Source organism: Orcinus orca, chromosome 21 (genome assembly GCF_937001465.1).
Source record: "Orcinus orca chromosome 21, mOrcOrc1.1, whole genome shotgun sequence".
Lineage (NCBI taxonomy): Eukaryota > Metazoa > Chordata > Mammalia > Artiodactyla > Delphinidae > Orcinus > Orcinus orca.
Genome location: NC_064579.1, coordinates 29,997,939 through 30,142,117, shown reverse-complemented (window position 1 = coordinate 30,142,117; position 144,179 = coordinate 29,997,939). Strand labels below are relative to the sequence as shown.

The window sequence follows — 144,179 nt, the reverse complement described above, 5'->3', positions numbered from 1 at the left end:
GATCCAGGTTTGGTTTAGCCGACGTGGCCCTAGAAGGCCACCAGGAGGACTAGAGAAGTACAACAGGAGAAGGCACCAGACACGCAGGAACCCTACGAAGAGAGCTCTACAACCAGCCGAGGCAGGCGTGGGCCTCGTGCAGCTCATGAGTGGCGGAACGAGTTCAGGAGTCCGGGGCCTGGTCACTGGGAGGGAGAGTGGTGAGCAAGGAGTCTGGAAGGTACTGGGTCAGATCAGAAGGCTCTGGGGATCAGGGAAGGGGTTAAACTTCTTCTAAGTGTCATGGAGTATTTTAAACAAGCCAATGCCAGTCTCATTTTCCTTTTTAAAAGCACCTTGGCTACAATGTGAAGAAAGTTTATAGGTGGTCCTCTTAGACCTTTTGGGCTGCTATCACAAAATGCCTCTGCCTGAGTGAGTGGCTTACAAACAAGTTCTGTAGGTTGGAAGTCCAAGATCAAGGTGCAGACACACCGTCTGGTGAGGGACACCTTCCTGGTTCACAACTGGCTTCTCCTCTCCGTGTTCTCACGTGGAGGAAGAGGCCAGAGATCTACATGGGGTCTCTTTCGTAAGAACACTCATCCCATCCACGAGGGCTCCATCCTCATGACCTAATCACCTCCCAAAGGCCCCGCCTCCCAATACCATCACCGTGGGGAACAGAATCCCAACATATGTCTTTTGAGGGCATACACACATTCAGTCCACACCAGTGGTCATTTAAACTGGCCTCAAAGGGTAATGTTTTCCCTCCACTTTCTCAAGAGAGAAAACAAATAACATCCTTAAATTCACAGCACCAGCGACAGGCAGAGCTCTGATTCAAGTTCAGGGATGTTTAATCCAAAGCGTCTGATCGCTGATGAAAGAGGTCTTAATGTTCTCTTAAATCGATTGCTCACTCCGTGCGATCATTCAGCTTTAAGGGAAAGATGGAGTTTTTACCTTCAGTCGCATTGAAAATGTTCTTCATCCACACTGTGTAGACAGACACAGGATTCAGGGAAACACGCAGCTCAGTGAAGTGTGAGCTCCAGGCTGGCTGGCTGACTCTTTCAGAAGCCTCCCGGCACGTACCTGGCAGCTGGGGAACCAGGAGCCCCCAGTCTATGGCCACCAGTCAGTAAGGAGACGCTTGCTTATCCCTTGATCGGATATTTAACTATAAGCAAAAGTGAGTCGAACCTAAATTTCAATGGAACATCTCTAATGCCCCTAAATGTTTAAGGAAAGACTGCCTTTCCTATTTTTATTCTGGAAACATCTTTCCGTATTCCCATTTAACATGGCTGTCTCGTGACAGTTCCTATAGATAAAATATCAGTGAGTTTGTCACTAAAATTGTGTGCCTTCTGCCACCTGGGAGGAAGGCATTCGGTGCCTGCTTTAACTTCTGAACACAATTACTGCGACACTGATATATTCAGGACTGTTGTATTTGTATCACTAAAGAGTCACTTTAAAATATGATTTTCTTTTTAAGAGGCTCTCAGGCAAAATGGGAAGTAAAGACGCTTAGAAAAAAGAGAGCTAAGTGTCTAGAAAACAAGACTAGCCTTCCTCACTTAACCTTTGGTTAAAGAATTGAGCTGAGATGTTTCAGTGCTGACAGTTTTAGAGAATTCCACTTTTTCTTTGCCTTTACAAACTCAAGGAGCAAAGACCACCGGGATTTCCGCTCTTTCTTTGTCTTATGGTTCCACTGTATTTCTACTCATGTGCGAAGTGACCTAATGTGAATATAACAGGTAAATCCAGCACCCCTAACCTTGATCGTGGTTCGGTGGAAATGTCCTAAATTCTATCCTGGAGCCATCAGATAAAATGCACCCTTATGACTGACCTCAGGTGACATTTTATCCATTCCTTCAGTGTATGTTAAGTGTGAAAAGTAAAATACAACAGTTATTTAGAAGGCAGGCACAACACATTCACATATTTTGCTGTTTGAATTATCCCATGGCATGGGTACTGATGGCAGGTACAATGCTTCCAAACACTTATGGCAACATTTAGGGGCCAACATTAAAACTATTCCTGCTTTAGCAGTCCAGTGGTTGCTTTTAAAGACAAGGTGTAGTAGATGCTTTTGTTTAAATTCATTTTCTTTGAGGTAAAGTCCCATTTCTTACTTTAGAATATTTATTTAAAATCAATAAGAAAAACCAAATGTCAAACTTAATACTCAATCTTTTTGAATAGAAAAGTCATGCCCACATATGGACTATAAAGTGTGTACTATATTGTGCATAGTTTCCAAGCACAGACTGTCAACAAAATTTTTTTAATATATTGCAGGTAAAAGAACATTAGTAGGTAAATAACTTTTCTATATCATTCCCTAATCATTAATAAAATTTATCCTTAAACCTGATATAGACTTTATTATTAATTACATTTGTCAGCTCAAGTTTGAATTCATTTTGTCTATGTAAGTGAGAAAGTACATCTGGTCTTTTTCTTTAGCACGTCCAATTGGGTCAAGTATGTTCGCTCTTCTTGCATAAACTCATAATAAACATCACGGTCCCACACAAGGATAAAACCCATCTTATGAGAACATGTGCACAGCACTTATGTCCTGCTTCATGACATGGAAGACCAAAACAATCACATTTCTTTCACTAACGGAAATAATGTGATTGCACTTTCTAAGATAATCCCACTAACTTGGGCATGTTCCTCATATAATTCAGACATTGCTGCTCCTGAATTAGAAGTGTTATTAGAATTCAGGAACACCACCTTGATGCTGAAGGACATTATGGAACCATCAGATGCTGTGTGGTGACTTTGGAACAGGTACTGCCACGCTAAAGATCCAAAGATGGTCATTAGCCAAGTCCAGCTTTAGGTACTACTACTCACAGCAGGGAAGCGTCAGAGAGCCATCCTGGCATTGCCATGGAAACCTGGTGCACAGGGAAGTACTGGTTCCACATTCCTCAGGAGAAAGATCTGTAGGAAGAGTCACCATTGCATGTATCGAGTATTGCATGTGGCTCCCCCTCAGTGCTGTGCAATTACGGTCATCTCACTGCTAATCTAGCAAGACCTTTTGAAGGTAACCCTGGGAGAAGAGAGGTAAGCAGGTCTCCTTGCTCTGCCCCCTTCCAAAGTTATACTCAGTTATGATCACGCTATACTTTTAGATATCTGGACTCCTACCTTTATATTTTTTGAAAACCATTTGTGCATGGCTGTTAAACACAAAGAGTGCTCTTAACATCAGGCAAGTGGATTAAGACTGGACCCAGAGAGATTTCTGGCTTCAGGAATATTGATTACACAATTGGTGCTTCCCTACAACAATCTAGGTCTTGACCTTTTGCCTATTTGCCAAGTTCAACCCCTCTCTATCAGGCTAGAATCTCCCATGAGAAAAATCATAGCGTCCTTTCCTGCCTACTAATCTCTGTGGGGATTTCCTCAAAAGAAAGGAAATAGGATCTTGATTGCTTTTTTCCACGGGCAGTTCCTTGCTCAAAAAGCAAAGTTTCCCAGCTCTTTCCCAGTAAATCTTGAGTTGCTCTGTAATCCAAGGAGTGGAACAGCCAGCAATCTCTGTCAACACCCAAAGTCTGTTCCTTTGGACTGACTGATTACAGCTATAACAACAATAATAAAATACCTTTTAAATAAAGTGATTTTATATTAAATTTTTTCAATGAAATATCAGCTGAAAACCAAATATGACTTTCAGAAAATCTACTCCTATTCTTTTATCATCTGTGTTTTGCCAAGAACATTTCAGAAGAAACTCTTCCCTAACTAATTCTACACTCATACTCTTTGGTTTTCCTTAAATAAGCACTTTAACCATAACTGAAACTGTCAGGGGGAAGCAATGAGCTCAATTTAAAAATTAACATGAATTTCTAACATAAATGTCAACCTTTAAAATTTGAAAATGTCTCTAACTTCGTTTTTTTGTTTTTTATTTATTTTTGGCTGCATTGGGTCTTCGTTGCTGTGGGGGCTACTCTTTGTTGCGGCACGCGGGCTTCTCATTGCGGTGGCTTCTCTCGTTGCAGAGCACAGGTTCTAGGCGCGCAGGCTTCGGCAGTTGTGGCACGTGGGCTCTAGAGCGCAGGCTCAGTAGTTGTGGTGCACGGGCTTAGTTGCTCCGCGGCATGTGGGATCTTCCCGGACCAGGGATCAAACCTGTGTCCCCTGCACTGACAGGCGCATTCTTAACCACTGCACCACCAGGGAAGTCCCCAAAAATGTCTATAACTTTGGCTCAACATTTGTAATCTTATATAGAAAACAGTTTCTTTAAATTTTATCTATTTCAGGGTATGTATCTAGACTCTAAATTTTTATTAGAAAAGATTTCTTATTTGGAGATTTCCTTTTTAATGGAAATAACTCTGCAAATTTAAAGCTTTCTAATTCTAATATTGTCTCCTTTCACCATTGCTGAGGCCATTTTGATAGTTCAGTCAATGAAAACAAAATCAAACCATTCAGGCAAAAAACAATTTGAAAGATGGTGCTGACAGACATAATCATACTAAATTTTTAAGAATCTATGACTTTTCTTTTCCATGTAAGTTTAGATGTTTCTCAAAATGTTTTCAAAGAATAAACAAACATGAAATACTCTTAGACTATGAGGAGATATAGTAATTTCAATGTTTACTAAAAATAAGTATGAATAAAAATTTTAAGTTTATCATTACAGATAAAATATTTACCCTTTCCTAGAACATCAGGGTAGCCTCCTAAGGGTGGGGTCAGAATTGCTTCTGGATCTGCTTCTCAGAGGGCCAGTATTCATAGCCCCCTTATCTCCTGGCAGTCCAGTTAGGAGTCATATTTTCCTTTTAAAGCAAAAAATTACAGAAGACCTAAAATTACATGTTATTTCCAGGAAAAATAGGTCCTATCGCCCTGCACTCATCCTTCTGAGTGAAACTTCCTTCACTGTTTCTAGGATCCCCGTCTCTCCCTCTTTCTAAAGCATCAGTGGGATGCTTTCAGTGAATCACAGACATTTTCTGGCATGGTCCTTCTGAAAAAATGGGGCAAGGCTAGAATCTCACAAATTCAGTCTCTTGTGAGGCTCCCTGATACATGTTTTCCTTTGTATATTGCGAATCACTGTTAATTTCATTTCTAAAAATGTTTCTAAAAGTTGTTCTGCTTTAAAATAATGCCTGTGAAAACCTGATACAGGTAATGGAGAGATAATAAAATGTTTCCAGCATGAGGACAACAGGACCAGCTTTCTAATTTACAAAGAGTGTGTTCACGGCAGCCTGGAAAGTGGTTTGCCATCTGGACCCACAACAGCCAGTACCGATGTTATCTGTAATTGTCTACAGGTCAGAACCTGAACCAAGACACTGACTACGGACGAGCAGAACACAGGAGAAATTCGAGAGAGATTTCTAAAGTAGAAGTACCAGAATTTGGTGACTGATTTGGTCACTTCATGTAAAAGTTATCCTATTGTTTTTGTTGTAGCTGAAATTAATCAGCCCAAAAACAAACTTTTGGTGTTGGCAAAGGTTCCTGGCTACCCTACTCCTTGGTACCCCGAGCAACTCGAGATTTGCTGGGAAAGAGCTAGGAAACGTCACAGAAGAGCAAGGAACTGCCTGTGAAAGAAGCAATCAAGACCCTATTTCCAGAGGGAAACAGTTCCGGGTGCACTCTGGTGCTTTTGCAAAAATGTTCCTATAAAAGGGTTTCATCTTCAAGGAATTCATGGAAAAGACTCTGACAAGTACAGATTTCTGGTAACTGACTATACTGCTGAACTGAATGAATAAGCATTTTCAGAACTCTAATGGAAAACTGATGAATTCATAAAAGTGCTAACAAAAGATCAAGATGAAAAAAAAAGGAATTACATGGGACTGAGTGAACTGATGAGGATGATTATAAGTTTTGTGACTTTCTGTTTGAATAATGAAAAAAACAATCCCACAAGGACTCAGAGGCAAAAAATATACAAATCAGTTTTCACTGCAAGTAAAGGAGCTGTTACCGTGGAGGATTCCTGGACTGTATGTCAACATTATGACATAGTATGAGTGTGTTTCGTGTTTGGTACTTGCAATCATTGTTGCTTTTGTTGTGGTCATCCAAAATAAATAAATAAAAATGAAAAATAAAAATAGAAAAAAAAAAAAGACCCTATTTCCTCTTCGCTTAGAGGAAATCCCCACAGAGATTAGTAGGCAGGAAAGATGACTCAGATTTCCTCATGGGAGATCCCAGCCTGAAAAACAGGGAGTTGAAACTAGCCATGAGGTACAAGACCAGGGGTGAGGGGATAAAGTTGTCATAGGATAACTCCTAATTTTCTATTTGGGGAGCCTGATAGGAAAGACATTAAACCAGGGAGCAAATGCAAGACGAGGTGGCAACAACGACTGGAGAAATCAAGTAGGAGACAGAACTATGTGAGCTAAAGAGATAAGACAGGACTGGAAATGTTGACACTTGAGCTAGCAGGGTACGTGATATTTAAAACGTTGGGACAGATGAAATCACCCTGGAAGGGTGTACAGAGGCATGTGGCAGCTTGAGAGGAAGCTGAGCTAATCCTGGCATGTAGAGATGTCTGAGCACCTTTGAAGTAAAACAGTGTGGACAGGTCTAATAGGGGTCTGATAGTAAAGAGGAAACAAGACAACACAGGCAAAGCACCCATTCTGAGGGAATGCCACATTATGAGAGGCAATTTTTAGTCCTGCAAGACATCTGTTCCTCAGACCATCCTCAGACCTGGCTCTTCGAACTTGGACCACCCATGCTCAGTAAATACATGCGATGAGGCAGAAGACAGGGACTAAAGGGAGGAAATGGAGGGTTTGAGGGGCTGTGTTCTCAACGTGGCCAAAGAGCAAAGACAAGCAACTGGCCAAGATGGGAGGCTGTGGTCTGAGAGAAGCATTATCAAAGTGCACGACTTCAGAGGTGTAACAGTTTCCCTGAACATAGAGTCCAAAATGTAGCCCTCAGGGAGAATGATGCAAGCGGAAGAGAGATGAATTGAGTTTGATTTGAAGAGATCAAGCAACTGAAAATTGGAATGTCAGTTGCTCACCCACATAAACATTGAAACCTTGTAACTACTTCAGAGTTAGAGGAAGAGAAGAAACTGTGAACTGGGTTATGGGAGCCACCAGCTTCACATGGCTACTGAATACTTGAAATGTCGCCAGTCCTAGTTGAGATATGCTGTAACTGTAAACTACACACCAGACGCTGAAGACCTAGTATAATAAAAAGGCTGTAAAATAAGCATCCAATTAATAATTTTACATTGATTTCAGGTGGAAATGAGAATATTTTGGATGAGTTGAGTCAAAATATATTATTAAAATTAATTTCACCTACTTCTTTTACTTTTTTAATTAGATGGCTGGGTGAAAATCTAAAATTACCTTTGTGGCTTTCATTATATTTCTAAGGACAAGGGCTGACCTGGAAATTTAAATGGTTTCAGGTAATCATTCTATCCCTTCTTATTACTGACTGCTGATACATGAAAAAGTGAGGGCTAGTTTATTTACAAAGTTTTGATATGTAGTCTTATGATTTAGTAAGAAAATATAAAGTTATTAAAAGTAGATGAGGGCTGGCTACAACAGAATATTGGGGATAAATTTCAGGCCCACTCCTTCCCAGATTCTGGGTTTGGATTGGGGTAGGATTATAAAATCAGACAGTGAAACTACAATTAACATTATTCTACTGATTTCTGTTCCTGCTTCTACAGCGCCAAATAAGTTCCTACTTAGATTCTTCCTTACCTAGGAAGAGGACGTCAACCTAGGTCATCCATCATGTTACAGATAATTTTAATATTGAGATTTAAATGTAAAAACCTAAATTTTTCAATACTATATACTACTAAGTATACAGCCCCCAGTTAATTGATGCAATAGAATTCCTGTGTCTGATTTGAGATGTGAGCTGATTTGTAAGTTGCAACCTCCAGTACGACCAGTGTTTTTAAAACAACTCCCACAACTATTACAGAAAGTGTTCCCTTTTTAACCACACAAACTTGTTTTTTCTTTACCTGCCCTTTTCCATATTAAAAACAAAAGTACAGTTTCTAAAGATAATAATTTCATAGAATATTTTCTTAGAAGCAGCACTTTTTTTTTTTTTTTTTTTACTTTTAGACATAATTCCTCTTTAGAGATAAATATTGATAAAGTAAGACACGGTAAAAATCTAAAGTGACATATAGCATTAGTTTGGGAGCAGGCCAAGGAGGACCACTGGCCAAAGAGAAAACAGTAACAGCGACATAACATGCAGCTAAGGGAAAGCTGGGCCAATACTACCTAATTTACTTCATCGCTGCAGGAGGCAGGCCAAATATTTGTCGATGAGCTTGAGAGCAGACAGACAAAAGGGAGAAAGGTAATCTGATGAAATATTCAGAGTGACCAAAAGAATAAACCAGTTACTTTGGCAAGCTATGTCTTTTTTGCAGGAGTGAGCCTGAGGAAAAATTCCGGCTGTGGTTCTCTAAAAGGAACATAGTACGTGATATGGTTTATTGAGTCCAAGAGGAAATTTAGTTTTTAAAAAATCTGTAATTGGGCTTCCCTGGTGGCGCGGTGGTTTAGAGTCCAGCTGCCGATGCAGGGGACACGGGTTCGTGCCCTGGTCCGGGAAGATCCCACATGCCGCGGAGCGGCTGGGCCGCTGAGCCTGCGCATCAGGAGCCTGTGCTCCGCAAAGGAAGAGGCCACAACGGTGAGAGGCCCGCATACCGCAAAAAAAAAAAAAAAAAAAAAACCTGTAATGGAATCTCTATATTTTTGTGTGTACACACACACACACACACACGAGTCCCCCTTAATCTTTTTCTTACCCTTACCTGGCTCCACAGATAATTCTCTGATTGTCCAGTTTTCTTTATTATGTACTAGAGTCGGGCCAGTCCTACCATGGCTTTTCCCATTAAAAATTAACTTTCTAAGCTAATTTTTCAGTACCCTGATCTAAGTAACAAACCTGAAAAACTGAGTATTTCCTGGAAGCAATAAGTGATAATAGGTTACCTCTCCTGAGAACTGTATGTAATTTAATGGCTTTTGGTTATATGCTACACCAGAGATGTTTAACTTTCCTTTATTTAGCAGAAAATGGTATTTTTCCCCCAAAGAAAGCATAAGTGGAGCTCTAATATATCAGAGGGCACAGAAGGGGCTGCCCAGGGTGAAGCTTGGAGCTACCTGCCTCAGCTATGCCTTTGACCTTTCAGTGGCTGCTGGGGACCCGCAGCAGGACACCAGCATCTACAGGGCACGGTTTCAACACCACTGCCTTCAACAAAATGGATGCCAAATTCCTATAACGGTAGTGGGGACATTTGGGGCTTATGAACCCCTCAGTTCCCTCCACCTAGAGAGCAGCTACTCTGCCACTGATTAGAAGCACCCCTAACTCCCATGTGGCAAGAAGTGTCTCAGAAATATAAAGTCAATACGATCACCAGGAGGTATCATGTTGGTAAGGATACATAAGGATGACGGAGAGGAAATAGGGTTGGTGCTGCACAGGACCGCCAGGCAACTCTACGCCAAGAGCTCAGAGGATTCTCGAGGGGCAGTATTTAAGAAACAGCTAACGTGGTATCAGTCACCCAAGGAATCTGGTTAAAATGCAGATTTAGACTGAGTGGGTCTGGGGTGGGGCACTGGACCTCAAATTTCTAACAAGGTCCTTGGTGATGCTCAGGCTCTTGGTTGGAAGACCACCCTTTGACTAGCAAGGCTCTAGGGAACCTCCTGGTAATACCTTATCTGGCGGTAAGAAGTTCACTGAAACATACTCTTACGATACGATCCATCAATCATACTTCCTGGTATTTACCCAAAGGAGTTGAAAACATGTCCACACAAAATCTGCACACAGATCTTCACAGCAGCTTTATTCATAACTGCCAAAACTGGGAAGGAACTAAGATGTCCTTCAGTAGGTGAATGGATACATAAACTGGGGTCCATCCAGACAATGGAATATTATTCAGTGCCAAAAAAAAGTGAGCTATCAAGCCATGAAGATGTGGAGGCACCTTAAATACGTACCACTAAGTGAAAGAAGCCAGCCTGAAAAGGCTACATGTTGTATGCTTCCAGTTCTACGACATTCTGGAAAAGCAAAGCTATGAAGGTAGTAAAAAGCTCAGTGGTCGCCAGGCACAGGGAGAGGAGAAGGATGAATAGGCAGAGCGCACAGGGTTTTTAAGTCAGTGAAAATACTCTGTATGGCATTACAATGATGGACATACGCCATTATAAATTCGTCTAAACCCAGAAAGTATACAACATTGAAAGTGAACCCTAATGTAAACTATGGACTCTGGGTAATTATGAAGTGTCAGTTGCGTTCACCTTTAGTAAAAAATGCACCACTCTGATGAATGATGTTACTAATGGGGGAGACTATGCATGTGTAGAGGCAGGATGTATACGGGGAATCTCTGTACCTTCCTCTCAATTTTATTACGTACCTAAAAATGCTATAAAAAGAAAGTATTTTTTAAAAAGAAAAAGTTGATTATAGACTATTGCAACCCATATAGGCAGAACCAAAAAGGGCTCAGAATTTGCGGGAATAAAAGTTCAGGTCATACCCTCTGGTAACAAATCCTGACCAGCTGGGGTGCTACCTGAGGGCAAAACAAATATAAAATGCAGAGAAAAGGAGGAAGTGACAAATAATGATCACAACTCACAATGTGCTGCAGAAATGAGGACCCATTAACTTCTTCTGGTACTGTTATATGCCAATTTATTTTTGATTCCATCTTGTGTCTAAGGTGGGTCATTGGCAGGTAACTTTACAATTTAGTCTATAAATTCTAAAGTATCAAATAGTGATTGTGGCTGAAGCATTAGAAATCAAAACCATACAACATACTCTCGAATTTTCAAACTGGAATTACAGATTCAATTTGACATGACCTTTAATAGAATCAGACACTGGGCAGCAATCATTATGAATTGTGAGGAACAAGAAAGTCAGTGTAATCTAATTCACTTTTATAATAGAATGAAACTCCCAGAGGGCTTGGGTGATGGTGATAAATTTCATAATTCTTGACATAACCATTCACAATGGTTATATTTCTGTATCATATACTAGTCTCTACAAAATGGAAAAAAAATATAATAAAAAGTTTACTCCAGAACTTTCCCAAGGGTCAGATTAGCTTTATGCAATATTGGGTGAAGCAAAGATGGATTTGTATTTAATATGTATGTGGTCTCTTCCGGACTACCTCAACATAATAATTGTGAACAGTTAATCCTTAGATTATTAATTTTATTTTTTATCGTTATTATTGAGATTTTTATTTCAAATCACTAGTAACGAAACAGCCTCGTGAAACAAAACAGAAAAACACCCAGTGAGGAAATTTAGGGGAAAAGGACCATTAATGTTCCCTTGTGCTGATTTTGAGAATAGCTTTCTCAAAAGGTATACCTTTTCAGAAATACCTTTCTCATGATCTAATTACTGAATGGTGTTAGAAAAGTCTGAGATAGTCACTATTTACATTTTCTCTTACTTTTTAATTACAGAAAATATCATACACATACAAAGAGAACAGTATAATGAAATGCCACCTTCCATTACTCAGCTTCAATAATTATAAAAGTCCTTTCTTACATCTATACCTGATTGACTTCCTACTTCTCACTCAATAACATTAACAATAATAATTATAATGACAATTACTTTACGGGTATGAATAAGGACTATTCATATTATTATTATAGGTCTAATTTGGGTATAAGATATACCAAAAGGCTTTGGAATCTCAGCAGTAAAATTTTGACAAATGGTTACAGCTATGCAACCCAAACCCATCAAGATATGGAAAATTTCCATCTCCCTTTATAATGTATTCACATTATAAATCCCTCAATATGTTACAGTTATTGCTTTGCCTAAGAAAATAAAATATGGGTGTGTATTTACAGATTTTTAATTTTTAAAAAATATTTAACTACATATTTACACTTTTGGTGATTTTCATTCCTTCCTACAGAGCCAAGTTCTACCTGTTGTATAATTTCCTTCTAGCCTAACAAGCTTCCATTAGCATTTCTTACAGTGTAGGTTTGTTTCATTTTGCCTTTCGAGAGTAGATACTCCTCCAGCTTCTGTCTGATTTTGGCAACTTTCTCACTGACTTCAAATAGTCGGAAGTTTTGGGGGAGGAAGGGAATGAGACAGATTTTATCATTGTTATCTGTAGCTGGCTTAGTCCACCATTACCAGAAGCTAATACCCCTCACTGTTTATATTTTAACACACTAAATGGTAGTCCCGTTCATTCATTAAAGACACACTCATTAGAACTTAAAAATGTGCTATACATTAACAAAGGCAAAGCTTATTCCAGGAATTCCAAGTGATTTAATATCTTAGAAGATAGGACATGCTGGAGAGCAGTCTATGGAAAAACAGCTACACAAATACGCATGCATTTTAGCTCGTAGGTGATAAGGAGCTGTTGACGGGATTTAAGCAAAAAAGAAACATAAACAGATATGAGTTTTTGAAAGACCAATAGTATGGATGAAGAAATTTATAGAGTAAAACCTGTGGGTAAAAAGACAAGCTGGAATAGAATTCATGTGGGAGAAGAAGAAAATCAGAGACAGGAGGTAGAACCTGGGGACTCGTTGGTTACTGAGAGTAAGTAAAAGTGATTTGATGACGGGTGCTGATCCCAAATCTGATCATAAAAATTAAGTTCTGAGTATTTGTTTTTCTAAGTTTTACTGATACAACTGTCTGAACACGTAGTACATGTTCCCTGATATTTATAACAAGAGCTCCTGTCATCCGCTGGGTGCAGAGGATACTAAGCAAACAGGGACACAGATATACCATATGATCAGAAGCCCAGTATCTCAGACTTTACGAATTATTTCCCAGAGTAGTGGTTCTTAATCAAGGCTGTACAAAAACGCCAAAGGAGTATTGTTTTTGAATTTTTTAATTTAATTTTATTTTTTTTAACCATGCCATGAAGCATGCGGGATCTTAGTTCCCTGACCAAGGATCGAACCTGCACCCCCCTGCAGTGGAAGCACAGAGTCTTAACCACTGAACTGCCAGGGAAGTCCCTCAGGGGAGTATTTTAAAGAACCTGATATTCAGTCCCCACCCCCAGAGACTCTGATGGAACTGGCCTGGGGTTCAGCATGGGTATTGGGATTTTAAAATTAGTGATTCTCAAACTTTACTGTACGTCAGATTCACCTGTAAGACTTGTTAAAGATTGCTAGGCACCGCTCCCTGAGTTTCTGATCTAGCAGGCTTCTGGAGCAGGGCTGAGAGTTTCCACTTCTAACAAGTTTTCAGGTGATACTGTCACTGTTGGTCTGGGGGCTGCACTTTGAAATCCACCATCCTAGAGAGACTTAAAAGTCCCAATAGACAGTTAAAATTAAATAATGACATAGGTGCTGTACTATTAGAAATAAAAATTGCTTTGGCTGATAAGACAATAGTCTGACCAGTTTTGAATTCACTTGTAAAAGTTTAAGCGATATAAGCCATAAGGACAAAAAAAATACAGGCCCAATAAAGATGCAGAAGGATCAGCTAAATAATAATAAATTCAAGAGACCATAATTAAGAAGAAGTTGAATGTAAGCTATCCAGGCGATTAAGAGTGAGTTGAGTAAACTTTCTTTAAAAGAGTGTTACTTGGAAATAAGATCATACCTAACATTTTTCTAGATTCCACATATATGCATTAATATACGATATTTGTTTCTGATTTGCTTTGCTCTACGGTACAAACTAACATAACATTGGAAAGCAACGATACTCCAATAAAAATTAAATAAAAAAACAAACAACAACAAAAAAGTGTTACTTGGTGATCTTATCTTCTACGAGGGCAATTCAAGGTGAAATTTATTTTACGATGCAGATGAATGATTTAGACAAATGTAAGAAATCATTCTTCCCAAGGGTGGTGATGAAAAAAAGCTTACCAAAGTTGCTTCTGAGGCAGGGTATTTATGTATCTCAATTCTAGAATGATTTGAATATAGATTTTTCCCAGAATCCGTGCATGTGACATCTGCAGTTTCCACCTGTACTTTTGTCCACTGCTTGTTCTTTCATTCTATCTACATGAATTTAGGAGCTCAGATTATATAGAGAAAAGAAGTGAGAAGGCACAAGCTAAAAAAATTAATTCAAAATTATGAAACTCATGTCGTATTTTTCTGCCAATCAATAATTTTAAAGGAATTTTCTTTTGCCACCTTGACTTTTGCTTTAACTAGTTTACAGACATTCAGAACTATTAACGCCTTCTTAGATATGATCATCATTTTTAAACATGACAACGTTAGGTGAATTTCTCTCAGAATAAATGTTATTTTACTAAACAATAGATTACTGTAGAAAAAATTATTCATGTATGCTGTCAACTCTAAAGGACCTATTCAATGCAAATAGCAAGTGATGTTATCTATAGCACTTTACAGTGTTCTTTCAGAAAAGAGGCATTTCCTGTTATTTCTTTTGCAGCTTATCTGTATCCTAAAATGTAATAACTATGGATGAAATCATTCCACTTCTAAAACAACTATATATTTATGTGCATGCCATTTTGTTATAATGAAATTCCTATAAATATCTTGTTTTCTTTAAAACCAAAACCTCAAAAATAACCTGTGAAAAAACGGATGGTTAAATATATTCTGTCATGAACTTAAGGTTGTATTTAAACACAAAGAGCCATTTGGCTGACTATGAATAATGACCATTGATAAAGTAATTCACTCGTCTATGTGACATTTATTTCACATACTTTTTATTTCCTCTTTAGTCCTTCTTCATTATATTTTCCTAAGCTTATTATCCTGTTAATTGTTTTTAATTTATATACTGTTTAAGTATTACAAACTGACATAAATTCTGCAGGAAAAAAGTGAGAAAAATAGATAATAGATGGATAGATGGATGTCTATCCAGATGGATGGCCATACAGAGACAGATAAGAGATGATGAGTTACAGAAGAGAGAAGGAAAGAGGGAAGATAGGAAGGAGGGAGGGAGGGAAGAGGAAGGATGGAAGGAAAGAAGGAATTTCTATTAATAATTTTGGGTAATAAAGTCTTTGGATTGGATTCAAGAAATGCCATTTAAAACATTACAGTTGTCCCTCAGTATCCAAGGGAGATTGATTCCAGGACGCCCGTGGATAGCAAAATCCATGGAGGCTCAAGTCCCTTAGATAAAATAGCTTAGTATTTGCACATAACCTATGTACACCTTCACATATACTTTATTTTTTTAGTAAAGTTAGATTTTAATTCCAAACACTTTTAGACATTTGCATTCCCATATCATCTTTTTCCCTAAACTTAGCTTTTTTTTTTAAGTTTTTATTGGGGTATAATTGATTTACAATGTTGTGTTAGTTTCAGGTGTACAGCAAAGTGAATCTGTTATACAAATACGTATACCCAGTCTTTTTTAGATTCTTTTCCCCGATAGGCCATTACAGAGTATTGAGTAGAGTTCCCTGTGCTATACAGTACAGGGTCCTTATTAGTTATCTATTGTATATATAGTAGTGTGTATGTGTCAATCCTAATCTCCCAATTTATCCCTCCTCCCCTTAACCCCTGGTAACCGTAAGTTTATTTTCTACATCTGTAACTCTATTTCGGTTTTACAGATAAGTTCATTTGTAGCCTTTTTTTAGATTCCACATATAAGCAATATCATATGGTATTTGACTTTCTCTGTCTGACTTCATTCAGTATGAGAATCTCTAGGTCCATCCATGTTGCCGCAAATGGCATTATTTTTTTTTCCTATGGCTCAGTAATATTCCATTGAATGTATCTCTACATTGCTTATACAGTCGACCCTTGAACAGCAGAGGTTGGGGCACTGACCCTCAGAGCAGCCCTATAACTTTATGGTCAGCCCTCCCTATCTGAGGTTCCTCCCTGTCTGAGGTTCCTCCATATCTGAGGTTCCTCATTCTCAGATTCAACAAGCCACTGATCGTGTGGTGTACGAGTGTATATATGAGTGATCCTACTGTACTTCTATTTTATCCTGAATGTTTGTCCATGAAATTCCATATTTCTTGAAAACACAATTTTAATGCATACATAATATTTAATTAGAGATGAAGGTAGCAAAATTTGACCTCAGTTCCCCCTCCGGCTACCCCTGAACTCTCTCTTCTCTTTCCTCCACACATTTTCCAGAACATTTTCTATACTCACTGTCTCTATCTCCTTGTTTCCCTTTGTCTTTTCAACCCACTGAAATAAGCCTTATGCTTCCAACATTATACCAAAATGTGTCCATCAGGTCAGCAGTGTTCTAGTGCGTGCTCTTGAGAGCTCATCTTACTTACTCTCTTGGCAGGATTTGACACTGCTGGTGGATACCTCTATGTTAATACACTCTCTTTTCTTGGCCTCTGTGACAACCCCGTCTCCTAGCTTTCCTTCTAATTCACAGGTCACTCCTCGAGCTCCTTTGCAGGCTCATCTTCTTCTTGACTTTTTACGATCGTGTCCACCGAGGCTTGGTCTCAGAGTTTTCCATTCTCACCTAATACTTTCTCTGGAAGGAATCACTTTTTACCCTGACAGCTCTAATTATCAAACATTGATTACTCAGAAATGTATATTTTGAGCCCCAGGCTTCTCTTCTGGGATCTAGTCTTGTATATTGGCTAAGTATTCAACATTTCCACGTGGATGAATCACTGGTGACTGAAACTCCATGTATCCGACATGGAACTTAAAATCTTCCTGCGTACACCTGGTCCTCATCAGCTTTTAGATCTTGCTGCGTGGCATCATCACCAATCCAGTGGTAAGAGCCAGAACCTGAAGTTTAGCTCTAAAACTTTCTTGTTGCTCATTCTTCTGTCCAATAAAACCAAAGTATTGTAAACTTTACCTCTCTTGAATCAGTCCAGCTACTTCCATTTCTATGCACTATCCTAGTTAGACTTATGTCCTTTCTTGACCAAACTCTCATTATTGTATCCTGACTCTTATTTGCTCATTAACTCTTCCATTCCATTTTCAGCACTGTAGTAAGGGTATTAATTTAAAAGTAGAAGTCTAATGATATCACTACATCATCATGAATTCCTCCAGGGCATTATGGGGTCTGGCTGAGAACTAAGTCATCAGCTGTCAGCTGGAAAGTTAATGAGTCCATGCAATTCAAGCAAACTGCAGGTGTAACACTCCTATTGGTACAAGGGGTTTCAAAAGAACAGCAGTAGACAAAGAGAGTTAGCTCCTAACATATGCCAAGCTCAGAGTATACTGAAGGTAGACTATCAGGCAAGTAAAAGTCAGGAGATACTTTTCTTCCTTCTATCCCCATACCTCTCTCCTTTTTTCCTTTCCCTTCCCTTCCCTTGACATCAAAGCATCAAAACCTTCAGCTAGCAAGGAGGCTGAGGAGTAGCAACCGTAACCACCCCCTTCCTGCCATTGGTAGTGAGGCGGCAACAGGACCAGTAGTGGAGGAAGGCTGCAAGTTTAACAAAGATAGGAACTCTTTTTTTTTTTTTTTTTTTTTTGTGGTACGCAGGCCTCTCACTATTGCGGCCTCTCCCGTTGCGGAGCACAGGCTCCGGACGCGCAGGCTCAGCGGCCATGGCTCACGGGCCCAGCCGCTCTGCGACATGTGGGATCTTCCCGGACCGGGGCACGAACCCGCGTCCCCTGCATCGGCAGGCGGACTCTCAACCACTGCGCCACCAGCGAAGCCCAGGAACTCTTTTTATAGATATTATTAAGAAACTGAATTACAGCAATAAACTACAAAATTCAGACTGTTTCTATGTCTAGAAGGAACTGGAAGCCTTTTTATTATCTAAAAATGAGCCGAAAACTCTTTGAGCCCGCCTTAATTTTCATGCAACAGGCAGGAGTAAGTGTAAGCACGTACCCGTGGAAAAAATAGGGATTTCTAATTATACACTGTGAATCTTTCTTGTTCAATGCACCAGTCTGAGCAAGTAAAATATGCAGAACTCTGTAATGTAATGACCAGTGAGAATGAGAAATCAAGGGCTGAGGGCATGAAGCCTGAAGCTCTAGCTCCTATCTTGTGAGCAATAGGACAACCTTGAGATAGAAGCCTTGAGACAGACAGCAAAAAGCAGAAAGACAGAGTGGCTCTGACCCTGGTGAAAGTGCAGCCGCCACACATCAACCCTGTATTTCCCACCTACGGACTCATATTACATAAGGAAAGAATAGGTCTCTGTCACTTTTTAAGCAGATTGAATATATGTACCAGTATTCCCAGGACAACTGAGGTTTATGTCTATTGTTACAGTGTAATTATTATCAGAGCCCCTTTTTACCCTCAAACATTTTTTGGATAAAATATAGCACACAAGAGAGAGATTAAAGATACATGAAACAAAAATTGATGCAACTGCGAAAGAGATATGGACAAACCCAGCTGGAGGTATCAATGCTCCTCTCTCAATAATTGATAGAACATGTAGACCCAAAATCAGAAGGGATACAGAACTGAATAACACTATCAGTCAACTTGACTGAATTGACATTTATAGAAAATTCCACCCTACCATGGAAGAATATATATGCATTCTTTTCAAGTGCATATTGAACATTTACCAAAGTTGATCACATTCTGAGCCAGAAAATAAGGCTTAATAAACTTAAAAAGATTCAAGCCATACCATGTTTTCTGTTCACAATGTAAATTAGACGTAACAGAAAGAACTCTAGAACATCGGAAAACATTTGGAACTTACGAAACACAATTATAAGTAACCTATTTGTCAAAGAAGAAATCAAAAGGCAAATTAGAAGGTCCTTTTCACTGCATGAAAATAAAAGCACAACATATCAAAATGTGTGGTAAGCTGCTAAAGCAGTACTTAGAAATTTATAGAACTAAAACTTTATATTATGAAAGACAAAAAGTCTCAAATCAATGACATCTTTTAGTTTAGGAAATTTTTAAAAAATACACTAAACCCAACCTAGACAGAAGAAAATAATGAAGAGTAGTATCAATGGAAGGGAACTTAAAAATTGAGAGAAATCAAAGAAATAAAGTTGGTTCTCTGAGATGATCAATGAAACTGATTAGCCTCTAGCCAGACTGATCAGGAAAGAGAGAGGGAAGGCGCAAGCTATTAATATCTCAGGAATGAGCCCCGTCATGATGGACCATACAGATTTATTAAAAAGGAAGAAGGTAATATGAAAACTGTTATGCCAATGAATGTGTGACAACTTAAATGAAATGAAAGAAATCCTTGAAAGGTAAAAACTACCAAAACTCATTCAAGAAGAAATCATTAATCTGAAGAGACCTGCATCCACTAAAGAAACTGAATTTACAGTTAAAAATTTTACTACAAAGAACACTTGAGGTCCAGATGGCTTCAATTGTGAATTCTACCAAACATTTAAGAAAGAAAGAATACCAATTCTATACAAACTCTGGGGGTTATTCCAGCAACAGAAGGTTAGTTTAACACTCAAAAACCAATCAATGTAACTCACCATACTAAGCAACTAAAAAAGAAAAACCATCTGATCATCTCATGAAAGCTTTTTTGTTTGTTTGTTTTTGGTTTTGTTTTTGCGATACGCGGGCCTCTCACTGTTGCGGCCTCTCCCGTTGCGGAGCACAGGCTCCGGACACGCAGGCTCAGCGGCCATGGCTCATGGGCCCGGCCGCTCCGTGGCATGTGGGATCCTCCCGGACCGGGGCACGAACCCGTGTTCCCTGCATCAGCAGGTGGACTCTCAACCACTGTGCCTCCAGGGAACCCATCTCATGAAAACTTTTGTCTTTTTGTCATACAAAGATCTGTATATGAATGTTCATATAAACTTTGTTTGTAATAGCCAAAAACAGGAATGCAAATGTTTATCAACAGGTGAATGGATAAACACAATATGGTATCTCTGTCCATACTATGGAATACTGATCAGCAATAAAAGGAATGAACTTCACATGTCCTCAGTAACATGGATGAATCTCAAAATAATCATGCTGAAAAGAAGAGAGGTCAGACCCAAAAGAGTACATACTGTGTGGTTTCATTTACATGCAATTCTAGAAAACACACGGTTATCTATCTGATAGAAAACAGATCAATGGTTGCCTGGAGATGAGAAAGCAGAAAGCAGTGACACACAGAAACCTTTGAAAGTGATGAATAGGTCCACAATCTTGATCGTGGTGATTATTTCATGGGTGTGCACATATGTCAAAATGTATCAAATTCCACAGTTTAGATATGTTCAGTTTATGGTATGTCACTTATATCTCAGAAGAAAGCTGTTAAAATAATGAATCAATCAATCAATAAATGGATAGATGGATAAATAAGTTTTTGTTTCAAATTCCTTGCTCACTTTTAATTACATTCAACAAACCACTGCGCTAACATTACAAGGAAGACCATGATGAGTGAGATCCAGTCCCTACATTCAAGCTGGTTACAGTTAAATGCAAGGGCTAAGGCAGAGGCAAATATAATTTTATCAGACTGTGATTTAGAGAAAGGGGTGGAGAGGGAGGACGGGAAGGAGGAGAAGAAGGAAAGAAGAAAGAGAAAGAGTCGAAAAAGAAGAAGCAACGGTGCTTTGGTCAATCAGAGAAACAAGAGACTCACTCACCGTTCAAGCTTTTACTAAATGTTTATAATTTTCCAGGCACTATGCCCATCATTGAGAAAATACCTTTAAGAAGTAAGCATCCGAGGAGAGAAACGTACATGTAGATCATGGAATACACACCAAAGATGAAGATTTATATTAGAGTGCTCTAGTGACAAAAGGAGAAAAGAATTCACTCTGATGGATTAGAAAGAAATATTTCACCGTGACCTTAAAAAAAAGTATTTCAATGAATCTCAAAACTGGAAAGAATCTGGGGGCTTCCCTGGTGGCGCAGTGGTTGAGAATCCGCCTGCCGATGCAGGGGACACGGGTTCGTGCCCCGGTCCGGGAAGATCCCACATGCCGCGGAGCGGCTGGGCCCGTGAGCCGTGGCTGCTGAGCCTGCGCGTCTGGAGCCTGTGCTCCGCAACGGGAGAGGCCACAACAGTGAGACGCCTGCGTACAGCAAAAAAAAAAAAAAAAAAAAGGAAAGAATCGTTCCTCCTATAGAAATAGCTAAAAAATTCCCAGACGTGAGAGTTTATCTGATGTGATTGGAGAATGAGAATTCTTCAAGCAGTGCTGGCAAACAGGACACATAAAAGGAAAGTAATGGGAAACTAAGCTAAAAGTTGGGGCTGTGATGATATTGTGAAAGAAACTGCATCCCATAGGAGGCAGTTTGGAACCAATTCTATAAGCACACGGACACTGAAAAGCAGTAGCATGACCACCTATTGTTCCAATCAGTTATGAGATGGGCCACAAGTAGTTTGTTAATTATAATGATTATACGACTCATGTTTGTAAATTATATGCTTTTAAAAAGTCACTCAAAATTTTCACTCTCATAACATCACACTCATGAACTGGTTTTCCACTCTTCTTTCTTGAGTGTGAGGGTAGGATGTACGATCACAATTGGGGAGTGGTGGAATTTCAATAATCCTTTTATAATCACAGGAAAGTGCCAAAAAAGTGATTTATAAAACAGGTGTATTATGGCAGGAAAGTTACATATGTATATATACATAGAAAGAAAAGAATCATTGACACAAACCATGGAAGGTAAGTTCAAAATCAGATGAAAAATTCTAGAATGCCTGAGGAAAGGATGAATAGATGGAATAAACACAAGAAAAGCCAACACACATGAAAATAAAGGTTAAATGTCAGTACCTGTATACAATAAATCCTAGAAAAATATAAGGGGAAAATGTAAGAGTTTGCATAAGTTATCTGAAGACATGTGATCCATAATTTCACAGATATATCACAAACCCCCATAAACAAACATAAACTCAGACTGAAAGATCCCGAAGCGTGCCAGAGGTGATAAATAAATCACTCTGGACATACTACAGTAAAACTTAATATCAAAGACAAAGGAAGCATTCTAAAAGTTCCCAACAAGAAATGGCAGATCATGAAACCAGGAAAAGCACCATATCAACATTCTTCAGGAGGCAGTAGGGGGCAGTGCTTGATCTCCTAGATGCTGCGTCGAGTACTCAGAATCTGGCAAACGCTAGCTCTAGCTCTAAAATTAAACAAGACATCTAACTTCCCCATAGCTCAGTTTCCTCATTTATATAATAAAGATAATAATAATTTCTATGTCATAAGATTGTTGGAAGTACTAAATACATTAGAATATGTGAAACCCGTAAAAATACATTAGTAGTCACTATATGGCTATAAATGATTATTTTTCTCAGATTTCTTGGTAGCATTATTTGATGGAGGAATACCACAGGATAGCATTTGAAAGGTGCTTAAGAAAAGATAGTCCATGTTAGAATTTTATATCTATTTGAATAATCATTTAAATACAAGGGTGAAAAAAAATAAGAAAGGAATCAAGATAAATATATCAGACACGACATTAATAACTTACAATTATCTACGAATTTGTAACTATTATTCATGCTCTATCCAAAGTTTATTGAGGGACTGTTAAATGCCAAGTATTATTTTAAATTGTTTATATATATGAACTAATATACTATTCGCATAAGCCCCATGTGGAGAAGAGAGGTTCACCAAGGGTCACGCAGGGTAAATCTGATAGGCAATCAAGTTACCGCCGTAGTAAGCCTTCTTTGTAAGATCTGTAAATGTGAGACAGGTCTTAAATACAAACCATCTGTTCCTTGTTCCCATTCTGAGTCTTTCCTCCATGAAAGTTTGTTTATAGACGTTATCTCTGAGAAATGCTCCTTGAGTATGGTTTCAGTGGTTGCAGAAACTCTGTTTCTAAGGAGTTTTTCATTTTGGTTACCTGTCCTGTTGTGTTCTCTTCCACAAAAAGAGCCAATCTGTCGTTGAGTCCAATTATGGATAAAACCAAATACTTCCTAACAAAGGATTGCCACTAGCTGGTTGGCCCTCACAGGGAAATGTGTGCAAAACAGAGAACTTTACTGTTTGTTTGTTTGTTTGTTTTGGACAAAACATGCACACATTTCTCCCAGTATGTGAGTTATAGCAAGAAATGACTACAGAGAGAGGAAATAATATTAAAGTTAGAGACCTTGACTTTTCACTGGTTAAGAAATAACAGTGGTTGGTTAACTACCCAGAACCTCAAGGCTACAATCATGTAAGAAAATAGCTAAGGAAAAACAGCTTAAAAAAAAAGCATGCAGATGCAAGCATAGCCACAGTCATCTAAATCTAGTTCTGTAGGTCTGGAGTGGAAGCTGGTCATGTCCTACAACCACCACCTTGACACAAAGCCCTGCGGTGCAAGCTCTTTCCATCTGAAGACCATCTGCTTCTAAAAAATTCTTAAGAATCCCTAATTTTAAATGTCCTAAAGGGATGTCAATTCTGTTGTCAGTGGGTTAAACCCTGTGTCTTTTTTAGCTAGGACACATGAATATAGGTTTTCACTTTCTAGAGTCTAACTGCGTTCTAGTGGTCAAAATTACCCTACAGTTCCTTTCCATTGTGGGTCCTAGGCCTTTTTTTTTTTTTTTTTTTTTAATGGTGTCTTTTCCAGATGACAAAGTCTCTGTTTTTTAGGGCATGTAGAGGCCACTTGGGAGAATGTGAAGGAAATGCAACTCATACTTCCTCGTGATAAGACCGGTTTTATTGCTTGCAGGAATCCCTTACAGTGTTTTGCCACATCTGCAAGTTAGACCCCCAAACTTGGGGGAGAAATACACAGCCTTAAAGGAAGACCTGTGATGTGTTTTTATGACGCGAGTCAATGAGTACACATTTGAGCTTAAAAATACCACTGACTTTCTCTGCTTTTCATGAGGATTGGAAGTGATAGGGACAATACGATTTCTGGGTAAACAGCGAGGATTTGCAAAGTTCTCCAGTAAGTATCCCAGTAAAATAAGTGCCTCTAATGGTGGAGAGATAGGTTGGAATTCTCCAGTTCGGAAACACAAAGTCAAGTTAACATTTTTGCTACCGTCCGAACCACACCTTTCCAGCAAAAAACAGTTTTGTTCCACCTTGAAAATTAGCACATATTGAGTAGGACGTTCAAACTCCATAACAAGGTGTAATTGTAGAACCCATTTGTAGGTGTTCAAAGGTATCCTGAGACTTGAGTTCTCATCCATGTCCCATCTTTACAGTTTTGCCGGGGTTAATCTGGTGCAGGTGAGACATGCAAACAGCGATAGCTTCAGCAACCTTAATGCAATTTTCTCAACGACACTGAGAAAGTACAGTGATCAATGTGTCCTCCTTGGGGTTTGGCATAAAACTCTTGCAACATTCCAGCTGAAGGCTTCTGGTGACACCAAGCAGTCACTCTGAAGGTGACAGAGATTATCCTCATGTGATGTTTCTCGATAACTCTTTTCATCCTCCAAAACAGGTTGTGTCGCAAAGAACACTCTTCAGTTAGTCTTTGGGATTTGAGGGGTAAATGGGAAATTTGAGTGCTTGGTACTACACTGGAGGAGTTTCCATTGATTTCCCTTTTTTTCCCCCTTTTGTTTTGCTCATCAAAGTTTTGGAGGTCTGGCAATAGGACTATTTTCCATTCCAGCTTTCGCTTGTCTATTAAATCCCCTATTTCTGACTTAAGGCCACTCAGAGAAAATGGGGAAAGAGCTGTGGTCACATCATCTCCAAGACCTACACCTGAATGTTTTCTGAATGCGTTAAAGAGCCTATCCTGAAAGTCTCCAACGCATTCATCTTTTTGTTTGCTTGTTTTGGAGCATGTCCTCCGAAAACGCTGTCTAATAATTTATAGTTTTCTAAATTCCTCTGGTTTTATTATGGAATTTGAGGATTCTAAAGTCACACTCAGGGTATTCACAGTGCCTTTTCCATTCAGTTTTATTGCACATGTGGTTCCTAATAACATATAAATGACTTGATGTAGATCTGGGAGCCTGGAATTACATGTTCCTAGAACTATTGCAAATTGCTCTCTAAATTTCTGCCGACCCGGCTAGGCTTTTGGAAAGTCTTTGAAAACCACTTTCAGGTCAGACCATGACCAGAGCTTAAATTCCACCATAAGGGGCTTGTTCTGATCTGGGTAACTTTCAGAGCCAATTCAGCTTTTAGAGTTTCTGGCTGGCCACAAGGAAAGGGAAGCTAGTCGGAAAGACTGTAGGGGCAAGGGATAAGAGAGGGCCACGGCATGGAAGAAGAGGGGTAGTAAAATTAAAGTTTTTATAACAGATTCAAGTTATGATTTGGGTGGATCTAAAAGAGAGATAGCCTTTTGCATTTTTCATTTGTCTCTTCCACAGAATAGAGAGGCAACTGTGGAATCTGAATTTCTCTTGCAAGCTTCCTTAAACAATTTAAAAAAAATACAGGTCACTGAATGTTTGGAGATCTACTCCATGTCCACTCTAAGGCACTGCTCAAAGGAACCATTCTGTTCTCATGAAAAGTTTCCCCAAATGGCCACTGAAATGCTATATAACTGTTGGGAAAATTATGCCTTTTAGAAAGAGGCTCACATGTATTAGAATGTACCTATATGTACAGGGCAGGAACCTGGCCTGTAGGAGACAGGAACTTGGGTTTAGTCTGAGACAAACCCATGACAGTCCGGCAACAGTCGGTCCAATTACTGGTTTGCTCACCTTATGTCCTGGGCTCTCCAACCTAGTGGCTAGGCAATCTCCAAAGGCAAACCTGACAAGTCTTAAGCTCTTGGAAGGTTTGGACATGAACTTCCTGCTATCAACTACCAACAGAAAATAATGAAGAGTAGTGACAAAAAGCAACGTTGTAGTAATGAGGCAGCTTTCGACCAAGGATACACTGTTTTCAAAACTGATCAAAGAATCAAAGCATTCCTGAAAGGGATTCTTAGGGGACACAATACACTTAGCGTTTGGTAGCCTGATGAACAGAAATTGGAACTGAGATCCACTGTGAGACTTACCCCCTCACCGTAGGCCTCAGTGGTTTCCCATGTTTCTGAATTGAAGGTCTTAGGCTTCAGCAGCAAGGGAAGTGTCAATAGGATCTTGGTAGGACATCCAGGTTGTTGAACTTCCCAAAATATCACCAGCAAACCTTTGAACAAACAAAAGTCACAGTTAGTATAACTTACTGCAGTACGAGAGAATACTGTTTTGACAGAGTCTAAGCCGTGTTTCAAGAGAGTTAAGTTAGAAGTAGAATAATTGTAGGACCCTGGGGTCTGGACTTGAGTAGGTTAAAGTGGGTCTGCAAAAGTGGAGAACTGTGTAGGACTGGGCAAAGCTCATGATGTAGTAGTTTAAGACTGGCTGACACAGGGGAGTGAGCGTCTTGATGGACAAAATGTTATTGACAAGCAGGTTGTTTGTCACAGTGAGATTACTATCTTCAATATACAGATTTGTGGGCATTTCCTGAAGCAAACAGTGGACTTAATTATTAGTTTACAATCTTATCTTTCCCAGGCTAAAGCTTCCTAGAAGGAACAACTAAATCACATTGACTTTAAGTCTGCATCATTTTATCTAAGTCATGATCACAGATGGTCTCAATTCTCAAAGACTAAGATTTTAATATTATAGAAAGTAGAATTTCAAATAAAATCATCAGAAGTTACAAAAATGGACATTATACACTAGTAAAAGGAAAATTATATCAAAAAGATACAGTCATCATGAACCTACCGGACTTAGCAATATAGAATCAAATTATATAAAGAAATAACTGAAAGAATTAGAGTTAGAACCAGAAAATAAAGTCAATAATTATAACTGGAGATTTTAACAAGTCACTTCCAAACAAGATTTGAATACTATAATTAATAAGCTCAAACTCAATATCCAACAAAGAGAGCGCACAGAGAATGAGTTCCAGTAACTGACCATGTACAAAGTCACAAAGAAAGCCTCAATGCATTTCTAAAATCAACATAATCTATAATACAACTAAATATAATAAAATTTAAAATTAATAACAAAAATTGCATCAGTCTGTAAACTAGAAAAAGAAAATAAAATAACTTTTCAGGTAAAGAAAAAAATCATAAGGAAATTAAGATAAATTTACAACTGTTCAGCAAAGAAAGCACAACAGGCCAAAAGTGGCAAATATACAGGTAAAGCAGAATTTAGATGGAAACATATTTTTAAAGCATGTTCATCTGAAAATAGAAAGACAAAAGAAAACCAGTCTAAGAATTCAACTAAAGAAGTTTGAAATACAGCAACAAAGTAAAATTAAAGAAGAGGGCAGAATAACTGAAATCAGAAATAAATGAACTAAAGAAGATGGTCCGAATGGATACTGGAGGACACAGAACGAATACAGTATTTTCATTATGTGCCTTCAAACAAAACAGAAACCCAATACATAAGACAGACAAGAGGTGTCCCTCTGGCTGGGGTCTGGGGAGAGGACAAGAGGAGCCCTGCTCCCTAAGTCCCCTTCCTCAATTTCCTTCCTCTGAGGAACACTCTTTGAAAAATCATCGTTTTAGAAGCCCGGTTATTAAATAGGTCCTGTATGAAGCTAGTGCTGGACTCACAAACCAGGAAAAAGGCCCTTCTTATGCATCAGAGTGTGCTGGTGGTAGGAAACATTTTCTAGGGGGTAAGCAGGCAACAGCAAAACATACAAACAAACAAAGAAACAAGCCCTGAAAACAACTAACGCAGGACTGTTTCCTGGGATTTTTTCTTTTTCCCCACTCAGGTACACTTTTTGCAGGATTTCCTTTACTTAAAATAATAACTGTAGTAGGAAGATAACATTTTTGAGAGGAAAAGAAAAAGTCTGTATGTGCTTACTGCTGTATTTCAAAGAAAACAAATAATATACTCAATATGACACATTCTGATTCTGCTGATTTCACAGTCCTCACCCTATGCTAGGCTCCAGGAGTGGTGGAAACACCTGAGATTCTCAGCTTGGTTGCCTATCAGGATCCTGAAGCTCACATCTTACCCCAGGCCAATCAAGCAGAATCTCTTAAGGGGCACTCAGGCATGCGTGTTTGTGAAGTCTCCTTTTGGTATTCCAGGCGCAAAGCTGAGAACCACTGGAATAGGGAATGGTTAAAAGGAAGCTCCAGCGTCTACTTGAATCCCACCCAGATCTGTCCTTAGCTCTTCCCTTTGCAGGGCTTTATCGGTCTCTGAAGACAAATACGGCAAATTAATCAAACAGGCAGATAACAGGAAGACAGCGGGAACACTGCTACCCTGAGAGCGCCAGCATCCTCGAACACCTCAACAAGCTATGATGATGGACTCGCTCTGAGAGGACAGCACCTGACCAAGAGAAACAACGAAGCTCAAAGCTTGAGCACAGTAAACCAACTTCACAGATGTAGGGTAACGTGGACGTGACTAAACAGTAGTACAGGTGAAACATTTTTGAGGAATTCAGCTGACTTTCAACGTAGTGTGAGTCAACACTAATTTGGCTGCCAGAAAATAAACTCCATCCAAGGCGGCATCAGCAAATGTATGATGTCTGGACAAGGAAGACCCTTTCTGCAGGCTTGCAGGAACCCTTTCAGTACTGAGTCACGTTCTGGGGCGTATACTGTCTGAAGAACATGGAGAACTAGATCATGGTGGATGAGGGAACTTGGAGCTGTCTTTAAAAAGGGGCGGGGGGAGGAATAGAGCGTAGGGAGAACACGACAGATACTTTCAAAGTATGTGAAGAACTCACATATGGAAGTTAGAGTCGCTTTGCGGTGTAAAGTCCAGAAGTCAGAGCAACGGACAGATGGGAGGAAGCACTTCGCAGCGATGCTGACCGTCAAACGGGCAATGGACAGGCGCGCAGAGCGGGGGCTCCCGTCCCGGGCGGTACCGAGGCTTCAAGTAAACCGGGGGGAGGGGAGTTTCAGAACCAGCAGCGCGTTACCTCAGATGGGAAAGTCTCTCCACCCCGGGCAACCGGCCCCGGGGTGCCTTGCCAACCAGGAGATGCTGTCGCCTTCGGCAGATGTCGCTTCCGACGACAGCGTGCTTAACACGTGTCTCTCCGTCACCCCCTTTCTCACTGAAAGCCAACGCCGCCCCTAAGCTTCTCCGTGAGGAGCCAGTTGCTCCTTCCGCATCTGCCCCGAGTCTGCGCTCCCGGGCCTTCCCCACACGGCCTGCCCTCATTCGGCTGCCCCGGGCCCCCGCGTGGCCCAACGGGCGGGGGTTCCCGGGCCCCGGCGGGGTCTCCCCCCGGGGTTGACTTTCTCTCGCCCCTTCTGGAATCCGGGGCTCCTTCCACCCCTCGAGCGGGACTGCCAGGGCCGGGCTGCCGGGACTCGGACCGGAGCCCCTGGCTGCCGAGGACAAAGGGCGGGCTCGGTCCTCCCGAGCCACCTCCCGGCTACCGCGCCCACCGTGCCCGGCGCGGGGCCAGCGCCCCCGAGCCCCCAGCGCCCCGGGCCGCTTTCCGCGAGCGGGAGGGGGGAGGGGCGGGGGAGGGGCGGGGGGCGGCGCAACCCGGAGCGCGGGGAGCCGCTTCCGAGGAAAGGGCGAGGGGAGGGCGGCCGGGCTCGGCACGCTCCCTCCCTCGGCCGCTTTCTCTCACATAAGCGCAGGCAGAGGGCGCGTCAGCCATGCCCTGCCCCTGCGCCCGCCGCCGCGCAGCCCCGCGCCCCGCGCTCCCCGGCCTCGCCGCCGCTCCCGCCGCCCGGCCGCCCGGCTCGCCCCGCCGCGGGGAAGGGGAGGGCGGGGGCACGCGGGCTCCGGGGGCGCCGCAGGGCCCGAGCCTCGCGGGGCGTCTTGGTCTGCCCCCCTCGCTCCCCGAGGCGCGCGCCGAGCCGCCGAGCGGGGCGCCGTCCTCCCGCGCCCTCGCCTCAACTCGCCTCGCCTCGCGGGCCGCGGCCTCGGGCGCTCGGATGTCCGGTTTCCTGTGAGGCTCTGCCCTGACCCCGTCGCTTCGCGGGCGCTGGCCGGGAGAGCGGCTCGCAGCGTCGGGAGCGCCGAGCCCGGACCCGCTCCCGCCGCCGCGGCTCCGCGGGGTCCCCGGGCGGCCCTCGCGGACAGGGCCGAGCCGCGAGGCAGCCTCGCCGGGGCGCCCGGCCCCGCGCGCTCGCGGCCCGTCCACCATGCACTTGCTGGGCTTCTTCTCTCTGGCGTGTTCCCTGTTCGCCGCCGCGCTGCTCCAGGGTCCGCGCCGGGCGCCCGCCGCCGCCGCCGCCGCCGCCGCCGCCTTCGAGTCGGGACTCGGCTTCTCGGACGCGGAGCCGGACGCGGGCGAAGCCAAGGTGGGTGCGCGCCCGCGCGCTTTGGGGTCGAGCCGCGGGGGCTTCGGGGTCGAGCCGCGGGGGCTTCGGGTCGCTGAGGACCCGGAACGGGCGCAGAGGGCGGGTTCGTGTTTCACCTTGTGTGCCTGGGCTCCACAGTTACAGCGCTGAGGGTAGGGTTTCTGGGAGGAAGGTTTTCACGGAAAATAGGACAGCAAGTTAGGCGAGCGAAGGGTCCGGAAGGTGGCTGGTGACAGCGATCGTGCAGCCGCCGGAGGGCGGCCCCCGCCGGTGCGCCGAGCGCGCCTGGAACCCGGCGCGGGGAGAGCCCGAGTTCAAGCCGTCGGGAGGGCTCTGATCTAACCTGGCAGGTTAGCGGGACTCCAGCGGCTCCCGGGCTTGGGTGAGCAGCCCTCCGAGGCTTGCTTTCCTGGAGAATTCCTCCGATATGGCATTTAGTAACCGGGCTTGAGGGCCTCAGACTGCAGATTCACTCGGAGCAGTTGGTCGAGCTGGAGATGCAACAGGATCTCCCATCACCATCACGCATGGCTTTTCAACTTAGTAAACGCTGCGTTTCTGAAATTTGGTCGTCAGGTACTGAAAAGTAAGGTGGATTTCCTTGTTGGTTTTTTAAATGCGATGTTTAACTCTTTGCCTAAAAAATGTTGCCAGGAGACTGTTGAGACATTGGGATTTTCAAGTGTCGTATTGTATTGGTGCCCGCTTCTCCCTTGATCTCCTGAAAGAGTATCTATTTACCTTAAAAGTTCAGAACTGACCTAAGGATGGAGAGTATGCTTAGAAGAGTTCTTAAATTCCTGAAGAAGTTATATATTCCACAGAAGACTGGAAGTGTCGGTTCACACACTGGCAGTACCCCTGGCTGGAACTAGATTGCAGCACTTTATTTCACCTGACGGCAAGTGAAGGGCCAGGGGTGTGCAGTTGCCACCCTTGAGTGGACTTTATTGATTAGCATCTATCGAATGTGTGCAAATTAAATTGCCTTCCCGGTTTTATTTTGAAATACGCTGTAAGACTGAGAAGACTGAGTTTTGAAAAACCAAAATACCTTTGTGTTTAAGTTTTGGGAAAAAATTGAAATATTGGAATTTCAATTGTGGGATCAAGGGGGGAAAAAAACTATGAAGTAGAAACATATACATGAAAGTTAAGAAAAGAGCGCTCTATGTGCATTGTGAAATAATTTTCAACACAGATATTTACATTGGTGTAATTATTGCCCTGAGAAAGTCTTCCTATCCTCAAATGCCACAAAAATGTAACCTTAGACCCACTAACACTTCCTGTAATTTAAATGCCTTGGATTTCGTGGTATCGATTCACTTTGTTTCCTCCAACGATTTATTCGAAGTATGACTTAGGAAGGCAACTCCTCCCTATTGCCTATGTTAACTCACTTTGGTTTACGGCAAGAAAGCGTGAAATAGGTGAAATGAGCAGCCTGTCCGGATAAGCCCAGAGCCTGTGTGAGAGTCGCTGCCTGCTGGGTGGATCCTGAATGGATGGATGGGCCCGTGTGTGCCTATGTTTACGTCTGTGTGGCTAGAGGATAAAAGTTAATGTGTTTTTAGTTTTCAAAATTGTCTTCATTGGTGATGTAATGAGAGTTTCCCTTTGCCATGAGAATCTTTGTGCATTCTTGTTGGCTTTTCATATTTGACTGTCTCTTATATATTCTGTATGGTGAGTATGGGATGATAACTCTGTATGCGGTATGGACGCTTTTCCACACGTGACAGCACTTCGTTCTAAGGCTCTGAGTTCCACAGACCACAAGGCAGTGTGGCTCCCGCACCGAAGTGTTCCCCAGTGGTTGAGTAGCAGCCTGAGAGGGCATGTGTCATTAATGCCTGTGGCGAACTGCTGTGTCCTTGCCGGGAAAAGTCCAAGACACGTGGTCCAAAGACTCCATGTCTCTCCCTAGTGGACAAGACTAGTCCCTCATTTGGACATAAGCCCTGGACGGGCGCTGATTGTTAATTTTCTGTGCTTTACATAAACCCCAAGAAGAGATTAGAGGAAGGTTAATAGAAGATGCTAGATATACATAATCCCCAATAAATGCAGATTTTTGGTAATTTACGCTTCAGAAGTGTTTTTTAATATTAAAATAAAATAGAAAACAGCTCACAGGCTGTGAACCAATGTTAGCCATACCCTTCTTCACCTCATCCCCAAAGCCATACAGAAAATTGGAGGTAAAATCACAAATGGAAGCCAGATCTCCTTGTTTCTAGACCTATATTTACTGTTATTAGGTTCCTCTTTCTAATTATTCATGGTTGTAGACTTACTAAAAACTTCTGAAGTGTTTTTCCCAAGGATGTTAGTGCAAGCAAGTCAACATCAGAAAAGTAAGGCAAGCAAAGTATTGCCTAATTATATAATTAAAATTAACCACACATGATGGGGATAAAAGAGGAAATATTTAAAATTATCATCAAACTAAAGAAACCTGCAAAACCTAGAAAAAGCACTGGATTACTAACTACAATCATTTGCCAACGTGAGATTAGGTAGAGTTTTTTTTTTTTTTTCCTTACCTGAGAACAACCAGTTCACTGTGGTTGGTTGGAGTTGAGTGTGGTTTTAAGAGAAAGGTTGGTTTATGATTAACAAAAGGAGGAGTTACTTCATTACTTCATATCATGAAATATGCTTTTATTCCAAAAGGTGGGTTGGACTGGGAGTTTAAATACCTAGATCCTTACAGGTTGTTAGAGTAATAAATGCAAGGAGAGCATATCTTACATTGCAAATGCCTTTGTTAATAAAGATTGAACTCAACAAAAGAAAGCTTAAAGATTTACAATCTTGTGTCAATTAAGTGAATGATCAAAAAGATCAGGGCTTCCCTGGTGGCGCAGTGGTTGAGAGTCCGCCTGCCGATGCAGGGGACACGGGTTCGTGCCCCGGTCTGGGAAGATCCCACAGGCTGAGGAGCGGCTGGGCCCGCGAGCCAAGGCCGCTGAGCCTGCGCGTCCGGAGCCTGTGCTGCGCAACGGGAGAGGCCGCAACAGTGGGAGGCCCGTGTACCGCAAGGAAAAAAAAAAAAAAGATCAAATATTATTACATAGACAAATGTAACTTACCTAATTTTCTGTATTACATAAATAACTTTAAATATCCCTAAATTTATAGTTTAAATGCAAAAAACTAATTAGCTTAGTATTAACACTAGTTGCTTTAATGAGAATAGCTATTTTCAATTAACATAGTAAGAGTGCATATGGTTTATGGTGACTATCACAAAAAAAACTTCCTAATGATGGCAACTATTTTGTAACATGCCTTATTTTCTTTCTCATCATTTGTAATTCTGCACACTTTTGTATTTGTTTTATTTTTTTGTTTACTGTTTCAAAGTAATCAGTGGCAGTGTTTCTCAAAATACCATCTTTGTGCTAACTGCATCTGAACTCCCTACAGGTCTTTAATTTTTTATTTTTTCCTTACCTGAGAACAAGCAGTCTCTGGACTTGGGTCTAGGAACATACATTTTTAACTAGCATCCTAAGTCATTCTCATGCGCAGTGACAGTCTTACACTCAGTATCTCTGGTGTGTAACGATGACTAATTTCATTGGTTTTATCATATTCATTACATAGTTTTTGTGTTTGCAGGGTAATCTGTTAGGGATGGGGCATCTTAAAAGACAGAAGCCATTTTCCTCTCTTCAAGGAGCTTGCAACTCAGGTAGGAAAAATAAAGCCTGAAGCACAAAAATACTGTGAATTATTGGAAGAAGAGTACCAGAGCATTGTCTGTGTCCTCAGGTTTGGGCAAGAGAGTCATCCATGTGGCCTAGTTGGTCTGGGTGCCTTGACTTAGGGCAGAACTTGAGCTGTAACTTGGATAGGAATTTCCAGCAGATGACTACATCAAACATCCCTTTCAGGTCTTGGATGGAGTGAGGAAGTGAGAGGGCAAGTAGAAGTGTTTGATGGCAGCCGAGGGGTTATATAGAGTAACAGTGAAGACTCTTAAATAAGAATAAGCTTTCAAGGTGGATGGAGATCACAGTGTATATGGCCTGAATCAGTTTAAGGAATTTGAATACTCTGAGTCTTGCTGTGAGTCTTGGAGGGTTATTCATGATTTAAGCACCTGAAAGACATAGGTAGTAAGAAGGCTATCGGAAATCATTTATGGGATTGATTAGAGGTCCGACAGACTTCTGCTGGGGGCCTGATCTAGTTGAGAGGCAGCAGTAATAGTCTAGAAGGGAAGTGACAAATAGAGCAGAGTGAGGACAGTGGAGACAGAAGAAAGAGACGTTACAGAGGAAGAACCCATAGATCTGGTGACTGATTAATATGAAAAGTGAGGGAGTGGGAGAAATTAACCTTGGCATCAGTATTTTAACCATAGGAAAATGTTGGTCCTACTTGTAGGACTACGACACTACAGAGAATAGAAGAGACTGGTTTCCATTGATGTATGCTGGAAGCTAAAGGCATTATTCCGTAAGTCACTTAAGATTTTACTAGACTTAAGACTCTTTGGAGAAGTAAAATAAGCTTTACAAATTTACATCCCATAAAAGGAAAATAACTGTCTAGCATCAGTAGGACTTAAACTTTCAAGAACCGTTTGAGCTCTTGACAAGTATTATTACAATCCTGAAAGGAAAATTACCAGTGTGCATATCCTATTACCCTGCATTAGAAATGAGAAGGTAAATTTTATTCAAATAAAATAGGCCATAAATGTGGCTGTAATTCTTAATCATTTACTTGCAGCCTGCTCTGTGCTGCTTCTTGCTTCATGATATTTCTCTGATGTACTTCAGATACCCATACTTTTTCACAGTAACCAACCATCAATCTTGAGAAAAGAAGTTCAGTATTAGGGACATGTGAAATGTTTGTGAAAGTGGAAACCTTTGAACCCTCTCCCTCTCTTTACCTCACTCTGCATCAATTCATGTTAGAGGCTCTGAGTCTGACATAATTAGGTTATAACTGTAATGTCCTGAGTATCTGTAAGTTAATTTCATTTTGTTTTTCGCTACATCCCCCAGAGATGGATGTTATTATATTGTATTAAAGATGACACATCTAAGACTCAAGTGACTCAACCAGGAGCAAGAATAGAGCTTTTTTCTTTTTGAAAAACTTTTGCAGCATGTATTTTAGAAAAGCGTGGTAATGGGTTTGAGCCTTTGGGCTTTGCTAAAGAGACCCACTGTCCATACTCCCTTCCTCCTGTAAGCTGTAGCAGTGTGCAAGGGGGCAGAGAGAAGTATTGCTGTACAGCGAGGACCCCCTCATTACTTTTATTTCGGCCACATTCCCCACAATGGAACAATCTGAAAGAAACCTGGACTTTCTTCCAGGGTTCACCATATGGTGCCCTCTGATTAAAGATGGATCATAACTGGCCTAATCCATGGTACTGTTGTAAGAATGGCTGCAGAACTGGAGGCCTAAGCAGGCCTCCTGACGATAATTGAACAGTTTTTCTAAGTTGCAGTAATATAACTTCTGTGAAACATTGTGATCTTACTATGTCAAGTGACCTCTCAGGATTAATTGGATTTGGAAAGAACAGACTTTAGTTGCAGAGGCATGATACTTCCTCCAACGTCTAAACATTACCTTGTCCCCCCTTTCACCTGTTACATCATTCCTGGCGCATAAAAGCATTCTCTAAGTACTACACAGGCCTACTTTTTGTTGCAAAACACATATTTGTCACTTCAGATTTGTACAAGTTGTGAATTAAGGTATCATTAATTTTTCACATTAGAAATACTAGTGTAGCAGAGAACTTTAAACAATAAGAGGTAATAGTTCATTTGATTTATAATGTGACGCTAAAATTTACTGTAAATATTTTAGATTTGTCAGTGTAATCGTTTCTTCTGAAATTTACTCAGGCAGATTACTCAGGTGCTTCCAGCCCTCAACTGATTTACTGTTTTTTCAGAGTTCCTAGTTTAACTGTTGGAGAGAGAAGAAGTTGTGTTGATTTAATTCTCTTTATTGCGCATCCATGATAGAATCAAATAGGCGCCTTAAATTAAAATACCTTTTGCCGGTGGATTCTTACCCTTTCCTGGTACTGATAGCACCCTAGTAGCTATCAGATGTTAGAAGGGATTCCTGATGATTCCTTTTCTGCAATTCTGAAACCCCAAACCTCATTTTCGTAAATTATTTGGTGCTATACCTTGATCTGATCTGACATAAAGCTATTTATAGTCTTTATTTATCCTCTTAAGTTTGGATATATCTGAACTTCATTGAAGAAATAGTGATGTATTTATGAGATGCTGCCATAGACCTTGCTGGGGGTTGGGAGAGAATTTAAATGTATATGGACTGGGTTTCTTGAAAATTCTGGGATCTGAAGTTCATGCAATCCCCAGGGCTTATGGTAAGGGATTGGACTGGAGAGCTGTTCTTTTCCAAAGGACTTCCTTCCTCAGTCACCTGTTGCCTCAGTGACAGCCTGGAAGGGAAATTGAAGGACTCAAGAAGGAGGCCCTGTGGACACCCTTACCTCCATTTTACCCATTAGAACAAGATTTATGTACTTTTCACTCCAGATTCTCATAGTTAAATCTACTTCGATTCAGGGGCATTTTAATTAAGTCTCACTAGCGGCAGCTTCAGTTCTAAGCAGGAAATTACAATGCAGTGAGTGATACAAAAAAATGTAGAGTGAGTGATTCCTGTCTATGACAGGAATCAAGAAACTTACTCATTAAAAATACCAGAAATGAGTTCAACTATAAACGCAGACAGTATAAGGGATTTTTTTGGTAAGAGTCTCCTGCTTTACCACAAGTCGTTGGCTAGGCTTCTGGGGTATGCATGGGCAGTCATGGGAAAGATGGGGTGGTGTTGAGTCAGCTGTGAAAAACGGGTAGATGCCGGTTACAGAAGGGAGGGAGGGAGGGGTATTTCAGATATTGGAGTGTGAGAGCAGAGTACAGAGGCTAGTAATGCCACTGCGGTCAGGGGGTTTTTGGGCAACTGGGAGCAGACCCCTTTGGCTGGAGAGCCCAGAGCTTCGTGGGAAACAGAAGGGAATATTATGTATTACTGATTTTATTTTTAAAGGCATTTGCCATTTATTCAATGTTCTAAAGAAATAAGGTTATCTTCATAAGTGAATTTTCTGGACTCCCGAAAAGTTAGCAGTTTTAAGTATAAAAACTCAAATTTATCACATTGATTAAAGTATACTATACATAACTTCATTTTAATGACTCAGCTATAATGAAAACAAGAATTACTGCATTCTTCCATTGCCCTTTCTGCGACCATTATTTACCACCTCTGCTATGTGCAGTCACTTCTGCACGTTTTAAAAATTTATGTTTTCTTCTCTCTTTTGCCTCCTTTCCCCCAAGGCTTCTCCTTTACTTCTGTTCTTTGATGCTTGGGAGGTGTTTTTGTTTTTTATAGCTGTGACCCCACCATTAAAGAATTTTATTTCAGCCTCTGGTGATCTCACCAACTACTTCAAGAATAGCATTTGAAATGGGATTTGGTTGTATGTAACAAGAATCTAACTTCAGTGTCTTAAGCAAATTTGAGTTTATTTTTCGTGCCAGTGGAGTTAAGGGCTGGTGCCATGTGAAGCTCTCTTTGGCTATCAATGTCCCAGACTCTCCCACACATTCTCCCCCAAAGTTGCAACAAGACTAATTCCTCTCCAGCATTATGTCTGATTTCAAGGAAGGAGGAATTAGGAGACAGGAATCTGGTGCCTTAACAGGAAAGCAAAGGCTATCTTGAAATCTGTAGTAGATTTGCACTTATTCTTATTGGACAAAACTGTCTTTTGGCCATCCCTAGCTGCAAGAGAAGCTGAGAAATAAAGCACAGGCAACTTCGAACAAGATTGGAACTCCCTTTATGTGGAAGAAAAGGAGAATGGATTTTGAGTAGCCTGTGTTTGGTTTGTAACATTGTATCAATATGGTTTCTAATTTTGTTTTCTTTCTCCCACAGATTTCTCACTTTTTTCTCATGCTTGCAAACTTCGTGCCTTCCTTGTATACTCATGTGAAAGATTAATGTTATTGAAGGATTAAATTTTAAGTTATATGAATGTTATTATGTAAGACCTTTTGACTGTTCAAAAGATTTCAAGTTTAGTTTGGAGAGAGAGTTCTTACCTGAAACATTTGTAGAACATGAGAATTTAAACTTACTAATTTTGTTGTGTCAAAAGTAGGTGTAGTAACAGAAGGGGAAAACTTGGGAAAGCTAGTACCCTCGAAAAATATGCAAGTTATGTAGATTTCTGTGTAAGAAAAATCAATACCAAATCAAGCAAATATAACATTTTTAATTTAAACTTTTTAATATTGGTGTTGGTTTTCCTTTTACTCTGTATTTTGTGTGAGGTTGGAAAGAGAAAATTTTCTAATTTTACTTGACTTCTTTCTAATGGATTCATCTCCCTTGCTTAATGCTTAACTGTAATAGGACTTTCTTCAGCCAACATGCTCACTTTTTCCTGTCACTGAGCTGTAACTTTTGTGAGACGAATTTGGTGTTTGTGGAGACTTCCAGTGTCTGTGTGCAAAGTGAGGGACAACTATTGTCAGATCACAGGCTACTCTGATAACAGATAATCCTGACCTTACTGTGTTGATTTTCAGATCACCAGCTTGTGAGAATGGCAAAAAAAGTACGCATAAGAGGGAGATGGATGATTAAAATTTCTTCACACTACCAATAAAACACCAGGTACAGATTCAGCTGGGTTGTCCTCACAAAGGAAAAGCAGGGGTTACTTCTCCCAGGTGGAGTGTCCACGGTCTTACTACCAGATAGAAGAATCTTCACGTGTGTTCTGTGGTTTCTGCCTGCACCTCTTCACGTGTCTTATACATTTACTGAGAAGGAAAATGGGAAACGGAAGCTCATAAGCATGTACTCAGTGCATGTCTGATGCTCATGGAGCCCTTGGGCACAGTTCTCTGTTATTTCTTCATTACCTTTAATATTTTGCCATATTGATTTTGTTATTCAAATTTGTAAACCTATGTGTTAAACACATTTTTTTTTCCAGTACGCAGACCGTGTATCAAATGTAATGGGAATTTGACATGAAAAGACATTTCGAACAGAGAAGGAAATGACTATTATGAGTGTTTGAAGTTCAAGTACTTACCTTGTTTAATTTCCATAGATCATCATCTGATACACTAATAAGATTGGACCAGTTTATGTTATCTTAAACTTTTCCCCCTGCAACTGGATTATTTATCCTTAATGGTTTGAATTATTCTTCCTAATCTGCCTTAGGGGCAATTTTCATACGTGCTGATGTTTCAAAGTAGTCTCCATTAGAATTTAATTATTGGATGCCCAGCACTGATTCTTTTGTTTTTTAAGTGCATTTTCTTGAGAAAAGTTAAGTTTTGCACGTTCATTGGTGATTTGCACTTTCATGTGAATGAACGATGAGAGTGTGTTAGGGCAGAGGGAGAGAAGGAATGGGTATGTACCTAGAGGTCACGTCACAATCGGCTACTCTGAAGGTGGAGGGGAGGCAGAGGAGAAAGTGCTCGTCATTCAGAAAAGCCAGACCTTCGTGCGTGACAGCTGCCGTGGAATTCTCGTAACGGTTATTGAACTCTTTATCCTGATCACTTCAGACCAGCTTGGCAGGGTATTTGTTGCTCAAATAGGAGCTCAGTTAGTTTTTCAGGGGCAGTGGTCCAGAGGACACGATAATAGAAATACATAATTTCAAAGTTGAGTATATGTTAGATACTATTTTTATTCTCTGTTTGGCAAGTCTGCATTGAGAATTTATTCCACTCTGCTTCCTCAGGGAAATAGCCTATTCAGGTCGCTGGAAATAACATGTCAGGTTTGATAAGAGACTTCATATGTAGCCAACTAAACCTGCTAAATATATTTAGAAAATCATTCTAGTGACTAATATCTTAAAGTGTTTCCACAATAACAACGTTGGTAATGTTAGGATTTACCCTTTTGCGTTGGAAATGACTTGTCAAGTCTTCAGAGAGGCTTTATGAGCAGCCGAATATACTTGCTAAGTATATTTAGAAAGACTTTTACTAATATAAAGTTCTGTTTAACATAGCCTCTTCATTTTAAGCAGTCATACTGATTGAAATCATTAGGTAGCTGGGAAGAGAAGTTAACTTGGTTTTTGTTCGTTTAACGTTTCTAAATATTTTCCATCTACAATTGGAAGTTTCAATGTGTAGGGTTACCAGGAAATAGGATTTTCAGGGAATGCAGGGGCCCAGGTTTGATTCCCAGATAATTCAAGTATGCCTTCTTTAAATATTCCATTTTATTTTATTTTTAGAGTGCATAGGATAGTGGAAACAGCATGGACTTTGGGGTGGGAACTGTATTTGAATTTAGCACTGCACTTGGGAGGTGTATGATCTTAACACTTCTGAGTCAGTTTCTCAACTCTAAACTGGGGGAAAGAGTGTGTACCTTACAGCATTGTAAACTCACGTGAAACGCTGTCTCGCGTTAGCTACTGGTAAAACATTAGTTCTCCGTCGAGGGCCTGTCAAAGTCATTCAATGCATCAGTGGGATCCCCACTCTTGTCTTCAGAGTCCCTACCTGAGGTTTTTTGATTCAAGGTCCACAGATGGAATAAAGTTCACCTAAATATCCATTTATTAATGTAATATCTGCTAGCTCAATACATTTTAATAACATATGAATAACACATTGCTCTTTTCAGCATAGCTGTGACCTCCCCATTGCCAAAGCCCATGTACGACGGTTAGAACTCCTTGTTCTGTGCTCTTTTATGCAGTGGTCAGTCAGGTGTGGCCACAAGAGAGGCTCAAGAAAGCAAAGTCTGTCATACCCGGAGGAACGGGTCGCCAGGGGAGGTTTTGGTGAAGAGGCAGAAAGCAAGAGCGAGGGGGAAAGCTGAGACTACATACAGCCTTCCTTGGGGTTTCCCAGGGAAAGGCGAGGCAGGGCAGCTTGGACAGTTAGGAATTGGGGAGTTTGAATAATTTCAGTGGCACTAAGCTAGAGGGGCGGTCCATCGTTGCCTGGTACCTGGCCCTGGGATGGTTAAGGCAGAGGAACATTGCTTCCTGGAGTGTTTGGGCCAGAAGAGAAGGCCAGGCTCTGGATGGGTTAGTTTGTCTATCAAAGGCATGCTCCCAGCTGAGCGCTTCTAAGAACTGGCCAGCCTCAGAGCGGCAGTCTTTCCCCAACCAGAAAGGTGTTTAAATTTTGAGTTGTCAAAACATCAGAATATGCAGAAAATTTTAAATGTATACAGTGTGTCCTATTACTTGACTTGGCAACATTCGCAATAGTTGATCTTTCCTTTTCTTGATACGCTGTCTCTCTTGGTTTTCTTTGACTCAGTGGTTCTCTTTCTTGACCTCCACTGCTGGTTGTTTTTCTTCTAGAATTTTTAATATTGAAGTGCCCAGGGATTCCCCGCCGTGTCCTCTGTTCTTACTGACAACCACTCACTCCCTTGGTGGTGTAACCCAGTCCCATGGTAGTAAATAGCCCCCAAATTGGGTCTTCAGTCCAGCTCTCTCTTCTGAAGTTTAGAAGATATAACCAATTCACTCTTCCACTTCCTGTTTGGCATTTCCACACTTCTGATCTCCTCCACCCCTGGTGAAATTTGCTCTTTCCACAGCCTGCCCTAACTCAGTCAGGGTGACAAATTTCCTTAATTGGTCAAGTCACAATCCGTGGAGTCATCCTTGGCTTACTTCTTTCCTACCTCATATCCAAATTCATCAGGGAATCCAGTCCTGGTGGCTAAGCCTTCAAAGAATAATCGAACCACTTCTACACGTGGCTTCTGCCACTTCTCTCACCTGAGCCGCCATTGTCTCTCAGGGGATCACAGCATGGTCTGCCCACTAGTCCCACTGGGTCTACCCTCAGCCACCTCGTGGAGTATTCTCAACAGAGCAGACGCACTAACGCTTTTGCACTGTAAGTCATGTTACATCCGTCTCTTATTTAAGGCCTTAGAATAGCTCCCTATTTTACACAAACTAAAAGGCAAAATCTCTGCAAAGGAATAGCAGTCAGGGTCCTGCAAATGTTTTAGTTGAAAAGAACTTAATGAGTGGTCTGTTTTATAGAACTGTAGGTTTTTATGAAGCCCCCAGAGACCAGCAGTGGCGGGAAGTCCTAACCGTCCTATTCTTGCAGGGCCAGGATGAAGGGAATGGTGTTATCAACCCTGGAAATTGCGGGGCACCATGGCAGAGGGGCTGCCCAACAGGCTCTGGAACCGTGGAATGCACACACTTTCGTGTCTACGGCGAGGCAGGCAGGAAGTGAGGGGAATATATATCCCAACCTATTTTTTGTTCACGTCCTAGTCAAACACTCGGTTTTGTTAGCCTTTTCCATTTTAGCGATTCTGGTGGTTCCATAATGATTTTTCATTGTGGTTTTGTTTTGCCTTTCCAGAGTGACTAATGAGGCTGGAGATCTGCTTATAAGTTTTTTGCCCGTTTGAATATTCTCTTTTCTCAAATGCCTGTTTAAGTATTTTGCTCATTTTTTTCTTTGGCTATATATCTTTTTTAAATTGATTTTTTAGAATTTCTTTACATGATTTGGACCCCAGATTTTTGTAAGATACATACATGACACATATCTTCTTCCATCTCCTACTGGCCTTGTTTTTATTTTTTCGTTTTTGTTTTTTTCTTTTTTTAATGACTGGAACTTTTAAATTTTAATGTAGAGTGAGTGGTTCCCTCTTTTTCCTTAATGTAGAGTGGTGTTTCTTCTTTTTCCTTTATGGCTTTTCATATCTTGTTTAAGAAATCTTTGTCTATTCAGTGTCATGATGATAGTCTTATAGAAGCTTTATTGCTTTACCTTTCATGTTTAGATTTATAATCAACCTGGAATTGATATTTGTATAGGGAGGAGAGTATGAATCAGGATTGTTTCCACTTAGATGTCTAAGTATCTCAGTGTCTTTCCCACTGCTCTGCAGTGTTATTCTTGCCATCAGTGATCTCTCTATACGTATACAGTTTTTTTCTGGACTCCCTGTTTTATATTTCACTCTGCTTGTCTTGCATCAGTATCACACTGTCCTAAATTCTGTAGTTTCATAGAAAAACTTGATGCATGGCACAAATACTTCTGATTTGTCCTTTAATATCGCCTTGACAGTATATGGTGGGATTATTGCATTGAATCTAAAGATTGATTTGGGGAAAACTGGCATGTTAGCAATATTGAGCCGCCTTTTAGGTCTTTTAAAATTTCTCTCAAATAATATTAAAACATTTTAAGTTTTCCTTTTGCATAGAGGCCTTGCACGTCTTCCTTGTTGGTACCTAGGTATTTGACATTTCTGAAGCTATTGGAAAGGGATTTTTTTTTGTATTTTATTGTCTGTTTTTCTGGGTCAAGTATTCTAGGTCGGCATTTATTTTCTTTCCATACTCTAAAGATTTTTTCCATCATCTTCTGACCAATCTTATTATCACTTCTTTGAACAAGAAATGATTTTCATTGTCGGCTTTTAAGGTTTTTCTGTCTTGGATTTAAGTAGTTCTGTTACACTTTTAGGTGTAGCTTCCTTTGTATTTAATCTGCTCAGAGTTCATAGCAGTTCTTGAATTTATAGCTTGGGTTTTTTTTATTATTTTGAAAAATTCTAGACTATTATTTTTTCAAATATTTCTTCTGCCCTGCAGTCTCTATCCTTCAATTGAATGTATGTTAGCACTCTCCACTGTCCCCTCTGTGTTTCTGTGTCACTTTTCTGTGTTGTCTATGTCTGTTATGCTTTTTCTCTAGTTTTCTCTGAATGTTTTCTACCGATTTACATTCCAGTTCACTAGTCCTCTCTTTTGCCCTAATACTATCAGTCCAGTCTGTTGAGATCTATTTTTAGTTATTATATTTTGCAGTTCTCAAATTTCAATTTTTTTAATAAATTCAGTTTCTTTGCAAACATTCTTCATCTTGCCTTCCATTTTCTTAAACATACTAGTCACCATGTTTTACAATACCTGTTTCAATATCTGGCTCATCTGTGGTTTTATTTGTATTGTCTATTTTTTCTAGGTTTTTTTTTCCTCTTAGTCTTATTTGTAAGTATGGTTGAAATTTTTTATTGAGTGTCTCACATTGTATATGAAAAATTATAACTGTCAGAATTATGCTGTTTGGGTTTTTTGTTTGTTTGTTTTTCCAGAGAGGGTTTCCAGTATCCTCTGGTAGTCAGGTAAATTGGGGACAGATCACTCCAATTCAGTCAGAATGTGACTGAAGTCAGTCACAAGTCAGAGGCTTGTCTCCAGTCTTTGTGAAGGTCATTCTGCTCTGGTTTACCCACATTGCTAGGGAGTTGTCATTCAGAAGAACCATTTGAGAGCTTATGGGTTTATGCAGTCCTTCCTCCTTGGCAGGTCCTGAACTCCGATTTTGGTTTTCTCAGCACCGTGATACTGCTGAAAACGTCCTTGTGCTTTTCAGATTTTTGTGTGGTTACTTTGCTTCTTGCCCTGGGCGCTTCAGACATTAAGCCAAGTGCCTCAAGAGGAAAACCATAAGTGTCAGACTTGTGTCTCTTGTGTTACCTTCTCTCCAGGATCTGAGCCCCTCAAATCCTGACTACTGCAGCCTCAAACGTTAGTGTTTTACCTGTCCATCCAGAGTAGAAAGTGTGCCAGATAGATAGAATGCCAGAAGTCTCACCTTTTTCTTTTTTTCTTTTACCTCTTTGACCTTTTCCTGGACTCTCAGCCTCTTTCCCATCCATGGACTGGCGTATTACCCGAGGGAAAAAGTAGCCCTCAAAATGTCAGTTCACCTCTCTGAGTTTTTTTTTTCCTACCCAGGATCTCGGCCACTGAAGCCTGGGATGCCTCTACAGTTTTGTCTTCAAGTAGGTGTTGGCTGTGTTTAATTTTATCTCCTGTTTTCTAATTCTCAGCAGGAGCATTGTTTTGTCACAAGGTGCTCCATCATGGTTAGAAGTGGAATTCACTAAATAAGCCACATCTGAGTCATGATCGTGAGGTTAGCATGGCTTAGTGACTGAGGGAACAAAGCTTTTGGATAGGCTCATGGTTTAAATTCCACTTACTGTGTTTGAGATGCTTACCCACTGGAAGTTCAGTTTTATCTGTAATCAGAAAATCAGACTTTTTTCATAAGATTTTTGTGAGGATTAATGGGAAAAAATGCACATAAAGAATTTGTTGCCCAGGGTGAGTACAACTTGAGTGCTTATGTAATCTCTCATTTTTCTCTTTCACTTCATTTTTGGCTTCCTAAAAATGCTTACTTTCTTATTAGATCTTCACTATATATGGAGACACACACACACACACGCACACACGTGTATATATATATGTGTGTGTGTGTAGATAAGTAGATGGAAAGATAAATGGATGGATGCACTTTATCAGAAAGAATCTGTTCTACCAAACTGTCAGAAACGTAAGTAACTAATTTATAAGAGATTTTAGGATTGTCCTTAAGACCTGCTGACTCGAGGACTCATGTTCTGAGTCTGCCTCTCACCTCAGCTGTAGTGTGCAGATGCCAACCGCACAGCCATGAGCAGTTTAATCATAGATACAGGGTGAAATAGAAGATTTTCACTCCTCTCTGAGCGTGGCTGGCCCAAAGGCATGGCAAATTGCTTAGTCATAGTGAATAAATTTATGCTACATAAGGCTAATAAACAGGTCAGAGACAGCTGGGTCTACTACCTGTCACTTTCTAAACTTTCTCTGTCTCTGACCAGATTTTCTTCTCAGACAATGATTTCTTCCAATTCAGAATGAGTTCTAGTACTCTCTGTCATCTCATTTTACATTCCATGTCCTTCTTTCTCCCCGTGGATCTCTCCGACTGCCTATGAGGAGCCTATATGCACTTTGTCTTATTTTTGTGTCCCATAAGATACAAGTAACATAAGTGTTAAGTATATGTTTATTTTTCTAGTGTTACATGGGCTGTATATAATGTGCACGGGGGAGCAGATTGACCAAGGCAAAGAGTGTACACACACACACACACAGAGTAATTCATTATTGTCCTTGAGGCAATATTCAACAGTAGAAATCCTACAATCTTCATAAATCTGTGACAGTTTTGGGGGGATTTATTTGTTTTTTAGTTAGCACCTACAAAAACTGTATATTTGTTCTCCTGAAAACTCACATGTGCACATGTCACTAAAGAGTTTATATCAGCTGTTCTTATATTCACGGATATTAGGTTAAAGATACTTATATTAGAATGCCCACTGATATTTGAGGGAAAAGGTTTAGCAAGAAGAGGTAAATATATTTGCTTATCAATTGTATTATTTAATTTTCTAGCAAATTTAGGACAATTCCATAGAAGATCAGTAATCATAACACTTTTTAGTTTGTTTTGGATTGTCATTTGCTTTTATTAGATCAATAGCAGGAATCTACAGAATATTTTCACCTTAGGGAACGAATCACATTAAATTCCTGGGATCCCTGACCTTGCTCTTTGGGCTGGGCTTGCAGGGTTCCAGACTTCTTTACACTGACCTTGAGTGATTTTACCATGTGCAAACCACTGGTGCTGGTGCTGTGAGTAATAATAAGCTTAAATGACATCTTAACATTGATGCTGCTTGGAGCTGCCTCAATGTGGTGTGTGTTCAATTATTTAAAATATAATTCTTTGGTTTGGAATCAGCAGATTATTAATGAATGGCATGTTTCTGGGGAATAAATAGGACTTTTTGAAAGCCCATGCATGGGGAAAAAAATGGCCAGAGAAAGGGCTCTTTCTTCCATTCCGTGTTTCACACAGAAGCTTTAGGTTGTATGAGAAAACTTCTGGAATAAACTTGTGAAGTGTTGGATAAGAAAAGGAAACAGTAAAAGTTTGTTACAAAGTGGAATTCTTGTTACATCTCCTTGGTACCTGCTACCCTGGGGACCCTTTAGTATGTTGGCTTATAAATGTTTATTAAAAATGTATAGACAGTATAGCCTAAAAACATCAGAAGACATTTTCGCTAGACATAATTAAGTCAGATTAATCCTGCGAAGCACTGAAAGATGGTTTTGCCTGGAGACATTTTTTATTCTTTGGCAGTGACTGTTAGAGAAAAGCCCATTGCTTAGCAACCTAATTGAAATGTCTGCATACAATTGAATTAAAAATAGCTTTTATTTTAAATTATTTTCCTAAATATAGAAAAAATATAAGGGTCTTTATAGGTAATTTTTTTAAAGCAGAAATATATTAAAATAATTATCTGTAACATTACCATCAGAACCTGCCATGCTTTGCTCTATATATTCTCAAACTATATTCAGAGAAAATAAAGTCATGCTTAAAATATTATTTTATAGCCCACTTTTAAAGTATAATATTCACTATTATTCATATCCTGAACTATTCCTTAAGAATTTTAATGACTGCATTTCTACTTATGTTTTGTATCCTCCTTGCTGTTAACTATTCTCATTTTTCTCTGTAAATACAGTTATTTCTTTACATATTTTCTCTAGTAATTGGAGAGGTATGCCTTCTTCAGTGATATTCCTGTTTACCTTTTAAGGTTTAAAAAATACCTTAATCTGTTTTACTCTGACAATACCAGTAGTAAAATTTATTTCTCTGGCAAAGAGATATAAAACATTTGCTGCATCCATCCTCTCCAAAAAAGCATGTCTAGTTTTGGTGATGTAATTGGAGAATCAAGACATATTATTTTAATATCTTATTATATTTTACATTTATCTCTTCTTCATGAAAAATTGAATAAGTGTTTACAACCACATTGCACATGTATTTCATGCACATGTAATTTACAGCCATGCAACCCCATATAATTTACATTCACATGTAATTTACATGTCGGTGCTTTTTACAACCATATTGTACATGTATTTACAACTACCTTGAGATGTATGTAAACCCAGATCCCTGTGAAATGATTTCCGAGCTCACTATCAGTTATTTTATAATGTAAGTGCTTTATTTTGATTTAGTTTTGAGTCAGCTGAATGATGTCTTTTAAACAAATGCCAGGAAAAAGTGTGGGAGTCTATGGATTATATTCCTATACATATGAGGATATCATTTCGTTCTGCTTTATTCACACATTAATGGCAAAATCCTAGGCAGTAGAATTCATAGCACACAGTATCCCCTACTTCATCCACCCCCCTACCCCCAACTACAAGAACAAACTCTATAAACGTTCTTTAATTGCTCTTTGGCATTTATGTTATGGAAGAGAAATACAAGATATCAATAGAATTTTACCTGTGTCATTATTCTATTTCCAGGTTTGGGGGGATTCTTTTTATTTATTTTTATTTGTTTATATATTACAGAAAGCTTTTCTTATCCTTAGAGTTTAAATATTTCATTGGGATGTGTCTGCATATTATTCAGTTCTCACAAATTGTGACTGGCGCTCAGACTGGTTCTGCCACAAAGCTTTCATGCACTTGGAGCTATTGTTGATGATACCATTATTTTCTTTAATATTAGTCCCTCAGATGATGCTTCTTCTCTAGCTCCTCTTCTTTTCTATGGAATTCCAGTTTCCTGTATTGATTATCCTGGAATTGTTTTGAAATTTTATAATTTTTCTTGTTTTTATAATTTTACCACTTTCCTCTGAATTCTGAAAGAATCTGCAAGGATTATCTTTTAATTCACTGATTTTTTTGTCACAGAGTGCCCCTTTAGCAATTTTGAATTAAGTAGTTTGATGCTTATCTTAATTTCAGCTTTCCTCATTTAAGGGGTTTTTGGGCCCTTTTTTGTGGACACAGTGTGATATTTTGAAATAATCTCCTATGTTATACAGTTTTATAAAAAGTCATTTATTCTAATTTTCAAGGTGAATTTTTTGAAGCTGTTTTATACTTTCACAGCTGACCATTTTTCTCTGATCTCCGGCCTTATAAATGAATGAAAATTACCGCATAGTAGAAGTTGAGGAGGGTTTTGTTAGAGGATATATGAGTTCCTGTTAAATAGAATATTTTAGGTCCAAAAATATAGCTGTAAGAGTTTTGAATTCTTTCAGCTTCTGTCCCTTTTTTAATGCAATTAAAACTCCCTCTATACTTACATTCAATGAGAATCTTGGAGGAATGGGGTTAGAAATATGCACTCAAGTCACCATTTAGATTGTAAAGTGAAAATAAAGCAAACAAACCCAGATATCTTCATGTATGAACTGTTTCAATATGCTTCACTCATTTTAAAATAATGTTCAAAGTATCCTAATGGTTAGATTTTTCTACAAGTGTCTTTTATTTCCCCCGCTCTCTTAAATGAATTGGTTCAGCCCCCAAATACCAGGTGTAAGAAGTCTTTCCAAAAGGAGGCATATTAAATTTAATTTCTAAATATAAATTGAGGAATATTTATCCTGACAATTCTAAATTTCAATGAACAGTATAGTTACTGAGTTTTTACTTTGATGAGACATTATTTTAGCTTTTTCTGTGTTTATGAATTTTTACAATTCAGTTGTGACTTTTTACTGGTTCTCCCTTTCACGAAGGTAGATAATTTTCATAACACTGAAAATTGTCCTTCCAGTGGGAGTTTCTTAGTGTTTTGGAAAGTCCCCTAATCGTATCAACAGGAAACTCTTCTAGTGCATTTAAAATACAATTCAGTAACAATGGACCTGAAGATGAGTTACCTTGGCTCTGCTATCACTGGGTTTGGATGACAGTGGGATGAGCTTACAAAGGCTGGGGTAGCACTCAGAAAACGCCAGTCAAGACTAATACATGGAAGAACCAGGGCCTCTTCTAGGGATGGCCATGGGATAGTGCCAAGACATATGATACATAGTTGCAGATTTATGAAATACAGGCAATGTCCTGGAAAATTATGCTTTCACTTGTATAGAGTTTTCTTATATAACTATGAACATGTGTGTATCAGTGGCATCGTGTTACTTCTGAGTGTCTTAATTTGGGCTTCCATAGAAGTAGATTTTAAGATGGGGATTTGAGGCAAGGAGTTTATTTGGGAGATGATCCCAGGGTACACTGATAAGGAAATGATAAGAAAAGACGGGATAGGAGAGGACCCAGTAAATGGCCCATAATCGAGAAAGCTACCACTGTGAGTATCTGGAGTTTAATTCCACTGCGGAACTCTGGGAATCAGCATAGAACCAGCACCTCAGTGTGTGGTGATCTACTCCAGCAGCAATGGGAAAATCATGGGCTACCTAATCAAACACATAGCTGCTTCTGTCACTTCGAGTAAAGAAAACGTTGACCAGCATTTTAAAAATCATATCGATTTCCAAATATATATGTGGTGATAAATGCTGTGTTTTGAACATTGTAAAGAATTTGGAATTTGAGAAAACAGAACTGGTTTGGAATTCTGCCTAATTACTCTCTATTTGATCTCAGTTAACATTTAATTTCTCTTCGCTTTAAGTTCATCATCTGGAAACTAGTGACAATAATAATCTTGCCTCTCTCAGGAGTTTGTTGTAAGAATCAATTTAGGCAATTGACATGAAAGTACATTCTAGACTACAAAATAGTACGTGCAGTCTTTTTTTTTTTTTTTTGCGGTACGCGGGCCTCTCACTGTTGTGGCCTCTCCCGTTGCGGAGCACAGGCTCCGGACGCGCAGGCTCAGCGGCCATGGCTCACGGGCCCAGCCGCTCCGCGGCATGTGGGATCTTCCTGGACCGGGGCGCGAACCCGTGTCCCCTGCATCGGCAGGCGGACTCTCAACCACTGCGCCGCCAGAGAAGCCCAGTCTTTTTTTTTTAAACATCTTTATTGGAGTATAATTGCTTTACAATGGTGTGTTAGTTGCTGCTTTATAACAAAGTGAATCAGCTATAAATATACGTATATCCCCATATCTTCTCCCTCCTGCGTCTCCCTCCCACTCTCCCTATCCCACCCCTCTAGGTGGTCACAAACCACCGAGCTGATCTCCCCGTGCTATGCGGCCGCTTCCCACTAGCTATCTGTTTTACATTTGGTAGTGTGTATATGTCCATGCCACTCTGTCACTTCGTCCCAGCTTACCCTTCCCCCTCCCCACGTCCTCAAGTCCATTCTCTACATCTGCGTCTTTATTCCTGTCCTGCCCCTAGGTTCTTCATAACCATTGTTTTTTAGATTCCATATATATGTGTTAGCATACGGTATTTGTTTTTCTCTTTCTGACTTACTTCACTCTGTATGACAGACTCTAGGTCCATCCACCTCACTACAAATAACTCAGATTTCGTTTCTTTTTATGGCTGAGTAATATTCCATTGTATATATGTGCCACATCTTCTTTATCCATTCATCTGTTGATGGACACTTAGGTTGGTTCCATGTCCTGGCTATTGTAAATAGAGCTGCAATGAACATTTTGGTACATGACTCTTTTTGAATTATGGTTTTCTCAGGGTATATGCCCAGTAGTGGGATTGCTGGGTCATATGGTAGTTCTATTTTTAGTTTTTTAAGGGACCTCCATACTGTTCTCCATAGTAGCTATATCAATTTACATTCCCACCAACAGTGCAAGAGGGTTCCCTTTTCTCCACACATTCTCCAGCATTTATTGTTTGTAGATTTTTTGATGATGGCTATTCTGACTGGTGTGAGGTGATACCTCATTGTGGTTTTGATTTGCATTTTTCTAATGATTAGTGATGTTGAGCATCCTTTCATGTGTTTGTTGGCAATCTGTATATCTTCTTTGTAGAAATGTCTATTTAGATCTTCTTCCCATTTTTGGATTGGGCTGTTTGTTTTTTGATATTGAGCTGCATGAGCTGCTTGTAAATTTTGGAGATTAATCCTTTGTCAGTTGTGTCATTTGCAAATAGTTTCTCCCATTCTGAGGGTTGTCTTTTCGTCTTGTTTATGGTTTCCTTTGCTGTGCAAAAGCTTTGAAGTTTCATTAGGTCCCATTTGTTTATTTTTGTTTTTATTTCGATTTCTCTGGGAGGTGGGTCAAAAAGGATCTTGCAGTGATGTATGTCATAGAGTGTTCTGCCTATGTTTTCCTCTAAGAGTTTGATAGTGTCTGGCCTTACATTTAGGTCTTCAATCCATTTTGAGTTTATTTTTGTGTATGGTGTTAGGGAGTGTTCTAATTTCATTCTTTTACATGTACCTGTCCAGTTTTTCCACGATCACTTATTGAAGAGGCTGTCTTTTTTCTATTGTATGCTCTTGCCTCCTTTATCAAAAATAAGGTGACCTTATGTGCGTGGGTTTATCAGTACAGGCAGTCTTAATTGGCTTTGTTAGCAAATGGTAGTGCCAAAGAGTTAATCTCAGAAATCAAAAATGCAAAAGATATGTTAAGCCACATAATTTTAGTCAATTTACAGATTTTGTAGTGTTTCTGAATAAATATGGCAAGTATATGTTATATTTATATTGAACAAGCCATAACTGTTAAAAGATTGACTGTTTCCTGAGAGTGAAAAATCTCATTGTTATTTTTCTATCATACATTTCAAAATTGCATTGTTTTCTATCCCTTCATTAGAAACGTTTTAAACCAATTCATTTATGTGGGAATAAAAACATTTCCGTGGTCTATCAGACATTGAACTCTGCATCATCTACTCTGGAGGGGTTATAAGACTGTGTTCTGATTCTAGATTTTCTAAAACTTTGGCAAAATCGGATTCTGAGTCTTCCTTTGCATCTGTGTTAATATTAGCAAACTTTCTTTGGGGGCTCAGCGAAGAACAAACCGTCTTTGATGAAAGGGTCATCCTAGCTGCCAGTGACCAAAAGCGGTGCCTGCTGAGAAGCTTTGTGGCAATACTCCAGACAGACAAGGATTTAGGGGTGAGGAATCCACACACTAATGAATTCCAGAAGGTGTGATTGCTGGCTTCTCTCTTCTTAAGCCCTAGCCATAACGCATTGGTGCTCAGGTTTTTTATCCTGTAGGCCATGCTTCATTCTTTGACATCCCCTGCCATTTCCCACCCCTACCTAAAAGAAGCCCCAAACAAAACAATAATAAACAATTTGCTGTTTGATTTTTAGACAGCACTACCATCATACAGCCCTTAAGAATGCCACAGCTGCAACCTGTCACTTGGTATTTCAGCAGGATCAGGCTGGAGGCAAAAGAAAGGGGCAGGGAAGGCCAGGGTGTGTCAAAATTTTTCCTTCTTATAGATTTGAGTTCATTGCGGTCACTATCAGTGAGCTGTTTTGGACCTGTTTCTATGTGTTTAGTTCCTGCCCTTCATCAATAAATTGTAACTAACCCATTCACTGAACGCTGTATGCCTTGCACTGTAGTTTTTGGTCCTTAAAAATAACATCCGACCATAGGTATTACTGTTCTCATTTTACAAATGAGGAAACTGAGACTTCTAAGTCACGAATCTAGCTTGTAAGCGACAGAGCTGATGGACTTGGATATCTTAGCTCTTTCAGAATACCAGCTCTCTTTTTATTAGCCAAGCTTCGATTCTTCTGTGAGAAAGTCATGTTTCTTACTTATGTGTGAGGGACACCCTTTTTGGCTATATAAAATGTGCACATTTATATCTTACATGGAAAACTTTTTCTAGAGGATGTCCTCATCTTTGCAAGACTGTTGAACTAACAAAAGACTCAAGAAATTTCCATTTTAATAGTGAGTAGAATGAATGATTCTCTTTGCATTTTTCATCCCTTTATATCTAAGTGACTTTGCTCTGTCAAAAGATATCAGAGTGAAGGAGAAGACAGGTTTTTGTTGGCAGTGCCATTTGTATCTTTAGAGCTAGAAGATCTTGTCTGTATTACATGCAGATTATGGAAAGTCAGGAGACCATTACAAATGCCAGTATGAGCTATGTCTAAGCCACACCACCAATAGGAGAGGACTTACTCTTCAGGCCTCTATTTTCCATATAAATTTTGTCCTGCTTTTTCCTGGCATTTACAGGATCCTGGACAGTCTGATGTTTTCTGTTTGTTTAGTGTATTAAAATTTCTAAGAACTTCTTGATTAAATGTGTGGAGGTCTCCACTTTAATATTGAGGAGACTGAAGTATCCAGCCCAGGAAAGATCCATTTCAAAAGTTTTAATGCAACTTAATGGAAATTTAAAGAAAAATTATTATATTTAGCAGTAATTTTGTATCACACTTTACAGAATGCAAGTTAAATTGGGCTTTTCTTGTTGGTCAGATTTTACAGATGAGGAAACCAAAGCAGACAGATGTAACATGAAATGTGAAATCAGTTCATCTTATTCTCGCTCTTTCTCTCCCCTCTCTTCCTCCTCTCTCTCTCTTTTCTTTATAGCTTTCGATCTAATGCTATTTATCTAGTACCTAAATATCCACTTTACTAATTGCTCTTCTGTATTTAATTCACAGACCATCTAAATATATGATATTATTGTTCTCAGTTTATAGCTGTAGTTAAAGAAACTGAGAATGATGTTCGGTAACAGCCCCAAATATTTTGTAGCATAACCTTGTAAAGCTCGAATTTGGATTTAGGTCTTTGTTTATTGCAGAACCATGCTCTATCTACAATGTCGGTTTGATTTGTTATTTTATAGCAAGGTAATTATTCATTACTTCAACAGTTACCTAAGAACTGTTTTTAAAACACAAAAAATCTTATTTTACAACAGATTTTACATATGTCATCACATGATAACGTGACCCATTTGAGGTCTATACAAAACTAATCTAGTGCAGTGTTAGTATAGTCTAAAATTTCCAGGATGTTTTGTTCACATTTTAATGTCTCGATACATACATAAAAAGCCTTTGCCAACCCCAAAGGAATTGTTTTAATATTTTGAGAAATATTAGGCTAAACCCAAGGTGTATCTAGGCAAAGTAAATATTGTTTGGTCTAAGCTGGCTTCTCCCTCCCTCCTGACCATCGTTTCATCTGCTCTCCTTATAAGCTGCTTAATGAAACAGAACTTGATCGTTATTTGCATGGTGTACTTAACAAGTCCCATCTTTGCTTCTGACCCAGAGTTTGCAGTCACATTCTTTATAGTTTTTGAAGGAAGACTGATTGTAATATTTCTTTAAAAAATGGTGGATTTGTTTTTATCTAATTTATCTCTGCTTTTATTTTTACTGTTACTAATTACGCAAAATAAGATTGGCATCACCATTCTTGTGTAAATCATTCAAATTAGTCTTTTTTTTTTTTTTTTTTGGTGGTACGCGGGCCTCTCACTGTTGTGGCCTCTCCCGTTGCGGAACACAGGCTCCGGACGCGCAGGCTCAGCGGCCATGGCTCACGGGCCCAGCCGCTCCGCGGCATGTGGGATCTTCCCGGACCGGGGCACGAACCCACGTCCCCTGCATCGGCAGGCGGACTCTCCACCGCTGCGCCACCAGGGAAGCCCAAATCAGTCTATTTTAACGCAGCGCCCTAGTGAAGAAGATCATATTCAGTTCATAACTTCAATTTGTATCCGTCTTGATTAGTTTTTAAAAAGTAATTTTAAAAAATGCATCTTATTTCCCTGTGCTTCCACTTTCAAAGCATATATACCCATGCTGTTAAATTTCACACATGACGTCACGGGATACAATCCCATGATACATTTTCATGATGTCAAAGCTTTGAATTATGAAATGGGAACCATGAACCAGAAGCATATGCCTTATTCAGTGTGCGGTGCCATGCAGCAGTGAAATGATGCTGTGTATCCCCCTATTTACATATTCTTAAAGTGCATGTCTCCCTGGAAGCGAACCGCTCAAGCAGTAAGTAAATGTCTACATCCGGTTAATCAATTAAGCAAACAGGAGTTTATCAACGTCTGGCATCTGCCTTACTTTACTAGCTTTATGTGAATAACCGATGCCTGGTGACCTTTGATAATTTGGGGGGTTGCTTGGAATTTCGGCAGTGGTTTAATAGTGTCAGTGTGCTGTTGTGAATTTTGATATTGTAACCAACATCCTCTTGGTTGCTTTACTCACACTGAAAATCACAGCATCTTCCAACCAAAGTCTGTGTAGCCTTCTGTTTTAACACAGATACTCTAGCTTGCGCAACTTTCCAAAATATGAGCACCAAGAGAGAAAACAAGTCAAAATATAAGAATGATTATGGGAAGTGGGAGATTTTCAGAAGTACATTATTCAGCAAGTAACACACACTGAATCTTAGTAACTGCTAACTTAAACTTAGTTAAAAGGGAGTTTTTCCCCTTAAAAAACCTGTTACTGGTAAACTGCAAAGAACCAAGTAAAAACTGCCTAGTCAAGAGTCTGGAAGGTTCCTGGCTGCTTCTGCTTTTCAGCAATAGAACTTCATCTCTTTCTCTGACATATTTATGTTCAGATTGTTCGGTTCCAAAGACTGTCCTCCTCTGCATTTTCTTTATAAGTTTGGAATTCCCAGAAGGGGGAACTTACGGGTGGAGCATTGGTTGCTTTGATGCCAGCAACACTGCTGTCTCAGATTAGGAGACACTGTCCACCTGCCATCTCTAGCACCTGGCCCTGTTCTTCCCAAATAAATACTTGTTGGAATAAATTGAATGTTTGGCCCTTCACGTCATTATAAGCAAGACTTACACCACCAATTGTGGAAAAATTTGAATAGAATTGACGAAGAGTAAAGTTGTTTTTAGAATTTTACAACTTAATAATTAGTGCCAACAAAATGCATGAGGATGATGACATGCAATTATGGAATACACTGAACGTTTAATCTTCAGAGTAACCCTGACGATAGTTATTAGGGAATATTTAAACCTAATAAAACTGTAACTGAGGATGATTATTAATAACAATTTGGAGATATATGTGATCCCAAATTCATGATCTTCCCTTAAACCATGCACTTAAAGATAATGAAGGAAGAGAAGAAGAAAACAGAAGGAACACTTAACTAAATAAGAGAATTAATTAATACTGCATCATTTATAGCTTTTCTTCCTAAATTAGGTGGTTTCGTGCCAAGGAAAAGCATGAGGATCACTCCAGTTCACCTTTACTTTCCATTATGTAGGTCTTGGGTACAGTCCAGAGTTTTCTTCTTCTAATGAACAGCATGATCAGTAACAGTTGCACCAAACACTTCAATTTAAAATACACATTAAATGACTTTTCAAGTAAAGGTTACACTTTATCTTTTTTATTCTTCACAGCACGGTGTGTTTTAGGATGTATGGGACACTGCACATTCTTATTAGTTTACAACTAGGAGCTAGAGGTCTAAGGCATTCAGTAGCAATCTGGCAGTTTCCCAGTTTCGGTGCTACTAAAGGTAACCGTGGCAGATGAATCAAGCCCCAAAGTAGACCCTGGCCTGGCTTTCTCACGTTTTAATACGCCTACAGAGTGTCCCCACACAGTCTTCATCAGTGTTGATTGTTCAGCTGGTACAGCCCTGGGCACTAAAGAGATTTCCTTAAACTAAGTCATTATTCCAACAATTAAATCAGCTGGAATTAGCATAAGAATTGTTTTGTTTTCTGTTTCTTATATTAAGGATGTTTTTGTGCTACAGTGTTAGGATTGAAGTCAAATGAACGGAACCTTCCCTGTGTTCTATAGCTTTCCAATTTACTGTTAGAGGATTTCTTTTTTAACATCTTTATTGGAGTATAATTGCTTTACAGTGGTGTGTTAGTTTCTGCTTTATAACGAAGTGAATCAGTTATATACATACGTATATCCCCATATCCCCTCCCTCTTGTGTCTCCCTCCCTCCCACCCTCCCTATCCCACCCCTCTAGGTGGTCACAAAGCACCGAGCTGATCCCCCTGTGCTATGCGGCTGCTTCCCACTAGCTATCTCTTTTACATTTGGTAGTGTATATATGTCCATGCCACTCTCTCACTTTGTCCCAGCTTACCCTTCCCCCTCCCCGTATCAAGTCCATTCTCTAGTAGGTCTGTGTCTTTATTCCCGTCTTGCACCTAGGTTCTTCTTGACCATTTTTCTAAGTGTCCATCAACAGATGAATGGATAAAGAAGATGTGGCACATATATACAATGGAATATTACTCAGCCATAAAAAGAAACGAAATTGAGTTATTTGTAGTGAGGTGGATGGACCTAGAGTCTGTCATACAGAGTGAAGTAAGTCAGAAAGAAAAAAACAAATATGTATGTTAACACATAAATATGGAATCTAAGAGGATGATTTTATATGGACAGTACATCAAATGGAGCTTTGGGTTTAAAAATGAGTACTTAGACTTTTCTATGTGGCAAAAACAAGATCCAATTTATAATAGATATTGGATAGTGACATTGATAAACTAAGAATGTAAAGCTAAATATTCATTAGCTTCTTTTTTCATTTTTTGGTTATCTCTCAAATTCAGGGAGTTCTCATTAACTCATTAATTAATGGATTAATAACTATACAACAAACATTTGTTGAGAACTTGCTGTTTATTCCTTGATCATTGAGTTATTCATTTAAATCAATAAGTATTAATTGAGGTCCTACTTATACATAAAGAACTGGTTATGGTGCAATGAAAAAAATTACCTGCAGTTGGGACAAATGAGAAGTTTTCTTTTGCTTAAGACATTTTTGGAATATTTACTTTGGAAAATGTCTCCATGAGCTATAGAGTTTTTTTTTTTCTTTTGAATAATCTAAATGATGCCAAATATAATAGCAGCCAAATCATTTGGAGCCAAGTCTGGTAATAGTGTAAGTGTTCCAATTATTATGGAAGGCTGGTTTTGATCAAAGTGTCTATATAACTATAAAATGATGAGATGATTTTTTCCTTTGTATTCTGAAAACCATTTCAAACCGTTGGTTGTGGCTTGTTCCTAGCCCTTTTCACAGCCTCTGAGGACAAATCCTCCAGACAACTTATAAGAGGAGGAAGCTGATCCTAGCTTAGGGCTCCTTACATTTTCTTGCACAAGACTAAGGGATCTTGGGGTTGATTTCTTTGAGGACCAGTCTAACCATCATCAAGCTATAAACAGATGGTTGGTGCCATAAATCAGTGTGGAAACTAGCAAGTCACCATGTAATTTAAATGTGGCATTTATGAAAACTCCTGCCTCTGATTTGTTTTGAGAAGGTGATCCACAAAGTGACTTTAAATTCTTGAAAATCTGGTTTCAGCTACAGCAGAGGCACTTTGGCCCAGAGCCAACTTTGTGCAAAATATCTTCTCAGTCACTTGTCCATCACAAGTTATTAAAATTACAAAGCATAACCACATATTAGCCTGCCATCTAGAATCAGAAGTTTCAACCCATTACTTATCCTGTTCTGTTTTATTTCTTAAAATATTTTTTTCACATCTTTATTGGAGTATAATTGCTTTACAATGGTGTGTTACTTTCTGCTTTATAACAATGTGAATCAGTTATACATATACATGTATCCCCATATCTCCTCCCTCTTGCGTCTCCCTCCAACCCTCCTTATCCCACCCCTCTAGGTGGTCACAAAGCACCGAGCTGATCTCCCTGTGCTATGCGGCTGCTTCCCACTAGCTATCTATTTTACATTTGGTGGTGTATATATGTCCATGCCACTCTTTCACTTCCTCCCAGCTTACCCTTCCCTCTCCCTGTGTCCTCAAGTCCATTCTTTACATCTGCGTCTTTATTCCTGTCCTGTCCCTAGGTTCTTTAGAACCTTTTTTTTTTTTTTACATTCCATACAGATGTGTTAGCATGCAGTATTTGTCTTTCTCTTTCTGACTTACTTCATTCTGTATGACAGACTCTAGGTCCATCCACCTCAATACAAATAACTCAATTTCGTTTCTTTTTATGGCTGAGTAATATTCCATTGTATATATGTGCCACATCTTCTTTATCCATTCATCTGTTGATGGACACTTAGGTTGGTTCCGTGTCCTGGCTATTGTAAATAGAACTGCAGTGAACATTGTGGTACATGACTCTTTTTGAATTATGGTTTTCTCAGGGTATATGCCCATTAGTGGGATTGCTGGGTCATATGGTAGTTCTATTTGTAGTTTTTTAAGGAACCTGCATACTGTCCTCCATAGTGGCTGTATCAATTTACATTCCCACCAACAGTGCAAGAGGGTTCCCTTTTCTCCACACCCTCTCCAGCACTTATTGTTTGTAGATTTTTTGATGATGGCCATTCTGACTGGTGTGAGGTGATACCTCATTGTAGTTTTGATTTGCTTTTCTCTAATGATTAGTGATGTTCAGCATCCTTTCATATGTTTGTTGACAATCTGTATATGTTCTTTGGAGAAATGTCTATTTAGGTCTTCTGCCCATTTTTAGGTTGGGTTGTTTGTTTTTTTTGATATTGAGCTGCATGAGCTGCTTGTAAATTTTGGATATTAATCCTTTGTCAGTTGCTTCATTTGCAAATAGTTTCTCCCATTCTGAGGGTTGTCTTTTCGTCTTGTTTATGGTTTCCTTTGCTGTGCAAAAGCTTTGAAGTTTCATTAGGTCCCATTTGATTATTTTTGTTTTTATTTCCATTTCTCTAGGAGGTGGGTCAAAAAGGATCTTGCAGTGATGTATGTCATAGAGTGTTCTGCCTGTGTTTTCCTCTAAGAGTTTTATAGTGTCTGGCCTTACATTTAGGTCTTTAATCCATTTTGAGTTTATTTTTGTGTATGATGTTAGGGAGTGTTCTAATTTCTTTCTTTTACATGGACTGATGTAAATCAGTCCAGTGTTCCCAGCACCACTTATTGAAGTGGCTGTCTTTTCTCCATTGTATATTCTTGCCTCCTTTATCAAAAATAAGGTGACCATATTTGCCTGGGTTTATCTCTGGGCCTTCTATCCTGTTCCATTGATGTATATTTCTGTTTTTGTGTCACTACCATACTGTCTTGATTACTGTAGCTTTGTAGTATAGTCTGAAGTCAGGGAGCCTGATTCCTCCAGCTCCGATTTTCTTTCTCAAGATTGCTTTGGCTATTTGGGGTCTTTTGTGTTTCCGTATAAATTGTGAAATTTTTTGTTCTAGTTCGGTGAAAAATGTCATTGATAGTTTGATAGGGATTGCATTGAATCTGTAGATTGCTTTGGGTAGTAGAGTCATTTTCACAATGTTAATTCCTCCAATCCAAGAACATGGTATATCTCTCCATCTGTTTGTATCATCTTTATTTTCTTCATCAGTGTCTTATAGTTTTCTGCATCCAGGTCTTTTGTCTCCTAGGTATTTTATTCTTTTTGTTGCAATGGTAAATGGGAGTGTTTCCTTAATTTCTCTTTCAGATTTTTCATCATTAGTGTATAGGAATGCAAGAGATTTCTGTGCATTAATTTTGTATCCTGCTACTTTACCAGATTCATTGATTAGCTCTAATAGTTTTCTGGTAGCATATTTAGGATTCTCTATGTATAGTATCATTTCATCGGCAAACAGTGACAGCTTTACTTCTTCTTTTCCGATTTGGATTCCCTTTATTTCTTTTTCTTCTCTGATTGCTGTGGCCAAAACTTCCAAAACTATGTTGAATAATAGTGGTGAGAGTGGACAACCTTGTCTTGTTCCTGATCTTAGAGGAAATGGTTTCAGTTTTTCACCATTGAGAACAATGTTGGCTGTGGGTTTGTCATATATGGCCTTTATTATGTTGAGGTAAGTTCCCTCTATGCCTACTTTCTGGAGGGTTTTTATCACAAATGGGTGTTGAATTTTGTCAAAAGCTTTTGCTGCATCTATTGAGATGATCATATGGTTTTTATTATTCTGTTTGTTAATATGGTTTATCACATTGATTGATTTGCATATATTGAAGAATGCTTGCATTCCTGGGATAAACCCCACTTGATCATGGTGTGTGATCCTTTTAATGTGCTGTTGGATTCTGATTGCTATTATTTTGTTGAGGATTTTTGCATCTATGTTCATCAGTGATATTGGCCTGTAGTTTTCTTTTTTGTGACATCTTTTTCTGGTTTTGGTATCAGGGTGGTGATGGCCTTGTAGAATGAGTTTGGGAGAGTTCCTCCCTCTGCTATATTTTGGAAGAGTTTGAAAAGGATAGGTGTTAGCTCTTCTCTAAATGTTTGATAGACTTCGCCTGTGAAGCTATCTGGTCCTGGGCTTTTGTTTTCTGGACGATTTTTAATTAATTAATTTTTTTTTTTTTTCGGTATGTGGGCCTCTCACTCTTGTGGCCTCTCCCATTGCGGAGCACAGGCTCCGGACACGCAGGCTCAGTGGCCATGGCTCACGGGCCCAGCCGCTCTGCGGCATGTGGGATCTTCCCGGACCACGGCACGAAGCCGTGTCCCCTGCATCAGCAGGCAGACTCTCAACCACTGTGCCACCAGGGAAGCCCTGGACGATTTTTAATCACAGTTTCAATATCAGTGCTTGTGATTGGTCTGTTTATATTTTCTATTTCTTCCTGGTTCAGTCTCGGAATGTTGTGCTTTTCTAAGAATTTGTCCATTTCTTCCAGGTTGTCCATTTTATTGGCATATTAGTTGCTTGTAGTAATCTCTCATGATCCTTTGTATTTCTGCAGTGTCAGTTGTTACTTCTCTTTTCATTTCTAATTCTGTTGATTTGAGTCTTTTCCCCTTTTTTCTTCATGAGTCTGGCTAATGGTTTATCAGTTTTGTTTATCTTCTCAAAGAACCAGCTTTTAGTTTTATTGGTCTTTTCTTAAAATATTTTAAAACCTTCTTCTCAAGCTGAGGTGTATTCCCACCTTTTGCCTGAGTTGAGCATCTTACTGTGTCAAGTGGACATTATAGAGACTTTTGTTCAATTTATCATCCTCAAAATCAATAAACTTAATTTGGCAGCTACAGAATGTTTAACAATATCTCTCAAAGTTTGCTAAACATTCTGCTCATTTTCTGCTTTCCGCATCTGCAGCTTATAAAGATACAGAAATATGTTTTGAACTAAATTTAGTAATATAATGTAATTACATATAATGGAACTCATGGATTACTTTTAAATAGCCACTAAGGAATAAAATGTGAAAAATAAATTATAAGGAATTGATGTGATTTCCCAGGGAGTTTTTTTTGGGAAAAAAGCAAAGCTATCATATAAAAGTTTTATAACTAGACTAGCTTTATGATTATTCTGTTCAGAACACTACATTGTTATTTGTGGCCTTTTTTTAATCAGATGAAGGAAGGTATTTCTCCTTTTCAAATAATTTTTAATTATGAGTATTACATGGATACTAAAAGATGAATTCTTTTTTTAGAAACACAATAAATTCTGGATTAATCTAGATCTTATTGATCTGAAAAACATCTCACATTTAACATTTTATGTTAAATTAACAATTACAGAATACTTTCAAACTTATTTTATAATAATTCCCTCCCCTTTAGTAAATTTTTATATTCATTTACATTTCTTTTTCAATGTTGGTTTACATGTTAGGGTGTTTATTAGTTAATGTAACAAACTGTGTGGTCTTTTAATTAATACTACCACTCAGGTTTATAAATAATACGTTTTGTATAACCATTTAGAATTTGTACACTGATACATTAGATATTTTTTTAAGAAGAGTTTTTTTTAAAAACAATTATCATTTGTTGAACTAGTAGAATCATTATTTTAAAATGCATCCTTAAAAATAAAATGAGTTATGATTCACTGTGTAGCTTACTAATAAATATTTAGTCTATAGTTTTCTTCTTTGTGTTTCTTCTATGTCTGTGTGTTTAGCCAAGAATTGTTTTTAATTTGGTTAACAGTACCCCATTTAGGAATATGAAAAATGTTGAAGCAATTACAAAATACTTAACAATTTTGTAAAAGAAGAAGCATTTTAAAAATCACAACGAAAGATATTCTCATTGAAATGAATTTTTATATCCAAGATAATCTTTCATTCCTTATATGTGTATAAGTTTAACTTTAAAATAAATACTTCTCTCGCAGCCTCAGAGAAAATAGTTTCATACTTATACAGTGTTTATTATGTATACCAAGAATTACACTGAATTCTAATGCACATCATCTCTTTTAATCATCACAAGTCGTGAGGCAGCTGCGTTTATTATATCCTTTTTAGAGTAGAATTAATTGAGGCACAAAGAGACTAAATAATGTATATGCAGCTGAGTTTTACCTCTAAGGCTAGATCTAAAATCTAGGCTTTTAACTTATATATTGAGTGCATAGACAGACTAATAGTTATTTAAAGTTACAATTCGAGAGAAAACACCACAAACTCTATCTATAGGCTAATTAAACAAAATATGGTCACTTTATTATGAAAACCTCACTTGAAGTGTGGGTGAACTTTAACAAATAATGAAATTCAAAGCTATCTATTGGCTAAAAGCATGCAGTCTTTATTTTTGTATTAGTGATTTAGGTGCAAATTATTCCAATATTTTTCTTCTCATTCAAGAAAAAATTTTCAGAGCTGGAGCCCTTACAGAATTCTCTGCTTACAAAAATTAAGGCATAAATCTCCCTGGAGGAGATGATCCTCAAAGGGGGAGATGGTGCCTTTGCTCTAGCAGGAAAGAATGGAAGTAAATCTATTTTTGAATAAACAGGTACCCCTTTTTCAATTAAGACCAATTAATTTCCAAAGCCTTTGCTATTTTCCATATTACAGGGAGCTATTAAAATGTGCAAGTTTACATAAGATAGATTTCAAAAGACTATGAGAAAGAATTTTACATACCTCACAGAAACAATAGTCTTTTCAAATAGTAATTTTGGAACTGAGCCAAATGGCAAACACCTCCTGAAGCAGTAGGTGTGATGCTACTTGGCCCAATGTCGCTTCACACTTGTAGGTCAGTATTAGGTCCCCCAAGATTAAACCTCACGGTATTCTATTCAAAGTGTCAGCATTCATAAGCCTGCAGTTGCAAGCTCTTATATGTTTCACAATCTCTTACTCCGCTGAATTCCTATGCACCAAAATAGGCAAAGATAAGAATTTAGTTTCTGGGAAGATTTCCTTTAAGAGCCTCTGTCCAAAGCATCCAGTGCTGAAGAAAAAGAAAAGGTAGTGGTGGTGTGTATCTACTAATATTTCGTTTCTTTTCCTTTTCTGTCTTATAATATATAAAGAATAGAACTGGGTCAAAAACCTATGAGTCAGAATTCTATCTTTTTACATGCAAAAGATTTTCACTGTTCTGAATAATGCAAGTTATTTTATACTGTTGAAATTTAAATTGTTAAAGTAAAAACACATGCAGTCACCAGTTTTACCAAGGTGAAGTAGAAAGATTACAAAGCAATCTTATTTTTGATCCTGAAAGTGTGGATAAAAGTGTTGGATAAGAGAGAATGATGTTTGAAAAATATGTGAAGAAAAATAAAGAATGAAAGACAGATTTTCATTGTACCCGAAAGACTAGTTTTGAGAACTGTTAATAGAAGTTGGGGAATTGAAAGGTGTGTTTGAATCTATTTAGAGTTAGTAGGTGTTGTAGGAAGAAGCTCCAAGAGAAGAGAGAACTGAATATTGCCAGAAAAAAGGTTCCCTGTAGATTGAAAAATAAACAGCAAAATTCCATTACAGAGGAATCCACTGGAAACTCTTTCCAAGCAAGGAATGGCCCCTTCAACAGCTATAGATGACATCTTTAGCAAAATCAGAAATAGTTGCATTGCCAATAGTTTAAAGGAAAAGGAAGAAACTTCTGCCTTTGTACAGTCATAAAATGATCATTGTCTTTAATATTTTCCTAAAATTATTATTATAAGTCCACATACTTAGAAGTTGGATAAACATTTCTCCACAACCATTTTATTAATGACATCCTAAACTTTGCATGTGAGTATATAATTTATAATGAATATGTTTATATACATATACATACAGACAACATATTATATTTATTTTAAACATTTTCTTTTCAAATAATTTTATACTCCTTTAGGTTTTGCCTACTTTTGCAGTTTTTACCCGTTTCTTATAGTCTACAAATTCCTTTCACTCACTTTTCTTAAAAGTAATTAGTCAGGGCTTCCCTGGTGGCGCAGTGGTTGAGAGTCCGCCTGCCGATGCAGGGGACACGGGTTTGTGCCCCGGTCCGGGAGGATCCCACGTGCCGCGGAGCGGCTGGGCCCGTGGGCCATGGCCGCTGAGCCTGCGCGTCCGGAGCCTGTGCTCCGCAACGGGAGAGGCCACGACGGTGAGAGGCCCATGTACCGCAAAAAACAAAAGTAATTAGTCAATGGTGACTACAAATTAGGTTTTGTAAAAGTAGTTGTTTTTATTTAAAAATATAACCATCACGTTTGTTTTAGAAATTGTTGTGCGTTTTTTGTTACCAGTCTAAAGATGGGTTTTCTAACATAAGAATGTGATAGTTCCTTCTATTTATTGAGCGCTTGTATTGAGCACAATATAACTCATTTATTGTAACTATTAAATGTTTTTAAATTATAAAATATTTGCTAAAATTACAGATGGTAATGTAGCAGACCACCATGTAGTTTTCACCTAAACCCGAAGTGGACTTGACTTTCTTATTCAATCTTTTACTTAATCGTACTTTGCATGTGTCTATAAAAACAAATCAATAGAACAACTTTGTATACAAGTATTAAAATCAGTATCTTTTTAATGGGAAAACAAACCCAGAGAATTTTAGTAACTCTTCCAAAGTTGCTTAGCTAGTAACTAGAAACAAAGCCCAAATTTGACCACAGTTTACCACTTTTCTCAAGTCCTGCAAGATAGTACAATATTGCTCTCAACTCAGAAGGTAAAAATCGTACTATTTGAAATGAAAAAAGAAGAGGAATCTCATGAAGTCCTGTGTGTACCAAACAGTTTTTTCTAGGAAAAAGCTAAATTATATATTTAACTTTTTAAAGAAAAAACAGTAATGTTAAGGTTGTGTTTCCGCTTTAAACTGACCTGTTAGTTTCTATTGCTGTAAGTACTTTGAGGATGTTTAAAATTTTACTTTAGCCTTCAGTTTACATATATTTAAATTTTAGTTAGATTTAGGTTCCGTTCTTTTTAATTAAGATATAATTACATATAGAGAAATTCACCCTTTATAGTGAGTTTTGATAAATTATATACATGTGTTAACCATTGACACAGTCAAGATGTAGAGTAGTTCAGTCAGCGCCCTCTCCAAAAATTGTTGCCTTGGACCACTTTGGAGTCAACCTTTTTCTCCACTTCCAGCCTTTAGCAACCACTGCTCAGATCCGCTCCCTGTAGGTTTGCCTATTTCAGGATGTTATATAAAGAGAATCATACAGCAAGGAGCCTTTTGAGTCTGGCTTCTTTTACTCATTATAATTCAGTTGAGATTTCTCTGTATTGTTGCAAATATCAGTAGTTCCTTTTTATTGCTGAAATAATATTCCGTTGTATGGGTGTATCATAGTTGTATCCATCTACTCTCTTAAAGGACATTTGCATTGTTTTCAGTTTTCATGATTATGAATAAACTCTCTATAAATGCATGTGTACAAATTTTTATGTGAACTTAAATTTGCGTCTCAATTAAATAAGTATCTTGGAGTGGGATGGCTGCTAAGCATGTGTTTAACTTTATAGGAAACCACCAAACGGTTTTTACAAAGTGGCTGTACAATGTTACATTTCCGTCTGCGATATGAGATTCCAGTCTCTCCACATACTTGTTAGCACTTAGTATTGTATTTTTTTAAATTGTATCCATTCTAATGGATGTGAAGTGGCATCCTGTGACCGTTATAAGGACCATTTCCCTGATAATCAATGACGTTGAGCATTTTTTCATGCAATTATTTGCCGTCTGGTAATCTTCTTTGGTTAGGTGACTGATCAGATCTTTTGCCCATTTTTGTCGTTGTTTTCTTACCATTGAATTTGAATGGAAATTTTTATATTTTGGAATGAGCTTTATCAGATATGTTTAAGTCATGTATTCATGCCTTTTTCAGCCACTTTCATGGATTCCACTAGAAGGTGAGGCGGTTTCAAAGTCTGTTCTCAAAGACTGGAGAATCTTGGATCTTGGATTTTGTGATTGTTATTAATATTTGGCTCCCTTGAAAACCTCCTGTAGGTGCGTTTTTAGTAGTCTCTTTCTTGTCAGGGTTCCTCAAATCTGTATCTCAGAGACCCCCAAACCCAAGTTCATTCTTTTAACAAATTAGAAAGAACTGGTTAGGAAAATTCTCAATCTCTTGGGTTAGACATCAACCAATGACTCACCACCTCTCTGTCTCATCCACCTGTTCTCTGCCCTGCACGCTGCTAGACCAGTCACCACCCTCGCTCAAGTGCCCAGTGACGCAGCTTTTCGGTTGTCATCTTACAAAGTGTGCAGAAGAATTAGACTTCCTTTTTTTTTTTAGCTTTTAAAATTTTTATTTATTTATTTATTTATTTTTGGCTGTGTTGGGTCTTCATTTCTGTGCGAGGGCTTTCTCTAGTTGCGGCGAGTGGGGGCCACTCTTCACCGCGGTGCTCTGGCCTCTCACTATCACGGCTTCTCTTTTTGTGGAGCACAGGCTCCAGACGCGCAGGCTCAGTAGTTGTGGCTCATGGGCCTAGTTGCTCCGCGGCATGTGGGAATCTTCCCAGACCAGGGCCCGAACCCGTGTCCCTGCATTGGCAGGCAGATTCTCAACCACTGCGCCACTAGGGAAGCCCTAGCCCTCCCTCCAGAAACACTCTCTTATCTTTCGATTCCATGACCATACCTCTTTCTGCCTCTCCTTTGGCTATTTCACTGGTTCATCCTCTGGATTCTGAATGTCAGGTTGTAGCTCCCCAACCTAGGTTCTGTGCAGCTCTCTGCTCACTCTGTACCTTCTTAACCGCACACATGGCTTCATTTTCCAACCAGACACATAGACAGCTGTCATATTTAAATTTACAGGATAGGCTTCTCCTGATCAGTAGAACCATATATCCTACTGCCACCTCATTTGCACATGGATGTCTTAAATGCTTCCCAGCTAGCATGTCTAAAATGAATCTTTTTTTTGTTTCTCTTTTATTATTAACTTGTATTGGAGTATAGTCGCTTTACAATGTTACGTTACTTTCTGCTGTACAGCAAAGTGAATCAGCTATATGTATACACATATCCCCTCTTTTTTAGATTTCCTTCCCATTTAGGTCACCACAGATCACTGAGTAGAGTTCCCTGTGCTATACAGTAGGTTGTCATTAGTTATCTATTTTATGCCTAGTAATTTATATATGTCAATCCCAGTCTCCCAATTTATCCCACCCTCCCCCACCTTGGTGTCCATACATTTATTCTCTACATCTGTGTCTGTATTTCTGCTTTGCAAGTAAGTTCCTCTGTACCATTTTTCTAGATTCCACATAAAAGCGATATTATACGAGATTTGTTTTTCTCTTTCTGACTTACTTCACTCTGTATGACAGTCTCTAGGTCCATCCACGTCTCTGCAAAGGGCACAATTTCGTTTCTTTTTATGGCTGAGTAATATTCCATTGTATATATGTACCACATCTTCTTTATCCATTCATCTGTCGATGGACACTTAGGTTGCTTCCATGCCCTGGCTATTGTAAATAGAGCTGCAATGAACATTGTGGTACATGACTCTTTTGTTTGTTTGTTTGTTTGCGGTACGCGGGCCTCTCACTGTTGTGGCCTCTCCCGTCACAGCGCACAGGCTCCGGACGCGCAGGCTCAGTGGCCATGGCTCACAGGCCTAGCCGCTCCGCGGCATGTGGGATCTTCCCGGACCGGGGCACAAACCCGTGTCCCCTGCATCGGCAGGCGGACTCTCAACCACTGCGCCACCAGGGAAGCCCCACATGACTCTTTTTGAATGATGGTTTTCTCAGGGTATATGCCCAGTAGCGGGATTGCTGGGTCATATGGTAGTTCTATTTTTAGTTTTTTAAGCAACCTCCATACTGTTCTCCATAGTGGCTGTATCAGTTTACATTCCCACCAACAGTGCAAGAGGGTTCCCTTTCTCCACACTCTGTCCAGCATTTATTGTTTGTAGATTTTTTGATGATGGCCATTCTGACTGGACTCGGTATTCGCCCTCAAAATGGGTCCTCCCATAGTCTTCTCTTTTCATCCTTTGTCGCACACTCTAGAAACTGGGTTTTCACGTGGACATTTTCCCGTCTCCCTCACTGTGCAAATATAAACGAAGTAGTCCAGGTTTCAATGCCCAATAGCTCTCCAATTACCAGACTCCATGTCCACAAAGAGAATAGTCTCGCATACACAATAACTTAAGTACTTGTTGAATAGTGATAACTGCAATTGCCACATGTTAAAAAAGTGAATAATCAGGAGCCAAGAGACGAATTTAAAAATATTGCTTAAATGCCTGAAGAAAAAATACGCCTCTAAGAAATTGTTTTGCCTGTATGTGTTTATCTCACTTTGGTGTCAGTAATAACGGCTTCATCGAATAAGATGGTACGTGTATTCTTCCTACTTTATTTTTTCAAAGTGTTTGTGTAAGTTTGGTATTATTTCTTCTGCTGTTGATGTTTCATAATGTCTTCTCTAATAATATCTGAAAATATTATAGGGTTTTTCTTTAAGGGTTATTCTACTTCCTGTATTTTCTGTTTTTGTTAGATTCCATTTGTTTGTTTTATTTCTCTTTTTGTTACATTGGAGATTTCCCTCAAATTTCTTACCTTCCTTTGCTGTTGTTATTGTTTATATTTAAGGCTGAATCACTGAAAAAAATCAGCAGAAGTTCCCTCTGGGTGTGGAGCTAGTCAACTAATAGGATTTAATATAGAGCGAGTGGGTAGACATCTGGGGGTGTTTTTCCTCACTGGGGGAGACATCTCTGTAAGCAACTATATATCTTTTCCCTGTGGCCACAGAGACTCTCCAGAGAAAAAACATTCTATGACTTCGGTGGGCGGGGGTAGGTGTGCACGGTGGTGGACGGCTACTGAGGGTGTGTGAGTCCGGCTGCCAGCCAGGATGGGGACCAAGCAAAGTAAGGAGCTTGAAAATGTACTGTTTTCTGTGTAGGCTTTTCCTTAGTTCTCTCTTCTTTTCAGTGAGTCTTGTCCTGCTTTTCGCTCTCCTAGTGACCCTGGGTCTGGAGCTGTCTCTTTCAGTTTCTCCCTGGAATGAGCCTCTAGAATCAGGCTAGGATTTCAGAGACTTATCTCCTTGACTGGGTGGAGGGGATAAATGGAGTATCTGAGGGCTCAGTTTGGGCTTTACATTAACTTCAACCAGTGTCCCCGTGTTCACCTGTTTCTTCACCTCCGTTTAACCAAGTACCTATGAGTAAATACATTTGTGGATCTGAGGCATAAAATGACTTGCTTCTTCCCAGCTCTAGGCACGTGGTTTTCAGCTCTGTCTCCTCTGATAACATTTCTATGTATTTATCTTAAAATAAACATCAGTATCTTTCATCTACCATGCTCTCCTATCCTGTTCTTTTTACCTCTGTGCTCATAATACATTACCCCTACTTTAGGGTGAAGCTCTGGGGAGGAAAGCAGAGCTGTACGATTGCTTTGAATTTGCCAAATTTAACTGGAAGTTGAAAGATTAATTTTTCATTCATGACCGACTTGGTTTTAGCTCTGATGCCAATAAATATCGTTAGTAAACTTTAAAAAATGTGTGTAGAAGCATCAGCTCTATCGGAAAAACTGAAACCAACTAGATGACAGGTTTTGATATTACTTCATCATACATTTGTCATGACCCATGACTGCTTATGCTCATTGACTGATACAAGAATCGACACATTAGAAATGTTATGTCTAATGATATTTTACCATCGCAAGGGGAAGGCTATATAAATTAAATATTTAATTCTCACTGATAATGAACTCATGGTCCTTACCCCTAAATTTTCTGTGGACTTTGTGGTTGTTGATTTTGGTTTTTCGCTTGGTACCCTTTTGCTTTGGGTCTTTGGCAAGCACCTCTGTCCTTATGTCCTTTTCACCTTTGTTTTCTGGGTGGCAGGACTTCCATTCTGATGAAATGGGGATAGTTATAAACTTCTATTACTTTTTCTAGCCAGTAAGAGGTTAGGGCCAGACAGGGTACGTGACAGTCCAGTAAGGCTCTGTGTACTAGAGATACAGAGGTGGTGAAAGGAAGATCATTCTCCAACATCCTGGACTTTAGATCCCTGAGTTTGAGGAATAAAATGAATGGCAGCCTTATAGAGCTCTGCAATGCTTTTGATAACCTTTATGATGTGAGGCAAAAAGGAGCTAAAAGTGTAATGTTTCAGTTACAACATAATTCCGTGTTTCCTGTTCATGCCCCAAACTACTGACTTCAGAATGTATTTCTGAGGCCATGTGCTTTAATTCACTTTGCATTACCTCAAGGGGGAAAATGCAATTAAGTGCTTAAAAAATTTCCACTTAAAATATAAAATGAATAGAGTCTTCCTTAATCCAATATTATTTATATATCTTTTCATGGATAAACACTTGTTTTGTGACTTTTTATGAAGTCTGTGTGGATCAGACTTTTTTTCCTTCTTTCTTTCTTGTATTCCTGGATTTAAAATTTTTTTCCTATCCATACATGATTTTTGAGTATGAAAATAAGATAGAGAAAACTATTCAGATTAAAGTATTGTGGATTTCCTATGTTTACTATCTACCATTGACTTAACCTTGTCAAAGAGTTTAAGTATTAAATGTTGAAATAGTTAAAATAAAAATCTTGTACTGTTTTTCAATATTATTTTTAAAAAGAAAATTGTGTTTATTTTCTTATTCCTTGATTCAGTTTAAACAGGAAACTCTTTCCTAAATGATCTTTCCTTTGTCATCTTAAGAAAAAAAATACATCATTATCAATAATTACTTTGGGGCCATTTTAATAAGATTTGAGTTAAATTACATTTAAATATTTTTCTAACGTTTTGGGTTTAGGAAAGCATTATTTATAGAGTTCTTCCATGTCATGAAAAATGACAGGAAACTGATTTTAACCTATCCTACTCTTTCATTTATTCTTTGACTAAATTCCATATGCCAGCCTACAAAGGTAGTAGACAGTAGGCAATAAGATAGGCATGCAAGGGAGTAAATAAGAGTAAATAAGCTAGTGTTTGCAATGTCTGAAATAATATGGAGGAAACAAAAAGGTGCTGAAATAGTTTATGTCAATTAGGATATCTAGTTACAGTGGATGGAAAGCTGCAGTAATTATGTGACCTTACAGTTGAAGTCTCAACAAAGAGAAAGCACCACCCGTGTATAGTGCCTCGACATACAATTTTAGGAATGGAACAGATTTTTCTGAGGTTTTAAATTTGAAAAAAGCTTGGCATTTTGGAGATACCAGTGTTCTATGACTGAGGGTGGGAATGATATGAGATGAGATTGGAGCATTGATGGGAGTCAGATGCTCAGGGCCTTAGATTGGGTTTTATCTGATGTCTAAGCCACCAAAACCTGGATGAGTGGGATCATTCCATCAATGAGTGTTTTTCAAGGATTCTTGTGATTTGTGGGTGGAGAGTCCATTGGGGGGGTAAACAGAGCAGCTGAGAAGATCGGTTATGAAGGTAATGCAGTAAATCAGGCGAGAGATATTGGTGGCGGAAACTAGGAGGTCAGCAAAGGACATGGAGAAAAATTGCTATATTTTAGAGGTAAGATTATTAGTACTGGCTGATACATTATATTTAGGAGTAAAGGAAAGAGAGATAAGTGTTAATTCCCAGACTCTTGAATGAGCAATAGGTTAGTAAGTTTTAATGAACTGGGAAAAACCCGGGAGGAAATGCATTTGGAGAGGAAATTCATCAATTCCGTTTTAGATGTGTTAAGAATGAGACCTTAAGAAACCTAATCATTTTCTCAGGGTTGGGAATGGATGACGATACTCAGAAAGAAGTGTAAGGAGGATGTAAGGGAACTATTTCTGAGCCCTGAGAATGCACACATTCAGGATTATGTATCAGAGAAGTCAGCAGAGGTTACTGATAATAACAGCCACTAAAGGAGAAGGAATAGCAGAAAAGTGTGACTCAGGGAGAAACAGAACTCATGGTTTTGGAATAAGAGCAGGTGATCCGCAGGACGGAGGTGTGAAGTATGGTGGGGTACAGAGGGTTCGCACAGAAGCTGTGGGAAGCCAGTTCCAGTGGGTTAATTGTGGGAGCCTTGACAAGTGATTAGGAGGTAGGAAAAGCACAGATACAGACAGAACATTCCAGAATGGAAGCTGTGAAGGAGAACAGAACAATGGCAATAGCTCAGTAGGGATGTGGGCTTACACAGGGTTTTCTTCTGCTTGTTGATGCTTTTGTTTGTGTTTATTTTTTAAAATCTGGGAGAACCACAGTTTCCTATGCTAATAGGAACAGTACAGTAGAGAAAGAGCGAGAGAAAGGCTGAACAAGAGGAGTAGTGTTGCTAGAACAGGATGGTTCCAAGCACCTGTAGGGTTGCTAGCTTTTTGGTTTGGTTTGGGTTGGGTTTTTTTGCGGTATGAGGGCCTCTCACCGTTGTGGCCTCTCCCGTTGCGGAGCACAGGCTCTGGATGCACAGGCTCAGTGGCCATGGCTCACGGGCCCAGCCGCTCCGCGGCATGTGGAATCTTCCCAGACCGGGGCACGAACCCGCGCCCCTGCATCGGCAGGCGGACTCCCAACCACTGCGCCTCCAGGGAAGCCCGGGTTGCTAGCTTTGGACAGGATGAGGAGAAACATTTTACTCGCTCTGTATCTGAGTTGCTCTTTAACATCTGTTTCCTTTACGAAGTGTGAGGTAGGTTTGTCCACTGAATGCAGGAGTGAGGGAATGGAAGTAAGTGGAGATGGTTTGAAATTAGCATGGGAATAAACCAGCATGGGATAAATGAACTGGTGGTGAGCACTGTTAAAGGAAGACTTATTCTGACACTGGCTAACACCCTAAGGAAGACTACTGAGAACTTCATCAGGGTTGAGCGGAGTTGTTTCTGAAGTAAGCAGCTGGGGATCTAGGAGTACCTGGCTTGATAAGGGAATGGCTGTGGTTCCCCCAAAACTGAGAGGTCCTGTCCCCAGAAAACATTCCAGATCTGGAACGCTGAACTCTCATCATTCATCTGCGCTGAACGCAGCAGACCCTCATCATCCTTCTAGCTCGGTTACCTACTTGAGTGTGTATGCTCAGCATACCCCACCACACACACACACATGCACTCTCACACACACACACACACACTGTCACACAGACTCGCACACACACTCACACATACGCACACCCCTTTCAGAGCCAGAGTGCAACTGTGGTCCAAAATCAGTACCAAAGAAAAATAAGTAGTTGAGTAAATGAATTTATAAGTAAAAGCATGCTTAGAATTTATGCTTCTGCTATTTTGAAAAAAAATCCTTGAATGGGTTTTAATTATAAAGAGAAATTTAAGAGCTCAAAGGTTAGTAAAAATGCAAAATGAAATTTTTGTGTTTTCAGACACAGTACTTCTGGTTAAATAAGTCAACTTTGCTTTACTCAACATTGTTTCATAGCAACAAATTCCCCCCACCCCCGCCGACACTTTGGTAAATAATCTGGAACCTTTTAGACATAGAAGCACATAAGGAACAAAAAATTTAATCTGGATGTAATTGCAATATACAAAACAGGTATGCCTTAAAATTAGCAAATTCTTTGGGAAAAAACAAGTTTGAGGATCTTATAATTAATATTCTCAGCCCTCAAAAAATTATATATCATTTCTAGCAGGTAAACTCAATGAAATCTTGGTTATAACTAGCATGCCTAGAACAGTCTTTGGCACAGAGTAGTCATTCAGTAAAAAGTTGTGAAAGCATAAAATTTTCCCTTTGGTATTTATTTTAAACATCTTATTAGGGACAAGTGTCTGCTTAGTGTACCAGCCTTCTTCCTATGAGCTTTACCTCTCCAAATACTGTCTTATTTACATACACAGAAGCTTTGCACAATACATTTTAATATCTACATTTATAAATGGGAAACCAGAGGCTTAGGGTATTATTAATATCAGCATTTTCTACACTTATGAAAAACCTACTATAAATAAGCACTGGGCTATTTACATACTTTATTTCAAAGTAGCTCATTTTTACAGCAGTCGTCACATTTCACAGGGGAAAATGAGCCTCAAAGGTCACACTCATAGTAAGTGAAGGTGAGATTCAAACGCAGGTATATCTGTGCCCCAAACACATGTTCTTAGTGTTATTCTATATGAGGTATGTGTGGTTCTCCAAAACATGATCTGTCCTAGAAAAATCAGAATTCAGTTAGATATTTTGTTAGAAACGTATCTCTGTGTATGCATTATGTGATTTTAAGTACTGTGTAGACGTGGTGGGAGAAAACAAGATTTCACAAGGAACACAGGTTTTAAGTGAATAGAAATTAATGTTAAAGTATGCTTTAAGAACTGAACCTTTTATGGAGTTTAATGAATATCCCTTAATATAATTATTGCCCACATGTTTACTGCTATTACCACCACTACTACTATTACTAAGCTATTGCTATCCTTGAGTGCCTAATGTAAACCAATGCAGGGGACACGGGTTCGAGCCCTGGTCCGGGAAGATCCCACATGCCGTGCAGCAGCTAAGCCCGTACGCCACAACTACTGAGCCTGCGCTCTAGAGCCCGTGCTCTGCAACAAAGAGAAGCCACTGCAATGAGAAGCCCGCGCACCACAATGAAGAGTAGCCCCCGCTCGCTGCAACTAGAGAAAGCCCGCGCGCAGCAACGAAGACCCAACGCAGCCAAAAACAAATAAATAAATAATAAATAAATAAATTTTAAAAAAAGAAAAAGGACCAGTGGAACGAAAGTTCCAAAGCAGACCCAATGTAAATAGTCACATGATTCACAGCAAAGGAACTAGTGCAGTGCTATGGCAAAAGTGTGGGCTTTTCATTAAAATTAGATGTGGGAAAAAAAGAGAATCAGGACCTCAACCTCACACTATACTAAAACATCAAGTCTAAGTTAATCGTAGGTCCACGTTTGAAAAGTAAAATAATAAAGATTCTAGAAGACAATATTTTCATGACTTTGCGGTAAAGATTTTTTTTTAAATACACCAAAAGCACTGACCGTAAAGAAAAGTTCAAACATCATTAATATTAAGAATTTTACTTCATCAAAAAACACCATTGAGAGAGTAAAATTACAAGTTTCGTAGTGGAAGATGTTTGCAATACACATATTTGACAAAGAACCTGTATCCAGAATACATCTTACTCTTATAAATCAACAACAAATAAAACAGCCAACAGAAATGGATCAAAACCTTTTAATTGGCACATCTTAAGAGAGGGTAACCCCGTGTCCAAATAAAATGAAAGTGTTCAATGTCATCAGTCCTCCAGGCATTACTCATTAAAACCACAATGAGTTAGTATCCCATACTTAGGAGAGTGACTAAAGTTTAAAAACTGCTAGTTGTGGGCAAGGGCATGGAGCCAGGGAACAGCCCTCGGAAGTATAAATTGTCAGTTGGTGCAATCACTTTGGAAAATGGTTTGGCCGTATTTATAAATACATACCTCCTGAACTGTCAATTCTGTTTCTAGCTATGAAGTCCCCCAAATGCATACTTTGTCCATCAAAAGACAAGTAGGGGGCTTCCCTGGTGGCGCAGTGGTTGGGAGTCCGTCTGCCGATGCAGGGGACATGGGTTCGTGCCCCGGTCCGGGAAGATCCCACATGCCGCAGAGCGGCTGGGCCCGTGAGCCATGGCTGCTGAGCCTGCGCGTCCGGAGCCTGTGCTCCGCGACGGGAGAGGCCACAACGGTGAGAGGCCCGCGTACCGCAAAAAAACAAAAAACAAACAAACAAAAAAACTAAGTATGTATTTTACATTTTAATTGTGGTATTTAATTTCATTTTAATTGTATTGATTCAAATTAAAAGATGAATGTAATTTTACCAAGAATAGTTAATTTGGGGAAAATTAATATTTTAATAGAAATTTAGCATATATAACTATATATACATATATATTTATACATATATAACAAGCCTAAAGGTTTTCTAATGCATATATTATGTATATATATATATATTTTTATTTATTTGTATAGGTAGATAGATATAAAGCAAGGCTAAAGGTTTTCTGGTGCATCTGTCCCACATGCCTACTCTGACAGGTAACCGATCTTGCACGCCACTTTGACAGGCTTATGCAGGCAGAGAGCTGGAGGAGCAGCTGCGGTCGGCGTCCAGTGTAGACGAGCTCATGACTCTGCTCTACCCTGAATCCTGGAAAATGTACAAGTGTCAGTTAAGGAAAGGTGGCTGGCAACACAGTAAAGAGCAGGCCAACGCCAATGCGAGGACAGAAGGGACTCTAAAGTTTGCCGCAGCGCACTACAACGCAGAGATCTTAAAAAGTAAGTATGGGGAAGAAAATATATAGTAAGCTTCACATGTCAACCCAGGGAAAGCTGTCACTCTGGTCCTTTAATTTCAGCACTTGTGATACCACTGAATACCTTTAGGGCCGAAAGTAAATAAAACAACAAAATAAAGAATTATTTTCAAACTACAGAATTTTATGATTTCACTGTGAGTGGTTAAGATGATTTCTTGAAAAATAAAGACAGGGAGGTGCGTGCATATCAACACACTGTAATTTTTTTTTTAATTGAGGTGATGTCCCATCGGAAAAAATTTTAAAACATACAGATCAATTTTACACACTATACCAGTTTAATCACTTAAACATTCTGCATCATAAAAATAATTGCGCATAAATTTTCTTTAGCTTTGGATATAGAAACGTTTAATTTCTAAATCATCCAAAATCACCTTATCAACTGCTACTTGCTTCTGTGTTGCTTCGGGAACTTGCTTGAGAGCAGGACTTTGGTAAAGCTACAGCCACAAAAAATTATGATGTTGCTCAAAATGCCATAGCATAAATAGGTGGACACTTTCAAAACGTTAATTCCTTCCTGTTGTTGGATGTTAACTGCTGTAAAGGTTTGAGATTGCAAATTATTTTGAGAACAAAAGCAAACAAGCAAAATGGTTTTATGGTTGAATAGCAGTAGTTTATATCTTTTTTTTCCCCAAAACTTTATTTGAGGGGAAATAGGGGGAAAAGAAACTAGAACATTTAAGAAGTACATCATTTTTAATGCAGTCTTTAAAGAGTCAGCAGTGTTATAGGTAAAGCACTGACTCATTGGGAACAGAATTCTAAGAGAGATCATGAAAGGACTAGATTTTGACTTTCCTGAAAAAGCTTAAGTACAGGATGCATGTCCCAGTTGCTGGAAAATACCCTCTCACTTCAAGTACCTATCACCAGGACACTACCGAGGTTGCCAGATCGCCTGCCTGAAAATGAGTTTTGAATTGAACCCAAAACCAAAGCCGTCCTCTCATTTACATCTCAGTTTAAAAAAGAAAAATTAAACACGTTTATGTTTGCTCTGAGACGTCAAAATTGCTACGTATGATAGTAAATGAGCACGAATCTCTGTGGGTTTTATAAACATCTGTATGTTAAATGTTCGTTTTCTTAAGTAAAGAAAACCAAACATAAGGGCCGTAGAATCAATATTCTATTCTCATTTTGAGAAAGCGTCTGGATGTTAGCTGTTTTTTCTTTTAGAGAATACCTTTAGCTGCTCTGTTAAAGATTATATCCTATTCCAGTTCACGGGGCGATATAGGATCCCATCAACTCTTCCTCTAAAGTTACGCATTGTACTTAACTCTTCACTCTGAAATCAGATGTGAGTGGCTTCCAGCTGCTGTGGGTGTCTCCGCCTTGGCGGCTTCCGTGCGACTCACGGCCTTCCCTGTGACCCGACAGGTATCGATACTGAGTGGAGGAAGACCCAGTGCGTGCCACGGGAAGTGTGCGTGGATGTGGGGAAGGAGTTCGGAGCAGCGACAAACACCTTCTTCAAGCCTCCGTGCGTGTCCGTCTACAGATGCGGCGGCTGCTGCAACAGCGAGGGCCAGCGGTGCACGAACACCAGCGCCAGCTACCTCAGCAAGGCGGTAGGCCGGGCTCTGCGTGAGCCCTGCACCCGGGCGCCTTCATCCCTGCGGCCTTCAGAGGGCCTTAGTCCCGCTCACACTTGCTTGTCTTGTCTCTGGGGAACGAAGTTAACGTCCCAGTAGTTGGTGCTTTCCATGGTAGACCATCACCGAAAGAGTAATTGATGCTTCGTGAACTCTCTTTGCAGAGTGGCATCCAAGCCACGTTTTAAAGGTCAAATAGAAATGCTTATGCCGGTAGCGTATTCTGCAGAAAGTAATATTCATTTTAAAAAGATACTAAGATTTAAAAACATGATGCTGTTTTTATATTCAAGCCAAACTCTATCAAAGGCATGGCGGCCTTCTGAGTCTCTTGAAAAGAAAACGCTATCTTTTTCAACGTTAGAGAAAATAAACATGAGGGATTTTGGAATTAAAATAAATTTTTTTGAATACCTTTAATTGTGTATATTTTAAAATAATTCAGTTCAGCAGTATGACATGTGTCCTAGACAATACTGTTTATTATTATGGTACTTGAGCTGTATTTAATCTCCTTTCACCTCCATGCTTCACAGAATTTAGGATTACTTTTATAATACATTTATGATGTTGCTATGATTCATTTTACCTGCTTCCTCCCAATTACCTGCTCATATGAAAAAAAAAATCGGGATTTGCCTATGCCATTTTTGAAGTCTGTCTGGTTTCTTGTTGGTTTATGTTTTCACATTTTGTTTGGATTTTTTCGATAGACTTGATACTTGCGATAATCACAATTCTTATAAATTCTGATCTGCATAGCAGTGGCTTTACAATGTGTAACAACAGAGTAGTTTTCATTTTAGCATTTCAAGTTTTTAAAGACGTGCAGAATTTTGGAGTTAAAAGTTTGAAGTCAGTTGGGAAGGAAGTACTTAGTCTTCCGAGTTCCGCTCCGGACACCCGCCTCTGACTCTACACACCCTCTTTCCTCACCTTCTCTTTCTGCCCTTCCTGGTGATTACTCCCAAATCTTTATCTCCAGCTCAGACCTCTCTCGTGGTTTCCGCACAACCAACTCAGCCTCGTGACTCAGCTTTCCCCAGACAGGTCAGAGTCAGCCTGTGTCACGCTGGAGTTACGGCCTGTCTCCCACCTCCACCCACCCTCACAAATAAACAAAAAAGTCAATGAATCTTTTTCTTTTTCCAGCGTTCTCTTAGTAGATGATGCCGTTCTTTTAGTTGGTCGGTCTGATTATTCTTGCTTTCACCAGAAGCCCGGTCAATAATTCCTGTTAACTCTACCTTCCAAACGTCTCTAGAACCTGTCTGTGTCTTCATTCTGCTGACTCCACTCTGATCTGGGCTGCATGCGTCCATCACCTGGGGCATGACGCATGGACCAGCCCACTAACTGAGGTCATACCTCCCCCCTACTTCCCTCCAATCCCTTTGCCACATTATAAGCAGTGAGTTTTTTCTCTTCTAAATGAGAAATCAGATGCCGCTCAAAACTCTCCTGTAACACTGCCCGTTGCGACGGAGCCAGCGTACCGCGAGGGTATTGATAAGCTGGCCTTCTCTGATTGGACTGCTCAGGCTAGCATCTCTTCCGATCGGTTGATACCAACCTTCTAAGTTGTGAAATGTTTTGAATGACGCTCCTCTTCAGGTGTCTTCTTTAGTGTAAATCCTTTAACATGGTTTCCTGGGCCCTCCATGATCTGGCTGCTACTTAAATCTGCAGCTTCAATCGTCTCTGCTCTTTCCCGCAAAAACTGCTTTCCACAAATACCCCAATTCCTTTACTCTTTAAATTATGTCAAAATGTCTTACCTCCAAGTCATTCCAGTACTGCATCCTGGGTTTGAAACACCTCCTTACACATCACCACCACGTCCCCACTTATCAAGCTGATTTCTACACATCCTTAGGCCTAGACATAAACGTCGCCTTCACAGCATCCTGTCCTGTGCTCCGATAGCACCCTTTATTACCCATACAATAGAGCATCATTACCTTATCTGTCTGTCAGATTATTTTATTCCCCAGGCTCTAAACCCCGTGAAAGCAAAGGCTGTGTTTGGTTATTACCATGGGCCATAATAGCGCGGTAGTTGGCACGTAGTGAACGCTGGGCGCTAATTAAATACTTAAATAAAAGGGAACAGATTTGGAGTCAAAGGCAGAGTTTCGAATAGGCTGGTTTTGAAGCATCTGAGTGGTATTTAGGTGGAGATGCCAGAGGAAGACTGGGCATATAGTTCTAGAATTCTACAGCAGTGATTGGATCTCCAGCTATAGATTTGGGAGGAAACCTCGTGTTGATGAATGTGGTTTGAAGCCGTTACGTGGTTGCTACTGCTGAGAGAATTCTTGTCTCAGGAGAGAGATCGGAAGCTAATACCCAGGGAAAGCCAATATTCAGTCGTTGATATCCCGCCCATTTCTCCCTTTGATTTTGTAATATCATGCCCTTCTCCCACTCAGATTTATTTTTTAAGGTAAAAGGGATCATTTGAATTTAAATTCAATTAAGCAAATGTGGTGAAGCACCTACTAAGTAGTGTTTATCAAGGAGGTTTACAAACCAAGGAGAACAAGACACGAAATTCCTGATGGCACTGTTTTCATTTGCCTTTGACCTTTTTACTGATTTTGCAGCTTGTAAAAGCTTGCACTCAGGTAACACTCTTTCCTGAGTTTATCTGTTTTTTTATATTTTCCATATAGTATAAATGGGAGCATGTGAAGATTGCTTTCAAACATAAAAGGAAGTTTCTTACCGATATTTTCTGAAGGGGAAAGAAAAAAGTGTTTTGTTCCAGAAATTCCAGACACATCTTTTGGCAGCAAGTCACCAGTTAGAACCACATAACAATGTACCTTAAGTAATGTAAAACCCAAGTTTTTAGTAGAAACTTCATAGAAAAATTTTATGGGGTTCCATGAAGGACAGGTTATCAGCGTGTGTGAGGAAGCCAGCCGTGAGTTGAAAAGTAAAACCACATGCACTGAGCATTCCAGAGTGAGCTAATCCATAACAACCACTCCGAAGTCCTTCCCAACTAATACCTAAGTGACTTTGAAAAGTTACCCAGATCGGATGTCTTCTTGACCTCTTTCCTAAACATATGCTTTAAGTGTATTTTCTCATGAGAAATTGTACGTTTAAGACACATCACCAAAAAGTAGAAAGTGGATTTTGCAGAACGTAAATTATTTGATGGCCAAAGTAGAAGCAGAAGAAAGTCATCTGTTTTTGAGCCAAACATATGGACAAAAAATTATTTAAATGTTGGTATTGTTGTTGAATAGTGTCACTGAAGATAGGAATGAAAAGATAACTGCTAAATCTATGGGCTTTCCTTGGACATCTTGGAGTTAGAACTGGAGAAACTGTATGTGTTCATTAGTATCAACTGAAGGAGCAGCTCAGTCTGGGCCCTAAACCTCCTTTCCTCATTCTGACGTACATGAACCACATTATTTAAAATTCTGTGTTGCTGTCTTAGAAATAGCTATTCTATGTTTGTGTTATCTTATAAAGAAATCATATGAGCATATAGACTAGCAAAAGCATGCCAGATCATATTGGAGTTCAAGTGTTTCCTAAAATTGTCTTTTACTGCAAAATTCACTTAAACCTAAGTAAAATGTACAACTCTGGAATGAAACTTAGAAGTATTATTTTGCACTGCCGACAGGGATAGTTCTTCCATTAATTAAACAGAACACCAGCAGTCTGAAGGATTACTTTATTACATTCATATGTATTTAACAAGTGGAATGCGATTTGTTCTGAATCTTTAGCTAAGTAATATTTGGCAAGCATGGTTGTTGGAAATCAGGTTTTATCCAGATGTGGGAAAAGAACTCTATACCAATACCAGTTATCAGAAGTTAATGCATCTGTTAAACATACCATTTTTTTCCAACTTAATGTACTGATCATGTCCACAAGTTTTATTCAGTATTTCTAAAACTCCTGAATTGGGGTTTTTATTTTAATTGTAGCACTGTATGTACATTTTATTTATAGAAACATGTAAAATGAATTCAATACCAGATGTAAATCTGTTAGGACCTGCTGTCTTCCCAGACCCAATTTAAGTTCCATAGACCCTTGATAGCTGGCCATGTGGTTAATATACTCAGTTAAAAGGTTAAAATAAACCCTCAATTTTTATCTTTTCACATGTTTAGGGATTATTTCTTTAAATGTTGTGCAGTTTTTCTGTCTGACTTTGCAGTTATTAGCCATGCTGTCCAGGGGCTACAGATGTGTCTACACTTAATTAACGGACTCAGGGTTGGAATATTTAAATTACACATGGTAGTGAAATATTATTCTCTGGAGAGAAACTGGTCATATTTTGAGACAAAAAGTTGTAAAGGAAGGCACTTTTTGTGTCATATTTTTATCCACTCAAACATTCTCTTGAATTTGGTACTAAACTGTAATCCAGGATCTTCTCAGAAAGGAAGTTCTACACCTTTTTCTTGCATAGCCTGCAAGAGAAGTAGAAATAGGAATTGTTGTTTTACAACTGTTGCTATGCTGGTGTAAACGACCTATTGTTTCAAAATGTGGCTTTATTTGAAGTCCATTCTTGTTGGTGGGAATGGACTGTTAAATATTCTTATTAAAGAATTCCAGTAGATAGCAAATGGGGACCTGTCTGTTGGAAATGTTTGTCATTTCCTCTTGTTTATTACAGTTTTTACTGAATACACAATCGAAAAATTTTTTCAATTTCCATCTTTGTTTAAATGCCATCTTTATGTAAATTCTTTTGATCTTCTCCAAAACCAGCAACTCTTTTAATAGGCATATGCTAATAGTATAGCATCAGTTTCCATAGTGAATTTTATTATTATTTAGATGCTTAATTATATACAAGCTAATACCATCTGTTGTTCAACAACAATTCACTTTATGGTATAAAACTATTTAAGAAAATCATGATGTTCAAAATATCAAGTTATATTTATCATCCATTAATGATGGATGACGATACTAAATACATCCATTAGTATTTACTAGGTGCATGTATATACATAGAATTATTAGCTAAAGCTGAACATAGTACATAAATTTTGCACTCTATGAGTTTAAATTTAAAATAGAGAGTATAATTGTGCACACATTAAAGAACAAAACAATCTGACAAGAGTATAAGGATTTTTACTGCATTAAAATATAAAGAATCTATTTATTGTTTCAAAGACTGATGTGTTTGGATAGACCTTAACTCTATTGAGAGAAAATTATAGTCACTGTGTTGGTTTCAGTCTTTATATAAATGACAAGCACAGATTTCATAAGGGAGTTAAACTGCAGGTTCTTGCTTACCAAGAGCATTTGTGGTAAACTATTTGCTGTGTTTAAAATTCTAACCTAGTATCATCATACATACACAGAGATTTTTTTTTCCCTAATTCGCTCTCATTGTTAGTTTTGCTTAACTAAAACTAGGGACAAGAGTCATTGATTGATGACTGTTATCTTGAGATGACTGTTGGCTTGAGATGACTGATGACCTATACGTTCTCAATAAATAGTTACTGAAAACTGAACAAAGAAAGATTTTAAATAAGTTAAAAAATTGTAATTCCTCTAACAAAGACTCAACTCAGTTTTAAAGAAGAGGAAGAAGAATCATCCAAACAACACTGCCATGAAATCACCACCATTATTATCCCTATTTCATAAATCATGAAACAGCAGCTAAGAGAAGTTAGGTAATTTTTCCAAATCACAGAAGTAGCACAGATGCAGGACTCTAATTAATGTCTGTCTCTTTTTAAGACTAAGATCTTGGTTATTCTTATATCTCTAGTAGAAAAGGGAAGTTGCCAGTTATTTGAAAAGTTTATTTATTTAGGGAAACATGTGAGTTTATAATGTGATTCTAATTATTAATATTTTTCAGCTCAAAAAAAGTTTACATTTTCTGAGCATACTATCTAATTAGGAAAAAGGGCTATAGACATTCTTAGTAACATAGGGATTAAATATAGCAATGTAAAATTCACAAATTGGTCTGTAAAAAAGAAAGTGGAATTTATTATACTTATTAAAAAGGAGTAGAAACTCTATTTAATCATTTTAAATGAAAAAAAAAGTCAATCAATACTCACATTTAAAGCTAGTGCAGAAAGGAGGTGGGAAATGAGAGCGGCTCCTTTAATGTGTGACAGCAGCTGGCATTGGCACAATTACGTCTTACTGTCCACACATACAGCACATCTCAGTAGATGTTTCTAATTCTTCTGAAGTCAGCAGATGAATAAAACTCAATTATCAAAAATCTTTTTCCCTTTAATATTGGTCAAAGGCATCTTTCTCTGGACCCTTAAATTTTTTCCACACTGACACAGTCAATTAGAAAGTAAGGAAACTGCCTGAAAATCTCAGGTCAAAATTTGGAGGTGGAAGGTGTGTTTCAAACAGAAGAAAAGGGTTTTTACTTTAATCTTCAGCCTGTTTCTTCCTTTTGATCAAATTAACTGAATTGAGCTGTCAAATTGCCTACTTGGACACAAACGAGACATTTCTATGACATCAATAATTAAATATTTATTTTCCTTAATTAGAAATAATTTTTCTCTCAAACTGCACCACAGTTTTAATGCCTATGAAAAATCTTCAACTTACAGGAAAAAAACAGTTCTCTGAACAGTGATTTGTTTTTTCAGTGCCTCTTTACCTGTCCCTTTATCCTTTTAGTCAGTGTATTCACCAACATAAATCCCTTCCACCCTTTGAAAGTATAGCGCCAGGCTTATTTTACCAGGAAGATGCCTCTTAATATGCATTTGACTGATCTCCATCTCACTAGAACATTCTTCGAAGCCCTACTTCCTGAATACACACCTGGTGCTTTGGGGCAGGTCCTGAATGGGGACACTGTCCACCCAGGAATGGCCGAAATCTGTCCACGATCACTGATAACACTCACTGTGGTCTCTTTCCCCTTTGGAAACCATGCCAGGGTTGAACCTGGAATGGCAGCAGTCATTGAAAGGAAGGATGCCGCTGAGGTCTGGGGGTGGGAAAGCATCACTCACTCTTCTACAATAGCTGTTATCTCATAGTGCCTTATCCGTCGCTCTCAGGCCCTGTTCTGCCTTGAGTCACTTGAGACGATGCCCCATCTTGCAGTGGTTATTACACGCATTCTGTAAGCAGAAATGCCCTCATGGCCTGACCCGTCTCATCCCTTTCTTTCCAATCGCATGAGGCCACCCTTCTTGTTTCTTCATTCCCACCTGCTCCAGCCCTCAGACTCACTCTGGTACCCAGTTATCTCCACTCAGTCCTTAGCGCGCTTGAAGACCTTTGACCCTGTGACCACACCCACCTTCTTGAAGCTCTCCTCTCTTTGTTTTTTGTTTGTTTGTTTGTTTTTGCGGTTCGCGGGCCTCTCACTGTTGTGGCCTCTCCCGTTGCGGAGCACAGGCTCCGGACGCGCAGGCTCAGCGGCCATGGCTCACGGGCCCAGCCGCTTCGCGGCCTGTGGGATCCTCCCAGACCGGGCCACGAACCCGCGTCCCCTGCCTCGGCAGGCGGACTCTCAACCACTGCGCCACCAGGGAAGCCCTCCTCTCTTTCTTTTGATTCCCTTGGCTTAACAGTTCCCCTCCTGGTTCTCCATGGAGGGTCAGACTTCTTCCCAAACATATTCACTGGTTCACGTGCCTTTTTTCACCCCTTATACGTTCCTGTTGCCCAGGTTTCTATTATTAGGCGTGTTCTGTTTTCATTCAGAATGAGCTCACCAAGTATTCTCATCAATGCCCAAGAATTTAATTCCAACTTTAATACCGCTGGCCTTTAAGGGGCTCTCCTAAGCTCTAAGTACATATATCTAATTGCCAGTTAAACATAAATTCTTAGGTTTTTCTGAGCTGACCTGTACATCCTTCTATCATTTCCACTATGACAGACTTTAATTAAGTAATTTATAAATATATAAATATGAAAATGAAATAAGCAATTCTAAACCACTTTATATTTCTTCTATAATGCTGGTTCTTAATGTAGGGTCAAGAGATGTCATAAGAAGTAGAAAAACTGTAGTATATATAGGTAGTACAGAATTCTCTCTCTTAAAATAGTTATACATTGTGCAAAAGATTTCTGCCAGTGTGACATTTTACCTAATAAAAGGCTTTCATCCAAACTGCATAAACAAATGTCTTTTTAGAGAAGAAACTGGTCAAAATGGTAATACTGGGATACATTGAGGCCATACGTTGAGATTATCTACATAGAGTAGGAAGTATTCTGGAACACATCTAGAATCCTGAGAATATATGCAAATAATAATAACTCACATCTACACAGCAATCAAAATACATATCACAATCGTATACGTTAGCTTACACAATTTTTAAAACAGTCCCATGAATTAATGGGTCAAATGTTACCCTGAATTTACTGGTTGTTAAAGAAATATACAGCTTTGAGAAGTTAAATGACCTTTCCAAGTTCACATAACTTATAAGTGGGGTTGCCAATAAAGGTGCCCTGTGTTGTGCCCATTCCTCCTAAGGCACTTAGGCTAAGAAAGTAGCTGAAGTTTTACGTGAATATATAAGAAATACATTTCAAGTGAAGAAAATGTGCATTTATAATTGAGATATTTCTATATTTCAAAATTCATTTCGGTGACTCTCCCTGTAGGCATGGACAGAATGGGCAACTAATTCTATTCCCTAAATATCTGCAGTGATCTTCAACTGTTGGCATGAAATTACAGCAAAGGGTGGAATCACAAGGCTCTGTGGTGTGTTGTCTTTTTTAGCACGACACAAATGTCTGTAAAGGTAGCAAACAACACATGGTTTAACTACAATTAAATTACTATGAACTGATCTTATCAAGCAGGTAATGGTCAGGATTTCACTTTCACCACTATACTGATCATAATTTAGATTTTAAGAATCTTTGGAATTTAAATCCTCTTAGTTTTACTTAATCACTAATTTATTTGTATATTCAACTTAAAACATTGTTTTTGTGGAAGGAAGAGGAAAAGCTGAAGTTCTCCACTAATGAGGCATTCAGAATGAGGTTTTAAACGAAATGTTAAGACTCTAATCCACCGTCATGTATAATGTCCTACCCTGTTTTACACTTATATCCTCATAATGCCTTCGTCAGAATAGCAGAAACGATCCTTTACTAATGAATGTATTTATTTTTCTTTTAAACATAATAAATTCATAAGATATCTCAGATAAATGTAAAACTACTTTGAGGTTGAAGTTTAATTTGGAATGAAAGTCAGTTTTACATCTATGTATTTTATGTCTGTGTATTCAATTTACATAAAATAGGACTTAACCAAACATTTCAAGGTTGTGTGACCAATAGATTTGCTCTTACATCACAAAGATATTTATATCAGTGCCATTTTTTTAACCCCCTGGAATAATCTAGGACTCTGAAACAATCCTTTTTTCCTTGAACATGTTGGTTTGTCACATCTCTGCTCTGTAGTCATTAGTTGGTTATCAGAATTCTAATATGCTTTATAATAGTGACATGAGATAAGCATATGAACTGTTTAATATTCTGATAAAGGATACTTATTAGACGCAAAACAGTTTTTACATTGTAATCATAAAAACTTTAGCATCCTGAATACATTATGCAGCACTACCTAACCATGAAGAGTTAATCTCACTCTTTTTGGACTCCAACATGTACCATAAAAATGCTTTATAGCATCTATATAATTTTTCTTCTTTTGTCCCTTCTTTGTAGTTGTTTGAAATTACAGTGCCTCTCTCTCAAGGCCCCAAACCAGTAACAATCAGTTTTGCCAATCACACTTCCTGCCGATGCATGTCTAAGCTGGATGTTTACAGACAAGTCCATTCAATTATTAGACGTTCCCTGCCAGCAACACTACCACAGTGAGTATGAATTAAATCTATTTTTTTCTTCATCCTCTACTAATATAAAATTATTTCCAAGTAAACACAGTTGATTGAAAGAATTTTTGTGAAATTTGCGATAATATACTTCTGCATCAAATAAAAAGACATTCAACATTCATGAAATCAACTGTGCAAATTCATAGATGATACTAAAACTAAAAATATTTGAGCCTAAGATTTTTGGTCCAAAACAAAAAGTAAATATAAATACATTATTTTCCATCTATTAGCATTCAGTTGCCTCTCTTCAGTCTCAATTAGTTTTTCTCTATATCGATTCATATTTTTTATTTCAGCAAGGATTGAATACTGAAATTTTGATTCATACTTGAAATAATTTTTCTTAATATTACTTCAAATTAACAATCAAAGTAACATTTGTTATTCAAATTTTTTTCGCATCCTATTTTTTAGTTTGGTATATGGCAACATATGCTTCATTAGATCTTATAAAGGGCCTGGATAGAGCATCACGTATTGACTCTATGAACAGTTTATAATGAATCATTATGCACTGCCATCTGAGATCTAGGAACTTTTTGCCCCCAGATTAGGATGCAGCTCTTTGTTCTTTAGTATAGCCAGGGAATATGGAATGGGCGTGTAAATAAACCTTAGATAATTCCAACATTTGTAACAAAATTATAAATAAATTGATGGGTAAACATATACATTTACCAAAAACCTTTTTAGAAACCTTTCATTTTCGTGGGCTTGACAATAAAAGTGATGGGGTAATAGTTTTCCCTGTTGGAGCTCTTTGTGCTGCTTTACTTAGTGTGACAGATAGGAGGTGTTACCTTTCCAGGGACACGGTAGGAAAAACTCAAGGGTAGCCTAATTTGACTGACAGAAAGAAAAAATCTTACAAGCATCTGTGAATAAATTCATACTAATGCAAGTGGAGACAACGGCCCCCTGAAGTAGTAGGTGCGATTTCATTTACGCAGCCCTGGGAGCTCTATTCACCTGTGTCCCTTGGCAACTCCCATTCTAAGCACTTCAGTTGTTATCTCTGTATTGATGGTTTCCAGAATTACAGTTCAAGATCTGACCATATTGATGACTTATAATATTTTATTAAGTCCCTTTTATATAGCTGTGTTTATTATTATATTAGACGTAATAGGTACAAAGTCAAAGATTTATTAAGTCCGTTTATTTACCTCTACATTATTCACAGTAATGGCCTTTCATATTCTTTGAGGCCTTGAAATCACGCAGTTGTCATTAATTCCTTCTTTCCCTTATATCACACCCAAAAGCTATTGATTATTTTGGGGGAGAGGGGAGATATCTGCTCCAACGTAAACTTATTATTTCATTTCCAACACTGTCACCCTGATCCACTTCATTCTGCATGGATTTCTGATTTAATGCGGTGGTTTCAGTACTAGCTTTCTTGTGTCAAATGTGTCTCCAACTCCTGTATAATGTCACAAGTAAGCTTTCAAAGGCATCATTTCATTCATCTGACCAGAAGCTGTCAGTGACTTTCAACTTCTCAAAGAATTGGGCACCGATTTTCCACCTCTGTGTTCTGGTGTCAGCCTTCCTTTCTTGTTTTGCTTCTCATTCTTCACCAAGTCTGTGTTTCACAAAGTCTGGTTCCCTAAATACCACGCTTATTTCCTGCTCTGTAACTGTTTCTATTCTGACCTGGCTTAAAATAAATTTACTTTCTTTTCTGCCTTTCCAAAGCCGTATCTATTTCTCAGAGTTCAGGTAAAGGTCTTTCTGCTGCCTTTGTCGTGTCCAAATACCACAGTCACCTTTGCTTCGTGAATTCCCATAGCAATTACTATACTTACTTTATCCTTGCATGGGTTGTTTAGGGGTCTGTAACTGTTGCATGTGAACCTGGATCACGAGAGTATTTCAGGTAGGCTTATGTCTTCTGTAATGTCCAGCTAATAACACTTAAAAATAATTGAGCTGTTAACTACTTTCAGGCCCTAACACACATTGTCTCATTTAACACTGACAAAAGCATCTGTGAAGTTGGTGGTACTTAGCCTTATTTTACAGTTGAACTGGTAATCACGCTCCAAACTTGGGAGCTAAACAAGTATACTACACTCATCAACAAATGCTTCTTAAATAAATAACTTATTTATCTGTATATATCTCATAGCATTTGTGTATTTTAGTTATACTTTCATCATTACTTATTCTTCTAACTACTATACTGTATGCTGTTGGAGGTCAAGAAGAGACAAATGTTTGAGCAAAGAGAGCTTGGGTCTTAGTAAGCAGAGCTGAGTTAGGTCTGCCATTAATTAGCGCTTTAACATTGGGTATTTCATGTCTCTGAACCTCAGTTTGCTTATGTGTAAAATGTAAAGATGTAAAGAGGATTGAAGGAAATACTGAATGCTTCCGCAGTGCTGACTATAGTGTCCAGCATCTAAGAGATAGTCATTAAAGGGCAGATTTATTATTATCGTTAAGATTCATGTTGGATTCATTTCCTTGTCTCTTGTGTTTTTCAGTGTGTTTCACCGTGTACAATAAGAAATGTATTTTATATTCCAAGCCAGTGGGCACATAACTATGTGTATATGTAATATCCATCTATGTATGTGTGTAATATTTAGAATATATATATAATTTTAAAGTAGATGACTATATATAACTTTACATGTAGTTATATACCCATATATAGCTATAAAAATAAAACAAAGTATTATTTTAAAATATTTCCTTTAGAGTAGTGCTATTCAACCTTTTTTTTTTTCCATTGTCACCCCCTAAGGATCCTTTTATAGGCATTTTTTCCTAATCACCTCCCTCATGAAATCTGAATACCACAGACACATTTATATTTCTTTATATACCTTAAGTATATCTGGGCTTCATACATTTAAAAGGAAGTAGAAAGCTTACTTTTTTATTCAGCGTAGGATTAAAAAGGACAAAATAAAAATGTTATAGTGAAAAGTTAAATAAAAATGTAAAAGCTATCAATATTGAACATAACAACTATTTGCTGAGAAATTTTTAAAGTAATTTATTTACTTATAAAAATGGTAATATGTCAAATTACATATGGAAATTAGCAATTTATATAAACTAACAATACAAATATAATAATTTTTAAAACATTCAAAGTAATCATGTTCCAGCAAAAGTAATTTTAAAAAATAAAAAATTTTTAAGAGAAATTAACTTTAACTTTGGCTTCATATGAGAAAACAATGTTTAACCTATATAACTACTAGATATTCATTTAGAGGGTATCAACAATTTTTCTTCTTGGCATATGACATACTAATGTTTTGATTAACATTTAAGCTCAAACATTATTTGAGCTTAAACACACACAATATGATCAATAACTTCCCACCTAGGTATTTATCCAAGATAAATATAAACATATCTCCACACCATAACTTGTAGACAGACGTTCATATAAGCTGTTTAGCCTGTAACTGGGAAGAAACCAACATCCATCAAAGATGAATGAATAAACAAATTGCAGTCTATCCATACAGTGGACTATTACTGCGCAGTCTAAAGAGAATGAACTGTTAATACACACAACAACATGAATGGATCTCAGAAATGTTAAGCTGAGTGAAAGAAGCTGGACTAAAAAGAATGCATACTGTATGATTCGATTTACATGAAACCCTAGAAAGGACAAAGATAATCTAGACTCAGAGAAAGCAATCAATAGCTGCCCAAAGATGCAGGGGGTGGGGATTGACTGGGATTGAGCAAAGGGAACTTTTTGTGGGTGATGGAAATGTTCTGTATTTTGATGGTGGTGAGCGTTACACAGGTGCACAAATTTGTAAAAAGGCAGTGAATTTAAAATAGAAGCATTTTGGGACTTCCCTGGTGGTCCACTGCACTCCCAATGCAGGGGTCCTGGGTTCGATCCCTGGTCAGGGAACTAGATCCCGCATGCTGCAATTAAGAAGTCTGCATGCCGCAACTAAGACCCAGACCAGCCTAAATAAATAAAATTTTTTATGAAACAAATGAAAAAAAAATAGGAGCATTTTCTTATATGCAAATTATTCTTCAGTAAAATTGATTTTTGAAATGCCAAGAGAAAAAGACCCCTTTCATTAACTATAATTTTGAAATTAGTTGAGGTTCAAAATGGTAGATGTCTTAACATCTTTATGGTGACACTTTAAGTCAAGATTATAATGATTCCTTCGGGGGGAGGGCTTCCCAGCACTCCTTCCCGTGGAGATGAAATCCCGCTCAGTGCTGCCAGGAGGAAGATGAGTCATGTCTTTTCCAGACTCTTGGTGTTATGTTTACATTATTAGGAGGTTAAATAAGTAGCATATCATTCGTTTTACGTTATTTAAGAACAGATATAACTAAGTAATTGAGAGAATCATTCACAAAATGAGCCATTCATAAAATAATTCTTGAGTCTCTAAAAAGGACAAAGAATGTTTCTAGGTTCTGTGCGAGAGGACAGAGATGGGCTTGGTTGCCCCTAACCTCTGTGCATTCAGAGTCAAGGGACAATGTGTGTTATGTTGATATTATTATTGTTATGATTTATTTCCCTAAATATGACTGTGCACCAAGCCACTCATGCTCGTAACTAGTGCTGCCAGGTGGTGGCCTTGATGACACACACCACAGAGCAGAGTGTGCTCGCTGTAGGTGGCTTCTTGGTTTGAAAATTCCTCCTCTGCTCACTAGCCCTTTTGAGTTCTGCTAAGTTCTATAAACTTTTTGTGACACTTTTTCATCTTTAAAACAAAACAATAAAATGTTACATATAACACAATACGGTGTAAGATTTATAACCTATAGTCCTCACAATCTATTCAATAACATGACACTATATTACATATTAATCTAAGATTATAATACCATAATAGAACAACAATGATGATGATGATAACATCTAACCCACGAGGGTGTAATGATGTTTATTGTCAGTATTCATGTGAAATATCAGCCCAGTGCCTGATACACAGTAAGCGTTCAATAAACATTGGCTGCTATTTTTACTAACATTTTACAAATGAGAAAATTGAGTCTTAGAAATGTAATTAGCCTATACAAAGCTAAAAACTAAAAAAAAAAGTGTCAGAAGGAGATAAAAAGTCAAGTTTTCCTTTTTCTTAAGCTCTCCCCCAATAGCGTAGAGCATTTCTAGTATTTTCAAAACAAAATTCAAGTCTCAATAGCAGCAGCAACAAAAAATACCATAAATTCAGAGGTGGAGGACAGGATCTCTAACGGAAAGGGTTAGTTATCATGTTCACATGGATGTTCTCATAGATTACTCTCTTTTTTCCAATTATTTCCTCTTATGTTTTCCTTCAGATTAAATTCCATGAATTTCTATGGCCCCGTTAATGATGGAGACTCTCTTTTTACGGAGGGAGCCGTTTATGATTAAGAAGCGATGCCCAAGATCTTTCTACTTGGTGTTTATTCATTCATGAGTATTTATGTTGAGTCTTCTATGTGCATAGCACTGTGCTAGGAAATGTAGGATTTTTATAAATGGATTATGTAATTTCTTAACTAAAGCAACTTATGTACCAGAGGACAAACATACACAAATATATCTAATATAATAAGTGTACAGTACACTGTGCTCTGCTTCATTCAGCCGTTCAGCAGACAGTTATTATGTGCCCTCTAGGTACTACTGTTGTGCTAGGCTATAGAGATAGATAGGATTGCTATTCCAGAAGAAATCCCATAAGTGAGTCAGACATGTAACCTTAGGACTGGAATTGGTGTAGGAGAGGAGGTGACGGTGGATGCATGACTGCAGCAGAGTGTGTGATGGAGAGGGTCTACAGAAGTCCGGAGAGGTCAGCAGAAGTGCAAACGCCATTCCAGGGATGGACTTCTTCTCTCTTTCCCGTCCAGTCGCTCAGGAACCACTAAAAGACACATGTAGGGACGTGATATTTACATCTTATATGATAGAATGAACAGCCTGGTGGCAGTGTAGTACGTGAATTAGAGAAGCCAAACAGGAGTTGGAAAATGTGGAGAGGACACTTCTGAAATAATCCAAGAGAGAAATAATAAGAGTGGGTACCGAGGCAGTGGAAGTGGGGATGGAAAGACATTTGAAATATAAGAAAGTATATGACTTGGCAACTGCGTGTGTGGGACGACAAAGAGGGAGAAGTTGAAGATGAAACTGCAGGTATGATATTCAAAAAGACGGGGAATACCTGTTCACGGGAAGAACGGGTTTGTGAAGGAGAATTTAGTATTTACGTGTGCACTTTGAGTTTTTGCAGCATCTCTGAGAAATCAGAGTGGAACGTTCAGCAGACAGTGGATCTGGGGCTGGGGAGACACTGGGGTGGGGGGGCATGCCCATTGGGTAGCTGCCAATAGGTAACTGGCACTTAGAGCAATTGGAAGAAATTAAACCAGCCAAGGAAAATATGGGACATAAGCAGGGAAGAGGGGCAGCAGATGACACCATGGGGAATATGAATGTTTCGGAAACTCGGAGAAATCATAGACTAGCACGAGACTGAGAGAGACCAATCAGAAAATTTAGGCATAAAAACTGGGCGAGAAATATATTACCAAATCCAAAAGATATTGCAAAAGCCAACAAGAGTTGAAGGAAAGAAGTGGTGAGAGGATCAAATATCAGAAAAAGCTTAAGAATGGTTAGGACTGACTCCATGACCTGAAGGACGTGATACAGAGATAACATATGCATTTATTAATGACCTACTATGTGCTAGGCGCAGAGAGAGAGGGTGAGAAAGAAAGAGGGTAAGCAAGAGAGTGAGAGAGAAAGTCTCAATTACGCATGAGAAGCTGAATCAGAGGGATCAAGTAACTTTCCCCAATGTCACACAACTAAAAATGTAGGAAAGCAGAGATTCCAACTAAATTAGGAGCCAATTCATCCCTTTGGGGGTGCAGTCATTACTGCATTTTTAACTTCTTGAAATTAAAAACAATAACTTCAAGCATACAGTAAAGGACAAAAAATGACATCTTTCTGCCCCAATTCAAAATTTGACAAACATTTTGTCATATTCACTTAAGATACAACCCAAAGCCCCAGTCACCGTTCTTCATCCTTGATTCCCAGAAGTAACCACTACGCAGAAATTGTACTATTCTCATTCGTGCTTTGCTATTTTTATAGCAGGTGGTTGTATTAACATACCACGAGAGATTATAGGGTACACCTTGGTGTGTTTAAATTTTTGTGTTAAAATTGGGCCATTAGTTTTAGTCTCAACAGTATGTTTTATAGATGTAATCATTGATTTCTGTAGGCCTGGTTTGTTCATTAAACAGCTGCATAGTATTCCATTGGATGAATAGATAGATAGATAGATACAGATAGATAGTTTTTTCATGATTATTCTATGACATTATACTATAGGGAAGGCAATATTCAAGCATTAGGAAAAGAATAAAATCAAAGGAGAGAGATGTCACATTTGAGAGACAAGTGCCTTGCACTTAATTTTACCCACTGGTAAATGTATTGGTTAGTCAATTGGTTATCATTAACAATGTTCCTAAAGTTATCCTAAAGAAAATAACACGTTCTGGGACCAATGAATAGAATCGAATAATTTAACTGGATTTAAATCTGTAAAAGCAGTAGAGATAAATTACAAAGGCAATGCTGAGACTATGCTTCTGGACCTTTGAGCACAGCCTGTGGTGTTTTGCCTCTGTACAGGTATTGGGGAAGCATAGGGAGTTCTGTGAGTAGAGAAATGACAAGACATTGCTCACCATGGCCAAGGTACCTTGAGTTGTTTTAATGGTTAATAAAGATAGAGGATATGTATTATTTCAGCCTGATAAAGAGGCTGTATCATGGGGGAGAGTCATGTTATGGTGAGAAAGACAAAGAGGAAGGGTGAAGAGAGGTGCAAAACTTGACAAATCTAGCCTGAAGGCTAATTTGTGAGTTTGTTTACTGCCTTTATTTCTTTTACAAAAGTGTTAACAATGTTTACTAAGATACCCAGTAAAGCATACCTGCTTCTAAGAAGTTACAGTTATTCAGGTTTATTAGGGAAACTTCATTCTTGTGACAGTTCATCTGTTCAACAAACAGAGTAGATTTACAGCCACGAAAACCTTTGATTTAGAATCTGAGTGTCTTTGGACTGTTCATCTATTACAATGGATCCTTAGTCCTAATGCTTAGAAACTTGAATATCCATGAGTTTTTCTTTTTCCCCTTTTAATTTTTCATTATTTCCCTTTTGATTTCAAGATTGTACATTGTTGCTTTACACAAAATAGAGATAAACAGAATAGCATGTTGATTTTAATAAACTATTTCAGAGCAGAAATGTGAAGATAATTTACCTGCCAATTAAACTGTGACATAGTCTAGCACCAGTTGATCAGAAACCACCCTTTTTTTGAGCATTTTAAAACATGAATTTTTATTCTTCCCTGAAAATATCCTCTTCGCAGGTCAAGCCCTAGGTTCATATGCAATTATTTTTGAAATTTTAATTCATATGTCTATTCATCCTCTTTCCTACAAAGCTCATCATCTAAATATTGTCAAACACCTTCAAATGAGCACCTATGATATGAACTCAGGTAAGAGATTCCAGACCCTGAAGCGTATTTTTTTCCAAAAGGAAGCCAACCATGCTGTAGAGTGTGCCTGTCTTTGGGCTGTCTGTTTCTGCTTTCTAAAAGTTAATAATGGAGAGCACAGCATCCCTGTGGTTTGCTGATTGACTGGTAGAAATGACAGCAAAATGTATATGACTGAGAAGATTTCATCAGTACGTCCTCTGCGCTAGGCTGTTTCTGTAATGTTACCCATAGGTAGGGGCTATTAGATCAAAGATTTTGTGACATTTAATGTCAAGTTTACCCAGATCACATTGATGATTATTTTTAATAAATGTCCATATTATTAGACCACATCTACCAATCATCTTCTAAAAAATCTGTAGACTTTTTTAGAAATTTTAGGTTTATAGAAACACTGAGCAGGAAGCCATTGCTCTCCCCCAACTAGTTCCCCTATTATTAGCATCTTTTTTTTTTTTTTAAATAGGTCTTTATTGGAGTATAATTAGTGTGGTACATCTGATACCATTGATGAGCCAATACTGATACATTATCAACTAAAATCCATAGTTTAGTATCTTTTTGTTGCACATTATATGGATTTTGACAAATGCATAATGACAGGTATCCACCATTATATTGTCTTACAGAATGTTTCACTGCCCTCATAACCCCTGTTCAGCCCTACTTCCCTTCCCCGAAACACTGCCCTCAACCAGTCATTTTGATGTCGTAGCGACACTCTCATGCCCTCAACACATGTTGTCATTGTTTTGGGTTTGCTTTTTTGTTGAGATGTGACTGTGATAAGATAATGAGACCAGTGGCTATTGAAGGACATTTTTACTGAATTCCTGGTTACTATTTTATCATTTCTCTGTTCTGATTCTGTTAGTTCGAGTTAAATATAGCAATAAAAACTGACAAACTGACCAATAGAGTAACTGCTAGATTTCCATTGTTTCAACCTACCATACCTCTCTCAACCTTGTATATCCAACCAAATCCAAAAAGTTTAAAAATTTAAAAAAGGAAACCACCTAGGCTTCTAGACTTACCTAGCATCCTGTGCTGCTGTGCTCCGGTTCTAGTGACCATCCAACTCAAAAACAAGCACTCCTGCACGCAGCTAGCCAAGCAATGACTACATGGCGTAACCCATGCTTTATACCCAAGTCTTAGATGGTAGCTGGGTTGTTGTATATAGCAGGTTACTGCTTTAAAACAATCATTTATATTTGCATAAAAAGTGAAAGATTAGATTTCTAAGCCCACTTTTTATACTAATGCAATGATTGTATTAGCCTTTCACTTATTAAGTCTAGAAAAATTAGTAAAACTATGGATTTTCATTAATCAGACATAATTACTATTTTTTTTTATATCTTAACAAACCCAACTCCATCCACTGTTCTTCCAGTCACAAGCAAAATAGTAACATAAGCAGACGTAAGCACAAATGAGCATGAAATCAATAAAAATCAATACCAGGTATGATAAATATATGCATTTTATTTAGATATATTTCTGTTAAACATGTTCCTTTTTTAAGACAATTTATATAGAGCCTTTAAAATGAATATAATTCTGATTTCTACCCATAGTACTGAAGAAGCTACTTAATAACATTCACTATCAAGGCCATTTTTACTTAACCACTTTTCATTTGATATTTACCACTCTTGCAAAAATATAAGCAAATCAACATCTGTGTAGATTGCTGAGTGTGTTCAAGGGCCACGCATGATGAACTCAAGATGAACACAACAATTCAAAGACTTTTGGAATAAAATTGTTGAAACCAGGGCGCTGGTTTTACCCAGGGCTCTGTGGCTCTGATAATGAAAGAATATATTTGCCCCCCCACCTCCTATGCTGAGAGCAATCTTGAGCAAAAAGGGTCTAGATTGATATTAACCCGTAATGTATTACAGGTCTGAGTGATGTTAATCATAGTGGGCGAAGTTCAAACGACATCAGCAGTTGGCCGTTAGGAAATCAAAACCCTATTTTGATTTTTTTCAAAATTAATTATGTAGTCAGAGTTCCCTTACGGTTTTTGCAATGGAGTACAAGAACATCTTATTGAATGTCCAACTGAATGACGTAAAGCTCCTTGGAGCTCGTAGTACGTGCTTTCAAACTAATATTACTGGATCATACACCACTTTTAACAAGATTTAGCAAAGAATAGCTATTTGAAGAACACACCTGTGGACTATAGATGCCCCATGATCAGCAGAATTTTAATCTGCTGGGATGTTGTAAAGATACCTTATTAAAAGGGCTTCCAATGAGATTAATCGATTAACAGCACAGTTCATCTCCATAGAAAGAATTTGCTTTTTAAAGAAGTCATTGAGTGCTACAAGTTGAATTAGTATTCAATTAATGTCAACATTCATTTTGAGCAACCTATGAAATATTTTTAAAGAGATACTTAGTAAATTATATCAATAAGCATTTTAATATAAATCAAGATGCAGTTCATTTTTTCCACTTAGAAATATATTACCAAGATGATAGTTATTTGAAAAAGAATAACATTTCAGGTCAGCTCTAACTAATGCCAAATAAAGGTGGTAGTATGTCTTCATTCCTTAAATATTGATTTGGAGAGTCAGGGAATTTCAAGTATATAAAAACCCGAGTGACGAAAAGTAGAGATGAGAGTCCAAAACATAGGATGCACAAAGTAGCCTACTGCAATGTTCAGTGCACAAGAGCTAGTAATTATTACCCAATGTGTAGAACTTAACCTAACACATTTTGGAGCAGATTAATCTTTTAGCATTTCGAAAGGAAGGTCAATGGCAAAATAAGATTGATTTGATCATTAAATTTATTGTTCTCTAACACACAAACCGTTAAATTTTTGTTCCCCGGTTGTATGTTTGTTTTTTGGTAACGCTATTTATTTATTTATTTATTTATTTATTGGCTGTGTTGAATCATCGTTGCTGCGCGCGGGCTTTCTCTAGTTGCGGCGAGCGGGGGCCACTCTTCATTGCGGTGCGCGGGCCTCTCACTATCGTTGCCTCTCTTGTGTGGAGCACAGGCTCCAGACGCGCAGGCTTAGTAGTTGTGGCTCACGGGCCTAGTTGCTCCGCAGCATGTGAGATCTTCCCAGACCAGGGCTCGAACCCGTGTCCCCTGCATTGGCAGGCAGATTCTCAACCACTGCACCACCAGGGAAGCCCTGTTCCTCGGTTTTCATTAGCAAAAAGCAATAGCTACCAAACCAGCCAAGGGAAGTTTTGAAACAATTAATGAAGTAATTCTTAGAAAAGCATCTTTATCCTCCATACAAATGATAAGCAGGATTGTGGATGTGTTAGTGTGTGTAGGGATGGGAAAGGAAAAGTAGGAAAGTTAACCTATTTACATATGATTCTCAACATAAATTACTTCACAAATAATTGCACAATGTTCTGCTTTTCTATGCAAACAAAATGTGCCTTTGAATCAATAGGTTTTATAAATACAGTATACAAGATAACTGATTTATAAAATTTTAAAATATGTTTACACACATTAATATTCAGAACTCAAAGAGAAATTTCAGTAGGATAAAAATGCTTTGGAAATTAAGATGTGTAGAAGGTAAGTAAATTGTGCTAAATCTTCTATCCACCGTGAAAACATTTCCTTTCATTCTAACATAACAATATTTTGGAAATTGTGTCTCCCATCTTTTCACATGAGAAGCTTTAAACACTTAGAAGATGCTATTCACTTTTAGAGCAGGGAACTTGAAGTAATTATAAAAATATATTCTATCCAAATATGCTTTTTTTATTGAAGTATAGTCAAATATATGTTTCTTTAATTAAGTCGTATCTTACCAGGATTCCAAATTTCAGCACTGAATTGTGTGTTAACACTGATGAGTAGAAGTTTTTTTTATTTTTGGCAAAGCTTCTGAAGCTATAGTTTTCTAGAAATTTAAGTTTTAAGAATATTAGAAATTAAAATATTTAATTCACTTTGAGCAAACCATAATTAGTTGGCAATAAAAGTTTATGTTGGCAAAACATTTCAGGTATAACATAATTGAAAGTGTTATTCTGAAGGCCTTATTTTTATCATGAACATTCAAAAGCAAAAGAACTATGAAATCACTATTTAATTCTATAAAACTAGGCAAGGCACCTTCTTGTTTTTTATGACACGTCCAGAAATGTCATTTCCTACATTCATTTCTACACACAGTCCATACTTTTGAATTCATACTTCTGAAGATGGGAAATATTAGAGAGAAAACTATATTTTTCCTCACTACATAAGAGAGAGGAAATTGTTTTTGCTTCATACCTGTTTGGGATAAGCAATTTTGCATACATATTTATACTTAAGCACAGACACATTAACACATACTCCTGCAGTTGAAGATTTTATCTTTCACCAACCTCCCTTAGGCTAGTGATGGAGATTATTCTTGACACTTCCCATTTAAATAGCTTAGATGTGTTTTGTCTACTTTAATGACTGTAACTAAAACAAATACATCTGGCATTGCAACCATCTATACACAAACACACATACACCACACATGTGGGACAGGGAGGTTGTGTGGGGGGGGTTGTATATGCATATTTATACACACGTATCTGTCCATGCACATTACATACATTTCAAAAATATTTATATGCATATATATATATAATTGAAATAAAGTTGCAGAAAACATTCTTTACCACGTGCACTCTAGTAGTTCATATTTTATTATATGCTATTTTTTTATATTTTAAAAATGCATTTCCCAGCCCATATAATTGAGCTCAAGATCCACTAATGGGTTGCTGCTAACAGCTAGAAAAACACTGGCTTAAGTAACGGCAGTATAAATCACATATTGGCAAAATTAAAGATGCTTTTCTACTGCGACCACAACAGCACTGTACCCACCTGATACCAACATGTATCAGGAATGTATTACTTAAACGACATATACGTCAATGTTGGGACAGCGTAGCCAGAATGGTTTCATCATCATTGATAGACAGAAGAGTGACTTGAGTTTCATGAGCCAGGATTAATTGCATTGCTGTTATATACTTACACATAACTGCTTCTTATTTGATGGAAGGCTGCTAAAGTTTTGGGTAGGATGTAAATTTAAAAACACGATACTATTTTGGCAAACTGATAAATACTGTCTAGATTTTATGTGGAACAGAAACATGTTCATGACTTCCCAAGAAAATAATGACAAAAATATGTAATGAGTAGAGATTTGCTCTCAGGGATACCTCAAATTATTAGGAAAGTATAATGTTCTCTAGGAAATATTATTCAGTGAAAAAGCACGGTCTGGAACAGGGTATAAGGGATGCTATCTTCTGTGTAAAAAAATAAGAAAAAAATACATACATACAGACTTACATCTTTTCTTTGCAAAAAGAAACACTGATGATATAAACCAAAAGCTAGGAAAACAGCATGCTGGAGATATGAATCCAAAAGACCTCTGAATATACTTTTTCTCATAATTTTAACTCTGATGATCACATAAATGTTTTCCACTTTCAAAATAATGAGTTGAAAAGAAAAAACATATAGTATTTGCAGGATAAAGCAAACATCTCAATATATACTTATATTTAAGCAAAGATGGTTAGAAACCAAGATTTTAATGGAAGTTATTAGTTGAAGTCAAAGGACTAAATTTAAAACCCCAGTAATGTTCAACTGGATTTGGAAATAGCACTATGAACGTTTTTCCCTAAAAATATGTACAGGTATTTCTTGCTTAAGATCAATAATCTATTCCCCCAAATATAATAATGCTCTTCTCCAAAAAAGAGAATTAGGGCTCCCTGAAGGGATGGCTGATCCAGGCATGGGGGAGAAATCGGGCAACATGAGTGTATGGCATCTGTTCATCCCAGAAAGCAGAGAAGCTGGAAAAATAAAGGGGTCATGCCATACAGGCACCAACACGAAGGGGTCCCAGTTAGGCAACAGTGAGACAGTTGGCACATCAAAGGAGCATTTGAAGCCCATATGTTCAGATTTTTAGTTAAATAAATAAGGAAGACAGAAGGAGGAAGGGAAGGAAAAACTAGAATAACAACAAAGAACATGGTCTTTGATTCCTTTCTGTGGAGCGAGGAGTGGGAAATCTGTATTAATGGACGCTTTACAGCTATGGGCATCTGTGCTTCAGAAATAAGGCCGTAAAGGTGCATGTATAAGGATGTTTCCTGTAGAACTGTTTGAAAAAGCCGTAAATTGGAAGAAACTCCAATGACTACCAATAGGAGATTAATAAAATAAATAATAGTACATCCATTTATGGACTACGATGCAGCCAGTAAAAACGATGGAGCAAACTTCATAAAGTGACATATAAAGAGGTCCATAATATATCATTTAATGGAAAAAGGAAATTTCAGAATAGTATAAAAGGCTTTATCCCATTTTTTCATGAAGTAAAACAGTATGTGATTATACAAATAAATGCATTTGCCTTAAAAAGATAGAAATCTGGAATGAATGATATAAGACCATTCCACTAACAGTGGTCACCTCTGGGATTAGAATTTGACAGCACCTGTGGGTGGGAGCAGTTTGAGAGGGAATGTTTGCATTTCATTTTATATATTCTTACGTCATCTTGGTGCTTTTTTTACAAGCATTGTTGATTTTGTAACACGTAGGTAAGAAAAGAGATGATCCCTTCCATGTAACAATTATTCTCTTGCTTAACCCATCTCTCCCACAGATGCCAGGCTGCAAACAAGACCTGCCCCACAGATTACATATGGAATAATCACATCTGCAGATGCCTGGCTCAGCAAGATTTCATTTTTTCCTCTAATGCTGGAGACGGTAAGCCGAATGCTATATTAAAGACTAAATGTCTCTGTTTTGATTAACAAATATTGTAATATTAAAATCACATGTACAATATTCATTTTCATGCTTTGAAATCACTCACTACAAAATAGGACACTTTCTGCTTTGTATTGGTATTATTTTGAAATTCTTTGTGAAGGAACCTACCTGTGTGTGTGCACAACCCTTTAATGAACAACATGGAAATGAAAACACTTTTAAAGGCTTTTTATTGTTTCCCACCGCACCCAGCACCAAGTAAGGGATAGTAAAGATGTCCTGACTGTGTTTATCTAGACTCTGCAGATGGATTCCATGACATCTGTGGGCCCAACAAGGAGCTGGATGAAGAGACCTGTCAGTGCGTCTGCAGAGGGGGGCTTTGGCCTTCCAGCTGTGGACCCCACAAGGAACTGGACAGAAACTCATGCCAGTGTGTCTGTAAAAACAAACTCTTCCCCAACTCGTGTGCGGCCAACAGAGAATTTGACGAAAACACATGCCAGTGCGTATGTAAAAGAACCTGCCCAAGAAATCAACCCCTAAACCCTGGAAAATGTGCCTGTGAATGTACAGAAACTCCACAGAAATGCTTCTTGAAAGGAAAGAAGTTTCAGCATCAAACATGCAGGTAAGGAATCTTCATAAACAGTATTCATTTCTCTTACTGGAAATAGTTTTCTCAACGCAAAGCAGTTTTCTCAACCAAGATATTGGTTCTTTGTTAGAATGGAACTAGTTAAGTTCTGGAAGATGAATTCTGATATTTGTAACCAATGCTAAATTTTTGTGAGACTTTGCCCCCCAAAAATAAGATGGGAGTCCTGGGAACCAAAACCAGATCCAAGCTCAGAATGCACTAAATCCTTGTTCCAGAGACTAAGGTAGTAGCTCTCCCCATGAGTTAGAGAACAGATGCAAAGGACAGTCACTTGTGGAGCATTTTCACCTGCCCCCAACAAAATGATGATGCCATCAGATGTAATTTTGTACAGCTGTTCTAAGTGCAGAAAATGCAAGCTTTACAAAGGATAGGATGATACCGTTTACTGTGGAATTGTATCTAGAAATGAAAATAGTTAAGCTAAGTATAATATTTAATGGAATCAGAGAAATAAATTAATACGTTGTTTAAGGTTACTCAAGACATTCCTTAAACCTGATTCTGCTCCCTTCTTCACCAGAAAAAAATGAGTCTCTTGGACTCAAACACTTTCAGTGTTAAGCCCTGAACCTCTTCCTCTTTGATCTGAGAATAAGCCAGACCTGTGCTTTTGACATTTGCTCCCACTCTCCTTCAGCATCTCGCTCCACCAATCACGCCCTCTCCCTTCCATACCTTCAATGTCCTCAACTCTAGTGTTCGTCCCCCTCAATTTTTTCTATTTTATTGGCATCTCACTGCGATTTTGAGCATTCTGTAGCAACCAAGCTCTGTCCTTGTCTTCTGAGTTGCACCAAGACCAGGCATTTGGCATTTGTCTGTTCACCTCTTTCATCTCTCATTTATTCAACCAACTGGAACCTGGTTTATGCCCTAATATTCCACGATCAAGTTCAGTAGACCCTTCATTGTCAAATCCGATGGACAATTTGGTCTTTCTGTAAAACTGTCCTTGCCGTAGTTTCTCTTTAGGCTCTCCTCTGTTTTGAGTGAGACAACATTGTTTTTTCCTGGTTGTCCTTTAGGTTTTCTGACCACTTGCTGTCCATCACTGGAGTTCTCACTGGGTTCTCTTTTTCCACCCACTCTTTACAGATGGTGATAACACCCTTTCAACAGATGATTATTCACACAACTTAAAACTTTATTTACATTTATTTATTTACAATTATTTATAATTGTAAATAACTACAATTTATTTACATTTATTTACAATTTAGTATCTGCATGAATACTTCCATTTATCTACAGTTTAGTATCTGCATGAATGTTCATCATTACCTTTATCTTCAGTAAATAAAGTATCCTTCTTTTTGATTCTCAAGAGTTTGTGTTCCCACTTCAGTTTATCTTTCTGATGATTTGTCCACACTAACATGTTAGCTAGTGCATGAGGAGACGTCCATGAATCTAGGTATCTCATTAATGACTTTTATTTTCTTCCATTATCATTTCAGAAGACCTGATAGGAATCCTTGTTTTTCCTCTTTAGAATATTCTGGGCAATGATATTCCAATTTTACTTGCATATCCTACTCTAATCACCAAAAGGATATTTCAAAAATGCAGAATATAGATACTAAATCTTATTAAAGATCATGAAACCATTTTTTCATATTGAATCTGAGTGAACCCAGTATACATTGAAAAACCTGAAATTTTTGTTTACATAAAACTAACCAGCTGGGCTTCCCTGGTGGCGCAGTTGTTGAGAGTCCGCCTGCCAGTGCAGGGGACATGGGTTCGTGCCCCGGTCCGGGAAGATCCCACATGCCGCGGAGCGGCTGGGCCCGTGAGCCATGGCTGCTGAGCCTGCACGTCCGGAGCCTGTGCTCCGCAACGGGAGAGGCCACAACAGTGAGAGGCCTGCGTACCGCAAAAAAAAAAAAAAAACTAACCAGCCATATTTGTCTACAGAATTCTTATATTAACTTAGTAGAAAAGATTTCTGTCATTGTTTCTCCTCATCGCATACACTGTTCCTTAATGGCTTTCTATTTACTAACTCTCTCCCCATATTCATTTTTCTAAGTGTATAATTCCAGGTTTTATGCATATACTGAAGCGAAAAAAAAGATAGTTTAATATTTTGAACATATATATACTCCTCATTTTCTCTTCATATTTATTCCAAAATTGTGGCAGGCAGAGTATATATTCTGTGGTTCACTGCCTTAATCAGCAACTTACATTGATCATTGAGAATTGTATCTCTTTAGTAAAGGAATACCAGTGGCCTTATAATAATGTCATTGTATTTAGAACTGAAAATAAATAAATAACATTCTAACTAGATATGCTTTCTTTTCTGGAGTAAAAGAAATGCTGTTTCAAAATCACATCTGTAGTATTTCTGTGGTGCATGTTTGATCTCCAGGTCACCTTGCATTTTTCTTGCATTATATCCATCCCCACTGCCACATGTTACGTATACTCATCCTCCAGAAAACTCCTTCAAAGATAGCTCCCATTCACTGGAGCAACAGGGCTGCTGATGTGATTGGCTGCTGGGTCGTTTGTCCTTTTGCCACTACTAGAAACTGGACATCTGGGGTAGGAGGAAAGGGACCCTCACAGTGAATACTGTCCCTCCCAGTGCCTTCCCCCAGACCGCACAGTTTTCACATGGAGCCCAGGTGGAGGAGGGAGGCTGAGCCACTCTCGTGCAGCCAGCCAGCTGCCAGTCTAGTCAAGTCAAGGGTGAGGATGGGGCCCTCACTGTGGACCACAGTCCTGCCAGAATGGCTGGGTTTAATCGCTCCAAAGTCTGGGTTCCAAACGAGTCCCAGAGTCTTGTGAATGCTGCCATGCGTACGTGATCACGCTAAATCGGCAGACCTTAGATATTCACTTCCAAACTTTCTGTTTTATGTTACTTTCATCTACGAAGCACAGAGCACCTCAAAAGAACTAATGCTCACAACACCTCATTCTTCCATTCGTTATTTCTGCAGGCAAGACTCTTTCTTTTTTTTTTTTTAGGTTTTTCCATTCCTCTTAAATTTGGTAACGCCAGGCACAAACTTTAGCAATGTATAAACTGGAGAACAATTTTATGATAAAATGAGTAACTCTGTTCTAGTTTGGAACTTAGAAAAACACAAAAGTGCATTTGTAGCTTAACAAATCCATCTCCTTGGTCTTTAACGAAAGTCTGTCCTTCTTTGTTCCCCTAGTTGTTACAGACGACCGTGTACAAATCGAGTGAAGCACTGTGAGCAGGGACTTTCATTTAGTGAAGAAGTATGTCGCTGTGTCCCTTCATATTGGAAAAGACCACATATGAACTAAGATTGTATCTTTTCTAGTTCGTCATTTTTCTATCATGGGGAAACGGTGTTGCCATGTTAGGACTATGAGCACAGAGACTTTGTGGGACTGAACCATGTGGATAATGTTACAGAAATGGACTGGAGCGCATCTGCAAAAGACCTCTTTAAAAGACTGGTTTTCTGCCAATGACCAAACAGCTGAGGTTTTTCTCTTGTGATTTTAAAAAAGAATAATGACTATATAATTTATTTCCACTAAAAATATTGTTTCTGCATCCATTTTTATAGCAATAACAATTGGTAAAGCTCACTGTGATCAATATTTTTATATCATGCAAAATATGTTTAAAATAAAATGAAAATTGTATTATAAGCTGGTAAGTTGAGTCCATTACCATCTTACGCCATCAGCAAAACTTGATATTATGAAAACGGTCATCTCCCCCTGCCCTTTCCCCTTTTCTGTAATTGGATGTCAGATTTTGATTGCTGTATGATCCTGTAAAAGAAAGTTTCAGAGGGACAGCGGTTGCTATTAATTTTATTTAAATTCATCTCTTAATATATTTAATGAGTAGAAATGTTTTAGCCCATGACACTTTTGAATTTATAGCCAAATGAATCAATAGAAAACATATCATCTTCTAAGATAGTCTGCTTAGCATGGTTATGCAGTTGAAAGTTATTCAGTGCCCTTGGAGCATTCAGACTCTTAACCTGATATAATAGCTCTCAGTACATATTAAAATGGCTTTAAAATATTTTTCTTAAAAAGAATCTTTCCATATATTTAATTTCTTCTGACCAGCTAAATACTTTTTATAAGCTGAAGCGCTCCTACCCAATACATATAAAATAAATTGGAAATGACCTTTAAATGCTCATATGTGAGAAAAAGGAAACCTTTCAGTCACACAATTAAAGCACTTGTTTTGTTTTTTTTAAAAAGGCAGCACACTAAAATTTCTTTTTCTGGAAACAAATATTTTGCCTACATAAATGCAACCACATAAGTGGTTGGCTGGTTGACAGAGTATTGATTATTTGCTCGTAGGACATGGCTACTAGCAAATAAAAATACATAGCTACTAGCAAATACATGAAAATAAGTAGTCCTGAAAGGAAAAAAAAGAATCTATTAAGTTATGTAAAAATGGCTTTTAAAACTTGCAAATTTAATATAACAAAAACATTTTAAATGGTATAGGTGACTACTCAGTACAGTACAAAATATTAGTATCTATATGTTTTGCTACAAAATAATTTATTTTTTATAATATGTGATTAGAAGGTCGATGCCCTAAAAATGTTGAAACACTATTTTCAATACTGACTTTTAAAACAATGTTGCATGCAAGGTTTACTGAATTACAGGTACGTACTCTGCACAACTTTAACATCTCGTTCATAAAGTCAGATTTTTTTTTACGTACTGGGAAAACGAAGTAGTCTTTTGAAATTCCCTCATTATACATTTATGGACCATCTTTGTATTTTTTAAGTAAAGATGAATCTGAAGCCTGTAGGCAGAAAATATATGAAAATATGCATTGTACAATCTATGAACCAGCTACGGTCTGGGTAATTTTCAAACTTGAGAACAGCAAAAACAAACAAACGAACACAAAAACACAACAGCAGTAGCAACAACAATAATAATGAAACAAAAGCAAAAGATAAGTATATTTGACAACAGCTATAGTTTTATCAAAATTTCCCCAACAGAACAAATTAGGGAGTCATTACAAAAGGAAGAATGGAATCATAATAAACAATATCTCTCCACCTGCTGGGGAGGCACAGTCCCTTGGTGCATAAAATGGTCACCAGCTATACAATTCAACTGAGATCCAATTTAATAAATTTTCACCACATTTCAGCCAAGAATGTAAGCAAACAAACATTATATAATCTGTTATGCTGATCTAGCATCAATCATTTTTAGTCTTGATACATTTTAAATATATTAATTTTTTTTAGATAATGCAGAAAAAGTCTATTCTAAGTTTCCAGTGAGCCCCCTGAGGCCATGTAGAGAATATTAGGATCTGATATAATGACCGTTACAAGTTATCAGCTTAAAAAAATCTAAACTATGTGTTGACAATTAGTTTCTCAGAATACATGGGTAAGCCAAAGAAATCACTAGACCAAAATATAAAGCGTGAGGCCTGCCAGAAAAAATAACATTTAATTTGTCCCTGGAGATGTAATAATTTTGATGAAAGGCGAAAGTAACATCAACAAAGACAATACCTTGCCAGAGAATCTTGCAAACAATTTTATATGGACCATAAAAATCTCACTTCACTACATTATAATAATTGAGATTCTGTGGTACTGGTTAAGAAAGTGGACTAGAGATCAAGCTAAACGGTGATTTAAAATATTAGCAAATAGGATTCAGCAAGAAGCTAAAATAGACAGCATTTTCATAAACTCTGCAAGAGTCTCCAACTACAAACTGGTCAAATCTCAAGGATAAAGATGAGAAAACACTGGAAGCTTGCAGCAACAGTTACTATATCCAAATCTTGAGAAGTTTATAAACAGAATTTTATGTCTAGAAACCTAACACTGTATACTCTGTTTAAAAGACTCACAGAACAAAATATTTTGGTAAGCGGTTATAAGATTTAGCTTCCATATCTTTTTTTCTTTCTTTCTTTTTTGGAAGTGGGTTTTGACGTTTGCTAACTGCTTGAGTGAAACAGACTCCATTATTAGAATTTCTAAAAATAAATTTTGTCCTCCGTACCCATACTGCTCAAAGCAGAAATCTGAGGGGTGACCACCAGTGGCATACCCCGGGTACACTTCTTTAAGAGGAGGGATAAAGGTCACTCACTTACCTCCACACAGTCCAGGCTTCCTCCAGGGGTACCCTGCTCTGCGGGAATTTTATTCAATGAGTGTGAGCAAGAAACAGACCCAACAGGTGACAGAGATCACATTGAAGCACTTGTTTTGGCATTTTGCCAAAGTTTATGCACCTCCTTATGTGCTCAAGTTTCTGTATTAACGTCCCCAGGAAGTGCTGTGGCAAAGAGCCGAACCAACGTCCTGTGAATCCACTTTGTCTACATTTCTACACCGTTTCCCAAGATATGAGCTCCCATTAGCAGATTTTTCAAAGGATGCTTTTTAGGGACTTTACCTTTTGAACTGAAAATGAGAATAACATAAAAAATAGTATTGCCCACCACTGCAACAGAAGAGAGTGTGTTGACGTGTCTGATTTTTTATCTAGAGGAATTGTAGAAAGTTCTGAATAAATCCAATGATTGTATCCTAAAGAAGCATAGAGTCCACCCAGAGAACTGTCTAAGGAAGTCCATGACACGTACATTATAAAGTAAGTACTGGTTTATATGTTTGTGTTTGAATTTTTAATATATTGACTATTTTTTTAAGTGGAGAATAGCTATCTGTTAACTTGTGGAAGTGTAAATGGGGTTTGATGGTTTGAAAAAAAAATTTAAACCAAAGTTTCACACGCTTTTTTATCTTCATTCCATAGCCAACAACTAATTGCTTTTAAAAAAAAGCATTCTGTGAGAAAAGGATCACTGGACTGGGAATCGAAACCCAGGTTTTTAATCCTGACTTTTCTGCTTTGTCCTTGAGCAAGTCACCAAAATCTTCTGAGTCTCAGCTTCTTAATCTGTGAAAAGAAGGAGTTGAATTAAATTGTGCAGGATGTCCAACTCTGAAGTTACAAACTTTGTACTAAACTACATACAGAGTGGGGCAAAGAAAAAAAAAAACATTTTAGAGAACTTCAGGGAAGCCCCACTCCTGTGATTAGTGACCCCATTAAGAGGAAATATTAATCTTTTAAAAGTGTTTCATAGGGCTTCCCTGGTGGCACAGTGGTTGAGAGTCTGCCTGCTGATGCAGGGGACACGGGTTCGTGCCCTGTTCCGGGAAGATCCCACATGCTGCGGAGCGGCTGGGCCCGTGAGCCACAGCCGCTAGCATGCACGTCCAGAGCCTGTGCTCCGCAATGGGAGGGGCCACTACAGTGAGAGGCCCGCATACCACAAGGAAAAAAAAAAAAAAAAGAATAAAATATCTAGGAATAAACCTACTTAAGGAGACAAAAGCCCTTATGCAGAAAACCATAAGACACTGATGAAAGAAATTAAAGATGATACAAACAGATGGAGAGATATACCATGTTCTTGGATTGCAAGAATCAACATTGTAAAAATGACTATACTACCCAAAGCAATCTATAGATTCAATGCAATCCCTATCAAACTACCAATGGCATTTTTCACAGAACTATAACAAAAAACTGCACAATTTGTATGGAAACACAAAAGACCCTGATTAGCCAAAGCAGCCTTGAGAAAGAAACACGGAATTGGAGGAATCAGGCTCCTGGACTTCAGACTATACTACAAAGCTACAGTAATCACGACGGTACGGTACTGACACAAAACCAGAAATACAGATCAATGGAACAGGATAGAAAGCCCAGAGATAAACCCACACACATATGGTCACCTTATCTTTGATAAAGGAGGCAAGAGTATACAATGGAGAAAAGACAGCCCTTCAATAAGTGGTGCTGGGAAAACTGGTCAGCTACATGTCAAAGAATGAAATTAGAACACTCCATAACACCATACACAAAAAAAAAAACTCAAAATGGATTAAAGACCTAAATGTAAGGCCAGAAACTATAAAACACTTAGAGGAAAACATAAGCAAAACGCTCTATGACATAAATCACAGAAAGATACTTTTTGACCCGCCTCCTAGAGAAATGGAAATAAAAACAAAAATAAACAAATGGGACCTAATGAAACTTAAACGCTTTTGTACAGCAAAGGAACCATCAACAAGACGAAAAGACAACCCTCAGAATGGGAGAAAATATTTGCAAACAAAGCAACTGACAAAGGATTAACCTCCAAAATTTACAAGCAGCTTATGCAGCTCAATATCAACAAAACAAACAACCCAATCCAAAAATGAGCATAAGAACTAAATAGACATTTCTCCAAAGAAGACATACAGATTGCCAAGAAACACATGAAAGGATGCTCAACATCACTAATCATTAGAGAAATGCAAATCAAAACTGCAATGAGGTATCACCTCACACCAGTCAGAATGGCCATCATCAAAAAATCTAGAAACAATAAATGCTGGAGAGGGTGTGGAGAAAAGGGAACCCTCTTGCACTGTTGGTGGGAATGTAAATTGATACAGCCACTATGGAGAACAGTATGGAGGTTCCTTAAAAAACTACAAATAGAACTACCATATGACCCAGCAATCCCACTACTGGGCATATACCCTGAGAAAACCATCATTCAAAAAGAGTCATGTACCACAATGTTCATTGCAGCTCTATTTACAATAGCCAGGACATGGAAGCAACCTAAGTGTCCATCGACAGATGAATGGATAAAGAAGATGTGGCACATATATACAATGGAATATTACTCAGCCATAAAAAGAAATTGAGTTATTTGTAGTGAAATGGATGGATCTAGAGACTGTCATACAGAGTTAAGTAAGTCAGAAAGAGAAAAATAAGTACTGTATGCTAATGCATATATATGGTATCTAAAAAAAAAAAAAGGTTCTGAAGAACCTTTGGGCAGGACAGGAATAAAGACATAGATATAGAGAATGCACTTGAGGACACGGGGAGGGGGAAGGGTAAGCTGGGACAAAGTGAGAGAGTGGCATGGACATATATACACTACCAAATGTAAAATAGATAGCTAGTGGGAAGCAGCCACATAGCACAGGGAGATCAGCTCGGTACTTTGTGACCACCTAGAGGGGTGGGATAGGGAGGGTGGGAGGGAGACACAAGAGGGAGGAGATATGGGGATGTATGTATATGTATAGCTTGTTCACTTTGTTTTAAAGCAGAAACATACCATTGTAAAGCAATTAAATTCCAATAAAGATGTTCAAAAAATACATAAGGATATCAAATCAAATGTTGTACATCTGAAACTTACACAAAGTTATATGTCAATTATATCTCAATAAAGCTGAGAAAAAAAGAAACGAAATTGAGTTATTTGTAGTGAGGTGGATGGACCTAGAGTCTGTCATACAGAGTAAAAGTAAGTCAGAAAGAGAAAAGCAAATACTGTATGCTAACAGATATCTATGGAATCTTAAAAAATGGTTCTGAAGAACCTAGGGGCAGGACAGGAATAAAGACACAGATGTAGAGAATGGACTTGAGGATATGGGGAGGGGGAAGGGAAAGCTGGGATGAAGTGAGAGAGTGGCATGGACATACATACACTACCAAATGTAAAACAGATAGCTAGTGGGAAGCAGCAGCATAGCACAGGGAGATCAGCTCGGTGCTTTGTGACCACCTAGAGGGTTGGGATAGGGAGGGTGGGAGGGAGATGCAAGAGGGAGGAGATATGGGGATATATGTATACGTATAGCTGATTCACTTTGTTATAAAGCTGAAACTAACACACCCTTGTAAAGCAATTATACTCCAATAAAGACGTTTAAAAAAAGAAGATTCAACTTTCAGGTGATACTTTTATTTTACTGTAACCATATAAAGCTCTTCTCTCATGACTCACTCTGCACACATCAGGGAACTCAGCTGGTCCTGAAATAAAACACTCATCCATATGAATTTCAATCCGGCAACCACAAAACCTTGCAGATTATATTTCCAAGTTTGAAGGTGGCTGGATACCCAAAATTCTAAGAAATCTTATCATTTTGGAAAAATTCCTACATGTAGGGATAACAGTATTTCAAAACTATATTTAAATAATTACCAAGTAAAGTTGTACATATCTCATTTTATCAACATAAAATACAAAAAATAATAGATTGATCAAAATCAGCCATCCTAATGGAAGTTCATTTGGTCTAGTAGTTTGCATCTTTACTGTCCTCAAAAGCTGTAAGACCACTTGACCTCACTAAGCCGCAGTTCCTTAATCCACATTGATATCAGTGTTGCTGTTCAGATTCAATGCAACAGTGTATGTGAAGACCATAGATTTTGCATATAACGTGTGCTCAGTAAACATTTATTCAATATCATTCATTGTGTGTGTATATGTTTTGGAGTTAGGCATATCATAAGGTGATAATCTACTTCATTTTCCCCATATTTGTTTACTCCTTTGCAGAAAGGTCAATTCCATTAGTCAGATTCCACCAGATCTTTCCTTTTAGAATCTGCGCTTGCTTTAGGTAGGTGCAAGGTGGGTGAGGAAGGATCAGAGAAAAAAATCACAATTCTGGATTTTGAGGAGCAAATTTTATGTTGCAGGATGGAAGACACAAGACTACAGGTAATATGAAATAAAAATTCACGTAAAAATATCTATTATAAGCTATTATGTCTATCTGTAACACAATTTAGGTGGCCTGTTATACTGTCCAAACATAATCATTATGGTACACTGTGTATATTTTTATGACTATTTTCATGAATATACAAAACTGGGATCATAAGATTTAAACATTTGTTTCATGGATTTAGTGCTTAATTTTTGTGTATACTTTTTTCTTTTACAATGTTTCAAATTTGTATGACTGCATAACAGCACAGCTGAACAAAAATTTCTTTCATGATTCTATTACATTTGAACATTAATTTCCTTATAATTTTCACTCTTACCATTACAATCATTATCTGCAATTCTTTATGCACTTTTTGTCATAGCTCTATTTCCTTAGGCTGCCTCCTATTTGTAGAACCTATGGGTCAAAGGCATTAATCTTTTAGGGATCTTGATACACAGTCCCAATATTGCCTTCCGGAAATTGCCTTAGGAACTCTCACTACCATTTTGAGAGCTTTAATAATTTTCCATCACAACTCAACTAATATTATCTTTAAAAGAATCTCAGCTAATTTTTAGGTTAAAAGGATAACTTATTTTAATTTGTAATTCTTTTGATCAATAGCGAGGTAGAATATACTTCCCTATGTTAACAAATCATTTCTCTGTGACAGTCCTCTTCAGTTTTGTCAGTTTGTATCAGGTTGCTCTACTTATCAAATTGTATGAACTTTTAAAACAGTAATACTATTTAATTTTTTTTTTAATTTTCTTTATTTTTTTGGCTGCGTCAGGTCTTCATTGCCGTGCAAGGCCTTCTCTCTATTGGTGGCGTACGTGCTTTCTCTCTCTAGTTGTGGCGCATGGGCTCTGTAGTTGTGGCACATGGGCTCCAGAGCACGGGGGCTCTGTAGTTTGTGGCAAGTGGGCTCTCTCATTGAGGCATGCGAGCTCAGTAGTTGTGGCTCACAGGCTTAGTTACCCCGCGGCATGTGGGGTCTTATTTCCCCAACCAGGGATCGAACCCGCGTCCACTGCACTGGAAGGCGGATTCTTTACCACTGGACCACCAGGGAAGTCCCCTATTTAAATTTTGACTTTTCTGCTTGTTCACATATTTTTTTTTTCCTTGTTTGCTGTTGGCCTGGTCATGTAGTTTATGTTGTCTCTCTGTACAAAAATTTTATGGAGTCAAACCATTTTTTTCTATCTGCTCTTTTCATTTCATTTATGTTAAGCCTCCTTCCCTTTGCTGTTGTCAGAAGATATTTCAGGATTATGAAAATGATGGAGAAAATGGTATTGTTAATCACACAGAGGACTATCTACAAGGCACCATAAGACTGGAGCTGGGATAGGAGCTAAATCTGTGCTTCTTCTCAGAGAGAGGAAATTCACTACAGACAAGTCTGATTTCAAGCCTCTTTTCTTTCCGAGGTTCTACAAGAATGGCATTTGATTGTCCTGGTCAGCACGTTCAGATGCTCCTTAGAATTGTAACTTCAGTGCTAATGTCACTGGACATTCTTTGTCCCTAGGATATAAAATTCCTAGGGTAGTAGCATACCTGGTAGAAGGAAGTAAAACTATCTAGAGGAGGAAACAAACTTACAAGTAAGATTGCAGAGAATCTATGACATAAATGTTAATTATTTCATCTTAGAAAAAAATCTTATTATAAAAAACTAAATGGTTCCTTAAGGGTAGCATTTACAAAAGTTAACTTTTTAAACCATCAGAAACTTATTTTAGTGTGTGGCTTAATTTAACTTTTGCCCCAATTATTTAGTCAATTGCCCTACTGATATTTTTGAATAATTATTTCCTCGGGAGGAGTGAGTGAGTAAGTGTGTGTGTGTGTGTGTGTGCATGTGTGTTCTTATTCTATGTATCCGTTATATATTCTTTTCTTATGCACTCTTGGTTGCTTCTAAGGCCACTGACTTTTTTTATCCACCTGTTTTTGATTCTTTCATCAGTGCTCTGAGAGTTTAGATACAACAGGTGTCTCTCCTTTCTCTTCCTTTGCCTAATTTTCTTAGCTCCTGAAAATGACAGGGATTCTATCTCCTAAGACATACTATCAATCACCCCACAACTTCCCTGACTGGTATCCTGGAAATTATAATCTCAGAAAGATGTATAAAGATGGAGAAAGGGGAGAATATTAGCCTAGTCACCTCGAAATTACCATCAAGACGTAAGAGGAGAGCTGCCTAGGGCCTTGGTGATCTCTCAAACCAACTGTCACACTATGGGATAATTACAGCATGACTTTCTATTTTATTCAGTTCCACCTGACTGCATTATTTCAGAAGGCAAAAGACAGCTTTTTTTTTAAAAAAAAATCTAACTATTCAACCCTCTAGTTTGAGTAAATTCTTCCCAGACACTACCTATCATGTGTCATTCTTTAAGGTCTTCATAAGAATTTTATTACAAAGTTGAGGGGAATGATGAACTCCTAGAGGGCAGGTGGTATTTTATCCCCGAGTCCCACTGCCTCTTAAGACCTTAATGTTCATGGAACACAATTACTGGAAGAAGTCACATCTTACAATGTGTCTTCTTGACATGCCGAGGATGAGCATGCCTGAACTTGGAAACGGCCTTAACTGCTTCTGTACGGGAGGGACACTCGCAGGTGGTTACAGGACTGAAACCAGAGCTTGTCACCACCCACCAGGTAAAGCTCAAGGAAACCTTGTGAACACCTTTTCTCCTAAGAAATATATAAGACTACTTCTTCCTCTCTAATGGCATTTTGGGTTGTTGGCCTTTAGACATAAATATAAAACCTCTCCGTTAAAGTAAAAAATAATTTGGGTGGGAGGAAAGTTAGAAGGAGTGGGGGAAATGACACCCTCTGAATGAAAATGTTAACAACCTCAACGGAAATGTTTTTGTCAAATTATACACACGCTTGGCATTAACTTTGGCAGTAGGTATGGAATGCATGAGGTGCATAGTTTTTATTGTTCAGATTAAAGACATTAAAGTAATAAGCGTCTTTAGACTCTGCTTGTGGTATAATTTGTGCCTCAAGATTGAAATCTGCTGGAATGGAAGTGTCTTACCACAGATAATCTTAACTCATAGTTGGTGGTTGGTTAATCTAAAAAGTTGGATCTAATCTAAAAAGTGAGGATCATTAAGTATAATATAATCATGATTTAAGTATAATTTTATTTTTTATATGCATGTATACTGATTCACTAGGCTTTGCTGTAGAAACAAGACCTTGTCTTTGGAGTTGGATATTCACATTATATACAAATACTGCAATGCTTTGTTTGTTTAGCAGTTCTTATTTCATTAAAAGGGATTGAGAAATTAAAGTCACTTGCAAAGCAATCTGAAAAAAATTCTTATGTTACATTTGCCCTAAACATTGATAGTTGGCTTTCCCAGACCTAATTGGACACATTTTTTTTCCTTTTTTTTTACTGACTCTCCTTGACTGAGCCTTTCCAAAGCATTCAGTTTTCTTAGAGTTTGTATCAATTTTTCCCTATATTATGGTTATTTTCAATTGGAAACATTTAATAAATATGCATTCATATTTATTTCATGGCGTAAGTTACAATGTAGAGATGACCAAGTTTGGATCACATAATTCCATAAACTTGAGAAAAGCCATTCTTTTTGTAACTAAGATAGACCCTTGTATGATTAAAAGATTTCAAACTATGGACTGTGATGTTTCAAATACTTACTTTTTCACTTTTAAAGAAGATTGTCCCTAAGTAAATAAAAACAAAAACATCGAGCCAAACACTTGCAAATAGAGAACCTAAAACTAACATTTTAAATTTGAAAGTGCTAGTGGTCTTTCTGTATTTTCTCATTTTGTGTCTTTCCAGTGATTTTAGTAGTGCCCAGGGCATGCTGATGAACGTGCTTACTTTCTCTGAAACTTTTAATTCCCAAGTCTTCTATTTCTTGCACCTGCACTCTCTTACATCAACCCCTAAGTGGCAGCTCGAAGCTTATCAAACCTAGGAGACTTCAAAATAATGTGTCTGCTTACAAGCTGAGTGATGTGTGTTAAAAGCTTATGCTACTCGGGATAAAAAATAATAAAGGAACAGGAATGTAACCTCTGACCTCTTTGAACCATGAAGTGGTTTTTCCAGTTACAATGCATTTCCCTTTTCCAAACAGAAGTCAAGTGTATTTAACAGTAAATTTAAAACATTATACCTGGCAGCCTTCCACATGTTTTTCTTCACCTGGTGTTATGATGATCTTTTTTTTTTTTTTTTTTTTTTGCGGTACGCGGGCCTCTCACCGTTGTGGCCTCTCCCGTTGCGGAGCACAGGCTCCGGATGCGCAGGCTCAGCGGCCATGGCTCCAGGGCCCAGCCGCTCTGCGGTATGTGGGATCTTCCCGGACCGGGGCACGAACCCGTGTCCCCTGCATCGGCAGGCGGACTCTCAACCACTGCACCACCAGGGAAGCCCTGAGATTTCTTTTGTGCAAAGTCCCAGGTGCTATGTTTAGGCAATAATAGTAAATTAAATAGAACTGGGTGCCATGAAATGAAGAACTGCCAAAACAAACCCTAAACCAGGCAGAATTTGTCTTTAGACTATGTGTGATGTAGAAGTCTGAAAAGCCTGTGGTAACATGAAATATTGCCACTGAAAGACACCCACATCCTCATTCCTGGAACCTGTGAATATAACCTTATTTAAAGTTCTTTGCAGACTTGATTAAAGATCTGGTGATGGGGCAATTATAACTTATCCAGGTGGGCCTTAAATGCCATCACAGTGTCTTATTAGAGAGAGGCAGAGGGAGGTGTGACACACAGATAGAGAAGAAGGTCATGTGAAAACAGAGGCAGAGATTGGAGTGATGCAGCCACAAGCCACAGAAGCTAGAAGAGGCAAAGAATGGATTCTCCACTGGAGTTTTCAGAGGGAACTCTGCCCTACCGACACCTTGATTTTGTCCAGTAAAACTAATTTTAGACTGGTTCTCCAGAACCGTGAGAGATGAATCTCTGTTGTTTTAAACCACTCAGCTTGTGGTAATTCGTTAGCAGTCCTAGGAAAGCAGTAGCCCACAGAAAGACAGTCCATGAAGGCTGAAAGAGACTAAGGAGATTGTTATTGGAAAGTAGAGGAAAGGAAGCCCTCAGTCGTGGGGAAAATCAGAAAGACACCAATGAACTCAATAAGCTGGGTAAGGGGGTTTCAGGAGAGGAGCTGGGTACGTGTGGCTTCTCTAGCTGGTTACGGTAGAAGGTTAGAGCAGACAGATGAACTGGAAAACAAACTATATTCCATTTTCAGGAAAAACTACAGAGGGCTTAGGAAAGCAATTCAAGACAGAAAAATCTTAAATAAGAAAGGATCTTTGGTTCAAATATTGAACCCAGAGTGCTAGCAGGAAAACATCGTCACAGTAAAGATGAAACCTTATGTCTGACCATGAAGACCTCAGAGAGATTTACATTCATGACCTGCAGACACATTTAGATGGACAAACAGCTTTCTAAGGCTCTTCAGGGTCTACCTCTGCTAAGAAAAAATTAGGATTTTTAAAAATCTTAATGATGTTATTCCAAAGAAGTTGCACAAGTGGCCAATGTAGAAATGGGCTTATCGCTAAGAGATTTGTGAGTATGGGTTTCCTCTAAAGCATTAGGTTCATAAGTTGAAATATAACAAACCCACAAATGTCTTAAAGAAGTGTATTCACTGAAACTAAAAGGAACAGAGATAGTACAAAATGAAGAGTCTTTGAATTCCTGAACTTCTATAGGCAAAATACAGGATAAAAACAAAAATAAAGAAAGGAACAAACAAAAATCTGCTCGGCTGTAAACATAAGCTACAGCTTATGAAAAAGAAGAATGTCTTTGGGAGAGGAACGAAGAGCCCAGGATGGATCCAAAAGCCTCAGAGAGCATCTCTCAGGTTGTAGGTCTAAGCCTTCATCAGGGAACCAGTAACATGGTCCTGCTGGATTTCAGAACTGCTATGGAACAGTGATTCTGGTTTTGAATAGGAGGGTCTATTTTGGTTATCCTAAGTCTGACCATCACATATTTGCTATTTTGGGGACAGATAACCTGGCTCTTTTGTTCTCAGATCCGATTGAGAGAAACCATACTTGAGGAATTGCATCCAATGCATCTTATTGCATCCAATAAGACATGTCTTATCTACATGTCTCCTGATTTAGATGACAAGAGTCTGGACCTTGAGCCTGAGTTGGAAACCAAAATAGAATGAGACTTCTAGAGTCGCAAAAGAGAGTGACTGTATTTTGCAGGCTGTGAGATTTGAACTCTTGTGGCCCAAGGGTGAATTTGGCATACTCTATTTCCTGAAAGTGCCCACCAAATGCATCCCACACAGAATACTTTTCTGAAACGTGCTTTGCGACCCTCCCATCAAGAAATGCAGTCTATTCTTCTTCCCTTCAATCTGGGTGAGCTTGTGCAGGTTCAGTCAATTGAGTACAGTGCAGGTGCTGGTGTATGACCTCTAGGCTGGGTCAGTAATCCCGTGCTGCTTTTGTGGTCCCAGTCATTTGAGACTCTCATTCTTTGGACACTGCCTCTGGGGTGTTCTCCCACAGAAACTCCTCACTGTGCCATGGGTCTCCTAACCCACATGGAGGGGCCATGGTTAGAAGTCCCCGACAACAGTCCCAGCTGAGTCCAGCCTTTGAGTTACCCCAGGCCAGATACCAGACATGTGAGTGAAGAACTCTCCAGATGACTCCAGCCCTCAGATATCTGAAAATGCCTCAGCAGAGGCCCCAGAAGTTCTCTGGCAGTCCCAAGTCATCCCTGCTGGGCCCTATCTGAATTCCTGACCAGTAGAATCAGTGGACGTAATACAATTATGCAGTTTTACGGTAATTAATATGGATAGTTTGTTACATAGTAACCAAAACAAGGATGATCAAAGTGTACCAATTAAAAGAAGAAGTCACCAAGGAAACTCTGGAGAGGTAAACAAACATTAATACTACAACTGATCTCGTTTACGTGCCTCAACGATGTCAGCAGCTGGGCTTTTCGTGGGATATAAAGGCCCTGGACGTGGATAATGGGGCCATTAGTGCTCCGTGCACCACACACAGCTCATGATTAATACGGGAAAATCAAATACATGCACAAGAGCGGCACGGGGGAAGCATGCCCATCAATACTTTTTTGTGTCATTATTAGAGAGATGCTTGACAAAATGTTAAGCAAGTCGTTTGTTTTCAAGTCTGCCTGATTTGCCAAAATACCAGTGATGTTTTAAGCAAGGGGGTTGGAGGTGGGAGGAGGGAGAGTGGAAAGGAATTTTAAATTATCAAAGAAAGTTTCAGCCCAAACCATTTTAATGAAAACAAGACTTTATAGCAAAGTTGCCAGATATTCCAGTGGATTCAAAGCATTGTTAATTCTTAACAGCACACAGACGCTTCTTCTGTGATAACTTGCTTCCTTCACAAACACACGGATGCCTTTTGCAGGCAGCATGCTATCACCGGGTAGGTCTTTGCATCCTTTGTTGAAAACGTGGCTCAGTATTCGTGCATATGAGAAATACTCGGTTTTAGATCAAATTATATCCTCTTTATAAACAACGTGTTTTTTTCTTTCTTTTATTTTTATTTATATTTGGCTGCGTTGGGTCTTCGTTGCTGCGAGCGGGGACTACTCTTCGTTGCTGCGCGCGGGGGCTACTCTTCGTTGCGGTGCGCGGGCTTCTCATTGCGGTGGCTTCTCTTGTTGTGGAGCATGGGCTCTAGGCACCTGAGCTTCAGTAGTTGCAGGACGCAGTCTCAGTAGTTGTGGCGCACGGGCTTAGTTGCTCCGCGGCATGTGGGGTCTTCCCGGAACAGGGCTCGAACCCGTGTCCCCTGCATCGGCAGGCAGATTCTTAACCACTGCGTCACCAGGGACGCCCATAAACAACGTTTTCAAAGGTGACAGAATCCATGTATTATCCTGATTTGGCACACGACAACCTGCTCAAATAAGGGAGAACAAGACTTCCAGGCGAGCAAGTCTCTTTACCCTAAACAATCACAAATGGATGCAATTATCCAAGGAGGCAACAGGTTCATGGTTAAGAACTGTGTCAAGAGGAACACGGGCAGGCGTCACCAAGTGTAAACAATGGGAACTGGACCGTTCGCTCAACGCAGTGGGTCTCTGTCTTCGCAGGGCAAGTGACCAGAGCCTGAGCAGCTTCAAACGACCCCTGTTTACGAACTTACGTTCCACAGACCGGAAGTCCAGAGGGGCTGAGCCCTCTGCTCTGAATCTCACAAGGCTGGATGCCCGATGCTGGGCTGGGCTGGACCCCCGTGCGGGCCAGGGGAAGGACCTGCTTCTAAGCCCACTCACGCTGCTGGCAGAGGCCAGTCCCTCCAAGGGCTCCCTGCCTCACATAGGACCCTTTCATGCTTAGACTCGCTCTGACTCAGTCTGCAACCAGCTGGAGAAGGTTTCAAAAGGCTCGTGTGACTAGATTAGGCCCACCTTCACCACCTCCCTGTTTTAAGGTGAACTGGTTCGTCATCCTAACATCAGTGGAACCACATTGTTGAAAAGAGGAAAAAGAAATCCTCTAATTTACTTTCAGCCCTCCCTGTATAGATGGCCAGTTTCGGCTCTTCAGCACTGTGGCCTGTCAACGGGGTCTGAGTTTCAGAGTCACAAAGCATACTTTGAGTTCCCCTTCTGACTCTGACCAACTCTGTCATGTCAGATTTATCCCTTTATCACACTGCATTTGGGGGAAAAAAGGAGGAAACACTACACATTCCACAGGGTTCGTGTGAGAATTAAGTGAGCTAATAAGTGTAAAATGTATCTCGTTCTATGCTTTTTATTGATACCTAGTGAGAGAACGCAGAAGAAATCCCCAAGCTCTGTCTGCCCTTACAGGTGAGCTATAAATATACTGTCCACCCCCATCACCTCAGGTACTCAGCATCTTTTATCAGTATTCTTCTATGAGCATCCCTCATGTGTCAATCTTTTGCTGCATGTAATACTCAAATGAAGGCAGAGCAGTAAATCACCGGCAAATGAATATTTAAACTTAATTTTAAATATTAAAATAAATTTAAATATAATTCCAGTTATTTATGGAGTTGGGCTACACCAGTTACTATCAATGTATATTTAGTGGGAGAATTTGACAAATGTAAAATGAAAAACTAATAAACATCTGGTAAATTTGATTTCAGGATGATGCCAATAAGCCCTGGAAATGTTCTATTAATTTCAGAACAAGCTTATTTTTTTGAGAGTAGATCCTATATTAATCATATCTTTCTCTATTAATTTATAAAGTAAGTTACTAATACCTATATTTGTCATTGTTCAGAAAATTCCAATGATGTAGGTCAGTGTACTTACTTCCATGTTGCTGATGAAAATCGAGATTTGAGTAGCTCCTCCAGGATCACTGAATAAGTTAATGGCGGGATCTGGACAGTCATCTCTTACTGCAGAGCAAGCCCCAGGTCTTACACACACCCATGCGCCATAATGCTACCTTCAGCGTCATTCTCACCCCTTCCAAAGGTTTCTACCCTCAACTTCATGGAGGCAGCTTGCTGAAATGAGATGAAAACAAACCAAATTCAAATAACAAGTTAACCCAGGTTCACAGTTTGGTTGAAGAACTGAGAACTGCTTGCCAATCCAAAGTGCATATCTTATGGGTTCAGAAATATTACCTTCCTAAGTCTATTTATTCCTATTTTTCTGTACAGAGCATTATAGAAAAATCATCCACTTTACAATCAGTTGTTGGTAATAACTGAGGTATGGACATGGAAAGTCACAGAGATGTGAAGGAAAACAGATGTTTCTGGTTGTTTTTTTTTCACCAATACTGAAAAAAAAAAAAAAAGGCTTAGAAAAACATGTCTTGCTTGAGTGTAATTTTCTCCAGAAGACAAAAGTGAAAAGAGCTGCAATTCTCCTGTAAATGAATTCAAAAGCACCAACTATGAAAAATTACCACCAAAATCATCATACTAGACCAGACCGGAAGGCTGGCATTTATAGCGACTCATCTGCAACTGTTCCAGAAATCTGGAAGCACAGAGCTGGTTTCTATCATTGGAGTTGCAAAAGGAAAAAAAAAAAAGCTAAAAGGATTTTGGAAATGGATTACTGGGGAGAACTCTAAAATTTTATTTCCCAATTAAAGTTTTTTAAATTTTTGGAAATTTTGTAACTTTTGGAAATGTAGGTGAATTCAAAAATTAGAGTTATGATTATTAATAAATAAACGATTGAGGAGTCACACATATTAAGATAAAATTTTAAATTAGCTTTCAAGAGGTAAATGCAAATTGTTTTCCTATTTGGATAATTTGTCTAAATTCTCTTTGATTCTTTGCTCGTTCCTTTCCATTTGGCCGGTATGCTTCCAACAAAATAACTCAGGCTACATAAGACTCCTGCTGGGCTGAGAGCTGTATTTCAATTGCCAAATCACTAGTAATCCAAAGTACCAGTCACAGAAATACTTTGTCAATTAAAAAGTTAAGATGGAAGTTTTACTAGTTCTTATGAACTAGCAAAGACTATTATAACAAAGACTTTAGTAAGGAAAACCTAGAATGTAGAAACTCTTTTGTAAGTAAGGCTGTTTCATAAGATCTACAGAGAAACAGGTAGGTTTTTAATTCAGGAAGAATACAGTATGATCAGACGTTACATATTGTATTACTTTTCTTCCTTACCCTCAGTAAAGCCGGTTTGACTCTCAAATTAGTTTGTGTACATAATTAAATATTTCTTTTATCCTTATGAGTAAAGGACAAATAACTTAGCATTATTTTATCCAGTCTCCTCTCCCCCATTTTTCACTGTATTTCAAATTAAGCACCACAAATACACTAATATTCCTGAAACACTACTCTGAATCTATTACCTGCCTAAGAATTTACAATACTGCCTTACTAATCAGAAGCAGAATCCTTTCCTTAGCATTCAGAGTGCGCCACAAAAACCCCCAGAGGATTTTCCCACTACTATCCAGATTTTGATAACTTCGGACTGGACCCTTCACTCTTCCCACCACTACCTTTCCTGTTTGGGGATAGCCGCCTCGTTCCTGCCCACCTGATTGATACCTTACCCTTCCTAGTAATGCCACAGCTTCTCAAAAATGATTTTCAAATCAAACCAGATTATAAAAAGAATGTAACTGCATTCTAAAACATTCGGAAAATACATGAACATAGGAATTCAATTCACTCTAATTCTATCATCAAGGGATACTCATAGTTAACATTTTGATAAAACATCCTTGACAGGCTTTAAACTTTGTTGTAGTACATACTTTGAAAATGGTATCACGCTGTACATAGTATCTCACAAGCTATATTTTCACCAGCAACCACACGATAGATATGCTAATATTACCTTTTCACACCTCATTCCTTGACTACTTCTCTGTGTATCCTTCACCTTTGTGTTCCCGGCAGCAACCAGCACAGAGTGTGACACGCAGTCACAGAGATCGATGTACAATCAGTAATATACGGTAGTTTTGCAACTTTTGTCTATTTACAACTGTTGGAATAAAAACAAATTCAGAGATGTTTAGTGACTTAATTAAATTTTATATAACATTTTGTTTTGTATACAAAAAACAGATAAGAAAATTTGTCACCTAAACAATGTATTTAATAGTTAATAAATGATGTTCTTAATCACAGTACTATTACATAATTAATTTATAATGAATAATATTAATAATTAGCAAATAATAGCGTACTTATATTATGTAAATAATACAAATATTCAAATATTTGTTAAAATAAATTGTATCAGAAAAGACTCTGAAAAGGAAGATAGCTCAAGAGAGAGAACCTTCTCTAAAACAAAACAAATTCTGATAAGATCTTTAAAAGAATCCATATGACCAAAACAATGGGGGCAACACATCAAAGCCAGGATTTTGACTGCACAGAAAAAAGTCTCTGAACGGGCACCGACTAGTGTGTTTCAAACCTGAGCAGTGGATGGATCCACGTTAAAGAGGGATGTGGGAATCCCTTGGACGTGAAACTGAATCTGGGAATTCATGGTCTCTGCTTCACAGTTCAGGTAACTGGCTTTGATTTTTAAATGTGCATTCACAAAGCAGGAGCCAGTTAGAAACATCTGGTGTGTTCTTGCCACTAGCTTATTGGAAAGCAACAATTGTGCACATACATGATTAAATTACTTAAAAACCTTTTTGCATGCCAGAACTGTGTGGTTTCTAGCTCAGCTGGAGAATAAAAATAACTTCTCCATTGCAAGGGGATCTAGATGTGACAAACCACATGGTGTTTGCAAGGATGGCCCCGGGATATACCAAACTGGAGATGACTGTATGCAGGTAGCGGTTATGTTCACCTTGAATAGAGAACATAAATCTTCCTTTTTCTTTTACTCTTCGGCTTTCATTTACCAATTCCCTCGACCAAATTCCTTCCTCATTCTCTGCTCCTAGCACTCTTCTATTTCAATCTTATGGAAACCATTGTACTGGAGGAAAGGGACGAAAAATGTAGATTCATTCAAGGAACCGTAACAATTATAACAAGACTGTAGGTATTAATTCACACTCTTTGCTTTGTCTAGGTTTCCACATTAACATTGCTAGATAATATAAAACATTAATAATTTAAGAAAAATAGCCACATATATAACAAAAATAATGAAATTATTCCCAATGTTATGATACAGTAATTAATACATTTAAAATACTGAGACTGAGTTAAATGTTTTAATAGTTTTCTCAGTTACTATGGAAGTTATGAAATGGATTCTCAACACATCAGGAAAATCTATTCTTATCTTTAATCTATTTTAGTCAGTTTTTTTTAACATTAGGCTCACTAAGAAATTGACATATTCACTTTAGTTTCATTCAGAATTCTTCACTATAATTCTGCATAGACTTATTTTTCTTAATTGAAATTTTTATTCAGAGCTTAGCTTTTAGGAAGAATGAATATAAAATGCACTGTGCTCTTCTATCTAAGGTATTCCAGAAATCTCTGCATCTCCTTATATTTCATCACCAGAAAATCACATTAATATTTCCCTTAAATTAGTATTACGCTTGTTTATTTTCTAGGAAATGGTCTCCTGTGAAGATAGTAAAGAAAGACTATATTCCAGAAATAACACAAGTCACCTTTTTTTCATTAAGACTATATTTTTAGAGCATTTTTAGGATCACAGCAAAGCGGACAGGAAGGTACAGAGATTTCCCAAACGCCCTGCCTCCTACATGCCCAGTCTCCCCACAAGATGGTCCATTTGTTACAACTGATAAACCTACTGACACATCATCATCACCCAGGGTCCACAGATTATCGTAGACTCCACTCTCGATGTTATACATTCTGCGTTTGGAAATATGCAAAATGACATGTATCCATCATAACAGTATCATACAGAGTATTTTCACTGCCCTAAAAATGCTCTGTGTTTTGCAGACATCCATCTTCCGCCCCCACTTCCTTCCAACCCCTGGCAACCACTGATCTTCTTCTGTCTCCATAGTGTTGCATTTTCCAGATTGTCATAGAGTTGGAATCCTACAGTATGTAGCCTTTCCAGATTGGCTTCCTTCACTTAGTAATAAGCGTTCATGGTTCCTCCATGTCTTTCATTTCATTTATTCAGTCATGCGAAAAATTGTAATATTTTTCTATAATTTCATCTCTTTTGAGGCAATATGTGTCTGATGACCAAAAGAAATAAACATTGGCCAGCTACGGAAGAACCCTCATCCCAGATTTCCATTCAACCAGATAGCCTCTTAGCTGTGACATAATACCTTGGCTTTGGGAGAGAGCACCTATAGCTGGATACTGGCGTCTGTTCACACGGAACCCTCTGAGTTACTGTGCTTTACAGTCCTTGGATGTGGTCAGCCAGGAACACCAGCACATGCTGAGATGCCTGCCTTCCTGGGTTCTCCGTTGGTCTGTGTGATCTACATCTTCCTTTACTTGACTCTGAGGGACCTCATTTTCAACCACCCCTAGGCTTTTGGGGGACTTGGAGAAACACAGAGATGGTTTTCAAACCTCCAGAGGCAAATGAATCTTATCCAGGCTTTTCTGTCTCAAGAAGTCTTGCTGCCATTTCTACACTTCTGCTACTGTGACAGGTGGGCACACATCAGGAAAACCCCACCCCCTGCTTGCTCACTTTCTCGAGGAAGCTGAAAGCATGCCTCTGTGCCACATTTTCTCAACTCGAGGCTCAACCTCCAAAGGCTACTCTGGAGATGGAGTAGGGGAATACCTGGTCCCTACACAGATACACCCACTGGGTTCCTCTTCTCTCTCCAGTTTTTCCTCCTTTTCCAGCCCATGGAATCTTAAATATGATCTAGGTGGTTGAGGGGAGAAAAACCAGCTCCTACTGTATATTCTTTGCTTATTGTTTAGATAGGAAACCTTGGCTCTTGCTATTCAATGGATAGAGATTAAAACTCCAAAAAGGCCTTTTCTCAATGACATGTACTCTGCCTTGAGGTTCCAAAGTCTATTGAAAACAACAACAACCAAAAAAGCTCATCAGATTGCTTGTATCACTACTGCAAGAATCTCTACCTGAGGGCAGTAATATAAATCACCATTTCCCCACTGCTCCCTGAATTTGAGAAGGAGATGGGGAAGGATAGAGATAGCTGGGTGTGCTACAGCTGAAGAACACAGTAAGCCTTTATAATTTCACTCTGCCACCCGTGTAAAGTACTCGGAACAGTGCCAACTATATAAGCGCTGATGTATTTCACATCCGTAGGAGACTAGCAGAGCATATATTACAAGTTTACAGGATAAGGAAATTGAAACACAAAGGTCTACTTAATGCCTAACAGTCTCAGGCAAGTGCGAGAGGCTAAAACAGCTTCCCTAATCCTTTTCTGTTTTCCTTCCAGGATACTGTGTGGCCTCAGGGAGTTAGTTAAACGTAAGAGATACTAGATTAATTTGTTCTTCATGTGCGCCAAGGCAGCAGTTCACAAATCTGTCTTCTTTTAAATAAAAATTCAACAGGTCTAAGATCAAAATACCACTTTTGAGATACTTTGCAAGTTATAAGCCTTTCCCTAATGCTATGTCAATCTTTTGAAAATGGATTTCTCTGCTAATAGAACGTGTACAAGAAGGTACAAGAGCCTGAAATCTGTCAGTGTCTCAGTAGGCTGCACCAGAGTAACACTTGGGGAATCTTTTGCACATATTTCATATATATTTCTATATAACTCCATATGTCTAAGAAAACAAGGCTTGAGAGGGGTATAAGTTTGGTTAAGTGTGTGAATGTGAAAAAGAAAGAGTGTGCCTTCACCCCCAAATCAACTTTCAGGATGAGAAATAAAGTAACTAAAGAAACAATGTGATAATATTTTTGCTAGGCAAAATCGTGAGGCCAAATTTTAGACATTTTGTTAGCTCTGTGGACTTCCCTGATATTATTTATAAAGGGCCAAGAAAAAATATAATAAGTGAGGATGACAAGTAGATTTCAAACTCACACTGATTTCTGTAGAGCATAAAGGAATCTTCGATTCAACTGGAGCAGAGCAGATGGGAAAAAATCTCAAGTTCCCAACTTCCCAGAAACCTGGTCAATATATCTGATACGCTTCTACAATTCATTTTCATAAAGAGGGCTGAAAAGTGTCAGTGGTGAAAAAAATGGAGAACTAATTTAATGATGTACTTTTGTGTAAAAAAATACCACCCAACTCATCTCCTTTTCTCTACATCCCATCTCACTGTTACTGGAATGACTTCTTATTTTGTGAAAAGAGAGAGAGAGAGGCAGGGGGTAGGGGGCAACTTACTTAAGGAACTAAAATTAAATATTTTCTTCTATAATATATTTACTATAACTTCCGTTACTGATTAATAAGAGATCTCCATAGACACGCAAGGGTAAGATAATCATTTTCTCTGTGGTTGCATTAAAACGGCTGAATACGTTCTGAGATTGCTACTCTGTCAGCGTCCATGAGAAAATCTTGCATTGAATACTGAGCAAATAGTGTGTCATAACCTGTTAGATGTTCCACAACAGCTTGAGAAACCACAGCATAAAATTCTGTACGTGGCGACCTTATAAGGAAAGGCTTCACGTAAACTCTGGAGACATGCTGATGATTCAGGAGGAAATGCGTTTCTCATCTAAGCCATTTTGTTCTGTTTCATCTTGTGTGGCTTTCACTTGATATGGTTTTTTCCTTCTTTTTTTTTTTCTTTGAGAAAAAAATATAAATATTTTTGGACTTGATTTATGTGTAATAGTGATTTTAGGCATAGGTATATGTGGTGTGACTGTTGAAACTGTGTTTGGGAACCAAATCTAAGAATTCTTTGCTTAGTGCTAGATTCCCAAAGACTTTCTCCATTTTTTCTAAAAAGTTGTATAGTTTTATCTTTTACATTAAATCCTTGTTTCATTTTGAGTTAATTTTGTACAGAGTATGAGGTTTGGATAGAGGTTCATTTTTTTCCTATTGCTCCAGCACCATCTGTCAAGAAGTCTATCCTTCCTCTATTGAATTGCTTTTGTAACTTTGTCAGAAGTCAGTTGGGCTTATTTGTTTGGATTTATTTCTGGGATTGCTCTTCTGTTCCATTGATCTTTGTATCTGTGATTCCACCAATTCAACACAATCTTGATTACTATAACTATATAGTGCATCTTGAAATTGGGTAGTGTAATCCCATCCAAGTTATTATTTGTATCTTTTGCTATATATTAAATGTTTTCAACTATTATTTGTTCAAGTACTTTTCAGCCCCATCCTCTTTCTCCTGTCCTTCTAAGACTTCTACAACACAAATATTAGATATTTTGTTATACTCTCAAGGATCCCTTAGCCACCATTCGTCTTTTTCCAAGTCTATTTTCTCTCTGATTTTCAGATTGGCTAATTTCTCTTGTTCTGTTTTCCAGTTCACTGATTTTTCCTCTTCTCTATTCTGCTCTTAATCCTATCTGCTGGACCCTTTATTTCACTTTTAATACATTCAGTTCCAAAATTTCTATTTGGTTTTTCTTCATATCTTCTATTTGTTGATACTTTGTATTTTGTGGTGAGGGCTTTTCATTTATTTCAAACGTGTTCATAGTTATTCACTGAAGCATTTCTATGGTGGCTGCATTAAAATGTTTGTCAGATTATTCTAACATCTCTGCTGTCTTGGTGGTAGAGTCTATTTACTGTTTTTTATTTTAATTCAAATTGTAGTTTTCCTGGATCTTGGTATGAGAAGTGATTTTCAGTCAAAACCTGAATGATTTGTGTATTAAGTTATGAGACTCTGGATCTTATTTAAATCTTCTATGTTAGCTGTTTTGGGGAAGTGGGGATTGCTGCCTTGTTACTTGTAGCCAGGTTGGGGTAGAAATCTACTTGGCTTTTGTTGATGACGGGGGCAATAAGGAGAAGGGAGGAGGGAGGTTGCTTTTTACTCTTGGGTTGGTGGGACTTCTATCTTCCCTCTGGGTCTCCACTGACACCACTCTGGATGGGAGGGGTGGGAATTCCTTCGTTACTGCTCCCCACTTGTCTTCCTCTGACACCACAGCATAGGTCTCATGGCCACCAGGCTGGGGTGAAAATCCACTGACAAAACTTCAGCAGGAAGTGGGAGGGATACGTCATTACTGACTGATGGGATTGGAATCCCTGGATCCTCAAACTTCTTCCCCTACACTAAGTGGGGAAGGGGTGCAACACTACCACCTGGCAGAGATGAAAGTTCCAGCTCCTAACTTGACCTTCTCTGACATCACCTTGGCAGGTGGGTTGGGGTCCCTCTTTACAGTCTGACGGGAGTGGAGGTCTAGGCTACTCACTCACCATTTACTGACATGGGTGGGGTGGGAGTGAGGCCACAATACTTTCTGTGGTTTTTGACTGGAGTAGAGTGGCTATTGTCTAAAACTTTTCTTTCTAAAGTGCCCTCTCCCTGTCTTTTGACTAGAGCGAGGAGGTTTTTGTTGGGGCTTTTTTTGTCTGCACCTGTTGGTGGGTCTGGATCACCAACTTCTTCATCTCCAAGTCTGGGATATATGAGGGCAAAAGAAAAACAGGGGAATGCACCCCTGTTTTAATCCTTGGGTCCCGAGTTTCCCAGCTAGTCCTCTTTCTTCTCTTCACTTTTAGAGTTTGTTATGTATATAATGGTTGTGGTTTTTAGTTGTCCTTAGAGGGAAAAGTATGTCTACTCCTTCTTCCCAGAAGCAAAGTCTTCTGGTGCAATTTTTAAACAGTGCTGTCTCAAAGGCATAAGTGAAAAAATTCACATTATCAGTGATTTTACAAAACGCCATTAGCCTCAAGTTGAAACTACCATTGGAGGACTTTCATGAGGAACTACTATAGGGAACCTACACATAGAAAATACTCTTAAAGAGTATTCTTGTGATTAAAGGCATGTTAACATAAATAGTAATCCCATATGTCAGTGTATTTCCAGTTACCTAAAATTTACTTAAGAACAGAACATTGTTGGCAGACGACTCCAAAATGATAATGCTTTCTCATATTTTTGATGGGAAAGAGGAAACCATATAACATGAGAAATGCCTTTGCATCATCAGCCTGAACCGAGTGACTTTTCCCACAGTTTGTTCAGTTTGTGAATATCATTTTCATCTGACTTCACCAACCCAGTTATCAAGGTGAAAACCATCCAGAAAACCGCCTTCAGGGAATACAGATGCTGAGCAGACCACTGAGGCCCGTAGAGAACAACTCGCATCCCAGATGAGGAAATAATTTTCATCCATGTTATTTTCACTTAGGAGGTTATCACCCCATAAAAACAATAGATGCGAAAAACTAAATGAGAATTGGCCACAGAATACAAACGCTCTGAGTGGTGAGAAGAGCAGTTCATTGCAGAGGCTCTGGTATTTAGTATAAGAAGTCCGAAAAGGCGTACTCTGTCTAAAAGTCACTTTTTGTGTAATATGTACTTGAGGCCAAGATTCTGAATGAAAAATAGCTATACAATCAATCAGGTAGGTGTTTCTAATTATCATGATTTTGACTTTATATAAGCATGGTCTTGAGTTCAGCATCAATTTTGGTACGTAATACACTAGGCATAAACACGCATACTAAAGAGGAAACTAAGGACGGGTGAGGGGAAGGGACAATATTAAAATAGCGCAAATGTTTTCTAAAACTATGACTTAGAATCTAACATTTGGTGAGGATTGTATATGCTTTGGACTATATGGTTTCAACTATGAACAGGGTCATTCTCATGCTTTTTCACCCTCTGTTTGCAGTCATAAATCCAATTGTGAGGAAAATTCTACTCTATGACATCTTTGTGTTAATTGATTTGTGCCCGTTTTTGCAGTAGTTGGACGTTTCAGGGTCACTAAAAGGGGTAATTTAATCAAGATGTAGGGTTCTTTTATTCTAGATACAAAGAGATGCAATGATGGTGTTTGGTGATGTTGACATGCTACGAATCTACCTCAGTTTACATAGCAACTCACTTAGAAACTGTCCCCCAATGACTTAATTTGCTTAATAAACAGCATTTCCAAGTTTCTTTTAATAAAGGCTCACTGTGGATTCTTCCCCCAAATATGTTGATTGTGTACAGAGCCCTTAATATAGCATCAACATTACCTGCTGTCTGAAGCCTTTCTTGATATATTAAAATAAAGTTTACTGATCTGTCCTCTGTGCTCTCAAGATTTCCTACACATACTTACATGAGTGGTCTCAACTGGAGGTGATTTTGTCCCCCAAGGAACATCTGACAACGTGTGGAGACATTATCAGTTGTCACAAGTGAGGGAGTGCTCCGGGAAGCAAAACGTTTCAATCGTGACAAGATGGAGAAACCATGATCTAGATTAAGTCACCTTGATGGCCACACCTGACCCTGGATTTTCAGTGAACGAGGACGTGGAATTTATGTCCAATTCCACCCTATCTGCCCCACGCTGTAACAGCCACTTCACCGCTCGCCTCCTGCCACGCCAGCTGAGTCCAGAGGAACCTCAGGGGTTCTGCTTCCGATCCCAGAAAATTTAATATGTTTTCTTAACTCACGTCTTAGGTGGGGTTCCTTTCTCAGGTTGTGACTACAGCACGTGTCCATTTATAAACAAGAGTGAGCAAGGGAATGACTGTCAAGATGCCCTAGCAGATGACCTAGGTGTCACAGTCTTTTCTGCCCACATGGCATGACAGTAGCCTTAACTCCTCCTGATAGACAGGGTCCATCGCCGGAGCCGGGATGGTGACTCTTCTTCCCGCTCACCACTGGCATGAGAAACTCAAAAGTCACCAACAAATAGTCATAACACAATTAAATCCTTGGGCTTGTAATTGTCTGCTTTTTACTGCTCTGTGGATGTAGGAGGTGAAGGTCTCTTTATCTGCAGCCAAAGAGACCCTCTGACTTTCACACTTCCATTCCAATTGGTGATTAATTCCCTTCAGTCTTTTATTTCCTTTCTCTAGTTCATCCATGGTACTCACGAGAAGCCATCCGATTCCACTGTTCTTATATCACCTTCCAGTCTTCCAAACACCTGTGGTATTGCACTGCTATGTGTCCCAGAGCATTCCTTTCCACCCACATCCCATCACAGTTCACCAGGAATGAAAGTCTTAACAACTGAAATGCCACAACAGGCGATTAGCACTCCACCTACTAACTGGATGGAGCACTCATTGCCTACAACCAGTTGGTAGTGAGTAATCAAGTACCAAATCTCATGTTAGAGTCTGCTCCTTCTACTAGAGTGCGGAGCTAGCTACACCACAGCACAAGAAGTGATTGGACACATCTTTTCCCAACTCTGCATTCAGTCAGATCTTCCAAGGTGGGTGTATTTACACCATGGAAATTGGCGAGAACCACAAATCATGGCGTATTTTTTCCCAGAGAGCCAGTGTTTTAACATGTACCTGCACACCACTGGTTTCCTCTCCAGTCCCCTCTGGCACCTACTGTCTTAGGTTGTTTTCCTGGAAAACAGATTTTGAGATGAAGATTTGTGTGCAGGAAGTTTATTGGGCTATTAAGAACAGTACCTGTAAGGAAGTGAAGGAACCAGCACAGGCAATAGGGAGAAGTTAAAGTATAATGCAGTCTTGTAAAAGGTTTCAGACAATCCCAGGAGCTCGAGTTGGGATTCCCCAACAGAGTGGCTCAGAATTGAAACAGGGAGCTGGACCATTGTGTGCCTAAACTGATGAGTCAGAGGATGCTGGCTGCCCCCAGCGGGGTGTGTGACCTTAGGGAGCCAGTTCCCTTCAGCTGAGGACAGTTCCTGGGGGGTCACAGCTGTGAGCCATAAGTGGCCAAAAAGCATTCCTGAAACATCTGGGGCAGTGAGTGTTTTGGTCCTCAAAGTGGGATGTTGAACAATTGTGTGCATCCTTCTGTCAATAAATATTCATTTCACTTTATTTCTTAAGTACATCATTTACTTAAGAATCTTATAAGATTCTCTACAGAACTTGCTTGTAGATAAATATTTGTATACATTGATATTTATTTTAATGGAAAAGTCCTAAGAAATATGGTTTTCAAATGGGTTGTGTTAACTTATGGTTCCATCAGCCGAGAGTCCCCTTTCCTTGCACTTTCCCCAACAGTAGTTATTATTAATATTTGCAAAATATAACAGCCGAAGAGTGCATTTAATATTTGGTTAAACTGGCACTATTTTATTGCTAACGAAACTAAACATATCTCATATACTTAGTGACTATTGTATTTCTAAAATTGTAGACTATCTTCTCATGTTCTACCCCCTTTTTCCACTCTGAATATTTTTCCTTATTGATTTGAAACGGCTTTTAAAAATATTATTAGGATTCTAGCTCTTTTTCAGTGTTACACATTGAGAATATTTTCACCAATGGCTTTATTAATTTTTTTTGCTATTGGAAGTTGGTTTTATTGCATCATCAAAACTTTCAATATACGTTCTTGCACATTACTATTGTTATCACTATCAATATGGCTAAATGTATTGAATTCTTACTATAAAGTGGGCACTATTCTAAGTGCTTTGAATTATTAAGTCACAAATCTTTATGAACCTTATGAAGTATGTGTACTACTGTTCACATTTTATCAGATGAAGAAACTGGAGAATGGAAAAGTAATTTGCCAAAGCTCACACAGCTGTGACTGACAAAACCAGGGAGTCTAACTCCAAAGCCTGTATCCAGAATAAATTATATATATATAAATTATCCCTAATAATCTCACATCAGATACACTTAGTGAGCTAAGGTTATGCCACTGCTACATTGCAGTGCCTATCGGTAGAATTTAATATAACTGGACTCGGGTTTATTTTTCATGATAAAATTACAGTGTGTTGGTGTTGGGTTGGAATTTAGGATATTTTACTTTCCTACTATAATTTATCTACACTTTCTAGGAATTCTAGAATATCCTTTTCCATTACCAAATCATTCTAGATGATTTGGCAATGGAAAAGGAATAAAATAACATTTGGTTTGGAGTGAAAAGGGGGAAAATATAGCATTCACCAAGTGACCAATCTTTAACATTTAAATCAGCTCAAATTCTGAAAAGGAAAGGAAGAGGAAGAGGTTTTTTTTCTAGCCCTTTTCTTTTGTTGTTCCTCTCCTTACAAAAAAACTTTAAAAACCACAATGATTTATAGCACTTATGAAGATATTTCACAAATTTGTTTTAATAATAATTCCAATAATGTTACCATTTTAGATAGACCCACTGAATCCTCAAGATTATTTATACTTAATTGTTTTTGTGTGCTATCTTGATCACTTCTTAATTATATGTTTAAATCTCTGAAATGAGGGTGTTAGGAAAGTTTAGTGAGTTACTAGGACTGACAGTTTGGAGTTCATTAACAAAATGAGCAGTGCATTGTTATTGAAAGAAATATCAATTTAAGTGACTGTCAAATTATAGGTCCTTCTTCCAGACCTGGAAGCAATTGAGTTCTGTACATTCCACACTTCTGAGGAATCTTCTTTTGCATAATCACTTAACAATTTTGAGTGGGCAGCAGTACAGCTTTTAGATCTTTGCTTGTTTCTTTTTCATATGCACTCAAATCTAATTGTAATGCGTATCCTTGAAGACAAGGAGTCATCTTTCAGAAACTCCATCATCTTGGCAAGACATATTTGATTACTAGTTGCCTGCCCTGTGTCAGGCAGGACTCTCTCCGTGCTTTGTGTTGGACATCACATCACCCTCAGGCTCTTCAGAGGAAACCAGGCCTTTCTATTCTTCTGCAGATGACTGCATGCAAGGCACGTATTCCCAAAGAGCATCTCAACAGGTTTGAAGCCTCTTCGACCATTTTCTGCAGTAACTCCATTTGGTGGTTTCTTCAGCTTCAGAACAATTCCAATGCAGACACTCCCAGCCCTGATGCTGTAATTTTAAATGACCTTGCCTGGGTTTTCTGTGTGACAGTGCCACAAGGGAATGACGCAGTGGTCATTCAGTCATTTTGAGAGAGCCTGGGATATCCCTGGGGAGCTGTTAGAAACAATCAGCCCCTCCTTCAGGAAATGAAAGGAAATGCCAACCCAGTGGAAATTTATTTATTACCTGTTTGAAAGCTGCTGAAATAACAAAACACCCTTAACAGACCAACCAGGGCTACACAAAGAAACTGAGGATATTCTCACCCTGGGGCCGTGAACGTCATTCAGGCAAGTGAGTGGACTATTTTGTTAGCGGCACTCCCAAAGAAGGGAGAAGGCAACGTGGTCATATAAAGTGAATTAAAAATAAATTAAGCATCAGCGAGAAACTTTCCTTGACCTGACTCATGGCAGGAAATCTTCTCAAAGCAAGCCTTGGGGCCAACCAGGTCAACAGCTCCTGTGTCAGAGCAGACGTCCTGTCACACCTCCACTGAGCTGGGAACGCACCACACTCGAGTTCAAGGAGGTAAAACCAGCCCTGCCTCGGGAGCAGCTACTGTCCAAATCACTCCTTGAGCCTGCGGGAACCCTCAGGACTGAAAGCCATAACTGTCTTCTTTCCCTTCCCAAGGCTCAGCTCTGCATCTTAGAGACTCTGTGCGTGGGCCCTGGGCTGAGGCAGGCCAGCCCTTACCTACACTGTGCTTTCAGAGCGAGGTCAAGAGAGAGCACTTGTCTCTTCCTTTGATCTTTCTGAGTTACACTGCAGTGACCCCTCTGCGTCGTAAACCTCTGTCGATGCCTGAAAAGGAGGTTTTCTCCCTATTTACGCTGCCTATACTCTCTTGTGATAGTGTGTATTCTTGGTCCTCTTGAGAAAGTCTGCTTGTCTCCAGTATACAGAAGTAAAATGATACAGGAAAACATAGGAAGAAGGAATTCAACCTCAAAGCCTGTAACCTAGAAATATGGCCTGAGCTGCCACCCTGCCTGGCCTGCCCTACACATTTCAGACTCAAGATTGCAAAATCACCTCTCATCTAAACGTCCAGCCTGTGCATCTGCGCTATGGATTTCGGACTTGCCAGCCCCTATAATCATCATTGACTCCAAGCCATGGGCTGATGGTCCCCCACGAGGATGTGAGCAACAGGCCTTCGGTTCTGGGGGCCCCTCCCAGCAGCTCTGCTGGCCCAGGCACCTTTACCCCTCGGACTCTGAACCCGACGCCCTGCGGTCTGGGTGCTGGAACGCCCTGGGAGAGGTGCATCCTTGCGTTGCTGTGCAAGCTCCTCTCCGCTGGGCGGACCACATCCTCCTTTCCTGGGCCTCCTTTCCTGTCAGCAGTGGGAAGAGCCAGCGCCACCAGGAAACACCCCCAGTGCAGGTTTGCAACTAGAGATGCCAGTAAGCATGTTCCCTCCAGAGGAGAAACCAGGGAGTGAATCCTGCCCAAAGATGCAGAAGCCGTTTTCTGACCCAGAGAACGCAGACAGAGAGAGTCTTGGAAGTAGTCCTGGGGCCAGCCTCTCATGGCAGAGGCCCAGGTGACTGGCAAGGAGGCTCTGAGCCTCAATCTGAGATTTTTTTTTTTTTTTTTTTTTTGCAGTATGCGGGCCTCTCACTGTTGTGGCCTCTCCCGTTGCAGAGCACAGGCTCCAAACGCGCAGGCTCAGCGGCCATGGCTCACGGGCCCAGCCGCTCCGCGGCATGTGGGATCTTCCCAGACCGGGGCACGAACCCGCGTCCCCTGCATCGGCAGGCGGACTCTCAACCACTGCGCCACCAGGGAAGCCCCTGGAGAGTGAGATTTGAAGAAATGAAAGTTGGCAAATGTAGCCCAAAGAAGGAGTCCCTCTCTCTGCAGAGGCACACTTCTGAGATGACTCGGTGGACTGGAGACAATCCCCAGGGCCACCTTGGGAGGCACGTGCTGAAGATGGCAAAGCCACGTGAAGGAGGGAGCCCGAGTCACTGAGTCACAGCCTGAGCCCCAGAGGAACGTCACCCCTTCTAGGAACACTGGGATTGAACGGGGACACACCAGCTCCACGGAAAACCTGTAAAATGTCAAGACCTTGCCATTTTCAACTGATTTCACCTGAGTTCTTGCAAGTGCAATCGAAGGCTCTCATTTTGATGACACCCTTGAGTCCCCTGCCCCTGCCTGCCTGAGTGACCAACACAAAGGAGAGCAGGTGCCTGCAGGGGATGGAGATCCCTGTGACCCTTGCAGGGAGAAGCAGCATTCCCTGCTGCAGAAGGAAACTCTAAACCGAGGGACTCAGCCTCACCCAGGGACGTGATGTCAGCAGCCCTCACGGCAGCCCCTCCGTTGTGACGGGACACCCACGTCGGAGGGCGGGAAGCGGACGGCGCGGCAGGACTTTGATCCTCCATGTTTGCCGTAAGGCCCGAGTTCCAGGCTGGTCTCTGGCTGCAATCGGCTCTTTCCACCGCCTTCAGCGCACCGACTGGCGATGCCATTCTCCCGGGTGTGCAGCCAGCAGCAGAGCGAGAACGTCACCGTTTTCCAGAACATGGCCACCCTCCCCTCTGCCAGCCCAACCGATGCTCGTCCTGCTGGCCAGGCACTTGTTTTCTCCAGGGACAGAACAGTCCTCAGGGCTCTGCGCAGTCAGTTGTGCCCACGGGATCCCGGCCGTCAGCGGAGAACCCGGGGCCCTCTGGAGCCAGGGAAGGCCTGCTGACCTCGCAGGAATGCCTGCCCTGCCGGCCCCGGGCAGCTATGGGGTCTCTGCTCGCGCCGTCCAGTTGCTTGAGGCCAGGCCCGGGTCTCCCTGGGTGTCCCCGGGCGATCCTGGTCACACAGTCCCGTAGTCGTTTCCACACTGCACAGCCCACGCGCTTTAAGGAGAGAAAAAGAGTCACAGCCAGAAGATCGTCTGCCGAGTCAGGACCGTCCCACAGCCCACGGCACAAGCCTACGCAATCCTCAAGTCTCCAGGGGTGGAAGCCGGTCCTCCCGGTGACAAACCCCAGCGACTGGCAGCGCGTAATAAAAATGGAACAGGGCTTCACTTGAAGGCACAGTACACGTTCTCAAGACAGAACAGAAAGGGGAGCCCCCAGCTGCCCCCAGCAGGCGCTGTCACCACCTCCACAGGCCACCGCGACCTGGCCTCGCGTCACCCAGAGAGCCTGAGCACCGCAAAGACGCCCCACGTGCCACCACCCGTGTCCCCCGCAGCCGCAGGGACGAGACGCCGTCCACCCTGCCTGCCACCCTGGCCCGCCGGCCTCAAGCTCGGACCCCAAGCACTGCCCCGAGCAGGCCCGCCTGACCAAGGCCCCGCGCACCCCAACTCCGGCCCCGCCGTCCCCAAAGCCCAGGGACTGGCGGGGGCACCAGGTGAGCTCAGTGAAAAGGGAAGTCGGCGCCCCTTGTCCAGAAAGTCCCTGGCTCCCCAAGGGGCCGCTCTAGGCCCATCCGGGTGGGTGGGCGCCCCGCCCGGCGCCGGGTCTACCTGGCGCGTCTACCTGCCGCGGGCGGCGCGCTCCGCTCGTCCCCGGCAGGACCAGCGCAGGGTGCCGGGCACGCGGGCCGGGCTGGAGGCTGCCGGCCGGCAAGCGGGGCAGGACCGCGACCGCCAGGGAACCCTGACCCCCGCCTCCACCCAGGGCGACGCGTGCGTGGCAGCAGCGGAGGCGCGGCCGGCACCGGGCGCTGGGCGTCAGGTGATGGACAGCGAGAGCGCCGTGTCCGTGCAGGGCGCCCGTGCAGGGTGTGGTTCCACCCGGCCCCTACACCCACCCTCTCGTCCCAGAGTCTGCCACTGTCCTGGGATTCACCTGTGTCAGAAATTAGCCAGCTACTCTGCTTGGCCAAAAAAGTAAATAATTCATCGGCTGGTGATGATGACTCCCCTTCGGGAGCAGACACAGCCGCTCCAAGAGGCATCAGCGTCCTTCTAATCTGCTAACGCAAAAAAACAGCTTAGCATCTCAGGAGAACGCAGAACGACTTCAGGAGAAAACAGTGCATGCTTTGAATGAAAAT

General features: G+C 39.2%; 1 protein-coding gene across 2 annotated transcripts; it reads left to right on the top strand.

Annotated features, from left to right (window-relative positions):
* Positions 1-30,029: 30,029 nt before the first annotated feature.
* On the top strand, positions 30,030-109,783 carry VEGFC (vascular endothelial growth factor C). 2 transcript variants are annotated; one of them, XM_004280922.3, is made up of 7 exons: positions 30,030-30,339; positions 78,339-78,552; positions 79,986-80,176; positions 89,921-90,072; positions 105,362-105,468; positions 105,772-106,105; positions 109,315-109,783. In XM_004280922.3, exons 1-7 carry the CDS (start codon positions 30,181-30,183, stop codon positions 109,427-109,429), a joined length of 1,272 nt encoding a protein of 423 aa, XP_004280970.1. In that variant the 5' UTR covers positions 30,030-30,180; the 3' UTR covers positions 109,430-109,783. The 2 variants fall into 2 exon arrangements, with proteins under 2 accessions (XP_004280970.1, XP_033263701.1); XM_033407810.2 differs by lacking the exon at positions 30,030-30,339 and adding an exon at positions 30,614-30,925.
* Positions 109,784-144,179: the final 34,396 nt, after the last annotated feature.

Bases quoted from the DNA above. Each gene is read 5' to 3' on its own strand.
- VEGFC (XM_004280922.3), top strand. From the start codon at position 30,181: ATGCACTTGCTGGGCTTCTTCTCTCTGGCGTGTTCCCTGTTCGCCGCC. The intron at 30,340-78,338 runs GTGGGTGCGCGC...CCACTTTGACAG, and splicing joins CGGACGCGGGCGAAGCCAAG to GCTTATGCAGGCAGAGAGCT. The intron at 80,177-89,920 runs GTAGGCCGGGCT...CCTTCTTTGTAG, and splicing joins CCAGCTACCTCAGCAAGGCG to TTGTTTGAAATTACAGTGCC.